The sequence below is a fragment of the Salvelinus namaycush genome, chromosome 4 (genome assembly GCF_016432855.1).
Source record: "Salvelinus namaycush isolate Seneca chromosome 4, SaNama_1.0, whole genome shotgun sequence".
NCBI lineage: Eukaryota > Metazoa > Chordata > Actinopteri > Salmoniformes > Salmonidae > Salvelinus > Salvelinus namaycush.
This window is the reverse complement of record NC_052310.1, coordinates 11,080,110-11,224,288: the sequence shown is the minus strand read 5'-3', so window position 1 is coordinate 11,224,288 and position 144,179 is coordinate 11,080,110. Positions and strand designations below refer to the sequence as shown.

General features: G+C 41.8%; 8 protein-coding genes across 9 annotated transcripts; 4 read left to right on the top strand and 4 right to left on the bottom strand.

Moving 5' to 3' along the window:
* Nucleotides 1-15,380: 15,380 nt before the first annotated feature.
* Nucleotides 15,381-22,337, top strand: LOC120045440 (ankyrin repeat domain-containing protein 1-like). The gene is made up of 9 exons (XM_038990322.1): nt 15,381-15,404; nt 18,309-18,458; nt 18,736-18,864; nt 19,413-19,520; nt 19,629-19,727; nt 19,905-20,003; nt 20,819-20,917; nt 21,325-21,423; nt 21,756-22,337. The coding sequence occupies exons 1-9, from the start codon at nt 15,381-15,383 to the stop codon at nt 21,873-21,875; spliced, it is 927 nt and encodes a 308-aa protein (XP_038846250.1). The 3' UTR covers nt 21,876-22,337.
* A 448-nt stretch (nt 22,338-22,785) lies between these two features.
* On the bottom strand, nt 22,786-24,936 carry LOC120045360 (ribonuclease P protein subunit p30-like; the record flags this gene model as incomplete). The annotated part of the gene is made up of 7 exons (XM_038990238.1): nt 22,786-22,898; nt 23,125-23,204; nt 23,321-23,358; nt 23,484-23,513; nt 23,610-23,711; nt 24,711-24,800; nt 24,892-24,936. Coding segments are annotated over 7 exons (498 nt in total), but the record flags the coding sequence as incomplete, so codon positions are not given.
* Nucleotides 24,937-25,250: 314 nt separating this feature from the next.
* On the top strand, nt 25,251-44,940 carry LOC120045359 (kinesin-like protein KIF20B). The gene is given in 28 exon segments (XM_038990237.1): nt 25,251-25,349; nt 25,506-25,595; nt 25,690-25,827; nt 25,930-26,068; nt 26,251-26,476; nt 26,750-26,946; nt 27,038-27,221; nt 27,311-27,461; nt 28,290-28,328; nt 28,426-28,671; nt 28,777-28,916; nt 29,012-29,141; nt 29,275-29,479; nt 29,566-29,618; nt 29,724-29,843; nt 29,986-30,136; nt 30,222-31,358; nt 31,479-31,612; nt 31,731-31,892; nt 32,067-32,231; nt 32,974-33,162; nt 33,547-33,624; nt 35,590-35,655; nt 35,767-35,902; nt 36,008-36,141; nt 44,075-44,140; nt 44,586-44,705; nt 44,911-44,940. Coding segments are annotated over 28 exon segments (4,725 nt in total).
* A 28,753-nt stretch (nt 44,941-73,693) lies between these two features.
* LOC120045358 (5-hydroxytryptamine receptor 7-like) lies at nt 73,694-75,577 on the bottom strand. The gene is made up of 2 exons (XM_038990236.1): nt 75,147-75,577; nt 73,694-74,450 (listed from the first exon to the last, which is right to left on the bottom strand). The coding sequence occupies exons 1-2, from the start codon at nt 75,575-75,577 to the stop codon at nt 73,694-73,696; spliced, it is 1,188 nt and encodes a 395-aa protein (XP_038846164.1).
* A 2,040-nt stretch (nt 75,578-77,617) lies between these two features.
* Nucleotides 77,618-90,028, top strand: pank1b (pantothenate kinase 1b). Of its 2 annotated transcripts, none has more exons than XM_038991145.1 (7): nt 77,618-78,049; nt 82,329-82,675; nt 82,999-83,258; nt 83,817-83,993; nt 84,083-84,206; nt 85,743-85,868; nt 88,190-90,028. In XM_038991145.1, exons 1-7 carry the CDS (start codon nt 77,743-77,745, stop codon nt 88,247-88,249), a joined length of 1,401 nt encoding a protein of 466 aa, XP_038847073.1. In that variant the 5' UTR covers nt 77,618-77,742; the 3' UTR covers nt 88,250-90,028. The 2 variants fall into 2 exon arrangements, with proteins under 2 accessions (XP_038847073.1, XP_038847072.1); XM_038991144.1 differs by lacking the exon at nt 77,618-78,049 and adding an exon at nt 78,827-79,048.
* Nucleotides 90,029-99,651: 9,623 nt separating this feature from the next.
* Nucleotides 99,652-120,737, top strand: LOC120045439 (monocarboxylate transporter 12-B-like). The gene is made up of 6 exons (XM_038990321.1): nt 99,652-99,761; nt 110,335-110,438; nt 113,608-113,751; nt 115,137-115,740; nt 119,143-119,402; nt 120,183-120,737. The coding sequence occupies exons 1-6, from the start codon at nt 99,652-99,654 to the stop codon at nt 120,416-120,418; spliced, it is 1,458 nt and encodes a 485-aa protein (XP_038846249.1). The 3' UTR covers nt 120,419-120,737.
* Nucleotides 120,738-125,396: 4,659 nt separating this feature from the next.
* On the bottom strand, nt 125,397-127,778 carry LOC120045438 (interferon-induced protein with tetratricopeptide repeats 5-like). The gene is made up of 2 exons (XM_038990320.1): nt 127,513-127,778; nt 125,397-127,347 (listed from the first exon to the last, which is right to left on the bottom strand). The coding sequence occupies exons 1-2, from the start codon at nt 127,545-127,547 to the stop codon at nt 125,922-125,924; spliced, it is 1,461 nt and encodes a 486-aa protein (XP_038846248.1). The 5' UTR covers nt 127,548-127,778; the 3' UTR covers nt 125,397-125,921.
* A 4,956-nt stretch (nt 127,779-132,734) lies between these two features.
* ifit9 (interferon-induced protein with tetratricopeptide repeats 9) lies at nt 132,735-134,621 on the bottom strand. The gene has a single exon (XM_038990235.1). The coding sequence runs from the start codon at nt 134,619-134,621 to the stop codon at nt 133,191-133,193; it is 1,431 nt and encodes a 476-aa protein (XP_038846163.1). The 3' UTR covers nt 132,735-133,190.
* Nucleotides 134,622-144,179: the final 9,558 nt, after the last annotated feature.

Sequence of the window (144,179 nt, the reverse complement as noted above, 5' to 3'; positions counted from 1 at the left end):
TTCTCTGAGTTTGTTGACGACGGAGAGATTCGCGCCACTTGGCAAGTGTGCTTGCTAAATCGAGAGGGAGAAAGGCCGTTCTAAAACCAAACAACGATTGTTCTGGACAAAGGACCCCTTGTACAACATTCTGATGGAAGATCAGCAAAAGTAGGACCCATTTTATGATGCTATTTCATATATCTGTCGAACATGTTGTACTAGTCGTTTGCGCCCAGATTTTGGGTACTCTCTCGCTATACCTAAGCTGGATGTCGTAATGAAGTTATTTTTAGAATTCTAACACGGCGATTGCATTAAGAACTAGTCTATCTATCATTTCCTATACAACATGTATTTTTTAGTTATGTTTATGAATAGTTATTTGGTCAGAATATGTGTGTCAGAAAAAGTGTCAGAAAAATATCCGGACGTTGTGGGAAAAAGCTGCTACGTTAGCACAATGTATAACCACTGATTTCAGCTCTAAATATGCACATTTTCGAACAAAACATAAGTGTATGTATAACCTGATGTTATAGGACTGTCATCTGATGAAGCTTATCAAGGTTAGTCAAAAATTATATATCTTTTGCTGGTTTATTCGCTATCGCTAACGTGCCTATTGCTATCGCTAACGTGCCTTGATGAATGAATGCGGTAGTGTGGTAGGCTATTGTAGTAAGCTAATATAATGCTATATTGTGTTTTCGCTGTAAAACACTTAAAAAATCGGAAATATTGGCTGGATTCACAAGATGTTTGTCTTTAATTTGCTGTACACCATCGATTTTTCAGAAATGTTTTATGATGAGTATTTAGGTATTTGACGTTGGTGTCTGTAATTACTCTGGCTGCTTCGGTTCTATTTCTGACGGTAGCTGTGATGGTAGCTGCAATGTAAAACTGATTTATACCTCAAATATGCACATTTTTCGAACAAAACATAGATTTATTGTATAACATGTTATAAGACTGTCATCTGATGAAGTTGTTTCTTGGTTAGTTTGGTTGGTTCTTGGTTAGTTAGGTTGGCTTTGTGCATGCTACCTGTGCTGTGAAAAATGTCTGTCCTTTTTTGTATTTGGTGGTGAGCTAACATAAATATATGTGGTGTTTTCGCTGTAAAACATTTTAAAAATCGGACATGTTGACTGGATTCACAAGATGTGTATCTTTCATTTGCTGTATTGGACTTGTTAATGTGTGAAAGTTAAATATTTCTAAAAAATATCTTTTGAATTTCGCGCTCTGCCTTTTCAGTGGAATGTGGGAGGAGTTCCGCTAGCGGAACGCCAGAGCCAGACAGGTTAATAATGGTGTCGGAGTCGTGCTTGGCCCTCAGTCGTGGGTGAACAGGGAGTACAGGAGGGGACTAAGTACACACCCCTGAGGGGCTCCAGTGTTGAGGATCAGCGTGGCAGACGTGTTGTTGCCTACCCTTACCACCTGGTGGCGGCCCATCAGGAAGTCCATGATCCAGTTGCAGAGGGAGGTGTTTAGTCCCAGGGTCCTTAGCTTAGTGATGAGCTTGGTGGGCACTATGGTGTTGAACGCTGAGCTGTAGTCAATGAACAGCATTCTCACATAGGTGTTCCTTTTGTCCAGGTGGGAAAGGGCAGTGTGGAGTGCGATTGAGATTGCGTCAGCTGTTGATCTGTTGGGGCGGTATGCGAATTGTAGTGGGTCTAGGGTATCCAGGAGGATGCTGTTGATGTGAGCCATGACCAGCCTTTCAAAGCACTTCATGGCTACCGCCGTGAGTGCTACGGGGCGGTAATCATTTAGGCAGGTTACCTTCGCTTCCTTGGGCACAGGGACTATGGTGGTCTGATTGAAACATGTAGGAATTACAGACTCAGTCAGGGAGAGGTTGAAAATGTCAGTGAAGACACTTGCCAGTTGGTGTGCACATGCTTTGAGTACACATCCTGGTAATCCATCTGGCCCTGCGGCCTGTTTAAAGGTCTTGCTCACATCGGCTACCGAGAGCGTTACCACACAGTCATCCAGAACAGCTGGTGCTCTCGTGCATGCTTCAGTGTTGCTTGCCTCAAAGTGAGCATTTAGCTCATCTGGTAGGCTCACGTCACTGGGCAGCTCACGTCTGGGTATCCGTTTGTAGTCTGTAATAGTTATCAAGCCCTGCCACATCCGATGAGCGTCAGAGCCGGTGTAGTAGTATTCAATCTAAATATTGTATTGATGCTTTGCTTGTTTGATGGTTCGTCCGAGGGAATAGCGGGATTTCTTATAGGCGTCCGGATTAGTGTCCCGCTCCTTGAAAGCAGCAGCTCTAGCCTTTAGCTCAATGCGGATGTTGCCTGTAATCCATGGCTTTAGCGTAGCATCCGTGTCATCTTCCTTTAGCGTAGCATCCGTGTCATCTGACCACTTCCGTGTTGAGCGAGTCACTGGTACTTCCTGCTTTAGTTTTTGCTTGTAAGCAGGAATCAGGAGGATAGAATTATGGTCAGATTTGCTAACTGGAGGGCGGGGGAGAGCTTTGTATGCATCTGTGTTGAGTAAAGGTGGTCTAGCGTTTTTCCCTCTGGTGGTACATGTGACATCCTGGTAAAAATGTGGTAAAACCGATTTAAGTTTTCCTACATTCATGTCCCTGGTGTTGATAATGGGATATGGAGAAGGGCGAGCCGGTCAAGGATCGATTCAGACAAGGTGGTAAATTGTATGACAAGCGACAGTTTAATTTAAGAGTAAAGATATCTGGTACAAGCGTATACGGACTCGTTCCTTTAGCTCATAGAGAACCTCCAGAAAAAGCCCAGATAACAAAGTGCATAGACATTTTATACAGCACAGAAAGTAGGTTGAGTCTGGAAGTTCTGGTCCTCTGGTTGGTTCTGGACAGGTTGTTGTCTTCTCAGATTGGTCCTGATGAGCTGGGCGTCATCCTTCTGAGTCTTGTAGCAAAAGTTCTTTGTTACCAAATGTTCAGCTAAGCAGGAGATTTTGTGTGTGCGTAGTCAGCCCTCTGTCCTAGGGTATGTGTGTGTGTGTCTTATTATCTCGTGAAATGCGGACCCAAGCACCCTTTTCTTATCAGTGTTTATGAAAGGTTTACGTCAGCCCTCTGTCCTTGGGTGTGTGTGTGGGTCTCTGTATCTGTTTATGAGTTTGTGAGAAACCCTGTTTTGAAAGAAGTTAGTTATAACAATGTAATAGCAATATGCTTGTGTTATTTTAAATGGTATTTATTACAAATCCCCCTCTTCACGTCTCATAAGAGACGTGACAAAAGCTAGGACAAAAGCTATAAATGGCAAAATTAGAGTAAACTTTATCAGAAGATAAAGTTTTGATTCCCTCTCTTCACGTCTCACAAGAGACGTGACATAAACTTTAAGCGAATCCAGGCACAAGAAGGGAAACTTTTTCCAGAAGAAAAAGTTTTGATTCCCTCTCTTCACGTCTCACAAGAGACGTGACATAAACATGGGATCAAGCAGGAGTAGTATATGCAGAAACTTTCTTGAAGAGAAAGTTTCATATGCCCTCTCTTCACGTCTCCTAAGAGACGTGACATAAACTAGAAAAAGGTAAAAGCAGCAGGCATGTTGTTGTCCTCAAAAGATGGAGGGCCTTCATCCCCTAAAAGAGGAAACATCTGGGAAGGGCTTGTTGGGTCAATGGCTTTAGATATGACCCTAGTGGTGAGTGAACGAATGCATGGTATGCAACAGCAACCACACAAAACCAAAATGGCTGCAAACACTGAGATAGAAACCAAAATTGAGGACACCAGGGTTTTATATTTCCCAAAAGCATCCATCCAGGAATCCCACATGGAGGTGTCTACACCAGAATGGGATTTCATCTTACCATTAAGAGTCCTCAAGCCTTCTAAGGCAATGGTCAGGCTACCATTAGTGGCGGTGTTGTTAGGTATAAAGGTGCAACACTGTTCACCAAACATAGAGCATACACCTCCCTTCTCAGAGAGTAGCATGTCTACTGCAATGCGGTTTTGGAAGGCCATCAAGCTGGTAGCTGCCAATTGGCCATGTACCGCCTCAAAGCCTTGCTGGGTCCAATTGCCTAGTTTTTGGACATTAAAATGAATGTAGTTGATTCTATCGACATTCTTATTAATGGTGCACCACCAGCATATTGATGACTCAAAACCGGCTGCCACTTGATCCACAAGTTTATACTTATCTGGCACCCCCCTAGGGATCCCAATGGCATCAAGATAGGTGGGGTCTCCAGGATCCACTCCTGTTGATCTTTTGGACCGGGATAAATCCCCGTCCCTCTCTACACGGGCCATCAGGTCCTTTACTTCCATAGGATACACTGAAACAGGAAGAAGCAGAGAGACAAGAGCACAAAGACCAGTGGCATTCCCTGGCAGGCGGTCATATAGATGATTTCCTCCACACCACCACCAGACATCAGCTCTAGACACAGGTTGGAAAGGGGCATTAGGATTATGGGTGTTATTGCACCATTCATAAGGTAGTGCTCCCAGCATTGGAGGGCCAAGGGACATAGTTATACAAGTAAAATTAGCCCTGGCAACCCGAGAAGAAAACATGGGGGCCCGTCTGGTACCTTTAACAACAGGATAGACCTTATCCCAGCTAGTGCAGTTGGCAGTTGGGTTGTCATGCTTCATAACAGGAAGCAGACATACATCAGGTAGAGTAGCCGGTACAATGCGAAGGAGTGGACGGGCTCCCATACATACCACACAGCTCTGGTGGGCGGCCTTCCCAGCTTCCTCAGCCAATAATAGCCAGTTATTTGTAAGTCCCGAGACCCCTGTAGCTGTAAGGATAGCACCGTCAAAAGTAGGCGGTGCTGCAAGTAAAATAATAGAATTATTCTTATTACCATTTTCAGTTACAGCCTGTGCTTTTGCGTCATCAATATAACAAACTCAAACCTCCCATGAGACTGGAGCAGTGATACAGTTCACATACGGAGCAAGTGTAAAGTCCTGGCAGCCTGGCGTAATACCAGGATGGATAGTAAATGTCAGTCCTACAGAGTTTTTTGTCAAAGTCAAGAGTTTCCTCCATTGTTGTCCTAATGTAGTAGTGGTATAACTGGACCAGTCATAATTAGTCTCACATACCAAGTTTGCCCACGATAAGGATGAGCAAGGACCAAAAGGAGACCACTCCAAGAACTACCCCTGGACACATTAGTAACCAAAAAACGAGAATATGTTAAACCCTCAGGTCCATCCCTCTATACAACCTGTATCAGGTGGGCTCGTCGCCACCCGGGAACTTCAAACCTTCACAACAGGGAGGACAAACATCACTTTTTATTCATTCGACAACATCAACTACAGCGAACCAAGGGTCCTCCTCTGTCAGGCCCACTCTCCTGCGAAAGCTTGATTTCGTATCAGCCTCTCCAACTGGAGCATCAAGCAGCGGCATCATACCATAGGCCCTTTCCACATCTGTAACAGACTTCTTCAAACAAGGTATGATACAGGCATTACGGAACATGAGCATACGAAAAACAACAACTTAGGGTCAGAAATCCAGTAATCATCACTGCAGTGTACTTACCAAACCAACCACCCAGCCATGGGAACAGTCCACTCTCCTCCACACCTGCAAGACCCCTCACCTCCACCGATAACCCTGCCAACCCACTCAGAGCTTTTGAAATGCTCCCATCCGGACTAGTATTGTTACATACACCTCCCTGGTCGGCCAGAATCATGTCCAGTGCTAGTCTATTTTGTCTACTGGTTTGAAAGGTAGCATCCAATTATTCAGCCATCCCCGTAAGTGCTGTGTGGGTGTATTTAACAAATCATCATTAATTATAGTAGATATAATTGATCCAGGCATTATGCTTAGCATCAACAATAGCTGGGCCAATGATGGGCATCAGATGCCACAGGCCATCATTCCTGTTTAATGTCTGGAATTCGTGGGGGACCCCTATTGGGACCCCCAACAGGTTGGTGTGGATGTTATCTGTACTCTTGGACCAAGGAGCGTCACGTTTCTGCCGTCTCCTGGGTTGGTCCCAAGCCTCTGTCATGTGCAGCTCCCAAAAGTTGGTTAGCTGTAACCTCAATAATAGGCAATGGTGTTTATCAGACTGGCCAAAACACATGTTCCCTGATAATCTCCTTTCAAAATGGGGTCAACCGCCTGGCAGGTCCACACATCCACCATACATCAGCAACACCTCTAGTTAATAGTGACATTAGTGATGCAGGCAGTAGTAGGGAACCTCCCATAGTCTATACCTCTACCTATACCAGTGTTACAGCTGTAATATCCCCCATATGCCTTAACCCCCCATGGTGTCTTCTGGGGACGGACTTCTGGGAACACAAGACTCAGAGTTTTACACAGGCTTGAATTTGGCTTAAACTTTCCAATATGCACATCCAACCTTCCCCCTTACTTAGGGCAAATGGGTGAGCAGCCAGAATAGGTCTGGCATGTCCACATACGACACAGTCCTTTCTATTAAGTGTTTTGTAGGCCAACCACATATTCTCCCTTCCCTCATAACCAGTTTCAGTCCCCAATTGGTCACTATCTGAGATGTCTTTTACATTTATTACCTATACCAGATTGTAGAGTTCAGGTGATGGCGTGGGACTTGGTCTTGAAGTGGTGGAGGAGGCCGGCTGAACCTGGTCTGTTGGAACTGGTGGTGGTTCTGGCAGCACTGCGACGGTAACATCCCCATCGTATCCTAAACAGACAGCTCAGGACCACAAACAGTCCTGCAAAGCCCCACCCTCTCCCAGAGAACACATCATCAGCCAGAGACCAAGCAACACTTTCACTTCTATGAACGTACACAGTGAGGAAAGGTCGGGGGCAGGGAATTCTTCATTAAGGAGTTGATCCCCGAACTCTATTAGTAACGGTTCTTCTCCCTAACTCTGTGATCATTCGACAGTGTCAGTGTGTCTTACCCTCCAAGTGCGATATGCCCCCAGGTCGAGTGAATCACCTTCTCCTTTAATTCACCTTTAATGCATAAAATCTTGGACATACAGGTTTGGTTAACAAACAGTTTCTCATTTGTTCTATCTAATTTATATATTTAACTTCTATGCCTATTTTTTAGCTAGAATTTTTTAATTTTAAATTAGTTTATTATCCAATAGGCCCCATCCTATCCTAGACCACAATGTACCCCTCCCCCGTTTGATACCTGGCTCTGGCCAGGTATCAACCTTACCTACTCTAAATAATGACTTAGTATATTATAACGTCCCTTTCATTTTCCACATGTCCAATTGTCCCTTGAGTTTGGGTGTCCATTCATATCTATCCTTTACCAATTATCTGTCAAGTGACTTATCTACTTTAAAATGTATCTGTGCTGCTTATATGCGTTAACCCCCTTCTGTCCTATCTTATTTCACAGCCTACCTTGCTCATTTCCTGGTCCACCCTCCCCACTCTACTCTCAAACCTTCAAGGTCTCAACAGTGCGGGGTAGACCCATCTGTCTGCCTTTTTCTAATAATAGTCAATAACAACTATGTGTTCTTTTGCAATATTAACTAAGTGTCTCACTGTTTTGACTTTATCTGAAATCATGGATTTAAAATAACAACATGTCTTATAGTGTCAATCTCTAAAGTCCTTACATAACCTTAATAAACCTATCTCTATCTTCTTATGGCCAAAACAAATGCTAACCATATAAATTCCTTTCTTTACTAATAAGCTCTCTATCACTTTTATTTCCATGCCCTATAGGCTTAAAATATCTCCTGTTCAAACCAATTCAATAATAGCCCATTCAAAACCGTCATAGCCAATGTTTAAAAACAGAATCCTGACTCCTCTGTGGTTAAAACTACAATTATGGTCAAGAGTTATAAACTCTATTATATCAATTTACCTCAAAACTAGTACTCCCAAATGACCACAATTTCATTATTCTCACTACATCCCCCCGTGATTGATCAAGTCACAGGAAAATGCAACGAAAAGAGGTCAAAAAGGTTACACCTACATTCGTGTTCCATACCATATCTAGACATACCAAAAGAACCCTTTATCTTAACAAAGTCCCTTGTCTAAATAAAACTCAGAAAGTAAAACACCTAATATTATCTTGTCTCTCGGAACACGGAAAACCCCTTAACCCAAAACGTTTACCACAAAAACAAAACCTAATAATTATGATAATACCCTTAAATCATTCGTTTTAAATTTCCCCGATGTTTCATGTACTAACCATACAACTGTGATAAACGTACACTGTCCCTTTAAAAACTCTCATGCCGCCATTCTACTCTGCGGGCCGGTCATTGTTCCCCATAATGAAAACAGATCACGTTTAGAATACGTTTACTTATTGTTCGAATTCTCTGGTGTTACCTAAACAAAAACCAATAACTTTTAGCAACTTTTGAAAAGTAACTTAAAGCTATAATGTACACATTTTCCCTCTAAATGACACAACCAATTTTCTGTAGCATAATTTAATACGGCCACACCCGGTGGGGAAAGTACAAATTTTATCCCGTTCCTCCTATAATACTCAATGCTAAATTCAAAGTTGTGGTTAAATATATGGATTTGCCAATCATTATCAAATGTTAAATATACAGGTTTAGTACTTTTATCAAATAGATTAGTATAGTTCAAATAAAGATATGCGTTTACTAGCGCTCAACCTGTGTTCAGAACGCAGCAACTAGCCAATATAATACCAAAAATGACTGTCTTATTCATGCCTCTAGGCAAAACATCTAGTTACTCCAACTAAGTTTGGCAGCAAAACTATCGTATAAGTAAAATCAACTTCTCAACTTTCTCCATTCCAAAGTGTAAACTTACCATATACTTCGCTAAATTTATATCGCATGTCAGCCAATCCATAACAATAATATCATTAGTCTGTAAATTTAACCTAAATAAGTTATTAAATGTATTCTCTCTACTCCGAATTGGTTTTAAGTTTTTCTCTGTCACCAGCATTCAAACAGGCTCCCTGTTTGCTGGGAGACCGTTGTGTGCTGCAATACTGCCATCTTCTGTCCATTCTCTGTACAGCTCTCCACCCCCAACTATTCTAAGAGTTATGAGTGTGTGAAGGAATATCACAAATAAGGGGCCAGATATCCCTAATCTCGCCCAGGGAGGGAGATATCCCGTTTCCCGGCGAGATTCCTTAGTTCGTGTGACTGGGAGTCTCCTCCACATTCTCACAAACTAAGGGATCTGAATTTGGTGTCGAATTTAGGGCACACAAGTCACCCCTGACCTCAGTCAAAATTCTGGAAGGAGTTGGTGCTGGAGTGCAATGTGTGAGGTGGTGCCAAGGTGCGCCTGATTTACCTTTGACCTGAACTGAGTGTGAAGTAACCTCCTTCACTTCATACAGTTCAGTCCACCTGGGTTCCAGCCACTTTCTCTTGTGGACTTTAACCCCCACCCAGTCACCATTTTACATTCAGTGGTGGCGTGCCTCCTGGCAGCTCCCCCTCTCGGACCTTGTGAATCTGTTTGGAGAGAGCTGCAGAAAGTTCCGTCAGTTTTTTCACATATTTACATCAAGAGCGGGCATATGACCTCCCTCTCTTGGTGGACCAGGTATGACTCTTCCAGTCTTGTTCTTTTCCCCCTGACCTGTCTTGTATCTTCTGATCTAGAAAATCGTTAAATTTTAGCTTTGGAGTATTTGGGGTCGTCATATTGTCATGTATTTTATATTTTAACTTTTATCTCTATATTTTAAATCATCTGATTAAATTTCATCACTATATTTAGACTATCTGAATATACTTAGCCCGTCACTGGTAAATACCCGTGATGAATTCTTGGAGACACGTACTCTGTCTTATCTCAGAGCTCCTCCCTCGCACACTCAGAATTGTATAGATGTTATTTATTTTACAGACGTTGTGGAATGCGCAACCAACAGATTATATCAGCACATTTAAACACATCATTTAAACATTCATTCAATATAGTCAATATTTATCACTTAAAATACTTCACATTAATCAGTATACATTCAACACTTACACATTACATTAGAGATCTCTCGAACACTCTGAACCTATTCCTTACCGATCTCAGTCGGACCGGTCTCAGCCGGACTTATTGAATAGCTATCACTTATCACTACACAATTCAAACCTACTCCTTACCGGTCTCAGCCTGGACTATTGAGTAGGTCTTATCACAACACAAATTAAGTTTATTCCTTACCGACCTCAGTCGGACCGGTCTCAGCCGGACTTAGAATAGTTACCACTTTATCATTTACCACTGTTCACTTTAACTACATCCTTCACCGAACGAATATTCGGGCTTTTGGATGAGGCTTATACACTTTAAGACTATCGGAATCCTATTTTTAACTAGCAATGTTCATCATTAAACAACATCCATTAAACAGTTGACATTTACACATCCGACCCTATTGGTACATGGAGCGTTTGTCATTAAACAATACACATTAATCAGTTGACATTTACACATCCGACCCTATTGGTACATGGAGCGTTTGTCATTAAACAATACACAGTATTCTATTCCTTACCGGACTCTGCCGGACCGGTCGCCGCCGGACTATCGGAATAGATTTCCCTACCGAATCTAATCGGACCGGTCGCCGCCGGACTTAGGACTACGACTTCCTTAATTAACCTTAACTATTCCTTACCGGACTCTGCCGGACCGGTCGCCGCCGGACTATCGGAATATCGTTCCTTACCGGACTCAGCCGGACCGGTCGCCGCCGGACTATCGGAACCCTAACACAATTTTATCCCTTACCGGACTCAGCCGGACCGGTCGCCGCCGGACTATCGGAACAAAATTATGGCCACATATGTTTACTTCACTGTCCTTCACATGTCATCTATACACATAAATTTAAACAAGAATTCTTACCCAGACTCGGTACTACTGATCGAAATTTGGAAGGACTATACGACAATATGCAAAGTTTGATTTAACAGGTCTTGCTTACCTTGTTTATGGTCGACCAGAAGATCAGTTTCCCGAGTTGAGCAGAACTGTCGTCCTCCCCCCCAAAAGATTTCACCTGTCCTCCGTGAACCGTCCTTTCACCAACTCGCCCTCTCCCACCCAAATCAACCACTCTGGACCGGGTCTCTAGACAACCATCCTCTGCTACCAAGTTTCTGTTGATAATGGGATATGGAGAAGGGCGAGCCGGTCAAGGATCGATTCAGACAAGGTGGTAAATTGTATGACAAGCGACAGTTTAATTTAAGAGTAAAGATATCTGGTACAAGCATATACGGACTCGTTCCTTTAGCTCATAGAGAACCTCCAGAAAAAGCCCAGATAACAAAGTGCATAGACATTTTATACAGCACAGAAAGTAGGTTGAGTCTGGAAGTTCTGGTCCTCTGGTTGGTTCTGGACAGGTTGTTGTCTTCTCAGATTGGTCCTGATGAGCTGGGCGTCATCCTTCTGAGTCTTGTAGCAAAAGTTCTTTGTTACCAAATGTTCAGCTAAGCAGGAGATTTTGTGTGTGCGTAGTCAGCCCTCTGTCCTAGGGTATGTGTGTGTGTGTCTTATTATCTCGTGAAATGCGGACCCAAGCACCCTTTTCTTATCAGTGTTTATGAAAGGTTTACGTCAGCCCTCTGTCCTTGGGTGTGTGTGTGGGTCTCTGTATCTGTTTATGAGTTTGTGAGAAACCCTGTTTTGAAAGAAGTTAGTTATAACAATGTAATAGCAATATGCTTGTGTTATTTTAAATGGTATTTATTACACTGGCCACTAGGAGCACCGCTTCTGGGTGAGTATTTTCATGTTTGCTTATGGCCTTATAGAGTTGGATGAGTGCGGTCGTAGTGCCAGCATCGGTATGTGGTGGTAAATAGACGGCTACCAATAATATAGATGAGAACTCTCTGGGTAGATTGTGTGGTCTACAGCTTATCATAAGGTACTCTACCTAACAGCTGGTGCGCGATGTCTAATATTACATTGCGCACCAGCTGTTATTGACAAAAAGACACACACCCCCACCCCTCGTCTTACCAGACGTAGCTTCTCTGTTCTGCCTGTGCATTGAAAATCCCTCCAGCTCTATATTATCTGTGTCGTCGTTCAGCCACGACTCGGTGAAACATAAGATATTACAGTTCTTAATGTCCCGTTGGTAGGATAATCGTAATCGTAGGTCATCAATTTTATTTTCCAATGATTGCATGTTAGCAAGTAGAATTGATGGCAATGGTAGTTTACTTGCTCACCTACGGATTCTCAAAGGCAGCCCGATCTATGTCCTCTTTTACTCTCTTTTCTTCACGCAAATGACGGGGATCTGGGCCTGTTCCCGGGAGAGCAGTATATCTTTCTCGTCGGGCTCTTAAAGGAAAAAGCTTCTTCCAGTGCGTGGTGAGTAATCCTAGTTCTGATGTTCAGAAGTTATTTTCAGTCATAAGAGACGGTAGCAGCAACACAACATACATTTTAAAATAAATTACAAACAACGCAAACAAAATAGCACAATTGGTTACGGACATGTAAAACGGTCATGTCATCCTCTTCGGCGTCATCTTAAGAGGCAGGTTACCTTAGTGTTCTTGGGCACAGGGACTATGGTGGTCTGCTTGAAACATGTTGGTATTACAGACTCAGACAGGGAGAGGTTGAAAATGTCAGTGAAGACACTTTCCAGTTGGTCAGCGCATGCTCGGAGTACACATCCTGGTAATCCATCTGGTCCTGCGGCCTTGTGAATGTTGACCTGTTTAAAGGTCTTACTCACATCGGTAGCGGAGAGCGTGCTCATACAGTTGTCCGGAACAGCTGATGCTCTCAAGCATGTTTCAGTGTTACTTGCCTCGAAGCGAGCATAGAAGTTATTTAGCTCGTCTGGTAGGTTCGTGTCACTGTGTATAGAGTAAAGGTGGTCTACAGTTTTTTTCCTTCTGGTTGCACATTTAACATGCTGGTAGAAATTAGGTCAAATTGATTTAAGTTTCCCTGCATTAAAGTCCCCGGCCACTAGGAGCGCCGCCTCTGAATGAGCGTTTTCCTATTTGCTTATGGTGGTATACAGCTCATTGAGTGTGGTCTTAGTGCCAGCATCGGTCTGTGGTGGTATGTAGACAGCTACAAAAAATACAGATAAACTCTCTAGGTAGATAGTGTGGTCTACAGTTTATCATGAGATACTCTACCTCAGGCGAACAAAACCTCGAGACTTCCTTAGATATCGTGCACCAGTTGTTGTTTACAAATATACATAGACCGTCACCCCTTGTCTTACCAGAGGCTGCTGTTCTATCCTGCCGATACAGTGTATAACCCGCCAGCTGAATGTTATTCATTTACATTTACGACCCCTTATTCATGTCGTCTTTCAGCCACGACTTGGTGAAACATAAGATATTATAGTTTTTAATGTCCCATTGGTGGGATATACGTGCTTTTAGTTTGTCCAATTTATTATCCAGCGATTGTACATTGGCCAATAGGACCGATGGCAAAGGCAGATTAGCCACTTGTTGGTGGATCCTCAACAAGGCACCCCAATCTCCTTCCGCGATACCTCTTCCGTCTCTTTCTCCTGCAAATGACCGGGATGAGAGCCTGTTTGGGTGTCTGGAGTACATCCCTCTCATTAAATTATTTGTCCAATTTAAGGTGAATAATCGCTGTTCTGATGTCCAAAAGCTCTTTTCGGTCATACGAGACGGTAGCAGCAACATTATGTACAAAACAATTTACAAACAATGCGAAAAAACTAACAAAATAGCATGGTTGGTTAAGAGCCAATAAAACGGCAGCCATCCTCTCCGGCGCCATTAAAACAACATGCATTTCTTAAGTTACACACAACATACAACACAACTCCATGGCATCATCAAACCACATTCACATGTCCAGACTCCAGAGTAATTTAAAATGTGTGCTGTGCCTCAGATTAAACAAAACTGAAACCTCTAGGTGAATCTCAATGCTTTCCTCAAGCATTGTTTGAATTCTATGTGCAATCAATCCTACTTATTCAACAGTCCCTGAAATTTGATGAAGATAGCACGGAACAAACTCTGTTTTATGTCAAGGTGGGTGGTGGGTGATCTGACATACCTGGCCCTCTCTTAAAGGCACAGAGCAGATGGTATAACCAGTTAAAGGGTCAAGGAATGAGAGGTATTGATATGCAAAGAGACTGGCCCTTCAGCCGTGTTGCATTACAGATTTAGTTTTACAAGAATCCACGTGATACTCTGAGGGGAGGAAAGATGTGCAAGGAGGTAGAAGTTCACCCCTGATCCCTGTGCTGGTGGTCTTTTTATGTCTGCCATATTATTTATAGTTTTATTGTCCTATTCAACATTCCCTATCCAAAAAGTATGCCAACCATGCCAGAGATAGGATTGCCACTTCAGCTAGAGTTTAAAGAACATTACCTCATGATAAAGTAATATTTATTGGACAATGTCAGACTTTTCATGTCTGAAAACCTACTTCTGGACTAAAACCTTTTTCAATGGAGATTTTATATTTAAATTGCTTTTTAGTCCAGGCTTCATCTGAGTCTGGGGAACCAGCCCTGTCATCCTAAATCCCATTACCACTATGCTGTACGTGTTTAAACTGGAAGACAGAGCACAGTCTTTATTGATTTAAAAACAACCAAACCTTTAAAATAATTCATTAAATAATTCATAAAATTGCTAACTTTTTTAAACTAGAAACTCTATTTGCTGCAGTCTCCGAGCACGAGACCTAACAAACTAACCTGCATAAATAGGTTGAATATTTGTTTATTTCTTTTGTATTTATTAAAAAGAATTAAGCTTTCGGGTCAAGGGTTTTGTTTCTGTTCTGCTTGCTTGTTATTCCACTCATGCCGTGGCTCATGACAACACTTTTACAACTTGACAACATGAAAATATCTTGTTCACTTGTATGTTGTTCTGAAACTGTATCTCAGTCCTTATGTACGTCGATGTCCTGTCACCCATTTATGTTGATAGCTCACTCCTGCCCGGTTTACATCTTCAACTACCATCAGATAAACATTTTCAAGGAGTGACTTTTTGCTGTAACAAAAGAAAGTATGACACTGTATTAAAAAAGTTTATAAAATTAAAGAAAATTAACAAAAACACTAAGTGGAGATTAAAGATGAGAAATGCAAAAAAAAACATAACTTGCCAAATGAGGATGGAGGTAAGCAGGAGTGACGTATCTCACGGTCGTTCCAGTGTTAGAGGTAAGTGATGAGGGAGGGATGTGATTGGCTGGATGTAGCAGACAGGCTGTAAAGCAATGTTTTCAAGAGGGCCAACCTCCCCACAGGAGTAAGATTTTGAGCTGACAGCACAAGAGATCATATCCCCCTCACCTGTCAATACAGGGCTGAACTGAGAAACTATACCAGCAGGTAGAGAGAGACCTTTGCAGGGACAACTTGAGGCCATGGATCCTGCCACTGCAGAAAATGTAAATATACTGTATTCATATAATCAAACAACTTAATCAAACAACTTTGACAATAATGATGTGCAATGTTGGTTGATGATACAATGACAAAATGTTGCTTTACAGCCTGTCAAATCAACCAGCATTGCTGTAAAGGTTCTTAACAGTAGCTGTGAGGGGTTTGGTACAAACATGGATTATAATATCTACTGTATACCAACTGTAATCAAATATGGATACTGATAATATCCATGGCACTACTTGAATGTTGATCTTTAAGCTTTTGGATGTTTTTTATATTTGCCTTTCAGTGTTTGTGGGTCTTTTTTTTTTCTTTTTCTAGCCTGGTCAAATTGAATGGTGAACTCCGAGATCAGGCTGGTTTCACCAGGCTAGTTTTATTTTCATCAGCACGTGTTTAATTATACTACAAATACTGCGCAAATATTTGTGAAGTTATTATTATAATAGTAATCCAATTGGTTTGTGTTACATATTTAAAGTTTTCATTGTGATGTATGGTAGGATTAATGATCACTTGATCAGAGAGCAATTGAGATGCAACCATGTCCGCCCACTGCGCTGTAAACACGTGCAGTTCATGGTATTACATCAACAGGATAGACTATTCAAGTTCCAATCGATGTGAATCAAACAGGCACTTAGATACAAAACAAGAACAGGTGGAGATTCTAAAATGTTCCCAATCATGGAATCTCACTTCAGTGAAAAGTGAAATAACTATTAGGCGTACTGCACAAAGTTTTAAGAAAGAAAACTGAGAGTATCTTTGGGAGCAGGTATCGCAACTATTTTTAAAAAAGAGGCTGAAGTGCTGTTTGTCCTTTAGAATGAATAGGATCTTTAAGAGGCATGCTAGCCCCTGGTATGGTCTTTACAGACATCGTCAAAGTCCTAATAAAGTAGTCTCTTCTATGTCAGGGCGAGAGACACATTTTACATGTAGATGTAATGGTTACATCTTAATGTTCTGTGTCACCGAGACATATTCTTAGTAGAATTGAGACATGCCCGAATACTGCGCCACCCACATTGCTAAAGATAACATTTATGGTGCTATTTATCAATTGGACATGGGAATAAGGTAATTGTGACAGGCTGGATTAGTCCGGTGTAACCATTAAAAATGAGCTATGTTTCACTTGTTCATTTTGAGCTCTACAGATTAGTGTGTGCTTGTAAAAATACGACAGCTGTTAAACACGTAGCCCATCCATGTGACTCAGTAGAAAGATGAACAAATGACCTCGACTAACCTGTACCCCCGCACATTGACTCAGGTACCTCCTGTATATAGCTTCGTTATTGTTATTTTATTGTGTTACTTATATATTTTTATGCCTTTAGTTTATTTAGTAAATATATTCTTAACTCTATTTTCTTAAATCTGCATTGTTGGTTAAGGGCTTGTAAGTAAGCATTTCACGGTAAGGTTGTATTCGTTGTATTCGGAGCATGTGACAAATAACATTTGATTTGATTTATCACAGGCTCCATTAAAAATTGTTTCAGGGCAGGAGGCTGCTGAGGGGAGAACGGCTCATAATAATGGCCGGAACTGAGCAAATGGAATGGTATCAACCACATGGAAATCATCTATTTGATACCATTCCATCTATTCCGCTCCAGTCATTACCACAAGCCCATTGTCCCCAATTAAGGTGCCACCAACCTCCTGTGAGTTTCAGGTAGTAATCATTTTATTGACCAGTGTAAGTAATGCAATGGTACAGAAATCCAATAAGATAAAAACGACACAGAAAATGCAGACCGTCCGTCCGTCAGTCAGTAGACCCACTGAGAAACAAACAACTACTCATATCAGTCTGTACATAATATGTCATGGGGTAGTAGAACACAGAACACAAGTCATTGATTTGTATAAATAGATGTTTGGATGCTGTAAGCCTACTAAGTCATCCCTTCCTGTCCTGTCTGTGTCGTAGCTGAGGGTTGTAGTTACAGTATGTTCTATGTGGCAGATGCTACTGGGCCCGGGGCCAGCTGTTGGTGGGAACTGTAAGAGGGGGGAGTGGAAGGCCATTACATGACTGGAGCCTTTGGTCACCGTGCATGGCGGCATGTAGTCATAGAGTTGGTTACGCAATTCAGGTTTCACTTCCATTCCTGGTACTGACTGACAGAGGCGATGGCAGCCAAAGGCATCCGACTCAGTCCCATGGCTTTCTCAACTCACCCCTTCCTTCTCCCAAACGTGCCAGCCGGGCCGTGACAGGAAACCTTGCCCTGTGGCGGAGCCAGGCGAGACACCCGGGTTAGAACATGATCTCATTGCTTGCCGGCTTCAAACACATATAAGATGTTGAACTGAGGCCTGCAAACGTAGAACACAGACAGTTGACACTGACCATTGACTGGGGATTTGAGCTGATGGGTATTCAAAGAGTGGGTCTTTTATGTCTTTTTCAAATCAAATCAAATTTTATTCGTCACATACACATATTTAGCAGATGTTATTGCAGGTGTAGTGAAATGCTTGTGTTCCTAGCTCCAACAGTGGAGTGGTATGTAACAATTCCTCTGACAATTTTTCGAAAGCTATCGGCTTTCGTTCCACTGGATTTTTATAGTGATCCACAGAATGACCACAGTAGCAAAGAATTTAGGGTTAGAGTCTGCAATTAGGATTTCGGATGTTGGACTGTGTTCATGACGCTGAGCTGCAACCTCAACAACTCTGAGAGGAATATTAACTTCTACAGTAACAGTTTGAGAACGATAATCACATGAAGACTGAAATTCTCTGTGAAAAGCCTTCTTACACCTGCTGTTGGATGTATTCTACTCACTCCCTCTATCACAGATGCCAATGGGCATGGGGTCACAGGACACAGGATTGTCTCAGTTGCTCACATATTCCTAATACAGTGTTTTCTATTCAAGGTTACCGCCAAAAAATGCGAGGGCAACGAGCCTGGAGAAGAGGAGTATTCAGAGGGAGAATACGAGACATCAGTTAACCAGGAGAAACAAGATGACCTGCGATCTCACAAGGACAGCCTGGCTAACACGGATGTCCCCTTGAATTTAAATGTAAGTCGAATACTATCGTAGCAGCCTTAGTGCAATGCCAGCGACCTTGTTAAGAGGTTCAGCCCTAATGAGGTATGTTTATGTGTTGAATTGACAGACATAAGGTTGCGGTTTGAATCTTGGTTGGGCAACCCTGTGAATTTGCTACAGTGGTTTTGGCACAAAAAGAGTAATCATAAAGATCATGGTACCAAGTACTAAATCCTCAATTGCGAAGCAACTTCATAGGAGGGCAAGATGTATAACATCTCTCTACTTTAAATGTTTGATTCTGCAGGTAGACAAATCTGGACATCTGAGGTTAGAGACAATTGATGACCTCCAGAATATTCTGCAACTGAGGAAGTCAAGAAAGAGAGCGAGAAGAGTACAAGTTTGCAAGCCACCACCCCCACCAGAGACTGTGGTAAGACAGGCCTAGTAGCTGAGTAGGATGACGTTAACCATTTGCACATCATTACAACACTGTATATATGCATAATATTACATTTGTAATGTCTTTATTCTTTTGGAACTTCTGTCAGTGTAATGTTTGTTCATTTTTATTGTTTATTTCACTTCTGTATATTATCTACTTCACTTGCTTTGGCAATGTTAAAATATGTTTCCCATGCCAATAAAGCCCCTTGAATTGAATTGATAAAGAATCTAATTTGAGATTTAAGAATAGAGGCAATTAATAAGATTTGACCCTTCATAAGATAACTGATAACTACTAAGTAACTGCTACGTTCAGGGGTGGACAGGGACCAGAAATTGGCCCTGGCATTTCAAACACACTGGCCCATTTTTTCCTTGAGGCACCCATTATTAGTGAAATAATTATAATTTTGCGCAAAAAAAACCCCCAACAAGTTAGACAGGCCCACTGGGCTAAAAATGGACTAGCCCATCTGGCATTTCTGACAGTCTGCCCATGGCTACATTCAGCTGAATCACCATCTCTCCTTGCAGCCTTATTATGTGAATGAGGAAGATTTCTTCAAGGCCTGCGAGGAGAACAAACTGCCATTGATCGAGAGGTATCTGGAAAAATCGGGAGATATCAACGCTTGTGACAATGTGAGTGTTTAGACAACACCGACTAAGCTGAAGTTTGCCAATGCACCTCAGCTCAGCTGTGTCATCGTGTGTAGTGTGTTGTAATGCAATATCCTCCTTCCTTTACAGTTCAGACGCACAGGCCTGCACAGAGCTTGCATGCAGGGACACGTGGATGTTGTGAAGAGGCTACTGGAGGCTGGAGCTTCAATTGAGTACAAAGACAAGGTACTTTAATGGAAAAGCTAAAAATAACTGCAGTTCCACGGGTGGCAAGCTCTGGGCAATATATTGCACAGTCTTTGATCCTTTACTGTAAAATCAGTTGGTGTTGATGAGAAAGGAACAGAGAAAAACAAGGTGAATTTTTCTATAATGTATAATCCCATTGGTTGCCTTCATTAGCTGGATGCTACTGCTGTCCACTCTGCCTGCCGAGGAGGAAGCATGTCTGTGTTACAACTGCTGCTCAACCAAGACGGCAGCTTCTCTGCCAGGGATAAGGTAAGACTACAGAACACAAAGCTAACATGCCACTGTGGGTCAGAACACGCACAAATATGACTAAATGCATCAGGGCCAATATAATCTCTCATGACAAACCTGTGTCACGAACCGGCTCAAAGCCCGTAACAAAAGGGAGACAACGTGGAGAAAAGGAGTAACAAAATATATATTTATTAACTAAAGTAACTAAGTATAATATACCATGGTGTGTGTAATCAGTAATCAGTAGTGTAAGTGAATGTTTTGCATGCATGAATGTGATAATGCAGGGTGTTGAAAGATGCTAAAACAAACAACCAAAAAACCACCAAGAAACACAAACAAATCTTATCAAGGTGTCTGCCTGGAGAGAGTCTCCTCCATGAATGGGGAAGTGGTGCATTTATCCTATGACAGTGGGCCCAGGTGTTTCCCATGTAGCTGACGACCCTCCCAACTCCGCCCACCGGCATCCTAATAAGGAAACAAGAACAAAGAGAGAATACGGCAGACAGAGTGGGAGGGTCGTCACACCTGGAACTGAGATTAGGTTCAATGTGATTTATCCTTACAGATCTTAATTTGAGCCAGTTTGTTACAGCTGGAAAATAATGTGGATTATAATTCATTTACATTTTTGTAGGGGTTGATACATTTTCCGGAAGAGAAAATGAAGTCTGAAATGTCAAAGTGGAAAATAGAAACTTCAGAAGCCTTTAAACCTTAAACACACTACAAGTTTGACATTTCCTGGATTGCAGGAAAGTTATCCTGCAACAGGGTGTTCAAATGAAGATCTTACATTTGTAAATGTTTCTTTGTTCATTCATTAGCTCCACAGCACTCCCCTTCATGTTGCAGTGAGAACCGGTCACTATGAATGTGCTGAACAACTAGTCCACTGTGGAGCTGACGTCAATGCCAAAGACAGGGTGAGCTATTCTCATTCAGTGTGGGAATTCATTTGCTCCGATATATATACCTTAGAATCTAATCAGAATTATAAACTGGGTGGTTCAAGCCATGAATGCTGATTGGCTGACAGCCGTGGTATAGTCGACCGTATACCATGGGTATGACACAAAAATATGTGTACTGTTCTAATTACATTGGTAACCAGTTTATAATAGCAATAAGGCACCTTGGGGGTTTGTGGTATATTGCCAATATACCACGGGTAAGGGCTATATCCAGGCACTCTGTGTTGTGCATAAGAACATCCCTTAGCTGTGATATATCGGCAATATACCACACCTCCCCGGGCTTTGTTGCTTAACTAAGTATGAAACACCAATGTAATGGGTCTTTAACTTTGGTTTTGTTTATTTTTTTTACACAGGAAGGAGATACTCCCATGCACGATGCAGTGAGACTGAACAGATTCAAAATCATCCAACTACTCCTGCTTCATGGAGCCAATCCAAAACTCAAGAATTGTGTAAGTACTTTACTAACATTGACAGCAAACTTGTAACTTCAATCTATAATGTAGTATAGAATGTGGTATTTTGTTTGAAAAATACAATGAAAAATTTGCTTGTAAGGCTTACTTACATGTATTCAGAGAATCATACTAGTGATAGCAAAAGGTGACAGGATTTATCCATGAACACAGTGCCATCTTGTGGTGATGAGTAAGATTTAATCTGAGATCAGAAGAAATACATCCAATATCAAATCACAAGAAAACATCAGTCAAAAGTTATTGCTGTAACATACCACTAACTACTATTGAGATAATGAATACATCTTTGTTTTTCTCCAACACAGGTGGGAAAGTCACCATTAGAAAGCACTCTGGAGTGGCAGAGTGGGGCTAAATCGATTCTCAGCAACTTCAAGGATGATGTAAAAACTCCAGTCAAGTCAAGTAGAGTCCTGTTCAGTTAAATTACATTTTATACAGGTCGCAACTCACTCAGAATGAGTAGATAACAGCGAAAGATAGCCCAGTTCCTTTGTGCAGAGTAGTTGTCAAAGTGATTATTTATCTGTTGATTAAAGACATACAGCCTCCAAGGTTTCATCATAGATGAAGAGGCGAAGGGAGAGGATTTACTCAGCCCACAATCTGTCTGCGTGAGATAAGCCCTCTCCATTGTTAGAGCGGTCATGCGACTATCTTGTCAATAGATCATCTTTGGTTTAATTTACGCTAGGCTGACTTCAAGGACCGGAGTCAATTTTTGTGAACTAGCAGAGGTTTGGTCTGGAACTTTGAGATAACTGCATTTGCTCCCAAGGATGTTTGTTTCTTTATAGGCAGCTTATTGGAAGTCTGAAATGCTCAAGGTTGACAAATAAACTATGGGGGGAAAGAGAAAGTTCAACGTTTGGAAAATGTGACTTGCCTTATGACATCAGCATGACTATAGTATACATTCACATTTGAGAAATAAATGACTTTGAATTGATACATTCTTCATTTGTCTTTAATGTAAAAAGAAAAAACAATACTGTTCCGCAGAAAGCAAGCCTGTGGCTTCAACCTGGTTTTGTGGTAGTCAGTGAGAATACAGGATTTGAAAATGCTTGTGTAGTATATTAATACACTTCCTGAAGTATGTTTTTGTATTTACATGTTTACCTGTAAATGTATTAAATAGACAGCACTGCCTTTGCTATCTGAATTTGATTATTTTGTCTAAAACGAACAAGCATCATCATAGTTGCTGATCCATGACATACTATATAACCACTGACCATTAGAAAACAGTCACATTAACACAAATAAGGATATTCATAAAAGGGCATTTACATAAACACATTCTCTATTCATCCAAAAGTATTTTACTTTCTACTATGCAGTCTCAATCTTAGCCCTCTTTGATGCTGGAACATCCTCCTGTCTCTCAGTCAATGGCTGGTCTTTCTTCATAGTGTGTACAATACCCAAGGCAGTCTTTCTTGTTTCTGTAATGACAACACAGTACATTAATTGGTTTTCCTGTGCCACAAATTCTGCTTTGAGACTGATAAACATGTAATAAATATAGTTTAATGACAGTGTTACATGATAAATTACAAAAAGAACATTCCATAGATGGTTAAACGGGACAGTGAGTTGCCCAAGTGAAGATAACATTTGTGATTTGACAACGTATTCAATTGATCGACCAATAAACAGCAGCCTATTCACCTCCATGTAAGTGGACAGAGCGACAGTTGGTGGAGATTGCAGATTTTCCATCTCCTTCGGACAGGCCAAAAAGTAGGCCTCTGGGCTTCATTCAGGACAACAGCACTGACACAGGTTGGCCTCATCACACCTGCATAAGTCTGCACTCTATTCTAGTAGCCTACATCAAGTACTGTAGAAGGTAATGTAAGGATACAAGTTGCCAATGTCGTAGGGTCCTCTCAACTCAAGGGGCTGAACAAGGAGGGACAAAAAACACATTTACATTAGTAAGGTTCATTTCAGGATGATGTTAACATGCTCAAGGTTCATATGATTGTCATCTAAGAGGGTAAGACAATATCTAATTTCTATCTTACCTTTTCTGCCCCACTCGTCACAATTACATTCTATTTGAAAGAAAACATTGCGGTTACACGCACCGCTTGAAAATGGCAGGTGGATTAACAGGTGAACAATGAACCGCGATGGGTGTATTTGTTTACCTTTCCTTTGCACATCTCCACGAGACTGATGGAATTTGCGATGGTGGAGTCTCGGATTGCAGGTGCGTAACTTATTTCAAAGAACACACCTCTTTCAATTGCCTGACAAGAATAAGTTACATCACTTTTACTATATATTTTTTTTAAAAGGTATCCACTCCAACCAAAAGAAACAAGACGTAAGTGAGTCACCAAATAAGTTGTTAATTCAAATACTGACAAGTGCCTTGCAAAAGTATTCAGACCCCTTGGATACATAAAATACTCTAATGTCAAAGTGGAAGAACATGTATATGATATAACTAAAATATAGTTGTTGCATACATGTTAGAAACACTTTTGGCATCGATTACAGCTGTCTTCTTGGGTAAGTCTATAAGAACTTTTCACACCTGGACTGTGCAATATTTGTCCATTATTATTTTCATAATTCTCCCAGTCCCTGGTGTAAAGCAGACAACCAGGTTGTCCTCTGGGATTTTGCATGTCCTTAACGCCACCCCGTTTCTTTTTATCCTGGAAAAACTCCCCAATAGTTTCCAATGTCATGCATACCCATACCATGATGTAGCCACCACCATGCTTGAAAATGAGGCAGTTACTCAGTGATGTGTTGGATTTGCCACAAACGGAAGGCCTTGCATTCAGGCCAAAAAGTGTATTCCTTTGCAATATAACCTTAGTGCCCTTCTTCATGAGTCTTTTGAAAAGCTTCCTGGTCTTTGTAATTGAATCTGTGCTTGAAATTCAATACTTGACTGATGTATTTATTGGGGGACAGAGGAAGGGTTAGTCATTCAAAAATCATGTCAACCCCTATTAGAGTCCATGTAACTTAATGTGATTTTTTTTAAGCCACATTTTTATTCCTGAACTAATTTAGGCTAGCCTAAACAAAGGTGATGAATACTGACGCAACGACTATATTGTAGTTATGAATTTTTATCTAAAAAAATAAATAATTCCACTGACAGTACTTTGTGTGTAGATTGTTGACAAAAAAAACTAAAAAAACATCAATTTTAATCCCACTGTAAAAATAAAATGTGAAGAAAACCAAGGGGTGTGAATAATTTTGCAAGGCACTGTATACATACTTACCCCATTTACTGGAGATCTTTTGAAAAAGAAGGGTTGTTTTTCTGTCACTGCTACACAGATGACGTCAACATCGAATGTCATGCAAGCTGCCTATTGAAACAAGTAGAACACCAAAATGAGCAGAAGGTCATCCTAACATACATTGTCAGTAGTAGATAATGATGCTGAAAAATGTACTTACATGAAACAACTTCTCTGTTTTAGGATAGACAGCCACTAAGTCATAGGCTTAGACCGGCCAGGTTGTTTGGAACCAGGTCGAGAGGACTGTAGATCAATGTTTGTGTGAATAAAAATACACAGTACGTGAGTTATTATAGTATTTCAACGTTTTTATAATTATAGCCAACGCGTTATGTCGTCTTTCCAGTGACGCAACGTTAGTTAGTTAGCTTAGCTAACGGCTAGCCTTTAGCTAGCTTATTCAAATTTTATTTGTCACATACACGTTTAGCAGATGTTATTGCGGGTGTAGCGAAATGCTTGTATCAAAGAGTAAAGGACATAATAAACAATGTGAAATGTCTGTCTTTTAGAGTGATGGATACGTGTTTGGACAAGAAACCAGAGAAAGTGGGACCGATTGTGGTTGAGGATTTAAGAAATAATTTGTTTGCTGATTTTTGTGCAATTCCATCTGCTATGCAACAGGTTTGTTTCTTGATGTGACGAGTTAACTTGGGTCATTTTTTTGCTATTAGATATATGCTATATAGCTAGATGTAGTAATTTGTTTCATAGCTTCCATCTTTTAACTAAATCCCAATAAAATGCTGTCTACTTATCTGCCTACAGGATTCTGTATTATTTGAGAAAGAGCATCTGCGTGTTTACCTGAGGATACGTCCCTTTACCACAGAAGAGAATGAAAGTGGTGAATCTCAGGTATTTTCCCATGACACACATTCAGTATACTACGGAGCATTATGATTGATCCGAATGCTGTGGTACATACTCCTTTTCCTCCGTTTGAATCCAGGAATGGATCTCCATGGAGCCACCAGACACCGTTTTACTCAGGGCACCTAGGACCTCTTTATCAACCAGACGACAAACCAGTCACTCAGACGGTGACAAACCAGTCTCTCAGACAGCCCAGCGATTTCAGTTCACTCAGGTAAGGCCTTCGCTGGCTGTTTGATTAGTAGCTATTTGTAAAGATGTACTTTTTCTAAGAAATTAGTGTGGACATTTTTCTTTACCCACCCACCCTTGCCAGGTGTATGGCCCTGACACTACACAGAGGCAGATGTTTGATGGCACAGTGAAACGTCTGGTAAGGGATGTTCTAGAAGGAGGGAATTCTATTGTCTTCACATATGGAGTCACCAACGCTGGGAAGACATTCACATTCCTCGGTCAGAATCTATTGAAAAATTCTAATTATATATATTTTTTTGCATGTTTCCAATGTGCACTTTGACCTCTGTTTAATACCCGATGCTCACCACAATAAAACAATTGTGTGACAGATACAGCTTCATGTTAAACACTTTTGGCATTGTGCCTTTTTAACCCTTAATCTATTTTTTACTTCCAGGCCCTGAGAGTGATGGTGGAATTTTGCCAAGGTCGTTGAACGTGATCTTCAACAGCATTGAGGGCAGAGTCTACACGCGGAACGACCTCAAACCACATCGATGCAGAGACTTCACCAGGCTCACAAAGTTCCAGCAGGATGAAGAGACTACAAATAAGCTAAACCTCTTGAGACTGTCAAAGGAGGTGAGGTTTACCAGTAAAACCTCAAGCACAATGCCCACTTTGCTTTCTCTCTGAAATGTAAATGAGTCTGACTACTTTCTTTCCGTCTTTCTTTTCTTCAGAGTGGTTTTCTGAAAAGTACGATGACCTCCACTTGCAGGTCAACGATACTGGAGGGTAAGAAACTGGTTTCAGGCTTTGAATATGTTAAGTACAGCAGCTATGTATTTTGAGAATTTCTTGATACTCAATTTGACACCAAATAAACACCTTAATTGACACTGTTGTTATATCAATGTAAGATTTGTTGTCTGATTGACAGGTTCCTCCTTAAGCGATGTCAGTGATCAGGGGGAAGGAGACAGTTTCTGCCTGGATGTGGACTCCCACACTAAATACTCTGTGTGGGTGTCCTTCTGTGAAATCTACAATGAGAATATCCACGACCTACTGGAGCCCATTCCTAATGGGTCACATAGGAGAACCGTCCTTCGGCTGTCCCAGGACATCAAAGGCAACATCTTTGTGAAAGGTAATATCCCTTTGATTGAATATGTGAGGTATTAGTCTAGATGCTATGCGATTTCAGTTCATACAGAACATACACATGGTTTCTCTTGTAGCTCTAAAGTGGGTTCAAGTAAACAATTTCGAGGAGGCGTACAAAGTCATGAAGATCGGAAAGAAGAACCAGAGTTTCTCCTGCACGAAGCTCAACAACGTCTCCAGCAGAAGCCATAGCATATTCTCCATTCGGATCTTGCGTATTGAAGATGTTGGTGTACCCAGAGTCCACACAATTAGCGAGTACGTGACCAAGTTATTCTGTGTTTTTTCCCCCCTTGCTCTTCTCCAGTTTGTCCTGTTTTTATTCATGGTTGTGTGTTATGTCTAAGGTTGTCTTTGTGTGATCTGGCTGGATCGGAGAGATGTGGAAGGACTCAGAATAAAGGAGTGCAGCTAAAAAAGGCTGGCAACATCAACACCTCATTGCTGATTCTGGGCAAATGCATCAACACTCTGAGGCTCAACCAACAAGCCAAGTGAGTATTTGACCTGTATAGAGATTTATGCTTTTACACACACTGACTGCGTGTTGCCACTTAATATAATGTTTACATACCCTACATTACTCATCTCATATGTATATACTGTACTCTATATCATCTACTGCATCTTGCCATCTTTATGTAATACATGTATCACTAGCCACTTTAAACATTTACATTTTACATTTAAGTCATTTAGCAGACGCTCTTATCCAGAGCGACTTACAAATTGGAAAGTTCATACATATTCATCCTGGTCCCCCCGTGGGAATTGAACCCTGGTCCCCCCGTGGGAATTGAACCCACAACCCTGGCGTTGCAAGCGCCATGCTCTACCAACTGAGCCACACGGGACTTAAACTATGCCACTTTATGTTTATATACCCTACATTACTCATATGTATGTACTGTACTCTATACCATCTACTGCATCTTGCCTATGCCGTTCTGTACCATCACTCATTCATATATCTTTATGTACATATTCTTTATCCCTTTACACTTGTGTGTATAAGGTAGTAGTTGTGGAATTGTTAGGTTAGATTACTTTTTGGTTATTACTGCATTGTCGGAACTAGAAGCACATGCATTTCGCTACACTCGCATTAACATCTGCTAACCATGTGTATGTGACAAATACAATTTGATTTGTTTGTTTCTAATAAACCAATATAATGCTCATTTTATGTACATATCTTCCAGGTTCCGACAACATGTGTCCTTCAGAGAGAGCAAGCTCACACACTACCTCCAGGGCTTTTTCTCTGGTAGAGGGAAAGCCTGCATGATCGTTAACATCAACCAATGCGCCTCCATGTACGACGAGACGCTCAACGTCCTCAAGTTCTCTGCTGTCGCCCAAAAGGTCAGTCGGTGGAGCTTTATAAGGAAGCGTAAGCTTGTGGTTGGTAATATAGGTGGGGGAAAATGCTCATTTATCTTATTTCTTTATGGCCTCTCAGGTGGTGGTCCTCAATATCAAACCAGTCCTTGCCATTGCCCCAAAGATATCTGCCAGAGAGGTGTCCCTCATCATCAACAATGCTGACTGCAAAGACCTATGGAGTAGGAGGAAGAGCTCCACGGTGGCTTGGGAAACCACTCTGGAGGATTTGCAGGAAGATGAGGATGATGAAGAGGAAGAGGAAAGTTGTGATGAGGGAATGGCAGAGGAAACCATTCTTGAGGCGAGAGAAGAGGACAAGATGGCACTTGAGGACTTCAACAATGTATGTTTTGTCCATATTCAATATGTTGATATACTAATTAATTTTCACTGACTGTTAAAGATTGATTTTGTTGTGTATTTTAAGGGCCAGCTTGCTCTGGTGGAGGAACTAAAGGAGAAGCTTCTGAAGGAGGAAGCTGAGGAATTGGCTTTGGAGTCTCACATCCGTGAAGAGGTCACCATCGAGTTCATGGAGCTATTCTCCAAAATGGAAAGTGATTACAAGTAAGTAGTCAATGCATTTCCCTCTCTTTAAAAGAGCTGTCAATCTTAGCTGTTGTCTGTAGATGCATTGACTGAACAACGTTTTTGTCTTGCAGCGAGCGTCTTGTGAAAGAGAGGGAGATCACCGAGGACAGAGTGGACAAGAGGTTGGAAATCCTGAAAAATTTAGTCGGCAAGAGTGTCAGCGAGTATGCAAGTGTCTCTTGTGACAAGGAAACAACAAAGGTAAGTCTCATTCAGATCACAGGTCATAATATCAGATCTGTCAGAAAATACAACTTCACCACTAACATCCTTACCTGTTCTTGTTTGAATAGCATGATGAATTTAGTTCTGATATCTTTGTTTTCCATCACAGGAGGATAAGGTAGGGCTCTTGGAGGGGATCGTTGACACTATGCGAGACGACCTGGCTAGAATCAGGAGGGATGCAGAGGCTGCACAGACCTGTCTGGTGGACCTGCCTGAGTCTCCTGGCACTGTGGCCAGCCTGAGGAAGCAGGTGGACGACTTATCAGAGGAGCTCCTCAAGACCCAACAGCAACTCAACGTCAAAACTAATGGTATGTATAGTATGTCTCACTTACTGGGATTTGATCATGATAAATATTCTGTATTTAGCTCAAGTGTGTTTTCCTTCTGTTTACAGAAATGAGCATTGAAATGAAAACATTGTGCGGGCAGCTAGAGGAAGCGAAGGAGGTAAGCCTGGCTTGATATTGATGTCTGATGTCTTTTGTTGCATATGAGCACTGAATGAAAGGTTGGGTTAGACTTGATGGTTTTCCGTATTTTGATTGCATGCAGAATTTGGAACCTCAGACGCAGAAGTTTGAGGCCTTAATGGAAATCTGCCGTGAGAAAGACAACGTGATAACCAAGCTGCAGGAAGCAATGGATCAGAATAGTGAGGCTTCAACTAGGGATGTAAGTAAATTATTTCATACTTGCACTTGCATTAAATGCATATGTGGGGTTGCTTTGTTATCAGTCCAAGTGTATGTAGTATGATCCATCAGAACCTCTGTATATGATAATATGCATTCCCTTTCACTGTTTTTGTCAACAGAGAGCCTTGGTTGATTCCATCAAGGAGGAGATCCTGAGCTTGAAACAGAATTGTAAATGTATGAGCCGGGACAGTCCCAGTTCTGAGGAGTGCAGAAAACGCCATGCAGATGTCCTGGAAGACCTTGATGATCAGCCTGCCCTGAAGAAAGGTAGTCCCCCCCAAAAATATGAAAAGGGTTTCCATTTACTTATAGAGTTCTGTATCTGTCTGACCTTCTCCTTTACTCTCTCCAGGGAGTCTTGAGGTCGAGCATCTCATTCTGGCAGAAGAGTTGGAGAAACTCCAGGTGGAATGTCGTCAAAAAGACATGACCATTTCACAGTTAAAAGAAGAAAACGAGGCGACGGTTCAGAAGTTGGAGACTGTCAAAGGAGAGATAAAAAGAAAGAACGAAGTCGCTGAAAAGCTCAAACGTGAGAGGGTTTCATTCGAACAGACTGTCCAGAAGCTCAGCGATGATCTGGAGGAGCAGACTGATTGTTGTGAAGCTGTTATGGCCTCGCTGGAGAAAGAGAGGAAAGAGACAGCAAGGCTCTCCAAAGACAACAAAGCTCTGGTCAACGGCATCTTCCAGCTCCAGCAGACATCACAGAAAGTGGAGTCTTCGGTGAAAATTCTCCAAACAGAACTTACCGAACAGACTGAGAGGTCCGCCAAGCTTCCAGAGGAGCTAGAAGCAGCCAGAGCACTCCTGAAGGGTCTTAAAGACAAATCCAATGAAAAATACCAAACCATTGAATCCTTGACTTTGGAAACAGAACTCCGGAAGGATGCGGAGGAACTGAAGGTCTGTTCTGCACAGAGGAACAACTCCAAGTTCCATGACACCATAGATGCCATGAAGAGGGAGTGTGAGATCGTGGTGGAGAAGTCGGTTCAGAAGAGCCAGCGGATAGCTGACCTGGAGCAGGAGCTCAACCAGGTCAGAGAGCAGCTCTCTGGACAGGAGGAACTCTGCAACCAGCTAGAGACACAGTGGTCGGAAGCCCAATTCAACCTACAGGGCTACGAATTAGAGAACGGGGCTTACAACGAAATTATGAAGAGTTACGCCGACCTCAAAAAGGTGGCAGGCCACCAGAAGGAGCAGATCGTGGACCTGGAGGTGCAGGTGCAGGCCTCTGGAGGCAGCTCTGAGAGGGTTGCAGAGTTGGAGAAGCAGCTGACTGAGATGGAGGCCCAGTGCAGAGCTCTGCAAGAGAGACTAGAAGAGGCTCAACGGAAACTGGAGGAGGTGGAGAGTCATGGAAAGTCCAAGGAAAAGGTGATTGAAGACATGCGCCTTGCACTGACAGAGCAGGAGAAGACACAGACCGAACAAGAGCGGATTCTGGAAGCCAAGATGAAAGAGATTGAGGCTTTAAGTGAAGGTGAGTGGTCACACACTTTTGTAGAATCCCCCCCCCCCCCCCCCCTGCCGATTTCAACATGTATCTTCATTCAGAAACATTAAGTGGATTTGTCAGGAATGTCTCAATTTTGGATTTAAGAGCTGACAAGTTTGAAGGATGGCTGCCTACAGAAAAACACAAGCGGTGCCAAGTCCTCTCATGTCCTCAACGACTGTCCCGGCCAGTGCGAGAACGTGAAGTGGGAATGTCAGCGGACCGAAGAGAGCTTGAGGGTAAGATCACTACTCGACGTCCCTCCTGAAACTCCAGCCATTTACATTTCTATCTGAGATGGGACGGTGTACGCACACGTGGTGAGGAAAGTAACCATTCCTTTTGATATCCTCCTAGCTGTCTAATGAACAGTATGAGTCGGAGAGGTGGCTTGAAGAGAAGGCCATTCTGATGAAGGTAGCCAATGGGCCAGAGGAGGAGAAGAGTCCGTGCCTGGCCCTGGAGTTGTTGAGAGGGTGTTCAGAAGAGCTCCCCTGTAGCCAGCTGCGGACTGAAGAGGTAAATGGGATCATTCTGACTCTGAATAATAAACCAGCCTATGTCTTATCATTTTGTTGGAAGAATATGATATGTAGTTGCAGGGAAAGCTGGTGCAAGTTCAGACAGGCGCAATTGACAGTATGTCTCACCATAAGGACTGTCGGCCTCTAATGCTAATCTTTCTGTTTTTAGGAGACCATGCCAAAGCAGCCCTCTGAGAAAGAAGAGAGCAGGGAGGAGAGTGGCTCTCTGGTCGAGGCACTCAAATTAGAGATGCAGAAACTCCAGGAGAGGAAAGCAGACAAAGCGAGCAAGCTCAGGGAGCTCAACGAGCACGCCAACTTCCAAACACAAGAGGTCAGTATAGATCAGAGAATCATTGGGCTGCTTCCCATTCTGTGGTTGACTGTTTCCTTGTCATTTTTCAGCCACAACATCAGGGATAGACTCATCCAGGGCCTAAATGTTACTTTTTGGTCCACCAGCCACTTTGGCAGGTAGATTTCCTTTTTTACCTTACCGTAAAATGCTTACTGAAAAAAAAATGTAATCTGAAAGTAACACGATATTTACATGACAATAACGAGGCTATATACAGGGGGTACCGGTACCGAGTCAATTTGAGTAGAGGTTAGTCGAGGTAATTTATAAAGTGACTATGCATAGATAATAAACAGCGAGTAGCAGCAGTGTAAAAACACAGGGGAAGGGGGTGTCAATGTAAATAGTCCAGATGGCCATTTGATTAATTGTTTCTTCGGTCCTAGTCTCAGCGCTTCACGTGCGTAAGCACAGACCCCAGCCAGGCAGTGTTGCAGCGCCGAAAGACTTTGAAAACAGCTACTGCAGCATTTATTTTGCTATAAATGTGATCATACTTGACTTTTTATTCACAAATGCGAGTGAAATGCTCACAATGTGGAGCCCTGACCACCCACCAACATGGCTGGTGAAGTAGACATCTTACCTGATAATTCAAAATCTCCCAGCATTTGGCAGGTGTTCATTTTAGCCCCTGGACTCATCCCAATATGGGTGTAAAAAGAATATTCATATTTTGTGGTCTGTGTGTATAATGTTGGCCTGTCTGTCTGGGCAGGAACTGGACTTCTCGGAGGTGTCCACAGACGGCAGCCGAGAGCATCGCTTCCCCAAACCAGAGCTGGAGATCCAATTCACCACTCTGCAACCCAACAAGCTGAACATCCGGAGGCAGGGAGAGGACAAGTCTGTGACCGGCAAAATCACCCCCTCAGCCAGGAAGAGAAAAAGCAACGAGATGGAGAAGGTACAGATCAGATCAAAGTGTGTGTTTGATAACAGATAGAATATCTGAAAATAAGGTCCAGTAGATCTCAAGTTAATTTGACTGAAAACCATAACATATCTCTTGAATCTCGTTACACTTCCTCAAAATGTAGACATGGAAAGCCTGGGGTTGCCCTGCATTTTTTATTTTGTTTGTGCTTGTGCATGCATGTGAGAGGATGAGAACATCTCAACAGACTGGGTATTACCCAGGAGAACCCAGCCCTTCCAGAGAGCAAGCAGCAGATGCACAACAAACACGACCGTGACCACGTTTACATGCACACAGTATTCTAGATAGTTGCTCATTTCCCGGTTAAGGTCTTATTCAGTATAAGGTGTTAACGTGCACTTACTCTTACAGCGTCTACTCTTCCTGGTGTCCAAACAGGTTTATAACAACAACAACTTAACCACCTACATCAAGGGTGTCGAACGTATGGCAAGATCTGGCCCGTGCGGGGGTCCAATCCGGCCCATGGGTAGTTTGAGAAAGAAATGACAAGAACCAAACTGAAACTGTGTAGGAATGATAATGGACCTGCATTCGTACAGTTTTTTTTTGTCCAGCTCGCTAATAATCACTGAAACGAAAGCTACAACAACAAAAACAAACGTTTTTTCCGTGCGGCCCTCCGGACCTCGTTGAAGAACGAATGCGGGCCTCCCTCGGCAAAATGAGTGACACCCCTGGCCTACATCATAAACAAAACATCATACAATAAGTTATTACATCACTACGCTGTCACTACAAATCTACAATATAAAATGTACAATATTACAATGTGTTTGTCTTTTTACAGTCCGCGTTGTGCCATGAGGTGTTTTATCAGTGTTTATAAATCTGATTTCACTGCTAGCTTGAGTTACTTGATGTGGAAGAGTTCCATGTAGTCTATAGTTAGAAACAGTTTCCCTTGTCATTACTTGATGATCTAGAATACAAAATAAAGCCTTGCTCACCAGAATGATGTCATAAATCAATAGAATGAATGCATCAACAATCTAGTTGACATCGGTAAAGTTGTCTTTCATTTCTGTTTCTCTCGCAGAGCGAAAACGTTTAGGTACCGGAAATGAAATGCTGTGAAAAACTAGTTGGGATGTTTCTGGTAGTATTTCAGTTCGTCTTCGACGCTTAACTTTGTGGTTGAACGTTTTTTTTTTTAAGTCAGCTTTTATGACGGTAACATTTTTTTGGCCTACACAGTTTTGGCCTACACAGTCCCTAAGTGTGCATTTGCATTTTCTCACTGTATTTCTCAAATTAACATTTGGTCTCTAATTTTACTGCAAGAAGCACTTAATTCTGCAGGAGTTAATATTATCAGAGGCATACAGTCTGTTCCACATTAGTTACCATTCCAACTATTACTGTTTCTATCTGAACTTCAAAAGGTGGTACTATGTGATACTTAGACTGCAGAAAAAAAGTGAACTGGATAAGATGTTCACATGCCACAGTATCCCGTCTAAGATCAGCATTTCCCAAGCATCTTATTCGGGTTTCTCAAAACCAGGATATGAGCCTATTTGGGTTATTTTAAACAGGATATGATGTTTATATGCGTTGACTCAAACGGAATACTTGAGTATCCTGAATAATAATGGGATATTGGTGTGCATGTAAACCTGGTCAATGTCTCTCCTCTCTCGCTAAACTGAGAAACTACCTAAAAGCAACCTTCTCTGTTCAGCAGGATTGAGTTATGCCAAAGAAGCAAGAGTAATGCCAACAGATAATGGGTTTATAAACAGTTGTGAGAACCTGGAAAACTACAGGCGCAATCCCTCGAGTCCCTTCACATTCCAGTCTCGTGACAGATTGGATAGTATTTCAAGGTCCTGGTTGCAATTCCTCCTTTTATAAGTTATTTTGGGAAAAACTATAAGCGCAATTCCACGGTAACTGAATGATGCTGAGACTTTTTCACTTTAAAATGTAAAAAAAAAAATGTTTTGCCTTTATTTAACTAGGCAAGTCAGTTGAGTACAAATTCTTATTTACAATGACGGCCTACACCGGCCAAACTCGAACGACGCTGGGCCAATTGTGCACCGCCCTATGGAACTCCCAATCACGGCCGGTTGTGATACAGCCTGGATTCAAACCAGGTTGTCTGTAGTGAGGCCTCTAGCACTGAGATGCAGTGTCTTAGACCACTGCGCCACTTGGGAGCCCAAGTGTGGGTCAAATGTATGTCAAACAATGGAATTGCCCATAACACAGATTTAACCAGATCCCTTTGAAATTAAGATTATGTTATACATTCATCGAAGGACTGCATCATTCTGACTTAATTGCCTGACGAATTGAGCCCTTCATTGTAATACAACAATGTGTGTGTGTGTCAATTTTTAGTGTGTGTCCTCTCACAAATTCTAAAATGGTCTCTCTGTGCCTCAGGACCCTGAGGAAAGTGAAAACAAAAATAATATAAAGTTGAGGAGGGACAACAGAGTGAACATACAGGTAAGAAGAGAATCTAGACAAACATTTAAATATGTTACAACTTTGAGCTTCGTCATAACTCAATTAAAGGCCACTAGTAAATGTTATCCTGTGTGTACGTCATGTCAACAGTCGCCGACCGTGCTCTGTGTAAAAGCAGACCAGAAGAAGCAACAGACCCCAGCAAGTCTGAAATGCAAAAAGGATGGAACCCTCCAGAAGATTGGAGACTTCATCCAGAGTTCCCCAAGTCTGCTCGGAAGCAAAGGTTAGCAAGACTTGGCTGTTCTCCTTCACTGATGTCAGTGTACTGCACACACAGACATTCAGCCAAAATGTTATTCTATTTTATAACTGTCTTGTCTCTCCAAAGCTAAGACAATTATGGGGATTGTAAGTGGAAGACCTACAGAGCGAGAGAAAGACACAGCAGTGAAACCGAAGAGGACCAAGAGGAAACTGTACAAGACCGACATCTCCTCCCCTTTGGACGTCCCGTCTCATCTGGTGAGTGACAACTGAGTGGGACTTGGCCTCCGAAGCCCAGGCTTTTCACGTTCTGTTTGAAAGCCTGGGAAAGTTCTCCTCAGACGACGATAAAAGGGACTAGAATATGGTGGAGGGTAGATGGGAACTAGTGACATGTAGCCACCTAATAAATATTTCACGTAGGTAGAGCTCCAAACAGGTTGTGCTTAAAAAAAATCCCCACTTGCAATAAGCTAGCTAGCATAAGATACAAATAAGTAACACTGCATAGGCTTCTAAAACTCTGCCTAACATGGTAGGAAAAGCAGACAAACTAAGGAAAAACAAGGAAATGCCTCTCCTGAGGGGAAATGTAATAGCTAATCAAATGCGAGCATTAACAGCCAGGGTTTCCAATCAAACGCAAAATACAAGTTTTCCATACTTCTAATATTCGTGTCAACGAGACCAGATTTGGAAGGATGGCCTCGCGAGACTAGGTGGGACTTGGATAGTTTGCTCTTTTAATGTGAAAAAGATTAATTGAACATGGATTGTGTCAAATCTTTATCTATTTAGGTGTTAACAAACCACTGGTGCGAGTTAACATTGGGTTGTTCTGTTCTTATGTTGCAGATCCTGGGTCTTGATCAAGATGAGAGAAAGCAACCATCTCATTATCAAGAGGCAGCTAAGGTCGAGAACAGCAAGGAAATGATTACAAACTTGGTCAAAAGTGTCTGAGTTTATTTCTTACTCTCTCTCTCTCTATATATATATATATATATATATATATATATATATATATATATATATATATATATATATATATATATATATATATATATATATATATAAAACAATTTAACCTTTTTTGGAAATCAGGGTCTTGGTTTTCTAACAACCTATGTACGTATGTGAATATTGTCCTTTTGTTTCTCATTTTCCATTATGTTTGAGAGCACTGAATTGTGCTTTTTAGAATAAATTATTTTTAGATTGACAAAAAAAAGTGTCCACACTACAGGGAACATGGCAAATGCCATACGTTTTTGTCAATGTACATTGGCGATGCAGCCCGTGATCAGAGAGCAGGACACATTGGAGGATAGAGTAGGCGTGGTTTAATCCTGCTTGACTGGGGCCAAGTGTATGTCATGGTCATTTATTCTCAGTGGCACCCAGGTGTGGCTGTCATCTAAGGAGAGTGATACATTTCAACTCTCACCCCTCGCCTCCTCTCTGTGGTGAGCCCCTGACATGTCCCACTCACAGCCAGTCAGGTTCAGCCTCCGGTGGGCAATTAATGGGACTTGGCCAGTGTTTGTGTCTGTCATTGCTGTTGTCATTGAAAACATGTTTCCAATGATTAAATGCATTTTATTCTCTGCAATACTTGGCTGTTGTTTTTTGTCGGCTTGTCCCCTTGCGTGTTGGGTTTGATGTGCTTCTCGAAGTCTTGAGCCTCCTTGGCAGTGGAAAACGTGTGTGTTGTGTTCTGGAAGGTCAAGGTGAGTTTTGATGGGTGGATGAAGCCGCATCTCAGGTTTAGCTTGCATAGTTGGGATCTCACCATGTTGTAGGTCACCCTCTGTTTTAGCAATTTTGGCACTCAGGTCTGGGTATATGCTGATCCTTTTCCCTGCATATTTTGTAGGTCAGACCTCCAGATTCCGCTGCAAGGCAAACAATTTGTCTCTTGACTTCAAAGCTCTGGATCCATACAATCATACAGCCAGAGCCATTGCAGATTTGACCGGTGCCGTGCACAATGTTAATCTGCGGCATGGGAACCAGCTTCTCCAGCCGAACAGTTCATAGAAAAGATTGCTCACGAAGGAAGTTGAGTTGCCTGCTTCCACACCAATTTCAAGTTCTGTGACCCTCACATTGAATTTACAGGAATTATTTTAGAGTGATTCCGTTTTCTCTTAGGAGTTTGATTATCTTTTCCAACTTAGCTTGTGCTGTTTCCAGGTCATGGAGTTGCACCTCTGTTGGATTGGCTCTCTCCTCCAGACTTTCCACTTTGGTTGAATAGGGATCAACCAATAATTAATTTACCGGTTTTAATTGTAAGTTGAGGGCAGAGGTAATCAATCTCCTTACCAACTATCTCGGATAGAAGCGGACAGCTTTTTCTGTTGTCGGGTATTGAGAGCCGCCATGCTCCCACAGTTGAATTGTGGACAGACAAATTCTACCTGCTGGAGCCTAATAGACCTGCTATTTATTGCTTGTCACAAAATGAATGTCCTACACTGTAATATGATGTTTAGTATTGACAAGTTTTAGGAAATAAGTCATTTAATTCATAGTTATTTCCAAAAGAAAAGACACGAATAGGTCACCCGTTTCAATACATGCCACCGGAACCGGAAATTAATTGTACACCTCTGATTGTAAATCCTCACCAAGCCAGATTGAGTCCTTTTGAAAAGATAGAAGAACTCCTCTTCTCTCAACTGAGGAAGCCAGCGTGCCCAAATCTCTCTCCATGAACTCAAAATGGTATTGGATAACATGAATAAAGGCAAATGCCTCCTGAGGTCCATTTAAAAAATTTGGAACCAATTCGGTCCACTGAAATGATGAACACAGCTGTTCATTTGGAATGGATGTAAATTCAGCTTTTATTAACTAAACATAAGGATGCCACCCAGTGCTCTCACTATCGTCCCCTATCTTTCGTATACACAGATATTAAACAATTTTTTAAAATTCTGCCATCCCATCTTGAAACTTACTTACCCAAATTGGTACATTTGTACCAAAGCAGGTTTGTTAAACTATTATCCTCAGTTAACCTCCATCGTCTATTACATATCTTATATGCTTCATCAGAAGCCAAAACTCCAATCTCTTGACACATAAAAAGCTTTTGATAGACTAGAGTGGTCATATCTTTGGTCGGTTTTGGAACATATGGGACTTGGCTCCAATTTCATTAAAATGATTCAAATATTACAGAATTAGTTTTGTTCCCCACAAAGGGGCTTTATTACAAGCAGAAATACTCCAGTTTCATCAGCTGTCCTGGTGGCTGGTCTCAGATGATCCTGCAGGTGAAGCCGGATGTGAACATTCAAATCTCTGGTAACAGCTCTGGTGGACATTCCTGCAGTCACCATGCCAATTGCACGCTCCCTCAACTTGAAACATCTGTGGCATTGTGTTGTGACAAAACTGCACATATTACAGTGGCTATTTATTGTCCCCAGCACAAGGTGCACTTGTGTAATGATCATCCTGTTGAATCAGCTTCTTGATATGCCACACCTGTCAGGTGGATGGATTATCTTGGCAAAGGAAAAATGCCCATTAACAGGGATGTAAACAAATTTGTGCACAAAATTTGAGCGAAATCAGCTTTTTTTTTGCTCATGAAATATGGGACCAACACTTTACCTGTTGCGTTTATATTTTTGTTCAGTATACACTACCAGTCAAAAGTATTAAACCCTTGAATAAGTAGGTGTTCTTTCTTTATTTTTACCATTTTCTACATGTGGGAACTCCTTCAAGACTGTTGGAAAAGCATTCCAGGTGAAGCCGGTTGAGAGAATGCCAAGAGTGGGCAAAGCTGTCATCAAGGCAAAGGGTGGCTATTTGAAGAATCTCAAATCTCAACTATATTTTGATTTGGTTAACACTATTTTGGTCACTACAGGATTCTATATGTGCTATTTCCTAGTTTTGATGTCTTCACTATTATTCTACAATGTAGAAAATAGTCAAAATAAAAAACCCTTGAATGAGTAGGTGTTCAAAATGTTTTGACTGGTTTTGTGTGTGTGTATTTATATACTATATAATTTTATTTTTATGAAGAAATACTCCAGTCTGAACTTAAACGACTTAAACCAGGAAGAAAGTGTGTAGAAATGGTAATGAACTTACATTTGTGCCTTTTTAAAATTTTAAATCCATCACAGTACTTTCAATATAACGCTATTAGCAGCACTATTTTGGTTGATTTTTGTGGTCTCAAGACAGTGAGTTTAACGTTCTTCATCAAGAATATGGGCAAAATGTTATTATTGACATTGAAAGAGGTGGGGATGTTGTTCCCTTGTCATATAATTGCTACATTTAATATCAGTATAGAATTTTAAAAAAGTATTCCAGATTGTATTTTGGGGATTATTTTTCATGATGCGAATATGGAGTTGAGGCTGAGACAGCCTGATTCAATTTGGGTCCCAAGGCAAAACCAGTTGAGAACCACTGTTTTAAATTGTATTTCCCGGAACTAGCATTTCGTCCCATCATAAATTGGTATAGACATGATTTTTCCACCCCCTGACTGAGTATAGAGAGAAATGTGGTGTCTCATTTACATTTAAGTCATTTAGCAGACGCTCTTATCCAGAGCGACTTACAAATTTACCTTTTTTTATATTTAACTAGGCAAGTCAGTTAAGAACAAATTCTTATTTTTCAATGACGGCCTAGGAACAGTGGGTTAACTGCCTGTTCAGGCGCAGAACGACAGATTTGTACCTTGTCAGCTCGGGGATTTGAACTTGCAACCTTTCGGTTACTAGTCCAACGCTCTAACCACTAGGCTACCCTGCCGCCCATTGCCCTGGAAGAGGTGGTCTTTATATCCCTTTAAAGCTGCAATATGTAACTTTTTGGGTGACCAAATTCACATAGAAATGTCAGTTATAGATCTGTCATTCTCATTGAAAGCAAGTCTAAGAAGCAGTAGATCTGTTCTATGTGAGCTATTTCCATGCTTCCTGTTCTTAAATTTAGTTTCTGTATTTTTTACTTTTGTACACCAGCTGAAAATACAATATTTTTGGTTAGGACAATATATTTCACAGCGGTTTAAATGGTACAATGATTCTCTACACAACGACTGGTTGTTTTGTCACATTGACTGAAATTAAGCAAACTATTAGAATTCTAGCAACCAGGAAATGGCGGTGCATTTTTCTGCATATTGCTCCTTTAAACAATGTAAACTATGCTTTGGTGCTAGCATTATTGCTCTCACAATGGCATGCCCTTACTCCAATATTTCACAATAATGCCTTGCAGTCTTTTGCATCCCCCAATAGTCCAAATAAATGATTTGGGTTCCCGAAAGCACTGATCTCTCTAGAACCAGGAACAGATATAGCCCTTGGTTCTCTCCAGACCTGACTGCCCTTGACCAGCACAAAAACATCCTGTGGCGTTCTGCATTAGCATCGAACAGCCCCCGTGATATGCAACTTTTCAGGGAAGTTAGGAACAAATATACAGAGGCAGGTAGGAAAGCTAAGGCTAGCTTTTTCAAGCAGAAATTTGCATCCTGTAGCACAAACTCAAAAAAGTTCTGGGACACTGAGAATAAGAGCACCTCCTCCCAGCTGCCCACTGCACTGAGGCTAGGAAACACTGTCACCACCGATAAATCCACTATAATTGAGAATTTCAATAAGCATTTTTCTATGGCTGGCAATGCTTTCCACCTGGCTACCCCTACCCCGATCAACAGCCCTCCACCCCCCACAGCAACTCGCCCAAGCCTCCCCCACTTCTCCTTCACCCAAATCCAGATAGCTGATGTTCTGAAAGAGCTGCAAAATCTGGACCCCTACAAATCAGCCGGGCTAGACAATCTGGACCCTCTCTTTCTATAATGATCTGCAGAAATTGTTGCAACTCCTATTTCTAGCCTGTTCAACCTCTTTCGTATTGTCTGAGATTCCCATAGATTGGAAAGCTGCCGCGGTCATCCCCCTCTTCAAAGGGGGAGACACTAGACCCAAACTGCTACAGACCTACATCTATTCTACCCTGCCTTTCTAAGGTCTTCGAAAGCCAAGTTAACAAACAGATTACCGACCATTTCAAATCCCACAGTACCTTCTCCGCTATGCAATCTGGTTTCAGAGCTGGTCATGGGTGCACCTCAGCCACGCTCAAGGTCTTAAACGATATCATAACCGCCATCAATAAGAGACATTACTGTGCAGCTGTATTCATCGACCTTGCCAAGGCTTTCGACTCTGTCAATCACCACATCCTCATCGGCAGACTCAACAGCCTCAGTTTCTCAAATGACTGCCTGGTTCACCAACTACTTCTCTGATAGAGTTCAGTGTGTCAAATTGAAGGGCCTGTTGTCCGGACCTCTGGCAGTCTCTATGGGGGTGTCACAGGGTTCAATTCTCGGGCCGACTCTCTTCTCTGTATACATCAATGATGTCGCTCTTGCTGCTGGCGATTCTTTGATCCACCTCAGATGTATACAGAATCCACCATTCTGTATACATCTGGCCCTTCTTTGGACACTGTGTTAACTAACCTCCAGACGAGCTTCAATGCCATACAACTCTCCTTCTATGGCCTCCAACTGCTCTTAAATGCAAGTAAAAGAAAATGCATGCTCTTCAACCGATCGCTGCCCGCACCTGCCCGCCCGTCCAGCATCACTACTCTGGACGGTTCTGACTTAGAATATGTGGACAACTACAAATACCTAGGTTTCTGGTTAGACTGTAAACTCTCCTTCCAGACTCACATTAAACATCACCAATCCAAAATTAAATCTAGAATCGGCTTCCTACTTCGCAACAAAGCATCCTTCACTCATGCTGCCAAACATACCCTCGTAAAACTGACCATCCTACCGATCCTCGACTTTGGCGATGTCATTTACAAAATAGCCTCCAACACTCTAATCAACAAATTGGATGCAGTCTATCACAGTGCCATTCGTTTTGTCACCAAAGCCCCATATATTACCCACCACTGCGACCTGTACGCTCTCGTTGGCTGGCCCTCGCTTCATACTCGTCGCCAAACCCACTGGCTCCAGGTCATCTACAAGTCTCTGCTAGGTAAAGCCCCGCCTTATCTCAGCTCACTGGTCACCATAGCAGCACCCATCCGTAGCACGCGCTCCAGCAGATAACTCATTGGTCACCCCCAAAGCCAATTCTTCCTTTGGCCGCCTCTCCTTCCAGTTCTCTGCTGCCAATGACTGGAACGAACTGCAAAAATCGCTAAAGCTGGAGACTCTTACCTCCCTCACTAGCTTGAAGCACCAGCTGTCAGAGCAGCTCACAGATCACTGCACCTGTACATAGTTCATCTGTAAATGGCCCATCCAATCTACCTCATCCCCATACTTTATTTAATTATTTTGCTCCTTTGCACCCCAGTATCTCTACTTGCACATTCTACCATTCCAGTGTTTAATTGCTATATTGTAATTACTTCGCCACCATGGCCTATTTATTGCCTTACCTCCCTTATCCTACCTCATTTGCACATGCTGTACTGTTTTATTGATTGTATGTTTGTTTATTCCATGTGTAACTCTGTGTTGTTGTATGTGTCGAACTGCTTTGATTTATCTTGACCAGGTCGCAGTTGCAAATGAGAACTTGTTCTCAACTAGCCTACCTGGTTAAATAAAGGTGAAATAAAATAAATAAAAAATATATAGATATGGGAGAGGGGCTATATATGCTATAGATGCTATGGATGTAGGCCCACCTCTTTATTTTCCTTTACATTTTATTATTACAAAATCCTGTGTGATTAATATGATAATTAATCCCAGTTTTTTTGTGGGGGGCAGCCTACGGTACTTGTGGTATAAACTAAGTGTGTAAATTGACATGAATATTGTACCTGTAACCCCCTCCCCATTGAGAATCCATAATAGGCCTACAGTATACATCTAGCTAGATGTGATGTCCTCAAGAAAACCTTGGCGTTGCAAAACTGACTATTAATGGCATTAGGTTGTTCAGAGTTAATGCATTACCCCTGGTGCACCTCCATTTTATGCTTCTTGTGTATGCTGTGGAAGGAAAATGGTCACCTTTTATTTGAAGTAGGGGTTAAAGAGGCCACATTAAAAGAGAATCACCATCTGTTTAGCAGGGTAACAAGAGCATTGATTTATCTTGTTTACTACCATCAGCACTTTTTAAACAGGGTTAGATAGCAATCTGCGTCTCAGGACCCCGTGGAGAGTGAGATCAAGAACAACATCCTGTTGAGGGGCAACAACAGAGTTAACGTGCAGGTGAGATGAAAATAATATGGGATCCACGCTCAAATATTTCAATATGTTACAAATTGATGCCTAATCTCAGTTGAACTGCACTTGTTGGCCTTACACAATATCTTGTCCCATGTCAACGGACCCCTACAGTTGTCAGTGTAAAAGCAGACCAGAAGAAGCAAAAAGATGGAACCCTTAGAAGATCTGAGACTTCATTCAGAGTTCCCCATCTGCTCAGGATTAAAGGTTAGCAAGGCCATTGATTTATGTAGCTAGTTCACTACCATCAGCACTTTAATAACCGTTAGATAGCAACAACACTCCCCAAATGATGCATTAAGTATATTAGAGCTACTCTATTGAATTGGCATTGCCTTCCCTAAACTCTGAGGCAATGATTAATACAGGGATTAGTTGGCCTTTCTGTTTGTCCCAGTCTCTGAGTGAGTGATTGATTGACTGACAGCTTAGCTCTGACATGGCCGTTCATCATGCTCCTCTCTGGGCAGCTAACGGGAAGAAGCAGAGAAGAGTGACCATCTCAGCAACACAGTACAGATACAACATGACTGAGGTGAGCCACACGGTAAGCACTTGGGGGGGGGGGGGGGAAGCATATTATTCTTCCATAATTCGAGGGTGGTTGATTTTCATGACACTTTTGCTGTATGAAATTGTGGTGGAACAAGGCCAAAGCAGGAAGAGCTGCATTATTAGCACACTGCACATTGTTGTTTGTGTACATTGCTGGCCTGTGCATTATTAGTCTCGCGGGGCAATCCTTCCAACAGAATGTGAGAAACCTGGGCCCCCGAGTCTAATACATTATAAATGCAGTTGATATGCCTGTTCAATTTGTCATGTCTATGGATATCAGTTTGTGCTGACTGCTATGTGGGTATAAATATATTTGGTATTTTATTAGGATCCCCATTAGCTGTTTCAAAAGCAGCAGCTACTCTTCCTGTGGTCCACATGAAACATAATACCGAATGACATAATACAGAACATCATTAGACAAGAACAGCTCAAGGACAGAACTACATACATTTTTTAAAAGGCACATGTAGCCTACATATCAATGCATACACACAAACTATCTAGGTGAAATAGGGGAGAGGGGTTGTGCCGTGAGGTGTTGCTTTATCTGTTTTGTGAAACCAGGTTTGCTGTTTATTTGAGCAATATGAGATGGAAGGAAGTTCCATGCAATAAGGGCTCTATATAATATTGTACGTTTTCTTTAATTTTTTCTGGATTTGTGGACTATGAAAAGACCCCTGGTGGCATGTCTGGTGGGATAAGTGTGTGTGTCAGAGCTGTGTGTAAGTTGACTATGCAAACAATTTGGGATTTTCAACACATTCATGTTTCTTATAAAAAGAAGTGATGCAGTCAGTCTCTCCTCAACTCTTAGCCAAGAGACACTGGCATGCATAGTATTTATACCAGCCTTCTGATTACAATTAAGATCAAAACGTGCCGCTCTGTTCTGGACCTGCTGCAGCTTAACTAGGTCTTTACTTGCTGCACTGGACCACATGACTGGACAATAATCAAGATTAGACAAAACTAGAGCCCGCAGAACTTGCTTTTTCGGGTGTGGTGTCAAAAAAGCACAGCATCTCTTTATTACGGCTAGATCTCTCCCCATCTTTGCAACCATTGAATCTATATGTTTGACCATGACAGTTTACAATCTAAGGTAACGCCAAGTAATTTAGTCTCAACTTGTTCAACAGCCACCAGATTCAGCTGAGGTCTAGCACTTAAGGAATGATTTGTAGCAAATACAATGCTCTTAGTTTTAGAGATGTTCAGGACCAGTTTATTATTAGCTACCCATTCCAAAACAGACTGCAACTATTTGTTAAGGGTTTCAGTGACTTCATTAGCTGTGGTTGCTGATGCATATATGGTTGAATCATCAGCATACATGGACACACACGCTTTGTTTAATGCCAGTGGCACGTCATTGGTAAAAAATATAAAAGAGTAGAGGGCCTAGAGAGCTGCCCTGCAGTACACTACACTTTACATGTTTGACATTAGAGACACTTCCATTAAAGAAAACCCTTTGAGTTCTATTAGATAGATAGCTCTGAATCCACGATATGGCAGAGGTTGAAAAGCCATAACACAAGTTCTCAACAACAGGTTATGGTCAATAATATCAAAGGCTGCACTGAAATCTAACAGTACAGCTCCCACAATCTTCTTATTATCAATTTCTTTCAACCAATCATCAGTCATTTGTGTCAGTGCAGTACATGTTGAGTGCCCTTCTCTATAAGCATGCTGAAAGTCTGTTGTTAATTTGTTTACAGAGAAATAGCATTGTATTTGATCAAACACCATATTTTCCAACAGTTTGCTAAGAGCTGGCAGCAAACTTATAGGTCTGCTGTTAGAACCAGTAAAAGCCACTTTACCACTCCTGGGTAGCAGAATTACTTTGGGTTCCCTCCAGGCCTGAGGACAAAGACTTTCCTCTAGGCTCAGATTAAAAATATGACAGATAGGAGTGGCTATAGAGTCAGCCACCATCCCCAGTAGCTTTCCATCTAAGTTGTCAATGCCAGGAGGTTTGTCATTATTGATCGTTAACAATAATCTTTCCAAACTTGCACTGCTTTTCTTTCATTATTTGTTTTTTTATGCATGAATATAATTGCTCACTGTTTGTTGTGGGCATTTCCTGCCTAAGTTTGCCCACTTTGCCAATTAAATAATTATTAAAATAATTGGCAACATCGAATGGTTTTGTGATGAATAAGCTATCTGATTCGATGAAAGATGGAGTTGAATTTGTCTTTCTGCCCATAATTTCATTTAAAGTATTCCAAAGTTTTTTTGATCTTGGCTTCATAATAAAGTTTATTCTTCTTTTTGTTGAGTTTAGTCACATAATTTCTAAATTTTCTGTAAGTAAGCCAGTCAGATGTATAGCCAGACTTATTAGCCACTTCTTTTGGCCCATCTCTTTCAACCATACAGTTTTTCTATTCCTCATCAATCCATGGAGCCTTAACAGTTCTAACAGTCAGTTTCTTAACAGGTGCATGTTTATCAATAATTGTAAGAACCAATTTCATAAATTCATCAAGTGCAGCGTCTGGATGCTCCTCATTAATCACATCAGACCAACAAATATTTTTAACATCATCCACATAAGAGTCACAGCAAAATATTTTGTATAATCTCTTATACACTATTTTAGGCCCAGCTGTTGGAACTTTGGCTTTCCTGGATATAGCCACTGTATTGTGATCACTGCATCCAATGGGTCAGATATAGCTTTATAACAAAGTTCTACAGTATTAGTAAAAATGTGATCGATACATGTGGATGATCTTGTTCCTGTAGTGTTTGTAAACACCCTGGTAGGTTGATTAATAATCTGAACCAGATTACAGGCACTGGTTACAGTAAGAAGCTTCCTCTTGAGCAGACAGCTTGATGAAAACCAGTCAATATTCAGGTCCTCAAGAAAGTAAACCCCTCTGTTCACATCACATACACTATCAAGCATTTCACACATACTATTTAGATACTGACTGTTAGCACTTGGTGGCCTATAGCAACACCCCAAAAGAAAAGGCTTTAGATGTGCCAAGTGAACCTGCAACCACAACACTTCAATAACACTTGACATAAGATCTTCTCTAAGCATTACAGGGATATGGCTCTGAATATATACAGCAACACCTCCCCCATAAGCATTTCTGTCTCTTCTATAAATGTTATATCCTTGTATTGCTACTGATGTATCATCTTATGAATTATCTCAGTGTGTCTCAGAAATGGCTAATATATGAATATTATCTGATGTTAGCAAGTTATTGATTATTAACCTTATTTCTAAGGCCACATATATTAATATGGGCTATTTACAGCCCTTTCCTGGGTAGCTTAAAAGACATAGACATAATATTGAAAAGAGCAGACAAAGCAAGAAAAAAATATATACATTCAGCAGTCCATTAATCAATTGGTGGGTGGGTTGTGCTGCGGGGTTAAGCCTACGAACCCATAGGCTTGGCTATCTCATTCCTTCCAGGCTTCTGGGAGGGAGGGTGGACAATGAGTCTGTCATAGTGGGTGTTCGCAATGTCCCCACACGCTCTGGCAGCTTTCATGGCTGGGATCAGTTCTTTCCTCTTCTGGCGCACAGCTTCAGGATAGTCCTCGTTGAGGAAGATGTACGTTCCTCTCAAGTTCTTGGCTCTTCCCAGAACACCTACCTTGTCTTTGAACCTCAGGAACTTGACCACTATCGGCCTGGGCCTATTACCTGGGCCGGTGGTGGGTTTTCCAGTCCTGTGGGCGCGCTCCACCTCAATCTTCCTGTGGTCTATCTTCAATTTCTCAGAGATCATTTCACTCACTTTGTCATCAGACTCCATCCAAGTCTCATGTGGAGATTCTGCAATTCCGTCCACAACCATGTTGTTTCGCCTTGATTGTCCCTCGAGATAAATTAGATTATCTGTTATTGCTATCATGGATTCACACACAGAACTGGTGTCCTCTCTCAATGACTTCCAGATTGCTGTCATCTTGCCGTTTTCTTGTTTCAACTCGTCGAGCTGACCCTGGGAGAACTGCAAACTGTTCTTCAGGTCCTGGACCTCTCTGGTCAGGTCATCCATTCTTTTATTCTTAGAATCCACGAGTATTTGGACAAAACATTTGAAACAATTTTCTTGTTGTTGTAACAGCTGCTTATAGGTCTCTTTTTGTTAATTTAAAAGATCCTTCACGTGTGAAAGAGAGACACCACTGGCACTGTCCTCAACGCTACTCCCGCTGGCTTTGGTCTTTGTCATGGTAGCTAGCAACGTATGTTAGGCTGTTACTCCTCACAGTTCCAGACAGGGCAGGTCACGGGAAAAATTTAAAACAACAAACAGCAGGGATCTAGACAGCCACAAACCCGGGACAATCCGCGGTCCCAGCCACAATGGCTAACCGCGTCGCGGGCTGCGTTCAAGAACACCTCGCTAGCTTGATGTCTAGCTAGCTAGCAGCTAGGCTAGCTGCGATGCCAAATAGCTCCCCAGACCCATCCTTGGTCGGCAGGATCACTGGAAAGATACAAGCAGTCCCAGAAACGGATGCCAACTGTGTCGCGGGATCCAACATAAGAAGCTAGGTAGCTACCAAGAACTTTCCAATATACTTTTAAACAACTAACCTTCCAAACAAACAAAACCGAGCTCTTCCTCGTTCCGCGTACAACGGAATCACCCAATGGCTTCTCTTCCTATATACACTACATGACCAAAAGTATGTGAACACCTGCTCGTCAAACATCTCATTCCAATATCATGGGTATTAATATGGAGATGGTCCCCCCTTTGCTGCTATAACAGCCTCCACTCTTCTGGGAAGGCTTTTCACTAGATGTTGGAACATTGCTGCGGGTACTTGCTTCCATTCATTAGGCCTGGCTTGCAGTCGGCGTTCCAATTCATCCCAAAGGTATTCAATGTGGTTGAGGTCAGAGCTCTGTGCAGGCCAGTTTAGTTCTTCCACACCGATCTCGACAAACCATTTCTGTATGGACCTCGCTTTGTGTACCGGGGCATTGGCATGCTGAAACAGGAAAGGGCCTTCCCCCAAACTGTTGCCACAAATTTGGAAGCACAGAATCGTCTAGAATATCATTGTATGCTGTAGCGTTAAGATTTCCCTTCACTGGAACTAAGGAGCCTAACCCGAATCATTATTCCATTATTCCTCTTACACCAAACTTTACAGTTGCCACTATGCATTGGGACAGGTAGCGTTCTCCTGACGTCCTCCAAACTCAGATTCGTCCGTCGAACTGCCAGATGGTGAAGTGTGATTCATCACGCCAGAGAACGCGTTTCCACTGCTCCAGAGTCCAATGGCTGCGAGCTTTACACCACTCCAGCCGACGCTTGGCATTGCGCTTGGTGATCTTAGCCTTGTAAGATTAAGTTCCCGATGAACAGTCTCGACGTTCCAGAGGTAGTTTGGAAGTCGGTAGTTAGTGTTGCAACCAAGGACATACGTGCTACGCACTTCAGCACTCGGTGGTCCCGTTCTGTGGTCCCGTTCTGTTGAGCTTGTGTGGCCTACCACTTCGCGGCTGAGCTGTTGTTGCTCCTATATTTTTACACTTCACAATAACAGCACTTACAGTTGACCGGGGAAGCTCTAGCAGGGCAGAAATTCGATGAACTGACTTGATGGAAAGGTGGCATCCTATGACGGTGCCACGTTGTAAATCCGAAGCTCTTCAGTAAGGCCATTCTACAGTCAATGTTCGTCTATGGAGATTGCATGGCTGTGTGCTCAACTTTATATCACCTGTCAGCAACGGGTGTGGCTGAATGGGACACCCCATTAATTTGAAGGGGTGTCCACACAGAAACATCACCATGAATTATAGGTGGTAGCCTGAGGGTCTGTCTTTTTCCCGTGAGGATAAGCATCTCAAGGAAGTGTCATCTGTAGTGTGTTTGCTCCCTGGTTACTTTAAGTGCTCTTAAATTTTCTTTCTTAAAAGCCAAAAGAAGGACATCCATTTCTTTTTCTTTAAAAAAAAATATATTTTCCCATTTGGAATGACTATTACTATGAGAGATTTAGCTGTCATAATGCAAATTCGGTTGTAACATATACGCTTGGAGTCAGGAAGCAGGTGAAGAAGGTGAGTTTAATAATAAGAAAGGCAGATAAACAAAGACAGGAGAAGCGTACTGAATGTGACCAAAACCAATACTGCCTCATGACTGAGGCTACTGAGGGCTAAATAAAGGAAGAGTAATCAAGATGATGATGAGGTCCAGGTGTGCTTAACGATGGGGAGCGGGAGTATTGGAATAATGATGATTGCCAGGACCGGTGCTTAGTAGACCAGTGACGTTGAGCGCCAAAGCGGGGGAGCGGGAGTAGGCGTGACAGATATAAGCGTTTGTAGGCCAATTTTGAATATGTAGAATAACTACATTAACCATAATGATAATTGACTGGACATTCTGAATTACCATGGCAACTATGTATCACAATAGTAGTTAATTTCTATGGTGAGGGGCCTTCTATGGCAAGCCAGAAACTTTAAGCAACAGAATGATTTTACTGTGCCCGGTTGCACACCGACATTTATGGTCAATTTATGGTCAATTATTTACATGGCCCCAGTTGCATTTGCAAACAAATAATTTTTCTGTCCGAAATCAATAATATGCCTATGTAAACAGGGTAACAGTGCAATCAACAGTCAGCAAAATAACCGTAGACAGGGAGTTGACAAGGGATTAATAGGCATGCATAAATTGTATTTATATGGTTGCAGTCCTCAAAGATGGAATTGCATTGAATCAAATGAATCTGATCTAATGATTTACCGTTTCGCTAGTGTAAGTTTAATGCAGCATCTCTCGTATAAGGGGAAACAATGACGTTTATACTTCTGAATATGACAATCAATCAAAAACAATCCTACCACTACCTGCTTTTTAACATGCATGGGTGGACAGGACTAAAACCTGTCTGTAATAGTTGTACCTTGTGGGCAGACTGACATTGACTTATGGAGACATTAAATATTGAAATTGTCGTTTCCACGTCAGTTTGGATTTTCTCCTCCGTTAGTCTCGGGCTGAACTTCCTATCCTGAACTTCCTGGGGAGATTGAAGGGGTCACAGCACAGCACATCAGTACAGTGTTGAGAATAACTGCCCACCCCTTTCTCATGCATGTAGGCTAGCTAGGCAGCCAGTCACCCACAAGAAAGTCAACCTTTTAGCTGTTAAACACTATCTATGCTCATAGAAATATATAGCTACGCTAGTGATTGTGGTCAATCTGTGGTCAGCTTTGAGGACAAGGGTGAATAATGGGAAGATCTCAGTTCACCGAGGTGATAAGTGTTGATACTGTATGTGGATGCTAAGAACCAGTTTCTCTATTGAGTGCTCTTGCTGTAAGCATTCCTCAATGCTTCATGACTCGACTGTATGGAGCTCAATAATCAGACCTTACCAAGCAGGGGAACATACCCCCTCCCCAATCTATCTCAACATGCAGCATTTGGCTTGTGATTAATTTCCAGAGTCTTTCAACTCTGGCCAATTATTTAGAAATGGCACAGAGAGGTATCATTGATATGGAACCTTGTGATTGGATTTCTTGTATTTCCAGTTTCAAGACATTATCAAAGGCAATATTGATGTTTTGTATTTGATTCTCCTGTCCCTTATTAAAAACAAAATGGCTGCTGTTCTGGAGTTTCTGGAAACCCAATTTGCCGTGGCTAAAGATACACTCCATTGCCTACGTAGCAGCCGCTTCTCTGGTGAAGCATACGAACTTCATGTTGTACACAAAGGACATGTTCTAACTACTGCATTCTATGCCTCGGTAGGATATTAAGCCAAAGCGTGATTTCATGTTCTTTGTTCAGGAGGGGAGTTAGGCTACATGCCCGAAAACATCATCAACATGTTCATACAAACTCGTAGATTGTTTGTTGCCCCAATGCAAAACTCAAGTGTGGAGTTACATGCAGCTATCTAGGTAGCATATCAAACACAAGCAAGATTAATATTCTGTTTTATTTATCATTGCAAACAGTGCCTTCAGAAAGTGTTCAAACCCCTTGATTTATTCTACATTGCAGCCTGAATTAAAAATGGACAATACCCAATAATGACATCATAATACATGTTAACATGTTTTTAGAAATGTGTGCACATTTATTGAAAATGAAATACATACAGTTGAAGTTAGAAGTTTACATACACTTAGGTTGGAGTCATTAAAACTCGTTTTTCAACCACTCCACAAATTTCTTCTTAATTAACAAACTATAGTTTTGGCAAGTCGGTTAGGACATCTACTTTGTGCATGACACAAGTCATTTTCCCAACAATTGTTTACGGACAGATTATTTCACTGTATCACAATTCCAGTGGGTCAGAAGTTTACATACACGAAGTTGACTGTGCCTTTAAACAGCTTGGAAAATTCCAGAAAATGATGTCATTGCTTTAGAAGCTTCTGATAGGCTAATTGACATCATTTGAGTCAATTGGAGGTTTACCTGTGGATGTATTTCAAGGCCTACCTTCAAACTCAGTGCCTCTTCGCTTGACATCATTGGAAAATCAAAAGAAATCAGCTAAGACATCAGAAAGAATTGTAGACCACAAGTCTGGTTCATCCTTGGGAGCAATTTCCAAACGCCTGAAGGTACCACGTTCATCTTTACAAACAATAATATGCAAGTATAAACACCATGGGACCACGCAGCTGTCATACCGCTCAGGAAGGAGACGCGTTCTGTCTCCTAGAGATGAACGTACTTTGGTGAGAAGTGCAAATCAAACCCAGAACAACAGCAAAGGACCTTGTGAAGATGCTGGAGGAAACAAGTACAAAAGTATCTATATCCACAGTAAAATGAGTCCTATATCGACATAACCTGAAAGGCCACTCAGCAAGGAAGAAGCCACTGCTCCAATACCGCCATAAAAAAGCCAGACTACGGTTTGCAACTGCACATGGGGACAAAGATCGTATTTTTTGGGAGAAATGTCCTCTGGTCTGATGAAACAAAAATATAACTCTTTGGCCATAATGACCATCGTTATGTTTGGAGGAAAAAGGGGGAGGCTTGCAAGCCGAAGAACACCATCCCAACCGTCAAACACAGGGGTGGCAGCATCATGTTGTGGGGGTGCTTTGCTGCAGGAGGGACTGGTGCACTTCACAAAATAGGTGGCATCATGAGGCAGGAAAATTGTGGATATATTGAATCAATATCTCAAGACATCAGTCAGGAAGTTAAAGCTTGGTCGCAAATGGGTCTTCCAAATGGACAATGACACCAAGCATACTTCCAAAGTTGTGGCAAAATGGCTTAAGGACAACAAAGTCAAGGTATTGGAGTGGCCATCGCAAAGCCCTGACCTCAATTCCATAGAAAATTTGTGGGCAGAACTGAAAAAGTGTGTGCGAGCAAGGAGGCCTACAAACCTGCCTCAGTTACACCAGCTCTGTCAGGAGGAACAGGCCAAAATTCACCCAACTTATTGTGGGAAGCTACCCAAAACGTTTGACCCAAGTTAAATAATTTAAAGGCAATGCTACCAAGTACTAATTGAGTGTATGTAAACTTCTGACCCACTGGGAATGTGATGAATGAAATAAAAGCTGAAATAAATAATTCTCACTACTATTATTCTGATATTTCACATTCTTAAAATAAAGTGGTGATCCTAACCTACCTAAGACAGGGAATTTTTACTAGGATTAAATGTCAGGAATTGTGAAAAACTGAGTTTAAATGTATTTAGCTAAGGTGTATGTAAACTTCCGGCTTCAACTGTAACTATCTAATTTACATAAGTATTCACAGCCCTGAGTCAGCAGAACCACCTTTGGCAGCTGTTACAGCTGTGAGTCTTTCTGTGTAGGTCTCTAAGAGCTTTACATACCTGGATTGTACAATATTCACACATTATTATTTAAAAACAATCTTCAAGCTCTGCCTAGTTGGTTGTTGATCACTTCTTGACAGCCATTTTCAAGTCTTGCCATATATTTTCAAGCCGATTTAAGTCATAACTGTAACTAGGCCACTCAGGAACATTCAATGTTGTCTTAGTAAGCAACTCCTGTTTATATTTGGCTTTGTGTTTTATATTATTGCCCTGCTGAAAGGTGAATTTGTCTCCCAGTGTCTGTTGGAAAGCAGACTGTACCAGCTTTTCCTCTAGGATTTTGCCTGTGCTTAGCTCTATTCCGTTTATTTTCATCCTAAAAAACTCCTTAGTCCCTTGCCGATGTCAAGCATACACATAACATGATGCAGCCAGCACCATGCTTGAAAATATGAAGAGTGGTACTCAGTGAGTTGTTATGTTGGATTTGCCCCCCAAAAATAACGCTTTGTATTCAGGCCATAAAGTTTATTTCTTTGCCACATTTTCTGCAGTTTTACTTTAGTGCCTTTTTTGCGAGCAGGATGCATTTTTGGGAATATTTTTTGAATAATTGAATCCATTTTAAATTCAGGTTGTAACACAACAAAATTTGCAAAAGGTCAAGGGGTATGAATACTTTCTGAAGGCATTGTAAGTAGTAGTTATTTTTCAGCAACTCTGGCTAGTGGCTACGATACGGCAGCAACTACACAGATTAGCCTACCTACATCATCACACAAAACGCAGGTTGTTTTTGCTCCTATTCAATGTGTAGGGACTGCGCCCTGCTTGTGCAACTACAGTATCCCTTACAAAAGACAAAGAATGTTGAAGCCTTCATAATGGCCTTGAATGTTCGTTCAGATCACTGCAGGGTTTTTATTTCAGCTGTTCAGAAATATGAGGCTGTAATGCTCATTTGAGTGGTAAGGCTGAAGCAAACCGACTGCAGACGAAAGTCAAGGTCTGCAGTCAGGGGAGGTGCATCTGCGACAGGCGAAAGTCGGACACTGATGTGGTTTTCCAACAGCAAGGCTCACTGCAACATGGCAGTGTTGCCATTGTTTATAAACGTTTTTCTTTGTAATGTCTCCAACCCCCATATCACACACTTACAAACTGAAATCATATGTGTGTTCATTGTACAATCAATTGGTGAGAGAGCCTCAAATATCACATTCATTTGTAAACTCAGCAAAAAACGAAACGTCCCTTTTTCAGGACCCTGTATTTCAAAGATAATTCGTAAAAATCCAAATAACTTCACAGATCTTCATTGTAAATGGTTTAAACACTGTTTCCCATGCTTGTTCAATGAACCATAAACAATTAATTAACATGCACCTGTGAAATGGTCGTTTAGACACTATAAGCTTACAGACGGTAGGCAATATGAAAACTTAGGACACTAAAGAGGCCTTTCTACTGACTCTGAAAAAGAACAAAAGAAAGATGCCCAGGGTCCCTGCTCATCTGCGTGAACTTGCCTTAGGCATGCTGCAAGGAGGCATGAGAACTGCAGATGTGGCCAGGGCAATAAATTGCTATGTCCATACTGTGAGTCGCCTAAGACAGCGCTACAGGGAGACAGGACGGACAGCTGATCGTCCTCGCAGTGGCAGACCACGTGTAACAACACCTGCACAGGATCGGTACATCTGAACATCACACCTGTGGGACAGGTACAGAATGGCAACAACAACTGCCTGAGTTACACCAGGAACGCACAATCCCTCCATCAGTGCTCAGACTGTCTGCAATAGGCTGAGAGAGGCTGGACTGTGGGCTGGTAGGCCTGTTGTAAGGCAGGTCCTCAGCAGACATCACCGGCAACAACGTCGCCTCTGGGCACAAACCCACCATTGTTGGACCAGACAGGACTGGCAAAAAGTGCTCTTCAGTGACAAGTCGCGGTTTTGTCTCACCAGGAGTGATGGTAGGATTCGCATTTATCGTCAGAGGAATGAGCGTTACACGGAGGCCTGTACTCTGGAGCGGGATCGATTTGGAGGTGGAGGGTCTGTCATGGTCTGGGCATCATTGGACTGAGCTTGTTGTCATTGCAGGCAATCGGGGAAGACAGGGAAGACATCCTCCTCCCTCATGTGGTACCCTTCCTGCAGGCTCATCCTGACATGACCCTCCAGCATGACAATGCCACCAGCCACACTGCTCTTTCTGTGCGTGATTTCCTGCAAGACAGGAATGTCAGTGTTCTGCCATGGCCAGCGAAGAGCCCGGATCTCAATCCCATTGAGCACGTCTGGGACCTGTTGGATCGGAGGGTGAGGGTTAGGGCCATTCCCCCCAGAAATGGCCGGGAACTTGCTGGTGCCTTGGTGGAAGAGTGGGATAACATCTCACAGTAAGAACTGGCAAATCTGATGCAGTCCATGAGGAGTATAACCTGTCTGCAGTACTTAATTCAGCTGGTGGCCACACCAGATACTGACTGTTACTTTTGATTTTGACCCTTTGTTCAGGGACACATTATTCCATTTCTGTTAGTCACATGTCTGTGGAATTTGTTCAGTTTATGTCTCAGTTGTTGAATCTTGTTATGTTCATTCAAATATTTACACATGTTAAGTTTGCTTTAAATAAACGCAGTTGACAGTGAGAGGACGTTTCTTTTTTTGCTGAGTTTATATATCTACTGTATACATTGAATCACTGAAAAGTTGGTTCCTGTTTTAGTCATGTCACATTCGTAGGGGTCAAACAAAAACACCCTAATGATTAGTTGACAAAAGAACATCCCACAATGCAGGCGATGGCTGCAGGATGAAGTTGGTGAAGATCATCTGCAGAAACTTGCAGTCGATTACAGTCAAAACTTCATGTACTTTCACATAAGTTCATACAGTCAACATTTATTTTCTTAATTTTTTTACTTTTTACCCCTTTTTCTCCCCAATTGGTAGTTACAATCTTGTCCCATCGCGGCATTTCCCGTATGGACTCGGGAGAGGCAAAGGTCGAGAGTCATGCGTCCTCTGAAACACAAGCCGCACTGCTTCTTGACACACTGCTCGCTTAACCCGGAAGCCAGCTGCACCAATTTGTCGGAGGAAACACCATACAGCTGGCGCCCGATGTCAGCGTGCATGCGCCCGGCCCACCACAAGGAGTCGCTAGAGCGCGATGGGACAAGGACATTCCGGCCGGCCAAACCCTCCCCTAACCCGGACGACGCTGGGCCAATTGGGTGGGTGATGAGAGAAACGTGAAGAGGGGGTGAGTGTGCACAGTAGCTACTTAGAAAAAATATGTGCGTAAAATAACACGCACTCAGAACGTGATCCATAGCTTTGAGAAAGAGGTTTCCAGAATGGCGGGGTCGGGGTGAAAACCTATTACAAATGCATGAGCTATGTTAGTCGGCATTTGTATATGACGGACTGCTTTTCAGGGTTAGAATAATCGATGTAGGAGTTTCAATGTTGAGAGGTTTTGTTAACCCCTTCCCCCCATTGGTTTTATTGATATTTCCTGAAGTGCAAATAGATATGTATTTTTTTTTATTCCCACCCTCCTGGAAATCTGACATTTTAGGAAAAATGAAACGAGTGAAAAGAGTAGCAATAAAAATGAATTGTATCATACATTTTCTTAGGGGAGAAATTTCAGACCCTCGATGAACATATCAGGGTAAATATGCAGTAGTTCTGGTTTACTCTGAATACAGTATAACCTGTCTGTCATCCAACAAATAAATTGGGAATTAAATTGGCTTTTCACGTTAGACCGGTGAACAGGCATTTGGAGTTGAGGAGTCATGTCCGCGTCCTGAGTTCTGGGATTGAGTTTGATTCTATAGGAGCCTCTCGTCTAATTTGCCCGGTCATTCCATTTCAAGATTGAAAATGTCTCAATCCTATTACCAAGTAATAACTCCCTGACAGTTGATTATTTTTGGGCTAAAAATGCAGAGGAAATGTTTGCTGATGCATTTGAAAGTGAGTTGAGAAAGCTTTGAAGACATTTTTTTTTTTTAATGGGTTGAAATGTTGAGATTGCTTATGGCAATAAAGATGGGATGTGCTGACCTTGTCATTTACATGATGGTCATTTAAGAAGAGTCGGGATTACCTTACCTTAATGTAATTTCCCAATATACCTCAGTAGTAGTCTACTTGATTTGAAGTCACTTGGAGGACTTTATAGCTAAAGTACAAGGCTATTTTTATTGAAATGTATGTTTCATCTATGGAACTGGGCAATGTTTTTATATATGCATAGTCACTTTAACCATACCTACATGTACATACTACCTCAATTAGCCCGACTAACTGGTGCCTGTATATAGCCTCGCTACTGTTATAGCCTCACTACTGTATATAGCCTCTCTACTGTTATTTTTCACTGCCTTTTTACTGTTATTTCTTTACTTATCTATTGTTCACCGAATACCTAATTTTTACTTAAAAATTGCACTGTTGGTTAGGGCCTGTAAGTAAGCATTTCACTGTAATACCTGTTGTATTTGGCGCACGTGACAAATAAACTTTGATTTGTTCATCATGAATCAATCTGCCAAATCAAGTCTGTCCTCAGAGCGACATTGCAGGCCTCCTCATTCATACTTATGGCAGCAGAGTTTGGCTACAGCCACTATCCCACCAGTATCAGTTGTTAGAATCTTTCACTCACTGCAATAATCCCTAGGACAAGTAAGAGTTCTCAGAGACCCAGAGAGCATACAGCTATGATGATTTATGGGCCCCTGAGCAATCAGGTACTGTTGATATCCATCCTCAGTCATGCAAGTGCCATGTCAATGAAGATTCCTTGATTCCTCCTCACGCTCTGATTCTGCACACATCTCTAACACTGGCACTTCCTCTGCTGTAAACTGTTGTCACAGATGACACATTTGATGTTTGGAACTTGTCTTTTTGAGCGGATATTAGAGTTGCACTATTCAGAAATCGCTTCGCCATTTCCTGGTTGCTAAAACTCTAATAGTTTGCCTAATTTCAGTTTATGTGACAAAATTAGTTAATATAGTGTATAGAGTCATTGTACCATTTAAACCGCTGTGAAATATATTTTCCATACCCACAAATATTGTTGGTTCAGCTGTTTGAAGCTGGTGCACAAAACCGAAAGTAAAAGAGGTAAAAACAAAACTTAACGGGAAGCATAGAAATAGCGCGCATAGAACAGATCCACTGCGTCTTAGACTTGCTTTCAAGTAGAATTATAGATCTATAACTCACATTTCTATGTGGATTTTGTCAGGTCGCCCAAAAAGTTACATATTGCCACTTTAAGCTTTCCGTTGGCTCCTGATGTGTGTTGAATAATCAGATCTCTTGCTGTCTCATTGAAAAACATGCACGGAGAGGATGTTTTATAGAGGTGTCTGATTTAGCAATAAGGCACCTCGGGGGTTTGTGATATATGGCCAATCAACATTCAGGGCTCGAACCTTCCAGTTCATAATTTAAACTATAAACCTGCCAGCTGTAATCCTGGACATTAACCCTGTCACCTTGTCAATCTGAGCAAAGTCCTTGATGAGCTCAGAGAGAGAAGGTAAACAAGAGCTGCGCTCCAATTAGGGTTAGTTACAGATCTACAAAGTAGGGCAATGTAGAGCCTTTCGCTTTGAATACTATTTTAAACCACCTCCCAACAGCACCCAGGGGTCAGGTGTTTCATGCAATTGGGCACAGTTGCATGAAACTAGCTACAGTATTATTCAAGACCTGTTTTTATTTATTTGCTTATGTAGTGTTTAATTGCGTTCTACAAACTAAATTAGTGTTTGTAGATACAGAAATAGCCCAATTAACACTGAATTCAACCAAGCAGCAAAGCGGGAGAGCCTTTTTAAAAGTCTATAGAAACGCAGGCCATGTTAATTGCTCATACACTAGCATAGGCGGAAATCCCAGGGGGGACGGGGGGGACACGACCCCCCCATCCTGGGAAAAATATGATTTGTCCCCCCCAATATATCACTGTAAACATAACTATGTAATTTCAATAATATTAATAATACGCAATGAAAGCACTTGTGCTGATTATAGACACTTAATAGCGCGTTTTTAAGTTTCACAAGATTGCGACCCCCCCGCCCTTTGCCTCACAATGATTTGATCCACTGCCAGTTCTTTAGCTTGCAAGGTAATAGAGTAATACAGTATCTACTGTCCGAAAGGCACTCAATGTACGTAACTGACGTGAGGTAATCCAGTCAATCGCGCCATAGCAATGTATATATTTTTTTAATGTTGCAGGGTTCACACACTAGCTGAATTTGCAGAGCTAGCGCGCAAACTAAAGCAAACATTAACTATCAAGCTAGCTAGTACCTATTCCATTTATGTGGCGTCGTCAAAGATGGAATATTTGCTGTCGTCAGTTTATTCCAAGATTAGCATGCAGCTGTAGTGCTTCAAAGTCCCTGTGATAAGGTTAGCGATAAACTGAAGTCCAAACTGAACAGAACTACACTCTCTTATACCATTGTCTTAAATATATTTAATGGTCTCGTTGCAAAAGCTAAATTGTCGCTAGTGATTCTTTTTTTTTTTTGCACCTTTATTTAACCAGGTAGCAAAGATTATAGCAAACACCACAAACGGAATTGGTGCTCGCTAGCTTTGCAAATTCAGCTATTGTTGGAAGCCTGCCAATATGAAACAAACTATGTTAAAATTTCAAAACGTTGCAGCATGTGTTGTGTAAATGTGTGTGTGTGCAGCCAGCCAGCCAGCCAGGTAGAAACATGTCAGAAAAAAGTAAAAAGACGGACATCAGAGTATTTTTCAGTACACCAAAACGCATAGTAAGAACTAGTAGCCTAATATCTCAAAGACGAGTTGATAAAATGTTCATAAGAAAGAAGTGAAATGCTAATGGAAATGTTTCACAATGATGTCATTAGGCAGAGCAGGCAACAGATGGCACACAGACAGCAGAGCTGGGGACAGATATGCAGGGACAGATTGGCAGAGACAGGGAGTCTCAGGTAAGTTTGTTGAGTCTTTGTTTGGCAACATTATGAAAGGTTCTCAATTTTTTTGATTTGTAAAATAGGGACATAATTGGAAAATGCCATGGATACCCTCACTCTCAACTTAAACTGGTGACTAAACTAAGATTTGTTTAAGGCAATGGTATTGCTGTTGTGATTAATTGTGTCGTTTTGGGTACCGGTAGTTAGGAGTACAGCAAACACCTTATTTCTTTTCTAGGAGACAGACTGTGAGTCAGTGAGGGTGGTGAAAGGGAAAGAGCCAAGGAGAGAGACTTCAGAGGACCGTGTCACAGCCACGGCAGGACCAGGTGTCACCCTTGTTGCCAGCAGCACCAGTATAGGGGACAGTGGCACAGCCACAGCAGGACCAGGTGTCACCCTTGTTGCCAGCAGCACCAGTATAGGGGACAGTGGCACAGCCACAGCAGGACCAGTTGTCACCCTTGTTGCCAGCAGCACCAGTATAGGGGACAGTGGCACAGCATCGTCCAGCTACCTCAGTGATGGCACAAAACCATATCAGTCACACCCACAATTTATAGAACCGCAAACTCTTGCCAACAGAGTGTTGACGTTTCAAGAGAGATGGTTTCGCGATTTCCCCTGGCTACATTATAATCCATCAATAAAAGGAGTGTTGTGTTTTCACTGTAGCCAAGGGTTTTCAAGCCAGCCATCTTTTGGCCAAAGAGCAGATGCTGCCTTCATTAGTGCAGGATTTAGGAACTGGAGAAAAGCCATTGAAAAATTCACAGCACATCAAAACTGCCAAACCCACGGCCACTTTGTAACTGTAACAGCACACCAGCTAAATCCAATCAGTGTCCAGTTATCCAGCGCGTGGGGTAAACAGCAGGAGGACGCAAGGCATTGCTTGATGAAAATTGTTAGTTCGGTGCGGCATGTAGCAAGACAGGGACAAGCCTTTAGAGGCCACACGGATGACAGTGGGAATTTATACCAGCTTTTGAAACTCAGGGCAGAGGAGGATGATCCCATTTTACTGAAGTGGTTAACAGAGCGTACCACAATGTACACAGGCCCCAAAGCACAGAATGAAATTCTGAACATCATGGCCAATACAGTCATTCGAGGCATTGCAGCTGAGATTAGGTCTCTTCCGATTGTACAATTTTCATTAATTGTTGATGGTACTCAAGATGTCTCTGGTGCTGAACAGGAGAGTGTCTGTCTGCGTTATGTTGACCATGACCTTGTCCCTCACGAGGAGTTTATTGGGCTATACAGGGTGTCGGAGACAACAGGCGAGGGCATTGCGAAAGTGGCAACTGAAGTGTTGTTGAGGCTCAATTTGCCCATGTCTGGCTTACGTGGGCAGAGTTACGATGGTGCCTCAAACATGGCAGGAAAATACACTGGTGCACAGGCAATTGTGAGGAGGCAGCAGCCATTAGCCCTCTATGTCCATTGTGGAGCACACTGTGTAAATCTGATTACACAGGCTGGCTGCTCAGCCTCCCCACTGATCCGGGATTCCCTTTCTTGGGTCCATCAGTTAGGTGTCCTCTATGGCCAGTCAGGAAAGTTTAAGAGCATGTTTGAATCAATTGCCACGTCCAAAGATACACATCTGAACACCCTGAAACCCCTATGTCCAACAAGGTGGACTGTGCGGAATACTGCTATTAGAGCTGTGCTAGGGCAGTATGAGCGGGTACTCAGCAGCCTAGAGGAGATGGCAAAAACTGCATCCAAGACAGCTTCAACTGCCAGTGGCTTATTCGAGCACTTCAGCAAAGGCAAGACTGTGTTGGGCCTCACACTTGCCTCTGCTGTTCTTGGAGAGCTTGAATGTCTAAACATTTCACTGCAGAAGAAAACTCAGACTGTCTCTGGTATGCAGGCTGCAGTCGAGTGTGTGCGGTCATCTCTTAGGGGCAAGAGAAATGACAAAAGCTACCTTGCACTGTATGAGAAAGCTTGAAGAGTTGAGACACTGACTGAAGGATATTTTGTTTGATTATTTGGGTTTTTCATTGAAGTAGTTATTTTGCTTTTAGAACTGTACTTATTTTAAGCTTTTTGTTCTTGTAAAGATATTGTAGTAGACTCAAGCCAGGTGCACATATTTAATGACTATATAAATGTATCACAAAGTCAAATTAAAAGGTCAATTCAATACGGAGACCAACTTTGTGATGGTTCTCAATGGAGATTCTTTACGATGAGATCACACCATGTTCATTGTATTTATGAAAACTGCTCCCATACAGTGTACAGTACCATTGCTGCCTACTGGCCTTTCTTGATATTGCTGGTTGTAAGTACGAATACCTGCATACATACTGGACTGATAAGGAACACTGCTATAACTATTATTAGTAGTAGTATTATAATGATTTAAACAAGTTGGGACAACCCTTCAGTTAACTACTGTACCTAACAATTATCCAGTAGTAGTGATTATGGTCCCTCAATATACATTTAACATATTACAACGTAGGCTGTGTTACAGCACTACTTTTGGTGTCCCCCTCAGGAATTGCTCCTGAGAAAATTTCATGTAATTGTCCCCTCCAAGGTTGATATCAGATTTTCGCCCCTGCTAGCAACATGCCCTGTAAACGTCTCCCCGAGGATGCATGTTGAGTCCAAATTAGGTCACCTAATATTCAAACAAGGCTCACAGTCAGACGGAGCGCAACACAGCACAGGTGCACCACCACACTGATTAATGTTTTTGTTGAGGCATTTGTTGCATCTCTGCTAGTGGGTCAGCGGTTATGCGGTCATGGTCGGAATTTGTTAAGGTGGAATTGGACACTGGGGGGGGGGGGGGGGGTGTCTGTCTGTAACAACCTTGCCATGCTGTTGTCCGCAGTCTGATTAGGATTCCACAGGGATGTGTGAGAACAGGCTGCTTGCTTGCTGTATGCTGTGTGGAGGAACTCTGTTTCACCAAGTTTCCTCATTAAAATTATACGCAAGTGATAAGGAAGAGCTACTTTCTATTACATTTTATGCATTTACCGTCTAGATTTGATTTGTACATTTTACCGGCAATTTCATTGTGGAAATCGTATTCGTTATAAAATATAGAATAGTAGAGCTCGTAATTGAATATATATATTTGGTCTCGGTAGCCTGCGGTGTCTCAGTTGATGGGGCTGTCCAGAGACCAGAGTGACAAGATGGGACGATTAGAACTGTGATATCTGCTGTCCATCAAACACCTTGAAGAAGTTGAAGGACCTATAATTTAAATTGGCTATCAGCTGATCATGCCATCTGATATGAATTAGTGTCTGAATACCCACCACTGCTGAGCATTTTGACGTTGAATTGGCACGCTATTGTCAGGGGGAAATTATTATCTTGGAAGAGTGCATGTAATTATGCTCTCTCTGTCTCTGAATAGGGTTAAATTAGTTGTCCTATTGGACTCATCACAAATCTGCCCTTTTCAATCTAGTCTAGCAGTCCCTTGTGTATTACAAGAAGCCATCAAATGAATCCTGTTCACGCCTACAATACAAAAAAGCGATGGTTCCAAGTGTGATGAATTCAATGCGGATGAATTACAGATGTGTTGTGTGCATTACCTTCAGCAGACGAGAGTAGCGTAAACCAGCAAGGATCTTTTCTTTTTAAATTGCTGTCAGCCGTTTATCTCTGACTTCTGTCCTCTGGAATTAATCACAGCTATGTTTCCATTAACTTGTGCACTAATTTTTTGGTCGACATTTAGAAGGTTCGCATAGAAAATAGATGCGACAATTGCATGCTAGGGTGCATTTGCATTTAAAAACAGCTGTACGTAATGGCATCTCACCGAGAGAGAAAAAAACTAGTGTCGAATAAAAATGTAGTGGTTGAAGTGTTTACGTTACCCATTTAGGCAAATTGCGCGTAAATAAATTGGCTACAGCCTGTATCCCCTCCCACCTATATGTTTCAGGTCTCAGGTAGCCCGAGAAAGCCAGCATGGATAGAATGCAATAATTGACTAATATTTGCCATATTCTAATACTTCTCATGTGCCTGAATGTATCGCCATGGTCCGTGCATGGTGAAACTTGCACTCCTGTAGATCTGAAATAAGTGGATGGTGAAACTTGTATCCAGCCAACCAGAAAAGCAGGGCGAAGCAATTCAGGCATTATTGAAAGTCAGGACAATCCTTGTCCTGCAAAGAAACATTATTTTTTATTTTGTACGCAGTAGTCGTTTCAAATTAAATGAGGAGTGGAGTTTTATAGTTACGCGTGACATTACGTGCCCCTCAAATGATTCGGCAATCATAATTTATTCGAAAAACACAGTTTCCATCATCATTTGTCGCAATTTGTTGTTATTTAACCTTTATTTAACTAGGCAAGTCAGTTAAGAACAAATTCCTATTTACATTGACGGCCTACACCGGCCAAACGCGGACAACGCTGGGCCAATTGTGCGCTGCCCTATGGGACTCCCAATCACGGCCGGTTGTGATACAGCCTGTTTTCGAACCAGGGTGTCTGTCTAAGGCACTGAGATGCATCTTTAGAAAATGTCTCATATCTGCTGTTTCCATTACACAATTATATTTTTTGCAACATTGCTTTCGTCGCATAAACCTGGGTCAATAGAAACCTGCCTACTGTCAAAGTTTCTCTCAGAAATCCGTCCCAGTCTGACACTAATGACATGACCCCTCAGGGCAGAGGACAGAGGGTGGCAGTAAGACACTGGACAGATAGACAGTCACAAGGAGGCCTGGGAGGTTTCAGCCATGTTGTGTCATTTAAGGAGATATTAAGGTCTAGAGACACTTGGATGATTTCCCTCCATTTGAGTAATGGTCAATTGTATTAATCACAGGAGGCTGCTGAGGGGAGGACTGCTCATAATAATGTCTGGAATGGAGTGAATGAAATGGTATCAAACAAATGGAAATCACGTGTTTGATACCATTCCATTAATTCCATTCCAGCCATTACTATGAACCCGTCCTCCCTAATTAAGGTGCCACCGGCCGCCTGTGATATATAGTGGCTTGCGAAAGTATTCACCCCCTTGGCATTTTTCCTATTTTGTTGCCTTACAACCTGGAATTAAAATAGATTTTTGGGGGGTTTGTATCATTTGATTTACACAACATACCTACCACTTTGAAGATGCAAAATATTTTTATTGTGAAACAAACAAGAAATAAGACCCCAAAAAAACGGACACTTGAGCGTACATATGTAACGGATGTGAAATGGCCAGCTAGTTAGCGGTGGTGCGAGGGGACGGTCTAAAGTTATACTGTTACACATAACTATTCACCCCCCCTCCAAGGTCAAAACTTTGTAGAGACACATTTTGCAGCAATTACAGCTGCAAGTCTCTTGGGGTATGTCTCTATAAGCCTGGCACATCTAGCCACTGTGTCGAGGCACAGATCTGGGGAAGAGTACCGAAAAATGTCTGCAGCACTGAAGATCCCCAAGAACACAGTTGCCTCCATCATTCTTAAATGGAAGAAGTTTGGAACCACCAAGACACTTCCTAGAGCTGGCTGCCCTGCCAAACTGAGCAATTGGGGGAGAAAGGCCTTGGTTAGGGAGGTAACCAAGAACCCGATGGTCACTCAGCTCTAGAGTTCCTCTGTGGAGATGGGAGAACCTTCCAGAAGGACAACCATCTCTGCAGCACTCCAACAATCAGGCCTTTATGGTAGAGTGGCCTGACGGAAGCCACTCCTCAGTAAAAGTAATTTGAGAGCCCACTTGGAGTTTGCCAAAAGGCACCTAAATCAAAGTTTATTTGTCACGTGCGCCAAATACAGCAGGTGTAGACCTTACAGTGAAATGCTTACTTACAGGCCCTAACCAACAGTGCAATTCTTAAATAAAAATAGGTATTAGGTAAACAATAGATAAGTAAAGAAATAAAAACATCAGTAAAAAGACGGTTAAAAATAACAGTAGCGAGGCTATATACAGTAGTGAGGCTAGAACAGTAGAGAGGCTATATACAGTAGTGAGGCTATAAAAGTAGCGAGGCTATATACAGGCACCAGTTAGTCGGGATAATTGAGGTAGTATGTACATGTAGGTATGGTTAAAGTGACTTTGCCTACATGATAAACAGAGAGTAGCAGTAGAGTAAAAGAGGGGTTGGCAGGTAGTGGGTGGCAGGACACAATGCAGATAGTCCAGGTAGCCAATGTGCGGGGGCACCGGTTAGTCGGGCTAATTGAGGTAGTATGTACATGAATGTATAGTTAAAGTGACTATGCATATAGACTCTGACCATGAGAAACAATATTCTCTAGTCTGAGGAAACCAAGATTGAACTCTTTGGCCTGAATGCCAAGCATCACGTCTGGAGGAAACCTGGCACCATCCCTATGGTGATGCATGGTGGTGGAAGCAACATGCTGTGTGGATGTTTTTCAGCTGCAGGGACTGGGAGACTAGTCAGGATCGAGGCAAAGATGAACGGAGCAAAGTACAGAGAGATCCTTGATGAAAACCTGCTCCAGAGCGCTCAGGACCTCAGACTGGGGTGAAGGTTCACCTTCCAACAGGACAACAACCCATAGCACACAGCCAAGACAACAAAGGAGTGGCTTTGGGACAAGCCTCTGAATGCCCTTGAGTGGCCCAGCCAGAGCCTGGACTTGATCCCGATTGAACATCTCTGGAGAGACCTGAAAATAGCTGTGCAGCGACGCTTCCCAAACAACCTGACAGAGCTTGAGAGGATCTGCAGAGAAGAATGGGAGAAACTCCCCAAATACAGGTGTGCCATGCTTGTAGCCTCATACCCAAGAAGACTCAAGGCTGTAATTGCTGCCAAAGGTGCTTCAACAAGGTATTGAATAAAGGGTATGAATACTTAAGCAAATGTGATATTTCACTTTTTTTTTTCTTGGTGTCATCAGACGAGAGAATCTTGTTTCTCATTGTCTGAGAGTCACTTCTCATGGTCTGAGAGTTCTTCACCTCCCTGACCAAGGCCCTTCTCCCCCGATTACTCAGTTTGGCCGGGCGGCCAGCTTTAGGAGGAGTCTTGGCGGTTCCAAGCTTCTTCCAATTAAGAGTAACGGAGGCCACTGTGTCCTCGGGGACCATCAATGCTGCAGAAATGTTTTGGTACCCTTCCCCAGATCTTTGCCTCGACACAATCTTGTCTCTGAGCTCTACGGACAATTCCTTTGACCTCATGTCTTGGTTTTTGCTCTGACATGCACTGTCAACTGTGGGACATTATATAGACAGGTGTGTGCCTTTCCAAATCATGTCCAATCAATTGAATTTACCACAGGTGGACTCCAATCAAGTCGCAGAAACATCTCAAGGATCATAAATGGAAACAGGATGCACCTGAGCTCTACTTAGAGTCTCATAGCAAAGGGTCTGAATACTTATGTCAATAAGATATTTCAGGTTTTTTAAATTTATAAATTTGCTCAAATTTATAAAAACCTGTTTTCGCTTTGTCATTATGGGGTATTGTGTGTAGATTGAAGAGGAGAAAAACAATTTAAGCCATTTTATAATAAGGCTGTAACGTAACAAAATGTGGAAAAAGAAAGGGGTCTGAATACTTTCAGAATGCACTGTATCTCAATGTATCTCCCCCCAGTGCATGTTGCTCACGGTTCACAGAAGGTGCTGCTACCAGTGTGTGTCCCTCCCACACTGATCCAATGTTAATGATGATGATGACTGGTAGCATGTAGCCTACACCCTCTATCTGCCGATCCCCACAGTGTCACCTTCCTCTTTCTTCAGCTAAAAGAGTCTTTGGTGAGCTCACATGTCCAATTCGTGTGTCAGAACTCTGATAGTGGTGGTCTGTTCATACAGACACCTGCTTCTTTAAATGCATGGGGGAATATTCCACAGGACTATGATTTACTGGACCTGAAGTTGCTTTGTCTCTGAGAACCAGGGTCTGCCCATGTTTAGCTCACCCACCATGGATGGAGGGGAGTAGACCAATGATGTACAGTATATAAACACTAGATTGCTTATGCTATGTATTGGCCAATGAGAGACTTTGAAGTTACCTGTCTGCCATAATTTGGCACTCCCCAGTAGGAGCAGTCCTCCATAGGAATGAATGGAAATCTACAGTATTTCAATTAAATGTTTGCAAGACAAAATTCCATGTATTTAAGTATTTTTGTTGTTGTAGTGGGGACATTAATATTATCACGCTCCAAAAATTATACTTTTACTTCTACTTTTATTTGTATGTTAAGATCACATAATATAATTTAAAAGTATGCATTAAGGTGTCTTTAATATAATACAAGTAGAAAAAACGAATGTATACATTAATAAACGCCTTTCTGCAGGCTTCCAAAATATTTGGTGGAGGAGTAGTAAAAAGAGGCGTGGTGACTTCAAAACAGCGCCCCCTGTGTGTCACTCTAGTGTGTACCGTTTACAAATCATTAAAGCAGACGCTGCTTCAGGAAGTCCATGCGTCCGAAGTCTTTTTACTCAAGTTAAACCCCAACTTCCCCTTTATTAATTGTTAGCTTTAAATCCAATTCTTATTTCTAATTAGAATATTGATTCATTAGGATGCCTATTAGAGTGAGAAGTTAGAGCATAAAATAGTCTACACTGGAACAGGATTTTGTGACGCTGCCCGTGGACCCTATAAAGCCCTATAAAGTGGAAAGGTAAACTAGAAAGATGGCAGGAAATTCCAGCGAGGAGACAGTAATGAGCAATATCATGTTATTTTTCCCCAGAGAGGATTTCATTTGACACGCTGTTTCATGGTATGCCATTTGTCATACTGCAATTATACCTTGAATGTGCATATCTGTGCTGAAAATGTGCATGTGCGCAGATACAAAAGGTGGAGCCATATGCTGTAGGTGAAGCTTTAAATGAAATGTGACAAGAAAATCAGCCAATTTAAAGTGAATTATAAACATTGGAGTTGAAACAGCTTGCCTATGAATATACAGATGTAATTTATCTGCGGTGGATTATTCAGTGTGCGGAGCCCTATCTGGAGGTAAACACCCAGGCCATTCAGGCTGCGTTTCCACAAGCAGGCCAATTCTCATCAGAATTTGGGTGCCTGAAAAAACACAGCCTCAGAGTTTAATCTGTCCTTTCAAATCTTCTCAAGGTCTTCAGTGAACATCTTTTTCATGTGGGTTTCATATGTAAGACACAAGGTTCGGAGTACGCTCTCCAGTCACAGTGTCCATTCATTTCAGTGGATATTTCATAGCAAGAATAGTTACAATACCTTGAATTTGCTATTGACTAGGAGGTTTAAAAGCCACTTTCATTCTTTGGATGTCTGTCCATACACCACAAGTGTTACATTCATTTTAGTGAAAGAGAGATAAGGTACCTTTCAGGGAAAGTGACCATGCCATTTGAGGGATTATACGCACAGATACAATTATTAAAAGTATTTCATGGACAATCTATTAAGTATATTGCAATGAGAACTCCTGATGTACTCTGACAAGACAAAGGAAGTATTTCAAATGTACCCAGGGGAATAATACATAAATAAACCAGTTAGAAAATTCTGTGATTTTATAGGTAAACTGATTCAGTGTGGACTGTGGACCACTCTAATTAAACATTTAGGGGTCTTTAAAAGTGTTCATCATTGGGATAATTATTAGCAAAAGTTTTAAAAAACAAGTACCCACCAGGTAGAGCAATTTCTCAGGAATGCAATGTCCATCAAGTACTCCCACCCACCCATTATCAATGAGAATTATCCCTTAAAGAGGCACAAAACAACCTGTATCCTCAGCTCAATTCTGTGGCTTTCCTTCTCTCTTTAGAACTGGTCAGGTTAGCGTTGGGTCATTGAAAAGGACATATCATTGAGTAATTTAAGAGGACGATCCATTTCAAAGGGTAATTCAGAGGTGTCAGAATCTGATTTATGGTCAGAGTGCATCTAGGAACTCGAAGGACGAGAAACTCAAGGTCATCGTTTGTACGCCCTGGTTCCATTATCCTGACTGACTCAGTGATGCGACTGTCACTGTAGCCGGATATACATTTAATTTACTCAGAGAGGACACTCCCTGATGTCTGCTTTGGCAATAAAAGGCCGGAGAGTGTGCAAAGCCTGCTTATTATCAGAGACAGATTCATTTTAGGGGCTTCAACTTCTATTGCTGTATTTTTGTCAGTCCTCATGCAATCCCATTACTTTTTCCTTGAGTCTTTCCTTTGGAAAGCTATGTAAATGGCTTTAATAGTTCTCCCATGTGGTTTTCGAGTTGTAGTAATATCTGTGGTAATATCTTTCAGTTCCACGGCCTCAACATGATGCCATAGTTGTTTTAAGGTTCTATGTGTTTCAATGGTAGCTCTGTTCACATCTTAGCACAGGAGAATGGAGCTATCCAAAATCCTCCCTTACAGCAGATTAGTCTAAATCCTAATTGCTTTTTTTTTTGCTGATCTACAGGGTGCACAAGAGGAACGTTTTAGTTTTAGATTTAACCACAAGATAATACAAATACTATAAGTTAAGCTATTCCTCGCTGGTCTATGATTCACACCTCAAAACAAATACCACTTCAAAGAAATCGCCAAGCCAATTGCTTCAGATGCAATGACTCACGTGGAAGCTGTGGGTTCCCTGAAGTCAAGTGCCACCCCCCCCCCTCTGTTGAGGCCAGCCCAGCATGTTTCCAAATTAAAGCTTGTGATCGTCTATGATCCTCTGGTCTCTTCTAGTACATTGTGTTCCTTTTGGTGCTTCAACATTTACTACGGTGTTTGACTGAGCTTTGGCATGAAACAAGCACAGAGTCTAGCACGTCACTGTCAAATTAACACAATTTAGAGTTGTAGCATGATGTGTTGACCTAGTGTATTTTGACGTAAAATATAAATCATTTCTAATAGTTAGATTTTATCAATAGTGTAACGCAAAACTATAAGGTAGAACAAAAACTACAAAAAATATATAATGTTCCTACATACTGTACAACCTGTTTCTTCTCGTTCTCAGATATGTTATTTAAATAAAAATAAAAACATCTGGAATAAATGAACAAATCAAAACCATTACAATCAAACATTTATGTACCATTATTCACCCTAGTCAACCTTGGCCAATGTCATCCCTATCAACATAAGGTTTTTCTCTACAATATACTTGAAATATATATTGAACATTTCAGTATACTTGAAAAAGGCCTAGCTTAATATGACTGATCAAATACTAATATATTGATAAAATATTCACAGTATGTGCTGTACAATGAAGGGTTAATCCCAGTTCTTATCATATCAACATGTACATTTGAGTCATTTAGCAGATGCTCTTATCCAGAGCGACTTACAGGAGCAATTAGGGCTAAGTGCCCTGCTGAAGGCTCAAAACTACTTATGCTCTAAAGTGCATGGTACATTTGACGAAATATGTCCATATGACCAACTGTCAAGCAGATATAAATATGTTACTAACATAATTGTGTTGCATGACTGAGTTTGGTCAAAATTCTACACATAATAATTACAATTTCACAAATGGTTTCGAAGGTGGTTCATTGAACACACCATAAAACAATAAATGTTCCTGTTACTCAATATACATAACTGGAACCATGGCTCACCATCTGTGGTGCATATTGTTTAACTTTAAAATGTTTCTTCTTATTATTTTTTTGAAATACATTTCTCACACAAACTTTATGCATCGAGTGTGATTTTCAATTTCAAGTACCAAATACACAGTGATATATCTAACAAAATAACATGACGGCGTCGTTTGTCCTATCACAGCCATAGCCTATTATTTGTCCTCTCATCCAATACAAGAGTGTGCCATGCTATCGAAAAATGTTCTCTGCATTTCACCGTCATCTAACATTTAATTTCTTACATTGTAATCTGACGCTGGGTTTGGGTCTGTCCCAATAACCAGACAAAATGCGGAGCTAATGTTCTTGTGTGTGCCAGGTGTGAACAATAATAAGTTATTTTCTATACATTTACATAGCCTTCCTCTACTCATGAACTGAATAGGATTCCTCAGTCTAGAGCAATGTTTGCTGACTGGTCCAGAGGGTTATCTGCCTCAATTTAGTCACATGTCAAATACAATTTTTCATCCAAACCATAGCTTGCCGGTCTCTGTGAGTGAAACGAGAAGTTTAAGAAACACTGTACTAGCTAGATCACCAGATCTGGTCTCTCAGCCAGTTTGAGGGCCTCGTGCATGCTGGCGGCGGAGAGTTTGCGGTTGATGTTCCTGTACCTGCAGAGTAGGATGTTACGGTAGGTGGTCCTCAGGTCCCTGTTGAAGAAGGCGTAGATGAAGGGGTTGATGAGGGAGTTGGCGTAGCCCAGCCAGAGCAGGAACCTCTCCACCCAGAGGGGAACGCAGCTACACTCCGGCCCGCAGATGAAGGGCCTGGCCGTGGACAGAAGGAAGAAGGGCAGCCAACAGACGGAGAAGGCCCCCACCACGATGCCCAGGGTGGCGGCCGCCTTCTGTTCCCGTTTGAAGATGGAGATGTTCTTCCTGTCGTTCTTCAGCAGACGAGAGAAACTGGCGCACTCCTCTACCTCCTTCTGGAGCTTAAGGGCCGCGGCCACGCAGTCAACACTGTTGCATTCGTCCTCCACCTTGGGGAAGCCTTGGATGGTGTGCTTGGCGGCACTCGCCTTGGCCGCTCGGTAGATGTTGTAGTACATCATCAACATCACCGACATGGGGATGTAGAACGCGACGGCGGTGGAATAGATAGTGTAGCCCACGTCCTGGCTGATTAGACACACCTTGTCGTCGTTGACGTTCTGGGCCCAGCCGAACAACGGGGGAAGGGTGATGGAGGCCGACAGCAGCCACACAGACAGAACTATTTTGGCCATGCATCTCCCACTCTGTCGCACAGGGTAGGTCAAGGGTTTAGTTATGCCTAGGTACCTGTAACGGCAAAGATATTTGTTTTAAATATTGAGAAGTCTTTGATGGAAGTAATATGATTGACAAAGTAATCACAGGATAGTATAGATTCCTCAAACTCAACTATGGACCTCGAAGCCAGTTCCACTGTGTTCTTTCATTGTTTCCCTCTAATCAGGGACTGACTTACCTGGGACACCAGGTGGGTGCAATTAATTATCAGGTAGACCAGAAAACCAGCAGGCTTTGGACCTCGTAGGGCAAGAGTTGAATACCCCTGGTATACTGTAGATCAAAGGGTGGCCAACCATCTTCCTGCTGCAGCCTACTGCAGTGCAGGCTTTTGCTCTAGCCCTTCTCTAACGCACCTGATTATGCTAATCAAGGTCCTGATGAGCAGCTGATTAGAAGCAGGTGTGTTAGAGCAGGGCTACAGTAAAAACCTGCACCTTCCCCCAGCCCAGAAACTCAAGAGGAGGAGGGTTGGCCACCCCTGGTATAGGGTTGACAGGGTTGGTATAGATACAATAATCCATTCTCAATTGTTCATCAATGGTTGAATAAAAAAAAAATAAGCAAGTCTGTTCATTGGTGCTAATTGCTGTTGACTTATAAATGATACTAACCTGGATAAATAATGGTTTGGGGGAAGACAAAAAGAAGAACATTTGCAATTTAATGGTTTTATTAGGGAGTCGAGACTGCATCTTGACTCACCTGTCTATGCTTATTACACACAGGGTCATGATTGATGCAGTGCAACACATCACGTCCATGGCAATAAAAACGTTGCAGAACACCTGTCCGAAGATCCACTGCCCCCCAATGAGGTCCGTGATGCTGACAAAAGGCATCACCGCCACCGCTATAGACAGGTCCGCGACCGCCAGGGAAACGATGAGATAATTGGAGGGCTGCTTCAGCTTCTTCACAAAGCACACGGATATCACCACAAGTAAGTTCCCGCAAATGGTGAGCAAAGTGAGCACAGTGAGAACTCCTCCGATAATAACCTTCTCCACATTCCCGTGGCTGAGAATCTGCATCCCGCATGTCGTGTCATTTTCCGTGGGGCTCAGAATTGGCAAAGTTGCAGTGGTTGTTTGGTGCGCCCTCAGCAGACGCAGATCCATCCCCGCTGTAGTCATACTGGTCCTGGCAAGTTCCTTCATCAGGTCTTTGGTCAAAGATGATCTCATGAGATTAATAAAATGTAATTGGTTCCATTCTTATATATTAATCCGTTATTAATAATGCATTGGGAATCCATCAATGCACAATGATTATTCCCCCCAACTTCATTGAATCATTTGTCTTTTCCATAATTTCCCCAAATTACCAGTCCCGGTAGTACCATTATCCATGCAGCGGCGCCAAGGCAGCAGGTTAATGGGATAGAGTAAATTAATAGGATAAACAGACTCCGGTTAACAAGCTTGGTTTGTGATACATTGTAAAATGTAAGGCAGTTCAATGGTGACCATCACGCGAGTGGCAAAGAACTCTGGAAATGTTGTATCGGCTAGACTGGAGGGAAATATACCGGGATGACGTCAGAAGAACCCGCAGAGGTGTAGGCTAGCCTAGTTAATCGTCGCCACAAAGTCATAATTATGGCTAAACCCCGCCTATTTCTACAATTTCTCTTCTTATAATCAGAGTTTTAACCTAACCTTAACCCTAACCTTATCCACACTGCTAACCTTATGCCTAACCTTAAATTAAGACCATGAGTTTTTGGGATATAGACAATTTTGACTTTGTGGCTGTGCTAACTAGTGACAAACAGTCTAGTTGGAAATTATTCTATAAATATAAAGCATATGCATATCACAGAAGTTCACCGTTTATTTGGGGTTTTAGAATGGAGCAACACCATGTTGCCATTATTTTGACCATTTTTTTTTAACCAATTATAGCTAGTTTTTGTGTGTGCAAAAAGACAAAAATGCATGTGTGTGTGAGAGAGGGAGAGAGAGAGATTATTTACTGTTAACTGTTGACTTTTTATTGTTTATTTCACTTTTCTTTATCCATTTCACTTGCTTTGGCAATGTAAACATATGTTTCCCATGCCAACAAAGCCCCTTGAATTGATTTTAATTGAGAGAGATCGCGAGAGAGTATCAGATTTATGCACTTTGGCGCCATCCTGAGGCTTTATTATAGGTCAAAATGTTTTTACAATATCCACATTTTTTCCACACAGTCAAGTAGTGATTTTATTATATTTAGGATTGATATATTTACATGACAAGGGGCGTAATCTTAAAGTGGCAATCTGTAGTTGCTGCATACATTTTGGGGGGACTTATAAATGAATGATATAGGCCTACCCATTGATTCTTGAAGAATATAATTTAGAAATGCCTAATTAATTTAGTTCAACTGTCACACTCCATCAGAACCCAAAATATAAGATGGTTATACTCCAATGTTTGTAAACAAAGTAAATCTAAACAAACACTGTATAGCCTCATACCATGGTTAAAACTATAATTTTGATATAACGGATGGTCTTCCCTCAGTTTTTTACCGAAACAGGCTTTGTTATTGTTATTGTCTGCGGATTGCCACTTTAAAGACTTCAGAAATGTGGGCTAGCTATTTTGTCTATTTATGTTTTAGATTTTTTTTTTACTGGGAAACCCCTGTGTCCTTTTAGACTAATCTCTCGTGGACATATTCTCGTGGACAGATTATATTTTCGCGAGAGAGTTTTGCTTCTGGGTAACCGATATAATTATTAGGCTTACTTGTAGGTAGACTACAATGTTGCCTATTGTAATGATACGTGTTACATTGTTCCTATTAGGCCTACAGTGTAACAATGTAATTAATTAGCCCAGTTCTTGATAGGCTACACTACAAGATAATTACACAGTAGGCTAATAAACTGTCCATTTAGCCCAGTCAGTTCATGTGTAACAGTTCATGTGTAACTTCAACTGATTTGGACCATGGGAGATGGCAATAAGAGAAGTTTAAAAATGTAATTATTGTCCCCCGGGGAACATTTGGGGGATATACGAAACAGCCTGTACAATGACGTAGGCTGCCGGCTGTTTAACTCGGAAGCTGCTGCAGGAGATGAGCATGAAGAAGCAAAATGAACGACAGTGACCTCAGCCGAACGTCCTAGCAGTTGTTGCATTGTTCCACTATCCACTTAGACGCAAGGGCCATCATTATTTTCTGTCGCAATAGATATTTACCAAATAGCCTGACATCGGTCCTTTTGAAGAAACATCGCGGGGGAAAGCGGATTAATTGTCTGAAACTGCCCGCTAGTGCTTTCCCTGCGCCCCAAAAAATGGATAACGTTAATGGCAAAGCATCGGATCAGAAAAGAGCAGGCGTTTGCCAAGATAATGGTTTGACAAATGGATTCCATCCTACACAAACTGGCAACGGGAGCTGCAATGCCTTAGGTTCAAATGGAACCAGTACCAGTGGCGGTTGTTGTAGTAGTAGTGGTAGTGGTGGTGGTGGTAGTGGACATAATGGAATTGAACATTTCCACGATCTTCAGGTCCAGGAAGACGTCCATAATAATGGGTCGCCTCCAAAGCGGTGTAGACTCAGAAAAAGAATGGATTCTGGCAAAAAGAGTAGACCGCGTAAGTAGAATACAATTTTAATACAATGTTTCAGCCTCGATGATAACTGTCATGTCGGCTGTACACATTCGGTCAAGTCTGCCTACACTTTCTAAGCATCCTCTCATAAATGTCAAACACAGCAGGGTTTTCTGTCAAAGCATTGATTGCACATAATTCGGTGTTTCCGATTACACATCGAAAGTGAAGATCGCCTGGATTTTCTATGGTGGCATCTCTCTTTCCATGAAACAATGAACTAGTCAGACTTGCTGCTGCATGATAAAATATCGCTTTGTGTTGCAAGGTTTTGCCAAGAATGTCAATAAGCAAGCCTACCCGCCCAATTCCCCAATGTATACTGTTTCTGTAACGAATAATCGGCATGTCTGCCTATGCTTGTAGAGAAATTATTTGTAGGCCTATTCCTGTATCCTCAAACTACATTCCAGCTATTTCTGAGAAATGCACCAATAATAAGAATCCAGCACCATAAATAAGTAATTCTGTATTGTTTATTAACATGTTTATCATATACTAATACAACAATCATATTATTTGACACAATGTAACACTCCCGGTAATAGAACATGAGGTGTATCCTCCCTCCCCCCTTTGCTATTGTGAGATCTTTGATGTTGTCCGTTGAACCATTTCATTGGTCGTTTCAAAGTCAGGAGGTGTGCTGAAATCGCTGCTGATATGAGAGCCAGCTCTTTTTGACCAATCAGCCGTCAGTACTTGCTTAAGGGGGTTGGCTGAAGAAACTAACAGAGCAGCCAGCTTTATTAACAGCACAGTATGTTTCTCTGTTTCCGCTCTAACACTGTAAAACAAGTTTGTCACTCACCATGTCAGTTAAGTGTAGCCTGCTTTATTGCTGCGACGACATCATGCCACAATGCAATAGAGCTGATTGAGTGATACTACTACTTATAGCCCAAGTCTTGGATTGAAGTTTCTTTGACCATAAGCACTTTGACCTGAAGAACACAATGAAGCTTATTGTTAAAAAACCAGGTAAGCGTTTCTACTGTATTGTATTTTAAAGAGCTGAAATGTACTTAATTGCTTACTTTTATTTGCTTATTAACATCTCTTGCTACCTTGGCTGAATCAAATCTCAGCGGACAAACAGCAATTTTCCTAATTTCTTGAATACTGCAATGCTATACACTTTGGGCGTGCTTCTGGAACGATATGGCTGTTTTATTATCTGTGTGGTGAATGCATGCAGCTCAACCATTAGTCCAAGAGGTTGCTACACTATGCTGGCTTGTCTGTGTTCCTTTGGGCACTGTTCATATATGTCTGGAATCCAAACAGACAGCTTCTATTATATCATTGAATAGTAGTGATTGTGAACAATAGCTGCAAGTTGATAAAATGCACTTGGCATGAAGACAAATACACATGTTTTCCCTCCAGCAGAGGAGCTATAGGAGGATGGGCTCATTGTAATGGCTGGAATGGAATCAATGGAACAGTCGATCGTGGTTTCCATATGTTTGATCCGTTTGATATCGTTCCAATTATTCCATTACAGCCATTTCAATGAGCCTGTCCTCCTATAGCTCCTCCCTCCAGCCTCCTCTGCCCTCCAGTATGATCAATCGAATAAGCATAGTATGCTTTGCTGATGTCGGCTTATTGGTAGTTCCCCTTATATGCAACAAACTGAATAGCAAATGGAGCTATGCTGTGCCAGTCACTCAACTATGAAAATATATGGCGTTAAATCCTTGACTTTTGTTGCACATTCATGTGAGTGTGACCACTGTAAGGCTCTACTCTGACTAGCTGCTGAGAACTTTGCTCTCTGGGTGGTGGAATAAACACACCTTTCACCTATAAGTGCTGCCAGTCACGGTGCCCTGGAAGTCACGGTGCCCATGGTGCCACAGATTCACAAAACCTTCTTAGGAAAACATTTCAAATCAAATCAAAATTTATTTGTCACATACACATGGTTAGCAGATGTTAATGCGAGTGTAGCAAAATGCTTGTGCTTCTAGTTCCGACAATGCAGTAATAACCAACGAGTAATCTAACCTAACAATTTCACAACAACTACCTTATACACACAAGTGTAAAGGGATGAAGAATATGTACATAAAAATATATGAATAAGTGATGGTACAGAACGGCATAGGCAAGATGCAGTAGATGGTATAGAGTACAGTATATACATATGAGATGAGTAATGAAAGGTATGTAAACATATAAAAGTGGCATTGTTTAAAGTGGCTAGTGATACATGTATTACATAAAGATGGCAAGATGCAGTATATGGTATAGAGTACAGTATATACATATGAGATGAGTAATGTAGGGTATGTAAACATTATATTAAGTGACATTGTTTAAAGTGGCTAGTGATACATTTTTTACATCAATTTTTCCATTATTAAAGTATTATTAAGTATTATTAAAGTATTATTATTATTATTAAAATAATTATTAAAATGTATTTTTAACTGTTATTTTTTCCTTAACTATAGACTTATGAAGAAAGATAAGCAAAGTTGCTATTCCTCAAAAAGGTTATTGGAAATGTACTTGCACTATTTCTTATGTTTCTCCTTAAGCAAAAAGTTAAGAAGAAATCAGATTCTTGAAAATAAAAGTTATTGGAAATGTTGTTAATTCCAAGATAGCTAAACCCTTGTCTTAAACTCAGGGCAGTGAGAGAAAAAGATAATGAAAGCAATTGAACATGTTTAATTCACTCACATACTTCATCTGCAAGTTTCAGCATGGATCATTTTAAACCCAAGAACATGTTTTAGAACAGTAATCTCAGTAAGACATATGCTAGTATGATTGCCATTGCTAGCTAGATAGCTAGCTAAAATGGTTGCCTAACAACACACATCTTAAGAAGATTTGTAAGAGATATTTGAGGTTGTAAGAAAATCCTAAAATCTTAAGATATTGTTGAGGAATTGAACTCACAAACTATCTAATGAACTTCTTTTTGTTTCTTAAGAACTTTTTTACGTTTTTACATAAGAAGTGTTTTGTGAATCTGGGCCCTGGTTACAGCCCTGGGCCCAGATTCACAAAACCTTCTTAAGAAGAAATGTCTTAACTGTAATTTTTTCTTTAACTATAGACTTAAGAAGAAAGTTAAGCAAAGTTGCTATTCCTCAAAAAGGTTATTGGAAATGTTATTGCACTATTTCTTACGTTTCAAAAAGTTAAGAAGAAATCAGATTCTTGAAAATAAAGTTATTGGAAATGTTAATTCCAAGATAGCTAAACCCTTGTCTTAAACTCAGGGCAGTGAGAGAAAAAGCTCATGAAAGCAATTGAGACTGGGCTCAGACATTAACTGAGGAGTGGTAGAGTGGCATAGATGGAAACATTCAGTCAAATATCTCCTCTGTAAAATGATAGTGAAATCATTGCAAAGCCAGATCTGTCTGTAGCACCGCTGACCGATGTATTGAAATCAGGTGATTAAGTCAGTAAAGATTCCAGAGTATATACTCACACATTTACACAGATCAATACATACATTTTATGTCAGGTTCCTCTACTAGAAATTGATTGTCCAACCCAGATTGCACCACCATTACACCTCTGATATCAACAATTACATCTCAAATGTGTTTTGGTTACAGTTTTTCTGTAGCTTTGCACAGAGTTGAATGTAACCGGTCTGGTTTGTGGAATGAGCCATAAGGGACTTTACACCCCTCTGTCAAATGAAGTGCTATTGATTGAAAAGCCAGGGGGAAGGAACCAGTTTGCCTGCCTGTGTATTGACTACATACAGTATTCATTGTACTGTACACTCAGTAGTAAATTGAGGGTTGGGCAGACTCTCCAGGCAATCTTCTCTCCATGCTGGTGTTTCCATGGCAACAAAGCCCTCAGCTTTTGTTGCAGAATGAACACACTGCTGTGAATTTGAGGACCCCCTTCCTCCCCTCTCCCTTCCTCCCCTCTCCCTCCCTTCCTCCCTCTCTCCAAAAAAGAGAGGAAAATGTCAGTGATCGCTTAAAAGAAGACATGATGTGTGCATAGTATGACATGATGGTTTCGTCTTCAATGAAATCAAGTTAGAAAACGCAACATAGGTCTGCATGGTTGATTGGTAGGCCTGACCTATATGGAGCAATAGCTTAGTTGTGACATAGACAGAACACTAGAGCCCTCTCTTTTGAGAGCTTGTGTATCCATTTGTTGAAAGATAATTTAGCATAACTTCTAAAGAGCTAAACAGTACTTTTCTACAGATAACGGTGACCAAGCTCCAATTCATCTCTTAAAAACCTTTTGTTTTCTATTCCAGCCTTCCCCTGGTTTGGGATGGACATCGGCGGCACCCTGGTGAAGCTGGTCTACTTCGAGCCCAAGGACTTCACGGCGGAGGAGGAGGAGGTGGAGAGCCTGAAGAGCATCCGCCACTTCCTGACCTCCAACGTGGCTTACGGCAACACGGGCATCCGCGATGTCCACCTGGAGCTCAAGAACCTAACCATGTGCGGCCGGAAGGGAAACCTGCACTTCATCCGCTTCCCCACCCAGGACATGCTAGGCTTCATCCAGATGGGCCGAGATAAGAACTTCTCCAGCCTGCACACCACACTCTGCGCCACTGGCGGAGGGGCCTACAAGTTTGAGGACGACTTTAGGACGGTGTGTGATGGTTGGAGGAACTATTGGGTGTTGTCAGACAGGGAAACTGACTGATAGTGACAGACGATGTGTATTTGTTTGTTATTGCATGTTATTACATGTGTCATTAGTCAGTTAAAGATTGCGTGGCATGATCATTGAAGGCAACATGGTTTCTCATGTGATTAGATGAGAGTTGATGTATGTGGTTGGTTCAGACTCGCCTGGTCTAGTTACAGACAGCTCATGCTCAAACTTGGAGCAGTTACCATTGCATATCAAAACCACTCCAGTTTCTACTCCTGCCCTATAGTCTTATACATCTTCTGCTTTCCATCTCCCAGATCGCCAACCTAAAGCTCCAGAAGCTGGATGAACTGGACTGTCTCATCCAGGGTCTTCTCTATGTGGACTCAGTGGGGTTCAATGGCCATCCAGAGTGCTACTTTTTCGAGAACCCCTCCGACCCCGAGAGTGAGAACTGTGTCAAGAAAACGTGTTGCCTTGACAACCACTTCCCCATGTTGTTGGTCAACATTGGCTCAGGCGTCAGCATGCTGGCAGTCTATTCAAAGGACAACTACAAACGGGTCACAGGCACCAGGTAAACAAATGTAATCTGTTGCTTCTAGGCAAACCAAGGTAATCATGTGTCATTCAATGTCATGATAGCTGTATGTATTTGATCGGATAACACAGGTCTGTCACAATACCTTTGCTCGCATCCTTTTGTATTCGATGTATTCATGTTTTGAGTGTAGATAAGTTACCATGGATCATAACTTAGACAAATATAACTTTACAACTGCGAAAAAAATGGTTGAATCAATGTTGTTTCTATGTAATTTCAACAAAAAATGCAGTGTTCTTATATAATCTTATTTAACGTTGAATCAAAGTGGAAAAATGCATGGATTTGAAAAAAGTCATCAAAGTAAGGGAATTTTAGAATTTAGTTTTTCCACCAAACTTCTACCTAAATCCAATGACACAGTGCCATTTTTTTTTCACATTGAATTCACGTTAGTTGACAACTCAACCAAATGTAAACCAAAATTAGACGTAGAAATGATGTCTGTGCCCAGTGGGTTGTTTCCTGCAAGCAAAACAGATGTGTACAACCCATAGAGTAGTAGCTCACATAATTGCCTGCCCCCCACAGTTTGGGAGGTGGGACGTTCCTAGGCCTATGCTGTTTGCTGACTGGCTGCGAGACATTTGAGGAGGCCCTGGAAATGGCGGCGAAGGGGGACAGCAGCAACGTGGACAAACTGGTGAAGGACATCTACGGAGGAGACTATGAACGCTTCGGTCTCCAGGGGTCTACTGTTGCATCTAGGTGAAGTTTAAGTTAACTAATACCTCAAGTAACCGTATGCTTTGAAAACAGTATTATGGAAACTAACCCAATTCAATCATTTATTGCAGTTTTGGTCATATGATGAGCAAGGAGAAGCGTGACAGCATCAGTAAGGAGGACCTAGCCCGAGCCACTCTCGTCACCATCACCAACAACATCGGCTCTATTGCTCGTATGTGTGCGGTTAATGAGGTACAAAGGCAAAGATTGTTGTCACATTAGCAATCAAATTCCATTTTACTTCGTTGAGTCATTCTAGTAGTGTGACTATACACGTAACTGAAAAGAATAATGGAAACACTTTGTTGGGGTTTCTTTTATTTTGTCAGTTACCTGTAGCACACTGGGGTGTGACAGAAGGGTAAAAGTTCTCACAAAGTTATTTTCTTTCATCATAAAATAAAGGAGTGAAGTTTACAGCCAGTGTGATGGATGATGGGAATGGACTCTGTGTGCTTTCAGCTTCTTTACAGTGTTGCCTTGTGGCATGGAGATCAAGCAGCATTGTACAGGGCTATCAAAGCACACAGAACAACAACAGTAAGCTTTCTGACACAAATCAAGAGCTTGGGACTATAAGTTTCTATCTGCATTTTTGTCAAAATGTAGTTATTGACATAGCCTTGTTCTGTACGATGTTCTCTACCTACAGAATATGGTACTCTAAATAGCTAATTTCATGTTAAATTCAAAAGGATACAAGATAAAATTGCTGACACCATTCAAACCAATGAGGTTTCGGAACATTAAAGCCAATTATCTCAGAATCATATTTTTTCAGGTAGAACCTTAGGGGGGCTTTTTCTGAGCTCTGGTGCGTTTAACCGCTTAGTTCGGTGTGTTTGGACTGGTGTGAACACCATCCGCACTCGCGAGCACACTAAATAGTGCACTAAACAACGCACCGTGGTTCGCTCAAAAAGGGTGGTCTCAGTCCGATTCAATTCGTACTGTGGTGCAGTTCACTGCAAGATTATCTGCCCCTTGAGCAACCCCATTGTAATGTTTTGAGTGCAATGTACACAAGTACATTTGATTCAGCTTTCTAGCTACCTATGCATGTGGAGTACAGTGTATGAATTGGAGGAAGTCTTACGACGTCCCTGCACAGTGCACCGCTTTTTTTGCTTTGGTGGATTGTTATTTAGAATGAGTAGTCTTGTCATTCTGGCAGCCCCGTAACTATGTAATTAACAGAAGTTGAGCCGTTCATTATTGGCTATTGCTCAACCTTTCTCTCTCTTGCTGCTGAGTCACTGAAGCTTAAGACAGATTCTACTGCTGCTACTTCAGGTTTTCTTCCCTATTTCATTTTAATTATTTTATTTAACTAGGCAAGTCAGTTAAGAACAAATTATTATTTTACGATGGCCTAGCCAGGCCAAACCCTGACCCGGATGACGCTGGGCCAATTGTGCGCTGCCCTTTGGGACTCCCAATCATGGCCGGTTGTGATACAGCCCGGGATCGAACCAGGGTTTGTAGGGATACCTCTAGCACTGAGATGCAGTGCCTTAGACCGCTACGCCACTTGGGAGCCCTAGATGGCAGCCAGACACCCATCTATGCTATTAATCTGAGAGCAGGCCCAAGGTCTTCAAACAAATATTTTTGTGGACATATCTTACTTTTAAAATATCTTACTTTTAAAATATCTCATTCTATCTTGGTTTGTGAAAGTCATTCTAAAAAAGTCTGGTTTACAAATGGTTCAATGTTGTCTTTCAGAAAATTGAAAGAGTGGTGTTTGTTGGGAATTTCCTGAGAATCAATACTGTGTCAACGAAGCTGCTTGCTTATGCCATGGATTTTTGGTCCAAAGGACAATTAAAAGCTCTCTTCTTAGAGCATGAGGTAAGTAGTTTGCGATATGGTCATATGCTCATTGGAATGCGTTGATCTAAGGGCAGTGTCACTGAGTCACTTCACAATGCTATTATAAAGTATGTGTAGTGTGAGGAATGTTTCTATGCTCGAAGGGGCCGATTCAGACTTAGGAAATCTATGCTTTTTTACGCGTTTTTATTTAAGCACTTCAAATGCGCCGAATACAACAGGTGTAGACCTTACCGTGAAATTATTACTTACAAGCCCTTAACCAACAAGGCAGTTCAAGAAATAGAGTTAAGAAAATATTTACTAAATTTACTAAATAAACAAATAAAAAGTAACACAATAAAATAACAATAACTAGGCTATATACAGGGGTACCGGTACCGAGTCAATGTGCGGGGGTACAGGTTAGTCGAGGTAATTTGTACATGTAGGTAGGGGTAAAGTGACAATGTAATGGTATGGGTGGCCATTTGATTAATTGTTCATCAGTCTTTATGGCTTGGCTCAGTAGTATTTAGACTTACATTATGCAGGTGTCTAACTCGCTTTGCGGGTGTGGCTCCCTTACGCCCGCTAAAAACCCTAGGGTTTTCAGTACATTTGCCTAAAGCCATCCCTTTAAATATGGTGTAGCTTTAATTAGATTTTTCTCAAGACTCACAAGAAAAAATTGAAAGAATGGTTTCTGAATATTAGAGATCAATGAAAGAAAGCCATCTAAATATATGTATATTCGTCTCTGTTTCCGCACCAATTGGTAGATGCAAAAATACTCTGATCTTGTAAATTATTTAGGGTTCGGAAAGTATTTATGAATAAGAGAAAAAAAACTGGTTTGGAGAGCGTGTATGCACAAAATATATTGGTGAATCAAAAATACAGTTTGATTCTTCCTGAAAGTTGCCATATTCAATTGCTCAATCCATTAAATATTGGATGGTGAAAAAAGTGTAAAATAGGGGTTGAACAATAGTTCTATAAATCTACTCTAATCCTCACTAATCATGGAACTGTGATGACAAAGATCCAGTCGTCGTGAACCGTATGGCAGGTTTAAACTGCTACGTGTGGTATGCGTTCCATAATGATTCCAATAGGCTACATGTCCCAAATTATTGCACAACTTGTAATACGTTAGCCTAATATGATCCACTATTGCTAGTGACTCTCATGAACAACCACACGGACCTGACAGAGGAAGGAAAGGTCAACTAATGATGGAATGGAATCATGTAAAAATGTAGGCTACAAACACTCAGTGACAGTTATAAATGCATGTGGCACAGGAGGCTGCTGAGGGGAGGACGGCTGGAATGGAGAGAATGGAATGGTATCAAACACATGGAAATCATTTGTTTGATTAGTTCGATTACCATTCCATTCATTCCGTTCCAGCCATTACTATGAGCTCGTCTTCCCCAATTAAGGTGCAACCAGCCTCCTGTGGTATGTGGGTATTACTGACGGTGGCTACCGATAGTGGCTAATATTTAACGTGATCGGCTAGAAATAGAAAACAGAGAATATAATTAAACATTTGAGAGTGCACCAAGGTTCAATTTGGCGCGACATTGCTCATGTCGATGCCCTGTGATCACGTGAACTAGGCTGCAGTAGGCTACCCATTTGGGTTGCGTCTCCAAGTTTCGTCCCTGCAAGCTAATAGACCGTACAGTAAAAATTCTGCTTAACGTCACAGCATCTTATGTTGAATGTGCTTTTCAGTTCGCTGACTGGCTTCACATTTGTCTCCAGCGATCATAAGAAAATGTCGATCTGAAACAATTATCATTTATATTTACAATCTGCTTATCTGAACATATTACTTTCTCATCAATAGCTCTAATCAATTTGTAAATTACAGTGCATGGAGAATGGTGTTATTTATATCGGGGGGGAAAAGTTGATGTTTTTCCACTTGGAACCTTTTTCATGCTTTCTTCGCGCGTAAAGGTGATGGAATTATGAGGGAATTAAGTCAAGGTTATAATATGGCGTATTTGTAGACACCTTTGCCACACCTCCATTTCTGCTATCTCCACCCCAAACGAATACCTGGCTGGCACATGTTTCCCCATGCTTCAGTTCAAAGGTCAGAATGCGTGCAGAGAGGATAGTATGTGTAAAAAATAATTACGTTTAGTTTATGCAAGCAGCACACTTGTTGTTGTTTTAGTCTCCTAATTGTACCATGAAAAGGTTAAACAACAGATCATCTGCGTATGTTTGGATAGGTTACAATTGGGTTCTGAGCAGGAATCTCAAGGTTGCTGATGATAATATCCTGGTCAAATACCTGATCAGATAATGAACTGACCTGAGCCCTCTGTGTTTTTCAGGGTTATTTTGGGGCCGTCGGTGCCTTCCTGGAGCTACTGAAAATGACGGACGACCTTTAAGACAGACAGACGGACGCAGACGAAACCCTAACTCTCACCACAAGACGCTGCTGCTCTACAGTTCCGGAAAAGCCACTGACTGGCCAAAATGGTAGAAAAGCCACTGACTGGCCAAAATGGTAGAAAAGCCACTGACTGGCCAAAATGGTGGAAAAGCCACTGACTGGCCAAAATGGGGAAAAGCCATTTGAATAATTTAACTGTTTTAAGAGGTTCTGCTAATTATCCTCCTCCTTGTCTGCTGATGTTTTAGAAAACAGATTTTTAATATTATGAATATAGGCTGGAGGAGATGAGGTTGGCATTTTGTTTGCCACTTTAAAGTAAACATTTGTGGTACTTCCTGTTTAAAAAAATCCTAACTGTATATTGTGTGCTTAAGCCAAACGCTACTGGTCCCTGATCGTATGTGTGTTTTGGTTCCATATTTGTTATTTTTACAAGATGTAAGTAGTTAAATTGATCTTTAAATTTGGAGCGTTAGCTTTCAACTAGCCTTCACACTTTTTTCTAATCAGTCATCCTAACCCATTGTTCTGTGATATGATTTGAGATATAATCAAATGTATTATCCTACTGTTGATGTGAATAGTAAGCAGTTACTATATCAACTGCTTCTGTCAACCCATCATCTGTGGTTTGGCCAATTTGTGAAATTTTGACCATTAAGCAGTAGCTAAATTTGACATAAAATGTTGCGGGTTGATTTTGTATAATAATACACTGCAATACCTCATAGAACATTTTACATAATGGATATTTTTTATCAGTAGCAGTGGAATGACCAGTTCCCCAAATCCTTCCTCTGCATTCACTTTAATGCAGTATTCTGTCTCTCCTTCCCTGTTCCATGCCTTGTAATTCTGTCACTGTTTTAATGAAACTGTTCACTTTGGGACCAAGCATTCAGTACTAAATGATCCTTAGAAACTTCACAAAGTAGATGTTCCTCAGAAATGACGACTCACTGGCATGGACTAGCCTAGCAGGTGTGATACAAAGTGTCCTTTGTGAGTCCAAACCTTTACATGAAGGAACTTTTTAAGAGTTCTAAAAAAAATAGTTAATTCTACAGTTCTGTTTTCATTCTCATCAAAGAGGGTGTCCATTTATGCCTGACTTCCAATCTGTAATAATCAGTATGTGTTTTATGATTGTAATTTAATATGTTTTGGATGTACTGTATTGAGTACTCTAGTCGAAAGGAGATTTGATTCTTCTACGGTATCTCTTGGTTAAATTTCATGACATTTCATGATGGCATTTTGGTTTCAAGTGAAACTGCATAGCTGGCCTGTGAACCGCTGTGTGCTGCATCCCCTTCTGCCTTCCTGCCCTCTTCAGAGGGTCCCGTGACCATCCTCCTCTTCCAAACGATACACCCAGGCTGCGTCTAAAATGGCACCCTTTTCCCTATAGTACGATACTTTGGAACAGATCACACGGTTCCCTATATGGTGCACTACTTTTGACCAGGTCCCATGATTTTGGTCAAAAGTAGTGCACTGTTGAGGGAATATGGTGCCATCTTGGACTCGTACCCAGACTGACTTAGCTAATATCATACATTTTTATTTTTAATCCCAATGCAACCTGTGGGAGTTTTCAGATGTACGTTAGGACAGATGTTCAAATGTGCTTTATGCTTTATTACTGTATAGAACATGGCGAATAATAATATATGTAACTCAGAACCTGATTGAACTGGATTACTGACCTGGGCCTTGCTATATATTCAGCCGTGCTTCATTGTCGTCATTAAAACTGTTCTCTAAACTGTTTTGTCTAACCTGATGAGATGTTGAGTTTGTTGCATTCACATCCTGATGTACCGCCTTTTCCTGTTGTGCCTATAACACTTGCTTAGTGAAGAAGGTAAAGTATTTTGTGACGCGTACAGTGCCTAGTGAAAGTCTACAGACCCTTGCACCGCTTTCACATTTTGCTGCCTTCATTTTCAAACTATAAAGAGATTACGTTGAGACGTTCTCCCACGGATCTACACAAGCATTTAGTTTCACCCGCAATAATATCTGGTAAATATGTGTATGTGACCAATACATTTGATTTTGATTTGTATTTTTTAGCTACTTCACATTTTCAAAGAGAAATTTGAAATTTTCTGAAATTAATAAAAAACGAAGAAGTCTTGATTGCAAAGATCTTCACACCCCTTCCTACACATCTAAAATACTTTTAGTAGCAAATACTTTAATCAAAAAAATGACAATTTGTTGAATGAGATCCATCTGTTTGCAAAAGTAGTGGTTCTCGTGATTGAATAACAACTCCCCCTGTCTGTGTAAGGTCCCTCAGTTGGATAGTGAATGTCAAACAATGATTGAACCTCAGAGCTACCGATGAGATTTATGAGCATGTCTGGGATACATTTTTATACAGGCATAATGGAACCTTTATTTAACTAGGCAAGTCAGTTAAGAACAAATTCTTATTTACAATGACGGCCTAGGAACAGTCGGTTAACTGCCTTGTTCAGGGGCAGAACGACATATTTTTACCTTGTCAGCATGGGGATTTGATCTAGCAACCTTGCTAGGTTACTGGCCTAACACTGTAACCACTAGGCTACCTGCCGGGGGAGGTTAAGAAATAACTCCAAGCCACCTTATGATTACACCCTAGATCAGGCAAGATTGTGCAAGGCGGTATTGAAGGTGTCACTGCTGTCACTTTGACTACTCCAATTTGTTTCTTGACATGCACACACACCTACATTATAAACGTTCATTCGTAGGATAGGTTGAAGCAACCTCATGATGGGTATAGGGAATGGTCGAGAATGGGAATATCACCGACAGTGACTGGGGAGTTCGTAAGGATCAAAGAAACTTGAAACACTAGAATGGTTTTCCAAGAGTTGCGTGCTTCTGAGTGGTCCAGTCTCAATGCTGCCTTAAATATGTTTGAAAATCAGAGTTTGTCAGGATCAAAAGAAATATGAAAGGAGCAAAGCCCAGGTAAAAAGTTAGAGGAAAACCTACCTCAGTCTTTTGAAAACCCTGGGATAGAGTTTTATTTTTAGGGACAGTTGCACAAATTTGTATGCAAAAGACACACCAGAATGGCTTTCCAAGAGGTGCTGGGTGTTCCTTAGTGGTCTAGTCTCAGTGCTGACTTAAATCTGCTTAAATATCGCTGTCCATCAATGACCATGTCCATCAATGACTCCCATCAAAAGTGACTGAGCTTGAGCAATATTGACAAAAACAATGGAAATACATGTATGTTGCCCTAACAGTTGTGCAAAGTTGGTGGAATCTAATTCAAACTGATTCACTGTAATTGCTGCTAAAAGTGCTTCCACCAATTATGAAATCTGGAGTGTGAAGACCTACGCAGTCAAGAGACCTTTGTTTTCTTATTTAGTATTCATTTAGAAAATTTTATATATTTTTTGTGGAGTAGGTTGTGTAGATTAGTAGGGGAAAATCTAATTTAATAATTTTTTACATAGAAATTGAAGGCAGCTAAATTTAAAAACTGTTCAAGGGGTGTGTAGACTTTCACTAGGCTCTGTATATTGCTACGTATAGCGTACTCACTGAACTGTATATCAGAGACTTGCACATGGACTTTGGCATTCCTGTACGACCACTTTAACTTCCAAATGTCATGGGATGCCTTTGATTATAGAGACTAGGAATAACCTCTGATTGACCACTGAAACCTCTGGTAGTCCAGCCTCCATTTTGTTCTGACTTCACTTTGTTATGTTATGGAGTGAGTGGTTCAGGGTTCTTTTGGGTGTGGCACGTTATGAAAACAGTGTTTTATGATGTGTGTGTGCGCCCGTGGGGTTGGGGAGTAACTGATTACATGCAATTAGTTACATGTAATCAGATTGGGTGTGGCAAATTATGAAAACTGAGTGTTTTATGTTGTTTGTGTGTGTGTGTGCGTGCGCCTGCAGGGTTGGGGAGTAACTGATTACATGCAATCAGTTACATGTAATCTGATTACAAACAAATCTGTCACTGTAATCAGTTACGTTACCAGCAAAAATATTGTAATCAGATTACAGATACTTTTGAGAAACTGGATGATTACTTCTTGGATTACTTTTAAATTCAGAAAGGAGTTTTGCAACAAAAAAAAAGATAGCTTTCTGTTTTCTCAATGACATTCAATTCAGCATTGAAAAAAGGTGCAAGTTTAAGTTTGCTACACCTGAGCGAGTCTGACCACAAGTCAGAGACCACTATGATAACACACCAAATGCTTTTGATGGATCCTTTTTGTCTTCTTCTAATGCCTCTTAAGGGGAAAGTAATCCAAAAGTAACTGAAAGTAATCAGATACCGTTACTGAGTTTGGGTAACTAGTAACTAGAAAGTAACCTTCCCAAGCCTGTGTGTGCGCACGTGTATGCAGGTGTGTGTTTTTGTGTTGGAGAGGTCTGCGTGTGCCTGAGAGCTCCTTGAAACCTTTTTTTGTTGAGCATTTGCACACCCATTGTGTAATAAAGTATTTACTAAAAGAAGAACGTTTCCTTTCATTTTTTCCAATATGTCAAAACATGACTATTACAGCCCCCTCCCTTCAGGAATTTGGGGGCTAAGGAATGTGCTATCTTATTGTTTGTAACAAGTACAAAGATGAATTAAGGTGTTATACAGTATGTGGGGTTGTTTGTGAATGGAAATTTGAACGGGTTAACTCTGTTTCAGCTATGAGAATTTAGAGAATGTATCTGTCCTCGTCTGTCCCCTATCTGTTTTGCTATCCATCTTGACATACCATGCAGATAGCCTACATTGGTAAAGACACTCCTCCTATGATTTCACGTTACATACGTATTGTGGCTCTGTTGATTAAACAAAACATCTGGAAAAAATGATGTTTGAATTATGCAAAATGTAAATCAATATGAGCCCTTATTGTTTGTTTTCATTTAAGGAGATTATTCTGTTCCACAAAATGATGTATATAAAATGGCGTAATTTATTCACATGATTTCGAAATAAATCTAACCATTTATGTTCCTATAGACATATTAGGAGGATATAACCATACCGGTTGCTTGTACATAATGTTAACTCGCAGGCCTTACAAAATGTGAGCAGTGGCTGTATTAAATTCAAATAAGAGCTCTATAGGAACAAGCAAATAAAATTATTCTAAAGTTTAAATGTTGACTGAGTAGTGTTAGCGATAAAGTGGTCTTACTGAATATTGTTACACCTGGAGAAAACAGAACCAATTCCTTTGAAATTATTCCCAGTTCAATACATAATAACTTTAAATACATCAACACCAGTGAAGGCTCCTCAGAGGAGGACCATCCTACTCAGTGAATTTCATGCAAATTAAACTAGAGAAATATTTAAAAAGTAATCATTTTCAAATAAAAATATCCTAAATATATACATATGTCACCAAACAATATACTAAAACACACTGTTTTGCAATGAAGGACTACAGTATCCTCAACTGCACTCTCTGGGGAGGCACCATGGTGTAGCTGGAGGACAGCTAGTTTCCATCCTCCTCTGGTCACATTGACTTCAATGCATAACCTAGGAGGCTCATGGTTCTCACCCCCTTCCATAGACTTACACAGTAATTATGACAACTTCCGGAGGATGTCCTCCAATCTATCAGAGCTCTTGCAGCATGAACTGAGATGTTGTCCACCCAATCTGAGAATCTGATCTGAGAATGAATCTATTTCTGAAAGCATAAACTCCAGTTAGCTAGCAATGCAGTGCATACAATGTGGTGAATGGTAAACTATAAGAGAGATTTCTAGTAGCTAAGTTTACTATGATATTAGCTAATATGGTGATAATGATGTAGGCTATGTGTAGCAGTTAGCGGTTATGGTATAAAGGTTTAGCTTTTAGAGGTGTTTTTGCCTGGTCACAGACAGTTGTTGTATTGTGCATTGAAGTCCACAAGCAAAGGCAAAAGGTGAGAGGAGGAATTATACAAGGAGCAAAGTGATGATGCTGTATGCATGTGGCTGCTATGAAAGTAAACTGTGTGTGTGGGTGATCAGGGGTGTATTCATTCCGCCGATTCAGTTGAAAAAAAAATTCTTAAACGGAAGCAAAAGGAACAAAACCCGGGATAGACCTATCTGAATTTGTCCAATAGAAACTCTCCTCAAAATGGAACGTTTTGCAACCGTTTGGACTAATAATTACACCCCAGATCAGCTAGATGCAGGCAAGAGTGTGCAAGGCGGTATTGAATGTGTTACTGCTGTCACCTTGATCACTCCAACTTGTCTCTTGACATGTGCACCTACATTAGAAACTTTAATTTGTAGGCTAGGTTGAAGCAACCTCATGATGGGTAAATGGAAAATTTGAGTATCATGTACACACAGTGCAGTGCTATTGAATTTGATATATGAAATGATCACCAGTAAACTATTGATCTTACAGTATCCGGTATTCATCGATGTACAGTCGGATATTCATCACCACTTACATTTGGTTTACCAAGCGTTGTGGACATGGTGTTTAGAGAGTATAACTGCATAATTTATTCTCACGTGTTGAGAGGAGTGCAGGAGGAGGGGGGCATCCAGCCAGGGTGGAGGTTAACAAGTTCCTCCTGTTCGCGCACATGAGTCTGGGGTCTGTCCCAAGCCTGCACACCCCCCCATCTGCGCAGACTTTTCACTTATCCCTAAACGTTTTTGATGCCAGAATACATGCAGGATCAAAGGTTCTGTAGTGGATTGTGAGGTCACTTAATGGCACAGAACAGATACTGTGTACGTTTTGATTAATGAACAGGGAGCTGCAAACGACTTGACCGAACTATGCAACTGAACAACAGCTGGATGTGTGTGACTTAAAGGTAAGAAGCTTATTATTGCTGAATCTTAGAAACTGTGGGGGAAATTATGTTTAAAAATATATATTTTTTCGAAGCTTTTTACTGTGTGTATTAATTCCCATTGATTGTTTTTCAAACATTTGTAGCGACGCAGCCAAGAGCCTTTGATGTTCAAGTAGCCTATTGGAGCTTTCACCGATGATGATGAGACCGAAACGTATTCTATCAGAACAAAATGTAACAGTCTCCAAAATGGTTGATTCTGCTGAACCGTTGCATGCTTACTGATTCACAAGTGTTGTATTATATAAACTGTAGATTATTGCAGTCTTTAAGATAACACAAATAACAAAAAGAGAAAGGAACTACATGGGTCAGTGTGTTTTACACGTTTCCCCTCTCCACGTTTTTCACAACTGTTGCATCTCGTCATGAAGAAATGTGGCGAACATTTCTACACTCATTTAACTTGCAGATGTAAGGCTAACTGGTTTTCAAAAGAACGTGCATGTAATTCAAGAGACGTAAAAGTAGCTCATTTTTTTAGGGGGATATTTCATTACGGACCCAGTCCAAATTGTCGACATTTCAGCCGCGTGATCCACCATACAATGTCACCCCTCTGTGACCTATCCATTGACATATTTTGTCTATATTGTGCTAGATATCCTTGTGTGATTTTATATTTTCTGCAGCCTTAATTATACGAGTCTCAAACATATTGTTGGATAACATACACTACCGGTCAAAGGTTTTAGAACGCTTACTCATTCAAGGTTTTTAAATTTTATTACTATTTTCTACATTGTAGTATAATAGTGAAGACATCACAACTATGAAATAACACGTATGGAATTATGTACTAACCAAAAAAGTGTAAAACAAATGAAAATAAATGTTATATTTGTAGTTCTTCAAATAGCCACCCTTTGCCTTGATGACAGCTTTGCACACTCTTGGTATTCTCTCAACCAGCTTCATGAGGTTGTCACCTGGAATGCATTTGAATTAACAGGTGTGCCTTCTAAAAAATTATTTGTGGAATTTCTTTCCTTAATACGTTTGAGCAAATCAGTTGTGTTGTGACAAGGTAGGGGGTATACAGAAGATAGCCCTATTTGGTAAATGACCAAGTCCATATTATGGCAAGAACAGCTCAAATAAACAAAGAGAAATGACAGTCCATCATTACTTTAAGACATGAAGGTCAGTCAATACGGAAAATTTCAAGAACTTTTAAAGTTTCTTCAAGTGCAGTTGCGAAAACCATCAAGCGCTATGATGAAACTGGCTCTCAGGAGGACCACCACAGTAATGGAAGACCTAGAGTTACCTCTGCTGCAGAGGATACGTTCATTAGAGTTACCAGCCTCAGAAGTTCAAGTTTCAGACACAACTCAACATCAACTGTTCAGAGGAGTCTGTGTGACTCAGGCCTTCATGGTCGATTTGCTGCAAAGAAACCACTACTAAATGACACCAATTAAAAGAAAATACTTGCTTGGGCCAAGAAACATGAGCAATGGACATTAGACCGGTGGAAATTTGTCCTTTGGCCTGGAATCCAAATTGGAGCTTTTTGGTTCCAACTGCCGTGTCTTTGTGAGATGCGGTGTGGGTGAACGGATGATCGTCGTGTGTATTTCCCACCGTAAAGCATGGAGGAGGAGGTATTATGGCGTGGGAGTGCTTTGCTGGTGACACTGTCTGTGACTTATTTAGAATTCATAGCACACTTAACCAGCATGGCTACCACAACATTCTGCAGCAGTACGCCATCCCATCTGGGTTGGGCTTAGTGGGACTATCAAATGTAACTAGCCAAGTCAGTTAAGAACAAATTCTTATTTACAATGACGGCCTACCCAGGCCAAACCCGGATGACGCTGGGCCAATTGTGCACCGCGCTATGGACTCCCAATCACAGCCAGATGTGATACAGCCTGGATTCGAACAAGGAGCTGTATTGACATCTCTTGCACTGAGATGCAGTGCCTTAGACTGCCGTGCCACTTGAGAGTCCAGGAAGGATTGTGATGAAGTGCTGCATCAAATGACCTGGCCTCCACAATCCCCCGACCTCAACCAAATTGGGATGGTTTGGGATGAGTTGGACCACAGAGTGAGGGAAAAGCAGCCAACAAGTGCTCACCAACAAGTGCTCACAAATCATGACAAAAACAAAGTGATTAACTAGTCAGAACTAGCCAATGGCAATGCAGATTACACAGTAAGCAACCAATCGATTAAACACAGGATATGACATCATGGAACACCCTGCTTCTTGGCTTCTAGAAACATTTTATAAACACAAATTAACAAACTTAGTTTTGAAACACATTCCTGGTGAAGTTGGTTGAGAGAATGCCAAGAGTGTGCAAAGCTGTCATCAAGGCAAAGGGTGGCTATTTGAAGAATCTCAAATATAAAATATATTTTGATTTGTTTAACACTTTTTTGGTTACTACATGATTCTATGTGTTATTTCATAGTGTTGATGTCTTCACTTTTATTCTACAATGTAGAAAATAGTAAAAAAAAAAAAAGAAAGAAAAACCCTTAAATGAGAAGGTGTTCTAAAACTTTTGACCGGTAGTGTGTATTCACGTATACATTTCAAGCGCAATATTGAATGTTCAGACATCTCCTGAACTTGATATCCTACTCAAAACTTTGCTGACTACATGTCTTAAGGTCAACAAAACAATGATAAACAAACAAGGCATGAAATTATCGTCTTTTTTTATCAAATCAGCTAAATTTAGATGTACAGTTTCTCCACAGTAGGCTATGTAAGATCTAGTTATAGTTGGGATTTAATGAACTCAAAGGGATATCGGCTTTTAATCTCTCTGCTGTGCAATAATGTAGAGGTGGCCTTGGTGAACCAGCAGCCTGGTCTCATAGACTAGATGTAACATGGTAAACGTAATTCTGAGATACTCAAATTAGTATGATATGTTACGTTTGGTATCATGCGAACGTCTGGCAACCCAAAGATTGTGTACTCGAATCTCATCATGGACAACTTCAGCATTTTAGCTAATTAACAACTTTGGAATTACTTACTACTTTTGAGCTACTTTTCAACTACTTACCATATTAGCTAACCCTTCCACTAACCTTAACCCTTTAACCTAACTCCTAACACTAACCTTAACCCCTAACCCTAATATCTGGCCTAGCTAACGTTAGACACCTAGCTAACATTAGCATTAGCCACCTAGCTAACGTTAGCCTCAACAAATTGTAATGTGTAACATATCATGCATTTTGCAAATTGTAACATATTTTATGAATTTCAATTCATAACATATTGTACGAATTACAATTCCTAACGTACTATAATATTAATTGTAATTTGTAACATATCATACAAAATGGATGATGGATATCCACAAATTGATACATACTATACGAAATGTCACATATCATACTTACATTTAATATCTTACGTTTACCCCTTAGTCCAGTTTGGAACCAGACATGTGGCTGACATAGGCTCAGCAGCTGGAACAATGAAACTATACAATTAGCCTTTATGGAGTCAAAAAATGATGCAACTTTATATCCTCCACATTCTTAGTTTAAAAAGTTATTTATTTATTTAGTTTCCATACAAAGATATCATAGATATAGTGTGTTTGGTATCAGACTGAAATTCTGATTTAAAGGAAAATACCACTGGTATTTTTTTCATTATTACATTGTTGATACAGTCGCAAAATGTTTTGCATGTCAGCAGTCCAGTTTTCAAGATATAGAATTTTCAAGATGCAAAGTGATGATGATGCATTTTGCATCATGTGATTGGTGACCCCCCCCCCCCCCAAAAAAAACGAAATATAGTTTTTGAGTGGATTTGTCCTTTACGTACTGACATTAACTGACATTCATCAATCAAAACATGATTGTCGTTTGTTGCTACATGCTTAAGTACATTTCAGAGAATTGCTGTTAAAATAATGGAGGGTAGCCAAGTCAAGTTCCTAATGGAACCAAAGCTGAAGAAATGTGTTTCTATAGGAAGTGTTTTAGAGCAGCACATGCCACGAGCTCAGAGAGGTCACAATAGCAGAAGGCAGCTAGGGTCTGAAGTTAATATTGTAATCGCCCCGAGTTATCCCTGACACCCTGGCAGTAAACACATCCTCTCATGGACTCCTATGTCAATAACCCTGTCACCTCACTGTTCTGCTTGGGCTGGGGGAGTAAAGTATTTCAACACGCACATCAACAGTGACTCGTCTTGTTTGTAGGCTGAGTCCTCAACAAATGCTGAATGGGCCGGACACGTTTCAGACCCAGACCCATAGAAAATGTCTGAGGTGTTTTTGTTGATGCCTGTTAATGATTCCGAGCCGCCTTTTGACCTATTCATAGAGTCTTAGCTAGTATATGTGCTTCTCCCTGTGTTCTACAACAGTGTAACTGAAGTGAACTGAACAGCCTCTTCAACAACCAGTGCAATCCCATGCTGGGTGTGACTGTGTGAGGCTGTCTGTCTGCGAGGTGTCCCTGGGTCTTGACTGAGAACAGGAGAAAAACAGAGGGAACCGAAAAAGGATCTGAGCATGGTTCATGCTGTGGCTATGGCTCAGGTGAAAAAGAGGCCAGCGGTCCCCTCTCCTGATGGGGGCTGGGGCTGGATGATTGTGGCCGGCTGCTTCTTGGTCACTGTCTGCACACGTGCCGTCACCAGGTAAGTCTGGCAGGAAGAGAGGGTCATGGAGTTCCCCTGGCTTGGTCCTGACACAACTCTGAGAACTGTGGAATGATAAACCTGTGTGTTTATTTTACAGTATAAGTGGGCGTCCCATCAAATCAGACTATTAGCTTATTATTTTACGTGTTTGAGTACAGTTAAGTTTGTGGGGCACGTTATAATATCAAACAAAACTTAACCATACTATCAGGTATGAAGGTAAGATGCAGATGCAGACCATGTCGAATAAACAATAGTTTAATATTCCAACAGGGGCAGGAAATAGACAGGACAAGGCAGGTAGGGGTCAGTAAACCAGAGGTGGGGCAATGGTACCGGGCGGCGGGCAGGGTCAGGGTAAAGCAGAGGTCGGTAATCCAGAGGGGGGTACAGGTCGGCAGGCAGGATCAGGGGCAGGCAGAGTGGTCAGGCAGATGGGCTCTGAATCAGGACAGGCAAGGGTCAAAACCAGGAGGGCGAGAAAAGAGAGACTGAAAAAAGCAGGAGCTGAGACACAAAACGCAGGTTGACTTGAACAAACAAGACAAACTGGCAACAGACAAACAGAGAACACAGGTATAAATACACAGGGGATAATGGGGAAGATGGGCGACACCTGGAGGGGGGTGGGGACAATCACAAAGACAGGTGAAACAGATCAGGGTGTGACAGTACCACCACCTGGGGTCCTACCTGGGCACATACCTGGATGACCGGGGTGTAGCGCTGAAAATCCGCAATGAGGCCTGTGTCCAGGATATCCCTGGCGGGGACCCAGCACCTCTCTTTCGGGCCATAACCCTCCAGGTCAACAAGATACTGGAACACCCAGCCCTGATGACGAACCTTCAGGAGACGCCTCACCGTGTAAGCCGGTTGGCCGTCGATGAGATGGGGGAGAGGGTTGGACCTGGAAACGGGAGACAAAGGGCTGTAAGACATGGGTTTGACTCTGACCATATGAAATGTGGGATGTACACAAAGGGTACAGAAGATGAACAGCAGAGGGGCTAATGATCTTGGAGATGGGGAACGGGCCGATAAACCGGGGGGAGAGTTTGCGGGATTCCACCCGGAGGAGCAAATCCCGGATGGATAGCCTTACCTTCTGCCCGAGACGATACCGGGGATCTGATGGCGATCCGCTTGTTGTCTATACCTGGAGGTGGTCTTGAGGAGGGCCGACCGGGCTCTCCTCCAGGCATGACGACAGTGGCGGACAAACATCTGGGCAGAAGGTATGCCGACCTCCTCTTCTTGCTCAGGGAAGAGCGGAGGCTGATACCCCAGGGAACACTCAAATTATGATATGCCCGTGGCAGACCAGGGAAGGGTGTTGCGGGCGTGTTCCACCCACACCAGCTGCTGGCTCCAGGTGGTGGGGTTTGGTGGAGACCAGGCAGCTCAGGGTGGTCTCGAGGTCCTGGTTGGCTTGCTCCGACTGGGGGTGGACCCCGGAGGACAGGCTGGCCAACGACCCAATGAGGGTGCAGAACGCCTTCCAGAACCGGGATGAGAACTGAGGGCTGCGGTCGGAGACCATGTCCATGGGCAGTCCATGGATCCGGAAGACGTGCCACACCATGTCCTGGGCCGTCTCCTTGGCAGAGGTAACTTGGAGAGAGGAATGAAGTGGATGGCCTTGGAAAAGCGATCCACCACGGTCAGGATGGTGATGTGCCATCAGACGGGGGGGAGACCTGTGACAAAGTCCAGGGAGAGGTGAGACCAGGGAGCTTGTCGAGGGGTCTTGTTCCTTGCACAGACCGTGCAGGTGGCGACAAAGGTGGTGACGTCCGGAAACATGGTAGGCCACCAAAAGTGTCCGCCGGGAGCCCGGGTGGCAGGCAAGCCTGGAGGAATGGGCCCACTTCTGGACCGCGGAGTGGAGAGCATCAGGCACGAACATCCGGTTATCTGGACCCCCTCCAGGGTTCGGCTGGGACCGCTGCGCTTCCCGAACCTGTTTCCCAATACCCCAGCTGAGTGCCATCACCAGGCACGAGGTGGGAAGGATGGTCTTGGGCTCCGGGGTGGTAGCCGTGGGGTTATAGCGGCGAGACAGGGCATCCGGCTTGACGTTCCAGCACGGCCCATCTCGCCTGCCTGGAGTTTTTGTGGTTGGTCCAAACATCGTAATTCATCTCCGTGCAGGTGAGGCAGTGGGAAAAGAAGGTGCAGGGATGCAGCTTAAGTTCCAGGGTAGAACGTTGAGACAGAACAGCCCCCACTCCGACATCCGAAGCGTCGGCATCCACCACTAACTGATGGGAAAGGGTCTGGATGAAGCAGGACCGGAGCCGTGTTGAAGCGGTGTTTAAGGTCCCGGAACGCCCAGTCCGCGGCCGTGGACCACGTGAACGGAACCTTGGTAGAGGTGAGGCCAGGGGGAGGCCAGGGCTCTGTAACCCCGGATAAAGCAGTGATAAAAGTTGGTGAACCCCAGGAAGCATTGCAGATGCACACTGGACGTAGGCTGAGGCAAATCCACCATCGCTTTCACCTTCTCGTGGCGCTCCCAGCAGAGATGATGTAGCCCAGAAAGGGAATGGTGGAGCCATGGAACTCACACTTTTCCACCTTAACAAACAACTGTTTCACCAGAAGGCGCTGGAGAACCTGCCAGACATGGAGCACGTGTTCTTCGGGGGAGCGGGAGAAGACAAGTATGTCATCAATGTAGACGAAGAGGAACCTGTTCAGCATGTCGCGGAGAACATCATTCACCAGATCCTGGAACACGGCAGGGGCGTTGGTGAGGCCAAAGGGCATGACCAGATATTCATAGTGGCCGCTGGCCGTGTTGAAAGTGGTCATCTACTTGTCCCGCTCTCGTATCCACACCAGGTGGTAGGTGTTACGTAGATCCAGTTTGGAGAACACAGTGGCCCCCTGGAGCGGCTCAAAGGCCGAAGAAATAAGTGGTAGCAGATAACAGTTCTTTACAGTGATGTCATTGAGTCCCCGGTAGTCAATGCATGGGCGCAGGGTCTTGTCCTTCTTCTCCACATAGAAGAACCCTGCGCCAGCTGGAGAGGAGAAGGGATGGATACATCCAGTAGCTAGGGAGTCCCCAATGTAGTCCTCAATAGCCTTGGTTTCAGGTCCCGACAGCGAGTACAGACGCCCCCGGGGCGGTGTGGTGTTAGGGAGAAGGTCAATCCCCCAGTCATAGGGGCGGTGTGGTGGAAGTAGCCCGGGACTTGCTGAACACCTCCCGGAGATCCTGGTACTCCGTGGGAACGGAAGAAAGACCTGGAACAGTGCCTCGGCCCTCCTCGGTGACTCTTGAGGACGGTCGGGAAATCTCCGGTGCTCTCGGCCACGGGACCGTCGAGGTCTTCCAGGATGACTCGGAGGAGAGTTGGAATCCCTGGACATGCGAGTGAAATCGAATTTCCTCTCCATCCGTCGTTCCCGCAATCGCCCATCGATGCGGATGGTCAAAGCGATGAGGGAGTCAAAATCTGTGGGTAACTCCCGAGCTGCAAGCTTGTCCTTAACATCCTCTGAGACGCCATGCAGGAACATGTCGAACAGTGCTTCCGGGTTCCACGTACTCTTCGCTGCCTACGTACGGAAATCCACCGCATAGTCGGCCACAGTATGGGAATCCTACCGGAGCTGGATTAGCTTCCGTGCAGCTTCTCTCTGAGACCGAGGCATCAAAGTCCTTCCTCACCTCTCCCATGAACCCCTCCATGCTCGCACATATGGCCGGCTGCTGTTCCCATACAGTGGTAGCCCAGGTGAGAGCCCTTCCAGACATCAGCGTGATGAGGTAGGCTATTTTGGAGCGATCAGAGGGGAAGGAGGAGGGTTGAAGCTTGAAAATGAGGGTACACTGAGCTATAAACGCCCGACACGTGCTCGGCTCTCCATTAAAGCATTCCGGCTCCCGGGAAGGTGAAGTGGCCAGTGGGACGGCACTGCTATCTGCCGAGTTGCTGAGGGGTATGAAGTGTGGTAGGCTGCCCCCCAGACGACCCGCGGAATTGCTCCAGCAGCATGTCCAAATCAAATCAAATTGTATTAGTCACATGCGCCGAATACAGCAGGTGTAGACCTTACAGTGAAATGCTTACTTACCCCCAACCGACAGTGCAGTTTTAAAAATATGGATAAGAATAAGAGATAAAGTAACAAGTAATTAAAGAGGAGCAGTAAAAAATAACAATATATCCAGGGGGTGCCGGTACAGAGTCAATGTGTGGGGGCACCGGTTAGCTGAGGTAGTATGTACATGTAGATAGAGTTAATTAAAGTGACTATGCATAGATGAGAGGGGCAATGTGAATAGTCTGGGTAGCAATTTCACAAGATGTTCAGGAGTCTTATGGCTTGGGGGTAGGAGCTGTTTAGAAGCCTCTTGGACCTAGACTTGGCTCTCCGGTACCGCTTGCCGTGTGGTAGCAGAGAGAACAGTCTATGACTGGTGTGGCTGGAGTCTGACAATTTTCAGGGCCTTCCTCTGACACCGCCTGGTATAGAGGTCCTGAATGACAGGAAGCTTGGCCCCAGAGATGTACTGGGCCGTTCGCACTACCCTCTGTAGTGCCTTGCGGTCGGAGGCCGAGCAGTTGCCATGCCAGGCAGTGATGCAACCAGTCAGGATGCTCTCGATGTTGCAGCTGGAGAACCTTTTGAGGATCTGAGGACCCATGCCAAGTCTTTTCAGTCTCCTGATGTGGAATAGGTTTTGTCGTGCACACTTCACAACTGTCATGGTGTGTTCGGACCATGTTAGTTTGTTGGTGATGTGGACACCAAGGAACTTGAAGCTCTCAACCTGCTCCACTACAGCCCCATCGATGAGAATGGAGGCGTGCTCGGTCATCCTTTTCCTGTAATCACAATCAATCAGGTTGTTGTCCTGGCAATACACACGGCAAGGTCTCTGACCTCCTCCCTATAGGCTGTCTCTTTGTTGTCGGTGATCAGGCCTACTACTGTTGTGTCATCGACAAATTGAATGATGGTGTTGGGAATCGTGCCTGGCCGAGCTGTCATGAGTGAACAGGGCATACAGGAGGGGACTAAGCACGCACCCCTGAGGGGCCCCTGTGTTGAGGATCAGCGTGGCGGAGGTGTTGTTACCTACCCTTACTACCTGGGGGCGGCCCGTCAGGAAGTCCAGGATCCAGTTGCAGAGGGAGGTGTTGAGTACCAGGGTCCTTAGCTTATTTTTGAGCTTTGAGGGCACTATTGTGTTGAACGCTGAGCTGTAGTCAATGAATAGCATTCTCACATAGGTGTTTGTTCAGTCCAGGTGGGAAAGGGCAGTGTGGAGTGCAATAGAGACTGCATCATCTGTGGATCTGTTGGGGCGGTATGCAAATTGGAGTGGGTCTAGGGCTTCTGGGATGATCGTGTTGATGTGAGCCATGACCAGCATTTCAAAGCACTTCATGGCTACAGATGTGAGTGCTACAGGTCTGTATTCATTTAGGCAGGTTACCTTAGTGTTCTTGGGCACAGGCACTATGGTGGTCTGCTTAAAACATGTTGGTATTACAGACTCGAACAGGGAGAGGTTGAAAATGTCAGCGAAGACACTTGCTAGTTGGTCAGCGCATGCTCGCAGTACACGTCCTGGTAATCCGTCTGACCCTGCAGCCTTGTGAATGTTGACGTGTCTAAAGGTCTTCCTGTACAGCTGGTGCTCTCATGCATGTTTCAGTGTTATTTGCCTCGAAGCGAGCATAGAAGTAGTTTAGCTCGTCCGGTAGGCTCGTGTCACTGGGCAGCTCTCGGCTGTGCTTCCCTTTGTAGTCTGTAATGGTTTTCAGGCCCTGCCACATCCGACGAGCGTCAGAGCCGGTGTAGTACGACTCGATCTTAGTCCTATATTGACGCTATGCCTGTTTAATGGTTCATCGGAGGGCATAGCGGGATTTCTTATAAGCTTATAAGGTTTAGAGTCCTGCTCCTTGAAAGCGGCAGCTCTAGCCTTTAGCTCAGTGAGGATGCTGCCTGTAATCCATGGTTTCTGGTTGGGGTATGTATGTATGGTCACTGTGGGGACGAGGTCATCAATGCAGTTATTGATCAAGTCAATGACAGATGTGGTGTACTCCTCAATGCCATTGGAGGAATCCCGGAACATATTCCAGTCTGTGCTAGCAAAACAGTCCTGTAGCTTAGCATCTGCTTCATCTGACCACTTTTTTATTGATCTAGTCACTGGTGCTTCCTGCTTTAATTTTTGCTTGTAAACAGGAATCAGTAGGATATAATTATGGTCAGATTTGCCAAATGGAGGGTGAGGGAGAGCTTTGTATGCATCTCTGTGTGTGGAGTATAGGTGGTCCAGCGTAATTTTCCCTCTGGTTGCAAATTTAACATGTTGATAGAAATTAGGTTAAACTGATTTAAGTTTCCCTGCATTAAAGTCTCCGGCTACTAGGCGCGCCGTCTCTGGGTGAGCGTTTTCTTGTTTGCTTATGGCGGAATACAGCTCATTCAATGCTATCTTGGTGCCAGCCTCTGACTGTGGTGAGATGTAAACAGCTACAAAGAATATAGACGAAAACTCTCTCGGTAGGTAATGTGGTCTGCAGCTTATCATGAGAAACTCTACCTCAGGTGAGCAATGGCTCAAGACTTCCTTATATATCGTGCACCAGCTGTTGTTTACAAAAATACATAGACTGCTGCCCCTTGTCTTACCAGATGCCTCTGTTCTATCCTGCCGGTACATCGTATAACCAGCCAGCTGTATGTTGATATTGTCGTCGTTCAGCCACGACTCGGTGAAGCATAAGATGTTACACTTTTTAATGTCCCGTTGGTAGTTTAATCTTCCTAATAACTCATCCATTTTATTGTCCAAAGATTGCATGTTTGCGAGCAGAATTGAAGAGAGTGGAGGTTTATTCGATCACCTCCTACTCCTCAGAAGGCAGCCTGCCTTCCGGCCTATCTTTCTCCGCATCCTCTTCATGCAGATCACTGGGGTTGGGGCCTGTTCCCGAGGGAGCCATATATCCTCGGACTCGTCAGAGTCGTGAAAGAAGAAAAAGGATTCTGCTAGTCCGTGGTGAGTAATCGCAGTCCTGATGTCTAGAAGTTATTTTCGGTCATAAGAGACGGTACATTATGTGCAAAAATACAAAAAAAATGAGTTACAAACAACGCAGATAAATGAACAAAAAAACACAATCAGTTGGGGACACGTAAAACGTCTGCCTTCTGCTCCGGTGTCCAGTCATGGTGCTCAGCCAACGTTTGGACCCCCTCCATCAGCCCACTAAGCAATTCCTCGTGCCTACCAATGGAGGCTCCTTGGGAGGAGATGGCGTTGCGCAACTGGTCCGGGTCTGCTGGGTCAGTCATGGCCAGTTCGTACTCTCAGGTATGAAGGTAAGACCCAGATGCAGACCGCGTCGAATAAACAATGGTTTAATATTGCAACAGGGGCAGGCAATAGACAGGACAAGGTAAACCAGAGGTGGGGCAAAGGTATCGTGCGGCAGGCAGGCTCAGGGTCAGGGTAAGGCAGAGGTTGGTAATCCAGAGGGGGGGCAAAGGTACAGGTCGACAGGCAGGATCAGGATCAGGTGCAGGCAGAGTGGTCAGGCAGGTGGGCTCGGAGTCAGAACATGCGAGGATCAAAACCAGGAGGGCGAGAAAAGAGAGACTGGAAAAAGCAGGAGCTGAGAAACAAAACGCTGGTTGACTTGAACAAACAAGACGAACGGAAACAGACATAAAGAGAACACAGGTATAAATACACAGGGGATAATGGGGAATATGGGCGACACCTGGAGGGGGGTGGAGACAATCACAAAGACAGGTGAAACAGATCAGGGTGTGACTCAAACTTGATGCAGGCTATCCATCCACTCTATAATGGTGGGCTATGTATTTAGTGTATGAGGTGAAGGGTATTCAAAAATCCGTATTATCTTACACAGAAACATTGTACATCCTTTTCAATACAATTATTTCAAACAATAGCATGGTAAAAATGTTATTACATATGATGTAATGTTTATTTTATATGATGTGGGACTGGGAAAAAAAATGCTTGTAACGTAAATAACGTTATAAACCATTTCTAATACTTTTAAAATAACAGTTCTGTTCGGAAACAGTAAAGATCACTTTTGTTTTCGGTTCTGTTCCCTGAACCGGTTCTAAACCGTGTATGTAATATACATTACCAGTCAAAAGTTTTGACACACCTACTTTATTCAAAGGTTTTTCTACATTTCTGCAATGATAGTGAAGACATCAAACCATATGGAATCATGTAGTAACCACAAAAGTGTTAAACAAATCAAAATATATGTTATATTTGAGATTCTTCAAAGTAGCCACCCTTTGTCTTGATAAAAGCTTTGCATACTCTTAACATTCTCTCAACCAGCTTCATGAGGTAGTCACCTGGAATGTATTTCAATTAACAGGTGTGCCTGTTAAAAGCAAAGGGTGGCTACTTTGAAGAATCTCAAATATAAAATATATTTTGATTTGTTTAACACTTTCTTGGTTACTTCATGATTCCATACGTGTTATTTCATAGTTTTGATGTTTTCTCTATTATTCTATAATAATAGAAAAAAGTTAAAATAAGGAAAACCCTTGAATGAGTAGGTGTGTCCAGACGTTTGACTGGTACTGTAGGTCAACTCTATATATAGTGCAACTTGGACTCAGTATGACATGAGAACAAGACTTACTAAAGTGACAAGAGGTATCTTTTGCCATCCCACTCTCCAGTTCAGGTTACACTGGGTGCCTGGTAAACAACCTGCAGGTCAGTAGCAGGTCTTCAGTATAGGACTACAGTGAAGCACTACAAACCCTGACTGAGGATGGTTGTGTTTGAACATTTCCTCTAAAATGTAGTTTTTCAAGGTTTCACAATGTTTCAAGTTTTGTTACCGAGTGTACCCTCTAGAGTCTAAGCCCTGTCTAAGCTATAGGAGGAGGGTTCTAAGCTAACATATGGAATTATTTTAAGATGGTCATACCAAAGATCATTTAGCTATTTGATTTTGAATTTTAAAACCCCTTAAGGTATAAAAAAATATATATACAAAAATGATTGAATGAAACATTGAATTTGGCATTTCTGCTATTAACCAATATAAACCCATTGAATAACAGATTCACTACATGGAAGTTTGTTCTGAACTGTCTGTCTTATATCTGAGAGAATGAGAAGACTGATTTTCGGGATGTCTCATGGACTGAAAAACACACTCTAGCTCTGCCACCTTTAATTGCAGATGCTGAAGGGCAATATTGGCAGATGCAGTGGATTGAGATGCAGCAAAAATATACATATCTCTAGTTAAACAGACGGATTTTGATGGGGACATTTTGTATTATGTTAATTGGATTTCCTCGGGAGCGCGACCATTATAGGCCAAGGGTTAAATGGGGTTTAATGAATTGCTTTACTGAAAAAACGAGTTCAGTCAGGTTGCCTGTTGGGTGAGGGATAAAGAAGGAGATTATAGTCTCACATTTCCATCATGCAATCCTTTGTGTAGAATAGAATTAGAAAACAATCAAACAAGGAAGAGCATGTTTGTCCCTCCAACATTATTCAATAATTTGTAAACTGATTTTGCCTGCTCAGATCGTCACCTTCAGCCTTTACCCTATTGCACGTTGTGACTCTGCCAGAGATAATTTAAAGTAGTAATTGGTCAGAATTGGAAGGAATGGGGGAAATTCCACCAAGGGTTTGAAAGTAACCCAATGTAATAAATCTAGGCAATGAACTGCTTTCTCGATATGCATCAGTGATCCTGAGGTTCTTTTAGGTCTGGTGAGTGAGTTTAAACCCCTAAATCTGCTGTAGCAGACAGCGTGTGTACATGTTTCTGTGTGTGCGCGTGTGAGGAAACAGCAGGCTGACGGAGGCCTGCCGTGTGTTAGGTCCCCCATGTGCGTACTCTGGCCAGTGCTGGAGAGGACGTGAAGATCAGATGGCCGTCACATTCACACTGAGTGACTTGTCCCGTATCGTCTGCATGGTGCTAGTCCTGTACAGTTTGTACAGGTGCAGCCTTGCTGCAGACTCAGACGGAGGAGCTTGTGGCTCATTAACCCCCAAGCAGGCGTTCTTCCCACACGTCCCAGGCTTTTTACAGCTCTCCCCTCAGCTCCATGATTACACAATTCATTACAATTGCATCACTCCCTCTGACCACTCAGGTCATCACCATGTCTAGCTGGAGAAGAGTAATTACATAATTTAAGAAACCTCAGTGTGTTCCGAGAACATGTGCTGTATACACTCAGAAGTGTGTGTACCACAGGAGGTTGGGGAGGACAGACTAGTGGTAATGACTGGAGCAGAATCAGTGGAATGGTGTCAAATACATGAATACATGTTTGATGCCATTCCATTTTCTCCGTAATGGCCATTATTATGAGCCGTTCTCCCCTCAGCAGTCTCCTGTGGTGTATGTGTGTGTGTGTGTGTGCACCATTGTAGCGTGTCAAATGTGTCAAAACAAACCACTAGGAAAAATATACCTATTTGAAATGTGCAAGATGGTTGTTATTTGTCATGATTTTGCTTCATCTTGAGCCTTTTCTTCTGTTCCAGATGCATCTCCATCTTCTTTGTGGAGTTTCAGATGCACTTTGGAGCGGACTATTCAGGGACAGCCTGGATCCACAGTCTGGTGGACTGCACCACTATGCTGTGTGGTAAGTCATCATGGCCCTCAGTCAAGTGCTGCTTCAGCAACAGTGATCTGGTTTCACGCTGGGCCTGGCATTGGCTTGCAGCGCGTGGTCTAGACAGGTTGCTCAATGCCCAGGGTAGTGATAAAATGAATTTGGTTCATTGGATGTAAACATAAAAGCTGTTGAAGGACTAAGGAGAAGTTAACTCAGTTTGACAACTAAAACAACTAGGTGTGATATTTGGTGCATCATTTCACTTCCAATTAGGACACATGACCAATCAATCAAATGTATTTATAAAGCCCTTCTTTTATTAGCTGATGTCACAAAGTGCTGTACAGAAACCCAGCCTAAAACCCCAAAGAGCAAGCAATGCAGTCGTAGAAGCACGGTGGCTAGGAAAAACTCCCTAGAAAGGCTGGAACCTAGGAAGAAACCTAGAGAGGAACCAGGTTATGAGGGGTGGCCAGTCCTCTTCTGGCTGTGCCGGGTGGAGATTATAACAGAACATGGCCAAGATGTTCAAATGTTCATAGATGACCAACAGGGTCAAATAATAATAATCACAGTGGTTGTAGAGGGTGCAACAGGTCAGCACCTCAGGAGTAAATGTCAGTTGGCTTTTCATAGCCGATCACTCAGAGTATCTCTACCGCTCCTGCTGTCTCTAGAGAGTTGAAAACAGCAGATCTGGGACAAGGTAGCATGTCCGGTGAACAAGTCAGGGTTCCACAGCCGCAGGCAGAACAGTTGAAACTGGAGCAGCAGTACGACCAGGTGTACTGGGGACAGCAAGGAGTCATCAGGCCAGGTAATCCTGAGGCATGGTCCTAGGGCTCAGGTCCTCCGAGAGAAAGAGAGAGAAAGAGAGAGAGAGAGAGAGAAAAAAGAGAGAGAGAGAGAAGGAGAAAAAGAGAGAGAATTAGAGAGAGCATACTTAAAATTCACACAGGACACTGGATAAGACAGGAGAAATACTACAGATATAAGACTGAAGACAATGTCATGTAAATGTGCTTTTTACAATCACACAGCAAAGTTACAGTATGCTTCAGTTGATAAAGTCACAAGCCGCTGACAGGCAGTGTGTAACTCAGCCAACCCATCGGTCAGTTTTAGCTGCTTCTTCTAGATTGGGATGTTTAACCCCTCTTATGTAGGAAAGTAGTGATGTTTTGGCTCTTTTAGTTAGTCTCACCCAACTCTCCAGGATACACAGCTTTCTCTCATCTCCACCATGGAAATCTTTCTTGTATCTTTTGGACATGTTGATTGCCCTTTAAAAACCTTTTTGGTTGAAGGCATAGGATTGTTTCTTGTTAGTTTGTACACATTAGTGCAGTAGTATTTAAGAACAAAGTACTGACAATCCCTTGTCTGACTAAAGTAGACAGAGAGAGGAGGTTGCTTCTTTCCCTGTCGATTTAGCTCTTGAGAGAACAATGTTAACAACACACAGGGAACATCTTGAAATACCAAAACAGTTACAACACTATGATCCCAACACATATGGAGTTTGTTTATTTTGCTTGCACCCAGTGAAATGTGACGCTATGATAGAGACGTAAAGGCATGTAAAAATAGACCTTTATGCTGACTCGTATCAGCCTTTATCAAGACTGACTTAGGTAACATGTTTAGGCAGGCGTATGCCAAGGCCAGTCAGCATAGGTCACAGAGGACTGCTGCGGATCACAAACCCCTCTCATGGTCTTGTATTAACTCACAGTATCAATGGTCCAAAGTGACACACATTTCAGTAAATGTTAACTTGCAACTATTTAATATGTGTTGAAACTAGCAGTGGGGTATCTTTTTGGAGCTGAACTTTTTGCTGAATTGGTGTTACTCCCTCTGTTCCTGTATCTGCATGTGTTTGTTCATGTCGAGGTGTGAGAGCTGTGTTAAAAGTCAAGAACTGGTTTGTCCTCATATTACCCCCTGCACTATGACACATAAGTGTATGTGTATTTTTCCCCTGCTGATTTTTACTCAACACATTACTCATCATATTTGTCAAATCAGAGTACATGATGTACTTGGCATTGTACACCAACCACAAATCATTCATGATACACCTGTCTTTGGCAGAGGTAAAACAACTAAGAACATACTGTACTGAGTTTTGTAAGACTGTGTTCCGGAAACTATGTGCTCGGATCCAGTAACTCTAGTGGTATGAAACATTATATTCACAGTTTGCAATGTAACAATTTGAATAAGAGCGTTCAGAGCTAAATCCATGACTCCACCTCATTAGTTATCTTACTGCCCCCCAAAAAACATAAATGTGAAAACACAGTTTCAGCCCGAGCCTGATATTCTGAGAATTGATTAGGGCAGCCGGGACTTGGTTTAGGCTTCCACAACCTTGTAGACTATGTGGCAGTTGCTGTGGTGAAACAGAAAGAGAACGTGCATCTGTAGCCTATCATTTTCTCTGCTCTGATAGACAACATGCAACTCTCTCCATCGTTGCACTTTAACATGTATCTAAAATGATTTAATATGCCTTTTAGTTGTCTTTTTTTCTTATAGGATTGTTCTGGTATGCAACATTATTTGCGGTTGAATATATGGCACGTTGTTGGCGGTAGAATGATGGCCTATAGAGCGCAGACGCGAACGCATCTGCGGTTTGATAAAAACAGACAGTAGCCCATTTAAGCCACCACATTTAAAACCAACTGAAATCTGTTCGGGAACATCAATATTGTCGATATAGTCTACCCTAACCAACCCATACAGTATATGCATAATAATGCAGTCCACAGTCAAAGATGATAGGCCTGCTAGAGTTTGTTTCAGTAGCCTAGACCAATATTTACCAAAGACCTCTTAAATCGGTGTGCTTTTCTGTTTTGTTGCCGTGCGTAATATGCGGTAGGGCAATATATTGTACAAACGTTACGCCACAATCATGTTTTGTAATTTAGGATTGGGCTCATAAAATATTTTTTATGTAGGGCTCTGATAGGGTCTCATAAAATATGTTTTATGTTGGGGCTCTGGTAGGGTCGGGCTTGAATTGTCCGACCAGATCAAAGCTCTTTGCCTATGGCATTTTTTTTTCTCATGCGTTCCGGTACCTCAGAGCCACCAAGCCATCCCCTCTCACGAGCACTGACTGTACTACTGTAGTGCAGCAGACAATCCCATATTAACATGTGTACTTTGTTGTGATTGACAGCTCCTCTAGGCAGCTTCATTGGGAACCGTCTGTCCTGCCGCATTGCTGTGATCCTTGGTGGCTTTCTGTCCTCCATCGGCCTGGTCCTCAGCTCTTTCGCTACCAGCCTGGAGTACCTGTACCTCACCCTGGGGGTCCTCACAGGTGGGTCGCCCCCAATGACTGTACAGTGCATTCGGAAAGTATTCAGACCCCTTGAGTTTTTCCATGGTACAGCCTCATCAGTCTACACACAATACCCCATAATGACAAAGCAAAAACATTTTTTGTGTGTTTTTTGTGTGCAAATGTATCATTTAAAAAAAACGGAAATATGACATTAACATAAGTATTCAGATCCTTTACTCAGTACTTTGTTGAAGCACCTTTGGCACGATTACAGCCTCAGGTGTTCTTGGTTATGACACCACATGCTTGGCACACTTGTATTTGGGGAGTTTCTCCCATTCCTCTCTGCAGATCCTCTCAAGCGCTGTCAGGTTGGATGGGGAATGTCGCTGCACAGCTATTTTCAGGTCTCTCCAGAGATGTTCATCCGGGCTCTGGCTGGGTCACTCAAGGACATTCAGAGACTTGTCCCGAAGCCAGTCCTGCATTGTCTTGGCTGTGTGCTTAGGGTCTTTGTCCTGTTGGAAGGTGAACCTTCGACCCAGTCTCAGGTCCTGGGCGCTCTGGAGCAGGTTTTCATCTAGGATCTCTCTGTTCTTTGCTCCGTTCATCTTTCCCTTGATCCTGACTAGTCTCCCAGTCCCTGCCACTGAAAAACATCATGATGCTGCCACTACCATACTTCACCATAGGGATGGTATTGGCCAGGTGATGAGCGGTGCCTGGTTTCCTTCAGACGTGAAGCTTGGCATTAAGGCCAAAGAGTTCAATCTTGATTTCATCAGACCAGAGAATCTTGTTTCTCATGGTCTGAGAGTCCTTTAGGTGCCTTTTGGCAAACTCCAAAAGTTTGGCCGGGTGGCCAGCTCTAGGAAGAGTCTTGGTGGTTCCAAACTTCTTCCATTTAAGAATGATGGAGGCCACTGTTTTGTTGGGGACCTTCTATGCTGCAGACATTTTTTGGTACCCTTCCCCAGATATGTGTCTAATTTAATCCATTTTAGAATAAGGCTGTAATGTAACAAAATGTGGAAAATGTGAAGGGGTCTGAATACTTTCCCGAATGCACTATATATATACATATATATGAATTGACAAAGCCATCAAACATGTGACACCATTCATTCCTATGAGAAGACTCAATAGCGCATTTGAAGCCAAGGAAGTTGGTTGAGATGGCGTCTCATGTAGGAGGTTTATGTGGACACAACATGTGCAGTTTGAGTTAATCCAGGAAGTGACGTTGCAGGCTAGCTCAGTGCTGTCCCCTTTAAAGTGCTTAAATCCAATGTATTATTATTATTATCATTATCATTAGGGCCCCTATAAATCATGCAAATCATGTAATTCAGGGACAAAAGTGATGCCCTAGTATGTCTCATAAAAATAAAATAAAAACCTTATTGTCTTTCGATTTACAGGTATTGGATTTGCCCTCTGCTACACCCCTGCCATAGCCATGGTGGGCTCATATTTCTGTGAGAGGAAAGCCCTGGCGTACGGGATCGCCATGTCAGGCAGTGGCATCGGGACCTTCATCCTGGCCCCTGTCGTCCAGATGCTCATAGAGCACTACTCATGGCGTGGGGCCCTGCTCATCCTAGGGGGTGTCGTTGCCAACCTGTGTGTTTGTGGGGCATTACTGCGCCCTATCACTCTGAAAGAAGAAGAGGAGGCTCATGGTCCAGTCCCGTTGGACACTGAGTGTGGATATGGGGTGAAAGCTCCAGTGGTAAGCATGTTAGAGGAATCACTGGCGATCAACAACAACAACAACAACAACAGCCACCGCTGCTTCTGCTTCCAGTCCATGCAGGAGTACTGCTTCCTGCTCATGCCTGACTTCCTGATGCTGGCAGTGAGCTTCTTGTTCCTAGCCAGTGGCTGCAGCCTGCCTTTCGTCTACCTGGTTCCGTATGCACTGGACGTGGGTGTGAGCCACCACCAGGCCGCCTTCCTCATGTCCATCCTGGGGGTCATTGACATCGTGGGGAACATCACCTTCGGCTGGCTCGTAGACAGGAGGTAAACCAAAGTTTTAAAGATGTTGTTCCATTGAGTATGCCAACACAATATAGGTATTTTCATTCCATGAATAGTGCCTCAGTCACCCTTGCTCTTTAAAACCTTTTCTCAATAGGGGGTGCTGTTTGCACTTTGTAAAAAATTCGTTCCCAAATTAAACTGCCTCGTACTCAATTCTTGCTCGTACAATATGCATATTATTATTACTATTGGATAGAAAACACTCTCTAGTTTCTAAAACCGTTTGAATTATATCTGTGAGTAAAACAAAACTCGAGTTGGAGCAATTTTCCTATGAGGAAGTGAGAAATCTGAAATCTGCAGGCTGTTCTGAGGTCGGTTTATTAATTTGCATGTCTTCTATTGGTTGAGATGCACTGCATACGCCTTCCCCTGGGTGTCAGCAAATAGTGAGAATTGGAATGGAGTTGCTAGGCAGATCTGAGGCCATATAAATGGGCTCGGAACGGGGGGTCCTCTCTTTCCTTTTGTCACGATCGTCTATGTGTGAGAGAGAGGACCAAGGCGCAGCGTGTGCAAAATATATTTCTCTTTTATTGAGAGAAAGGGAAAAAAAACACGAAACGAACACTGAATACAAACTAAACAAAACAACAAATGACCGTGAAGCTAAATAACGTAAGTGCACAGACAAGCAACAAACGTTCAACATAGACAATTACCCACACACACATGATGCCCATGGCTGCCTTAAATATGGCTCCCAATCAGAGACAAATGAAAGACATCTGTCTCTGATTGAGAACCACTCAGGCAACCATAGACATACCTAGAAACATTCACTAAACACAAACCCATACACTAAACCCAACACCCCCTTTTCCATATAACCACCCAAGACGAGACAAAACACAAACATTCCCCATGTCACACCCTGACCTAACTAAAATAATAATGAAAACAAAGAATACTAAGGCCAGGGCGTGACACCTTTGTTCGCCATGACGCAAGACAGACCTCAGGATGGCGTTCTAGAAAGCTCCCGTTATAGCCCTTAGATATATCCGGCTCTGATTTTATTCGATACAGGTGTTAAAGACATCACAATGTTGTTATTTTAAACCGAGTTATATCAGTTTATATAAGTATATTGCGATTTTCGGATATTTATTTGTGCTGCGTTCTAATCAGTTGGGCATGTCTGGGCCACATGGCTAATGTTTACTGCTAATTCCAAAGTTGAAGGCGACAATCTACAAGCGAGCAACGATTATTTTGGACAAAGGACAACATGCCCAAGATTCTGATGGGAGCTCATCAAAAAGTAAGAACTATTTATGATGTTAATTCGTTGTTCTGTTGAAAAATGTAAAACTCATATTCCGCCATTAATTTCGGTGCGGTCTCGCTTTAACGCACGCTGTATGTCGTAGTAACGTTAATTTAAAAAATCTAACACAGCGGTTGCATTAAGAACTAATGTATCTTTCATTTGCTGTTCAACCTGTATTTTTTTGTCAAGTTTAGGATTAGTTACTGATTAGATTAGGTGCCTCTCCCAAGATTTCTCCCGACATATTGTTGGCAGCTTGGCTACTATTCTCATTGTATAACCACGATTTGTGCCGCTAAATATGCACATTTTCGAACAAACTCTATATGTATTGTGTAATATGATGTTATAGGACTGTCATCTGAAGAAGTTTGAGAAGGTTAGTGAAAAAATTAATATATTTTGCTGGTTTATTCGTTATCGCTATTGTTGGCTTGAATCAATGCTGTTGTGTGGTTGGCTATTGTAGTAAGCTAATATAATGCTATATTGTGTTTTCGCTATAAAACACTTAAAAAATCTGAAATATTGGCTGGATTCACAAGATCTTTGTCTTTCATTTGCTGTACGCTGTGTATTTTTCAGAAATGTTTTATGATGAGTATTTAGGTAATTCACGTTGGTCTCTGTAGTTATTCTAGTTGCTTTGGTGAGAGTTGTGATGGTGGCTGCAATGGTAAACTATGATTTATACCTGAAATATGCACATTTTTCTAACAAAACATATGCTATACAATAAATATGTTATCAGACTGTCATCTGATGAAGTTGTTTCTTGGTTAGTGGCTATTTATATCTTTATTTGGTCGAAATTGTGATAGCTACCTATGCAGGAAAAAAATGGTGGAAATAAAAAGTTGTGTCTTTTGCTATCGTGGTTAGCTAATAGATTTACATATTGTGTCTTCCCTGTAAAACATTTTAAAAATCAGAAATGATGGCTGGATTCACAAGATGTGTATCTTTCATCTGGTGTCTTGGACTTGTGATTTAATGATATTTAGATGCTAGTATTTACTTGTGACGCTATGCTAGGCTATGCTAGTCAGCTTTTTTACTGATGGGGGTGCTCCCGGATCCGGGATTGTGTGCAAGTAGAAGTTAATAGGCCGGCCTTCCTTTATTCGGACTGGAAGACAGGTTCAAAACATATCTTTATTCAGACCAGAAGACAGGTTCAAAACGTACCTTTACTTGGACCGGAAGACAGGTTCAACCTTTATTTGGACCAGAAGACAGATTCAAAACATACCTTTATTAGGACCAGAAGACAGGTTCAAAGCGTACCTTTATTCGGACTGGAAGACAGGTTCAAAACGTACCTTTATTCAGACCGGAAGACAGGTTCAAAACATACCTTTATTTGGACCAGAAGACAGGTTCAACCTTTATTTGGACCAGAAGACAGGTTCAAAACGTACCTTTATTTGGACCGGAAGACAGGTTCAACCTTTATTAGGACTGGAAGACAGGTTCAAAACGTACCTTTATTCGGACTGGAAGACAGGTTTAAAACATATCTTTATTCGGACTGGAAGACAGGTTCAAAACATACCTTTATTCGGACTGGAAGACAGGTTCAAAACATACCTTTATTCGGACTGGAAGACAGGTTCAAAACATACCTTTATTCGGACCAGAAGACAGGTTCAAAACGTACCTTTACTTGGACCGGAAGACAGGTTCAACCTTTATTTTGACCAGAAGACAGATTAAAAACGTACCTTTATTAGGAACGGAAGACAGATTCAAAATGTACCTTAATTTGTTGCGTTGTCTCTTTCTTTAGGTCTTTGTGTGAAAATCAGAAGCTAAGCATTAACATAGATATGGGTCCAGGCTTTTCTTATCCAGTAAAGATTCATATTCAGAGTGTTTAACAGTCACATGTAGAGTTTTCAGTCATTTTTGTAATCTCACCTTTTGGTGAACTGTTTGTCACCCAGTTTTACTCTAACGAAATGGAGCTGTTACCCAATTGTATCTTGAAGATAAAGCTGGTTTCCTCTGACAAGGTATTGGATGTTAAGCCGCCAATCGTTCAGATGGTCAACATGAAAAATCTGTGTTTTTAGACTGATTGTGTCCACTGTTTTTCTCACCCCCAGGTGCCTGAAGAAGTATCGTAATGTGTGCTACATGATAGCAGTGGGCATGGAGGGACTGTGCTGCCTCTTCATCCCTCTCCTGCGGACGTTCGCCCTGCTGGTGCCTTTCTCTGTGTTTTATGGGTACTTTGATGGCGCCTACGTTGCCCTCATACCTGTGGTGACCTCGGACATTGTGGGGACACATAACCTCTCCTCCGCCCTAGGGATTGTCTACTTCCTACATGCCATCCCTTACCTGCTCAGCCCTCCAATAGGAGGTAAGTACTAACCAATCGTAGAACAGGAGGTGTACAAAAGAGATAGCGGTAAATGTCTCCCCGTTGTTTGCTGATCGCAAAAGTGGTCTTTATGAAAGCTTTTAGTGGTACAAGACCACATTTGCAAGTTGTAAACAATTAGTAGACATTTAACTTTTTTCTGGACCTCCCATATACTCCCTCTGATCAAGTAGAGCAAAGCCTGCTGGTCTCTTTGAACTAATTCAACAGAAAACAATCTCACTTACAGTAACCTTATGTAATTCTAAAGTGACCCAATTATTCAGTCCTGATTCTGAAATGATTTGTAGTTGCTGACTAAACCTATTCCTGGACTAAAAATCTATTTCAATGGAGAACTTCCATCTGTGTCTGGGAAACTGGCCTGAAGAGTACACCATTGATGTTTCATTGGTCAATTAATGACCAATGTTGCAAAAGTTTACCTTTGGATGATAATGTTTTGTCAAGGGTGTATCTTGGTATGAACAATACACCATCAATGCTTGATTGGTCAATTAATGACAAAAGTTGCAAATGTTCACGTGACGTTACTTTGAAAATATTGTTTCATGGATGCACAAATGTTACATTAAGTGCAGCAATAGTTTGTTAAATTACCCACTAGTGTACTTTTACTGTATAAAATGATTAATTATGAATGTATTAACACATGCATTAGTCAGGAAGTCCACAAGACGTGCGTTTTTTTCTTCCATCCATCAAGTGAAAGCCAAAGTGAATGTTCATACCTCATTCCTCCTCCTCCTCCCTCTGCAGGCTGGCTGGTTGACACCACAGGCACCTACACGGCCACCTTCTTCCTCAGTGGCTTTGCCCTCATCTCCAGCTCCCTGGTCATCAGCACGGTGACGGGGATACGCCACTGTCGCAGGACCCAAAAGCACAGAAACAAAAATAAAAACACAGACCCCAAACAGGAGCCTTGCCGATCAGACTTCTACACAGCCTCAAGTAAAGATGTGAACCCTTCAGTCAACACAGCAAATTCTTAACATTGGACGCTTTTATGTAATTATGCATTTGTTTTGTTAGAATACCAAAGTACATTGAAGATTATGAGAAACGGTCATCAATTGGTACACATAATCTAGCGTGATAGTTCAGAATTGGGAATGACTTTCCTCAGATGCTAAATGGACACTAAATGGAAGGTAAATAATTCTGCTGTAACCAGATAAACTTTAGCCAAAATATGGACTTAAAATAATCTCTCTATCATGCCTGTGATGTTATTGCACATTTTATGTGCCTTTCTCTTTCAGGGTTGACATGACTGCCAATTTAAATGTAACTAAGGAAGCTGTCATCAAGGCAAAGGGTGGGTACTTTGAAGAATCTCAAATATAAAATATATTTTGATTTGTTTAACACTTTCTTGGTCACTACATGATTCCATATGTGTTATTTCATAGTTTTGATGTCTTCACTATTATTCTACAATGTAGAAAATAGTAAAAAAATAAAGAAAAACCCTTGAATGAGTAAGTGTGCTCAAACTTTTGACTTGTACTGTATATATATGGCAGCATTTGCGCAAAACTGAAAGCACGAACCATTGCTTTTAATCAGGGCAAGGTGACCGGAAACATGACCGAATACAAACAGTGTAGCTATTCCCTCCGCAAGGCAATCAAACAAGCTAAGTGTCAGTATAGAGACAAAGTAGCGTCGCAATTCAACGGCTCAGACACGAGAGGTATGTGGCAGGGTTTACAGTCAATCACGGACTACAAAAGGGAAACCAGCCCCCGTCACGGACCACCATATCTTGCTCCCAGACAAACTAAACAACTTCTTTGTTTATCTTGCTCACAACACTGTGCCGCTGACACGGACCGATACCAAAACCTGCGGGCTCTCCTTCACTGCAGCCAACGTGAGTAAAACATTTAAATGTGTTAACCCTCGCAGGGCTGCCGGCCCAGACGGCATCCCCAGCCACGTCCTCAGAGCATGCGCAGACCAGCTGGCTGGTGTGTTTACGGACATATTCAATCAATCCTTATCCCAGTCTGCTGTTCCAACATGCTTCAAGAGGGCCACCAATGTTCCTGTTCCCAAGAAAGCGAAGGTAACTGAGCTAAATGACTATCGCCCCGTAGCACTCACTTCCGTCATCATGAAGTGCTTTGAGAGACTAGTCGAGGACCATATCACCTCCACCCTACCTGACACCCTAGACCCACTCCAATTTGCTTACCGCCCCAACAGGTCCACAGAGAACGCAATCGCAATCACACTGCCCTAACCCATCTGGACAAGAGGAATACCTATGTAAGAATGCTGTTCATCAACTACAGCTCAGCATTTAACACCATAGTACCCTCGAAACTCGCCATTAAGCTCGAGACCCTGGGTCTCGACCCCGCCCTGTGCAACTGGGTCCTAGACTTCCTGACGGGCCACATTTCTAAGTGACCCCAAACTTTTGAACGGTAGTGTATATGTATATATACATATACATATATATATATATATATATATATATATATATATATATATATATATACATATATATGTATATATATATATATATATATATATATATATATACAGTATGTCATTTTTTTGCCCAGAAAACTTGGTGGGCCAAATAAAACCACCTACGGGCCGCTTGTTGGCCCCTGGTCTGTGATCTATCAAAAGGGATGATAATGGACACCTCTTTATGACTGGAACTTCTTATGAGTTAATGAGGAATTAGTCATTATTCATTTATAGAGGTTGGTGATGTACATTTTCATACCAATTTCATATACAGTAATTGATGACATTAAAGACGGGATGATTTTCGCTTTATACTGTAAGTATTGTGTACACCAAATTGCATAGTTGTGTAAAGGTATACAACATTGATTATTACACTGCCACTTGATGCAGCATGTTACCGTGTAGTTAAGCCAGAGGGCTAGGAGGACAATTCTCTTGTTCTATATTAGAACAACCCTTGTTGGACCTTTCTGAGCTTGGAATTAAAGGTGTACTCAGCCATATGACATCATACAGAATGGGTAATGTCATATTTGTTGATTCTACCCATAATGGATTAAGATGAAAGGGGAGGTGTCCTGGCACCCTTGGTTTAATTGCATGAGCACCACTGTCATTGACAATATACATTTTGACTCTGTAAGACCCTGAAAGCTGTTACAACTTCAAGAAGACTCAGACTAGCACTAAGAATTTTGATGTTGATTGTTTTTTCTTTCAATTATTTTTTTGTCATACGGTAGTGGAAATAATAACTTTTATTTTATTTATTAAAGTGTATTGTAAAGAACATATGTTTATTCAAAATGTCTTACTTCAGGTTGCTCAAGCACCACCAGGATGGCTACTGGCTGGAGGAAATATTTATTTTTGTTTAGATACAGTTCTTGATATGTCCTCTGATAAACCCTCCCCTCGTACCAAAGCTGCTAAGCTCACCCTGTCATTCTTGAAGGATCTCAATTTACTAGACATCTGGAGACAGATGCACCCATAGGATCGGGACTAGTCTTTTTATTCACTCCCACACAACAAACACACACACATACTGTAGATAACTTTTTGCTATCAACCCAACTGCTTCATAGAGTGTTAGATACCGATTATCTCCCCAGATTGCTTAGTGAGCATTCTCCTCTGGTATTATCATTCTCCATTCCTACCAAGGTAAACGGAGCATATAGATGGAGACTAAATTCTACACTCCTGAAGGGACCTGAATTTTGTGCATTCATCATAGAGCAGATCAATAGTTTTTAATTTGACAAACAAACCCTCCTCTCTTGACAGTTTCATTCTTTGGGACGCATTGAAAGCCTATCTGAGGGGACAGATCATTGCCTATACTAAAGGGTTGAAGAGAAAACACGGTGCCGAACTGAATGTCCTTGAATCTGAAATATCTGAACTAGAGAAAACCTACCAAAGAGGCCCGACTAAAGACCTATACCTGCTTTTGGTAAATAGAAAACTGAAATATAATATTCTGAACACATATCAAGCTGAGAGGGCCATCACTAAATCAAAACAGCGTTACTACGAGCTTGGAGAGAAAGCACACAAAGTATTGGCATGGCAACTGAAAGCAGAGGAAAGTAGGAGGACAATTAATGCTATAGAAACTCTTACTAACAAGATATCTTTCGACCCTACTGAAATTAATGATACTTTTAAGAAATATTACGAGGATCTCTACACTTCCCAATCAAGCGATGATCTATCACTCCTTTCTCCTCTCTCAACCGCCCATGCCTGTCAGAGGGCGCCTGAGTGAACAGTTCTCAGTCCCTGAATTGTTGGAGGCCATTACATCTTTACCTTCTAATAAATCTCCTGGGGAGGATGGCTTCCCTCCAGAGTTTTATAAATAATTGAAGGAGGTGTTGGTACCCCACCTTATGGAGGTACTTAAAAATGCTGGGGAGGACTACTGCTTCCGAGGGTCTTTCTCTCAAACTGTGATTACAGTAATTCACAAGAAATTGAAAAACCCACTAAAGTGCACCTCCTATAGACAAATCTCTCTCCTTAATACAGATTGTAAACTGGTCACCAAGATGCTATCTAAGAGTCTGGAGTCATGTCTCCCCCTGTTGGTCAACCCAGATCAGACTGGCTTCATAATTAATAGATTGTCCTCCAATAATCTCAGAAGGTTCTTTGATATAATTCACCTTGCTAACAAAAACAAAATACCTAGTGTAGCAGTCTCCCTCGACGCCGAAAAGGCCTTTGATAGGGTCAAATGGCTATACCTCTTTCACGTCTTGGAAATGTTTGGCTTAGGCAGCTAGGATTGCTACCAATGGGATTACTTCGTCCTCTTTCCCTCTCTATAGGGGGAACAGACAAGGTTGCCCAAATAGCCCCCCACCATCGAACAGTTGGCTGAGGCCATTAGAACATGTGCTGACATACATGGCTTTCAGGTAGGCCCCCATACCCATAAGTTATCACTTTTTGGGGATGACCTTATCTTATTTCTAACAAACCCAGAACATTCCCTCTCTCACCTACAGAACCTATTACAGTATTATAGTTATATCTCTGGATATAAGATCAATTTTGATAAAAGAGAAATCTTACCATTGTCTGTATTTGACCATCATACCATTAGATGGTTGCCTGTGGGCTTCACATATTTGGGCATAATGGTGGATGATAACATGAACAACCTCTATAAATTCAATCTGGACAGTTTGTTGCAAAAGGTGGAGGGTGACCTGTGTAAATTGACAGATTTACCTCTCACTGTACTTGGTAGAATTAATATAATTAAAATGAATGTCCTGTCGAGATCTCTATATTTGTTTCAATCTCTCCACATCCCTGTGTCCGCAGCATTATTTTCCTCTCTCGACAAGCTGACCAGATGGTTTATCTGGCACAGCAAAACCCTTATGGTTAGCCTGGACAAACTGACCCTTTGTCAGACCCGGATCTGTTTCACCTGTCTTAGTGATTGTCTCCACCCCCCTCCAGGTGTCGCCCATCTTCTCCATTATCCCCTGTGTATTTATACCTGTGTTCTCTGTTTGTCTGTTGCCAGTTCATTTTGTTTCGTCAAGCCTACCAGCGGTTTTCCCTCTGTTCCTGTCTCACGGTTGTTCCTGTTTTCCAAGTGGAATGTGGAAGGAACATTCCTTCATTCCACTTGGCAGTGTTCAAAACTACACCATTTCTGGCAACGGGTATGCAATACCATTTGCTCAATTCATGGGGCTGCATTCCCTTTAGACCCGAAGGTCTATCTACTGGGTAACTTTACTAATTCCAATCTTAGGCCAAGTCATACTATAAAGCTAACAGAAATATTGCTAGCGATTGCCAAGAAATGTATTGCCTTGAAATGGAAATCGGATTCCTCCCTGCCAGTTGCAATGTGGCTATCGGAAGTTAATAGTTTTATCCCACTGGAGAAAATGACTTAATGCTTGAGGAATAATTTGGAGATATTCTACAGAATTTGTCAACCTTTTATTGATTATATGGAGAATCTCCCCTCACATCACATTGATTGCATCTCTATATAATCCTCACGTAATGTTTCACACTTAATGTACAATACGTAGCTTACGGCCAATGTCTCATTCTTTAATTTTTTATTTATTATTTCACTCACATTCTTGTCTGTCGTCTTGAAAGGTTATTGTCACTTTGTTATATTGTTGTCCAATATCTTCTCATTTTTGTTTTGAATGTTCTTAATCGGAAAATGCAAAAATAAACTATAAAAAAAGTGCAGTAAATGCCTGTAAACCTAAAAGCACATGTAGAATACAATAATATATTTCAATTTCATAACTATCTCTTCAAATGACCCAAACCACATTTCCACACACAAACATAAAGCAATTTCATTTTTTTTGTTACTATGCTAAATCATATCAATCTTGAATCAGGGAGAATTTAAACTAAGTCTAACAAAGATTAAGTGGATGCATGCACACTTTCAGGCTTTATTACTAGATTACTGAGTGCAGATTCATGTTTGACTCTGGTGTATTATTGCTGAAGAGACAAGCGAAGTTCACAGAGCGCAGAGAGGTATTTGTCATTGCAATCATGCACCACAGCCTTATCATACCAATGTACGGCCTGTTCTTTCTCCCCCTGCATTCTATAGACAAACCCCAGAATACCACAGGCCTCTCCATCCATGGGGTCTTGGGCGATGCGCCTCTCTGCGATCCTCTTCAGTTTCTGGGCACAACTCTTCCCTTCAGCAGTGTCTTTCTGTAGTTCCAAACCTTCTGTGTAGTGCTTGATGGCCAGAGGTTCACATTTGTTGTGATACTGCTGGAACTGGCCATAGTTCAAGTTGACCACCTGCAGATTGTCATTCTTAGCTAGGGCTTTCTCAAAGGTTTTCTTGAACAGTTCCTCTGCCTTGGTGTTGTCTTTATCCTCTCCGTAGAGCAGTGCCAGCTCAGCCATGGCATAGATGAAGGAAGACTTCAGTGAAGTAGCCATCTCCAGATGTTGAATGCACTTACGGAGTAGCTGCTGGATCTCAGCACCCTTACCATGGAAGCTTCCACTCTTGCATACTGAGATCTTTTTCCTCTTGTAGCAGAGAGCCAATTGATGGTGTATTATGGCAGACTGGCTTGTACGCTTTAGTGCTCTGTTCAACAGAGCAATGGACTTGTCAACGTGCCCCTGCTGTCGGAGAAACTTCCCTACATAACGTGTCACGTGCGGACAGTCTGGGGACATATCCAGAGCTTTCTCCACCAACTCCTCTGCCTCCCCAAATATTTTATAGACAGCCAGTTTCAGGCCCAGTAGGACCATGAGGACTGCGTCATGTGGGTTAATCTCTATGGCACGTCTCAGTTGTTTAATAGCTGGTGAGTCATTAACACTCGAGAGCTCTTTTTCTGTACGATACAATGCAATAGCGTAACCTGCATTCCACTCACTCCCCTCAATCTCCAGTTCCAGAGCTTTCTTGAAGCATTCTATTGCTTTGTCATAGTATTTATAGGAGAACTTGAGGAAGGTCCAACCCTTCTCGCCATAGACCTCAGGATGGAGGACAGATGTGGAACTAGTTGGAAACTTCTCTTTCATCTCCTCCAGTTTCTCTAAGTAACTCTGGCACTTGATGTAATCACCCACATGGTAATGTAACCAGGAAAGGTCTCCATAGGTGACAATGAGATGTTTCTCACAGTCCTCTCCATGGTACTCTCTCGTGAGCTCCTCAGCCTTTAACAAGTTAGCCATTGCCTCTTCTGGGTAACCCTTCAGGTATTTGATGTAGGCCAGATTGCTGAATGTCCGTGCAACCCCTGCCTCTTTCCCGAGACCTAACTCAATCTGGTCCTTGAGCCTGGTCTGTAGATTATCAATATTATCAATGTCATCTTGCCTCAAATCCCAGGTGAAGCGGCACTCCAGTTGAAGTAGTTTGGTTAGAATGGAGCTGAAAATAATATATTTTAGTGACTATGTTATTGACAATTTCACACAGCTCATTATTTCAAAATCATAGATTTTGGCATGTGTTCATTCAGCATCTACTTTGGTTCACAGTGTTACCATGTGCTTAGTAAAGTAGTCATACAAAGATATAAGATGGCAAACTTACCTCATTTCAATAGTTGTAAAGTTGCACCTGCACATAAAGAAACAAAGCTCAGGTGGCCACACTCCGATAATGAGCACCTTGTGTGCTGGACTGCTGTCACAGCGTGCGCGTTCCCTGCCCAGGTATAATATTTGTTAATATTAAGCAGAAGTATAAAGTAGCCTACGGAAGTTGACACATTTACAACAATAGTACCAATTGGCGTCCCTATATGAAGCGAAAGGATGAGTATCGTCACTCTGGAAGACAAGTACAGCAGCCTAAGTTTCGTTTCTTCTCAGCCAGTAAACGATTACCTCACGTGGGAGTGTCCTTGAATGGATAACGCGCGCGGCCTCAGTGAGAGGACTATGCGCAATAGACATAACACGGCACATATTTTGTGTTTGTATTTATTATGGATCCCCATTAGCTGCTGCCAAGGTAGCAGCTACTCTAAGCTACTCTTCAAAATTAAGGCAGTTTATACCATTTTAAAAACATTACAATACATTCACAGACTGTACCCTCAAGCCCCTACTCCGCCACTACCACATACAGTACAAAATCCACGTGTACGTGTGCGTATGTGCGTAGTGCGTATGCTATCGTGCGAGTGTCTGTGCCTATGTTTGTGTTGCTTCACAGTCCCCGCTGTTCCATACTGTGTTTTTTATCTGTTTTTTTACATCTAATTTTACTGGTTGCGTCAGTTACTTGATGTGGAATAGAGTTCCATGTAGTCATGGCTCTATTTAGTACTGTGCGCCTCCCATAGTCTGTTCTGGACTTGGGGACTGTGGAGACCTCTTGTGGCATGTCTTGTGGGGTATGCATGGGTGTCTGAGCTATGAGCCGGTAGTTCAAACAGACAGCTCGGTGCATTCAACATGTCAATACCGCTCATAAATACAAGCAGTGATGAAGTCAATCTCTCCTCCACTTTGAGCCTGGAGAGATTGACATGCATATTATTAATATTAGCTCTCTGTGTACATCCAAGGGCCAGCAGTGCTGCCCTGTTCTGAACCAATTGCAATTTTCCTAAGTCCTTTTTTTGTTGCACCTGACCACACGACTGAACAGCAGTTTAGGTGCGACAAAACTAGGGCCTGTAGGACCTGCCTTGTTGACAGTGCTGTCAAGAAGGTAGAGCAGCGCTTTATCATGGACATACTTCTCCCCATCTTAGCTACTGTTGTATCAATATGATTTGACCATGACAGTTTACAATCCAGGGTAACTCCAAGCAGTTTAATCACTGCTTGGAGTTACACTGCTCCACATACATTCTGTTTTAGAGATATTATAAAGAAAATATATCTTCAATTTGAAATAAATGGTGTTGTAAAACTTCAGAAAGTAAATGTCAATTTAATAACAGTTGAGTGCAGGGCATTCATCCAAACCTTGAGATATAGACAGACCATATTTTACTCTGGTATATTATTACTGTACTGAGAGTTTCCTATTCTCTGACAATGATGTTCCAGTCTGCTTATAAGCCACCAGATACAGTGCACGTCAGATGCAGGTAACTGGCAAAATAACGGAAACACTTAATGATAAGAGATACAAAGTATTTTGAAAGCAGGTGCTTCCACACAGGTGTGGTTCCTGAGTTAATTAAGCAATTAACATCCCACCATGCTTAGGGTCATGTATCAAAATACTGGGCAGGCCATTATTTAGACTATCATGGCTATGCCTCCATAGGATCACAATGCCCCCATCCACAGGGCACACGAGTGGTCACTAAATGATTGATGAGCATGAAAATTATGTAAATCATATGTCATGGCTATCTCAGTCACCAGAGTTCAACCCTTATGGGAGATTCTGGATTGAGCTCTGCTACCCGACCCGAGCCTGACATTATACATCGGGTCAGGGCCAGGTAGGGCCTGATTTTTTTATCAATAACTAGGGTACGGGCAGTGCTCGCGTATCATTAAATTAATCTCTAACATTTTGAAGCTGAGCCATTTGCTCGTGTTCTGCTGCGCCGTATAGTCATTTCTGACTAAGATCATGAGATGGTGTCAGAAGTGCTTCAACCTTGACAAATATAAAACAGGAGAGATTATTTCACAAAAATTATCATGTTCCTTGAGTTTAGAGGTGACAAAAAGTATCTAACAACTAATTTCTCTCACGTGTCTCATCATTGAGCAGAGCAGCTCAAGCGGAGCAGTTGCCATGGATACTCAGACTCAGCGCCACCATGAGCAGAGCGCATGCAGAGTGAGCAGCGCGCGTGAGCGAGTGATAGACAGAGAGGATGTAACGGCAGTCTAGCTCTTCCTCCTCCTCAGACGAGGAGAGGCGAGAAGGATCGGAGGACCAATGTGCAGCATGGTAAGTTTCCATGATTTAATATACACGAAACTATACACAATTCAAAATAACAAACAAACTAACCGTCACAGTCCCGTGTGGCACAAACACTGACACAGGAAACAACCACCCACAAATCCCCAACACAAAACAAGCCACCTATATATGATTCTCAATCAGGGACAACGATTGACAGCTGCCTCTGATTGAGAACCATATTAGGCTGAACACAGAAACAGACAAACTAGACACACAACATAGAATGCCCACCCAGCTCACGTCCTGACCAACACTAAAACAAGCAAAACACATAAGCACTATGGTCAGGACGTGACAGAGGAGCAGCTAATGGATTTAGTAATGGAGGAAGTTATTTCTGGTTTCGGTCAAGCCCGGGCCAGGCCTTAAATTTGGCAGAAGCAATCGGGTCTGGGTAGGGTAGGACCTGAATGTCACGGGAATGGGTAGGGCTTAAAATTCATGCAAGACTCAAATTCTGGAGCGGCGCCTGTGACAAAACACCAATTGATGGAATTTCTCATGAAAGAATGGTATCTTATCCCTCCAATAGAGATACAGATACTTGTAGAATCTTTGCCAAGGTGCATTGAAGCTGTTCTGGCTCTGTTCTGGCCTATGTATCTTCAACATGGTAGAGCTGCATTTATTGATGAATACTTAACCATGTAATAAGTCATAACATTTTATTATAATATAAAAATGACGTTGGCCATAATACAGAAGCTGTCTTCGGGTGATTATAGTCAGCATACAAATGTCACGGTCACGAGAGCCTTATTTTCCCTGTCTGACTGCATTACACACAATAGTTCTGTAATAAGAATAAATGTCATGCAGTCAAGGAATTCACAAGCAATGTTGACTTTTGTAATCAAGTAGAAAATAATGTTAATGCGCTCAAAGATGTTGGTAATATGTTTTATTATCTCTACACAATGTTAATGTCACTTACAAGAGCTACTGCAGTTGAATGGTCATATCTAATTAACCTGAAATGGGACACATCCAAAGACATAGAAACATGTTTTCCATAGGTAATATATTCTAACTCTATATTGATTTTGAAATCAAACTTAAGAAAGGTACACACTACTTGAAGTTACAGTTACAGAAACACATTTAAATGCATACAGCAGTATTTCAATGTAAAACATGTGGTGTTACAGTAAGGTTCAGCATGGAAATATAATCTGTGTTTCAAATAAAATAAAATAAAATGTTATTTGTCACATGTGCCAAATACAACAGGTGTAAACCTTACAGGGAAAAGCTCAGTTACAAACCCTTAAAAACCCTTAACCAACAATGCAGTTCAATAAATAGAGTTCAGAAAATATTTACAAAATAAAATAAGGTAAAAAATATCAAATAAAATAAAAGCAACAAAATAAAATAACAATGAGGCTATATACAGGGGGTACCGGTACAGAGTCAATGTGCAGGGGTACAGGTTAGTCAAAGTAATTTGTACATGTAGGTAGGGGTAAAGTGGCTTGCAGAGTGAATCTTAGCTCTCCTGGTGTACTCCTCAGCCGTCCTCTTTGTCCTCAGGGACGAGGAACGCCAAAATCTCAAATGCTTCGCAGACTCTCTTCTTGAGTACACCAAGACGAGTCTTGGTGGCAGATCCCTGTGATCCACTTCATCCTCTTCCTAGCCTGCTTCCTGTCCCAACTCTCAGTCTGAATCTGGTAGGCCTTTTTGAAGAATGTCACAGCGCCATCCTGGTGTTTCTTCTTGGAGAACAGAAACAGGCCGAAGCCAGTGTAGCAGCGCTGCTTGTCATTGCGGGAATCATCCTCTAACAGGACAGTGAACATCATCGGAAGTTGCATTATGGCCTACATACAACATGCAAGTAGGGGAATTTTCATCCAGTTGGCTATATCCCAATAGTATTTTCAAACCCAAATCTAAAATAAATTGAATAATGTTGGCCATCATAACATCTGTCTTCAGATGGTGATAGTCAGCACTACAATGTCCCTGTCACCAGAGCCATAGCCTACCCCTTTATATACAGCCTACTCACTACACATACTAATATCTGTCATGAAATATGTTTTATTTAGTTAAGAAATGTATCTTTAAAGGTGAACAATGTCAAAATATTATTGTCTTATTGTTCCTTTTCGACTAAATGAAAGGTCAACTCACTGTCAAACTTGCAGCAACTCCCTCCAAACGTCTGGCAAAGTGCCAGCATGGAAATACTTAGAGGGAACAATAAGAAGATTTAATATTTGGCCATCCGGTTGGTTTTTGGAGCAAAGTAGAAAGAAGCAAGTCAACAAGCTCAAAATCATCACGTTTTTGGCATTATGTTTTATTATCTCTTTCACAATGTTAATACCAGTTACAAGAGCAACAACAGACGAACGGTCGGTGAAGATATCTAATCCACTACCTGAAAGGAGACACATCCAAAGACATAAAAACTCCTAAAGCAATACATTCTAAATCATTTTTTGTTGTAGTTGCAATAAAAAATAGAAAAAATAACATAAGAAACATGCACGCAACTTGAAGTTAATGTTACGCTTTACAATTAAAACCATTCAAATGCATGTAGCAGTACTCCTATAAGCCATGCGTTGTAAGATAGGGGTGGTTGGTTGTCACACTTTTTACTCTTGTGTATTTCTCAGCACCAGTATATCTTACAAGACTCTTTTTGATGTTTGGAGAAAGAACAAGGTCAAGGGTTGAAATCAGAGGTGGAAAAAGTACCCAATTGTGATACTTGAGTAAAAGTATCTATACATTAATAGAAAGTTACTCAAGTAAAAATTTAAGTCACCCAGTAAAATATTACTTGAGTAAAAGTCTAAAAGTATTTGGTTCTAAATATACTTAAGTATCAAAAGTAAAAGTATAAATCGTGTTGGTGTGTGACAGAAAACATATGTGGGAGAAAGGCAAAGAAGGGAGCTCTTTATATCACAAGAACAAAATAGTTTGGGATTTATTGTATACTGGCAGTTGCATTGTTAAAAGTGACAACCAACCCCGTATTCCATGTGACAAACATCCCCAACGATCCTCCCAATGCTAATTAAGATGCTAGTTAGCTTGACCTAGGAATTGGTTTGAAATATGTATTTCTCTCTTTCCTCTTTTCAACAAACATTGTTCATGCATAGTCCGATAAGATTTTTTTTATTTTTATTGTTTTACTTTTAACTACGAAAACCTAAATTCCGCTCAGCCCAATGTTTTGTCATTCTGAAATGGATTGTTATTTCAAATAATTCACAAATTTTTACCTTAAAATTATTACACAGCTCCATTTCAATTGGGAGTAATTAGCACTGTGACAACCATCACCGGTCTCCCTTATATCATTTCAGTTTCATTCCTTTGCCTAGGGCATCTGTAAGGTCATCTGTGTCTGAAGAGTGCACCTCGACTCTCCTTGGCTCTTCAGCATTCCTGCCTTTTTTATCTTCAGTGGCGAAAATCTCAGAGGTCTCGCCAACTCTCTTCTGGTAAGCGATCTGCTTCAGCCTCATCCTAGCCTTATTCCTGTTCCAACTCTTAATCGGAATCTGGTAGGCCTTTTTGAACTGGGTCACAGCACCATCCACGTCTTTCTTCCTGTAGAACAGAAACAGGCCGAAACCGGTGTAGCATTGCTGCTTGTCTGAGTCACTAAGGGACTCATCTTTCAGCAGGTTGGTGAAGATCTTCATCGCCTCCTCCAGCTGGTAGTTTTCTCCGTAAGCCTCAGCTAGGTTAAACCTGAATTGGACGTTGGATGGCTTCAGTTCCACAGCTCTGGAGAAGTAATGGATGCAGAGCTCTGTCTTCTCTTTTATCTGGCGTGCATTGACCCAGCTCCCTTTCCTCCTCTGCTTAGACATCTGGTTGAACTGGTGTTTGTGACACCGGCCGATTTGGTAATGCATGAAGGAGGAGTTTGGAGACAGTTTCACAGCTTTCTTCAGAACCTCCAGGGTCTCATTGATGCCCTCGTGACTGAAAAACTCTGCCACGTAACGTATGACGTGAGGCACGTCAGGAGACAGTCTGAGGGCCTCTTTGATGAGTTTCATGGATTCATGTCTACTTTGGTGTTGAAGCTGCAGGGCTAGCAGGACCATGACTTCAGTGTTATCGGGCTCTAAGGATAAGGCTTTCCTTAGCTGAGTAGCACCTTCAGTATGCGCCAACCTCTCTTTTCTACCAATGGCTAACCCCTCCAACCTGTACAGGACCATGGCATAGCCCACGTTGAAGGATGCATTGTCTGGTTCTCCCTTAAGAGCTTTCTTAAAGCTCTGCTTTGCCCCCTTGTAAAATAGCCCCCCAAGCCTTAGAAAACTCCAAGCCTTCTCACCATGTATTGAAGGTAAACTGCCTTGAATAGCAGTCGTAAAACCCTTATGGATGTTTTCCAGCTTTCCAATGTAGGCATCCACATCATTCATGTTCCCTGAGTGATAGTGAACCCATGCAAAGTTAGCATAGGTTACCAGTAACTCTGTATCATCCTGTCTATTCTTCAATGCACTCTCAGCCTTGTGGAGATACTCAAGAGCACTAACATTGTTTTCCTCCAGGTGGCTCAGAAAGGCTAGTAAGTTGAAATATGTGGCATGGTTCGAAGTGCTGAACTTCATGATGCGATCCAGAAGTTTTTCAGGGAGGCTGTCCCGGTCCTTGATGTCAGCCTTTTCTATTCCCCATGTAAAGTGACACTCAAGTGCTTTCAGCTTCACTTCCATATCTGTTGTGACAGAAGCGCTATGAGGAAAAATAAAAAGAACCATTAGTATTTGTTATTATAATATTATTATTAGCCCATCATTGTTGTCGTTGTTATCAGTCATCATCATCCTCATCATCATCACAACAGCATGGACAGTACCAGTCAAAAGTTTGGACACACCTACTCATTCAAGGGTTTTTCTTTATTTTACTTTTTTCTACATTGTAGAATAATAGTGAAGACATCAAAACTATGAAATAACACAAATGGAATCATGTAGTAACCAAAAAAGTGTTAAACAAATCAAAATATATTTTATATTTGAGATTCTTCAAAGTAGTCACCCTTCACCTTGATGACATCTTTACACACTCTTGGCATTCTCTCAACCAGCTTCATGAGGTAGTCACCAGGAATGCATTTCAATTAACAGGTGTTAATTAAAAAGTTAATTTGTGGAATTTCTTTCCTTCTTAATGCTTTTGAGCCAATCAGTTGTGTTGTGACAAGGTAGGGGTGGTATACAGAAGATAGCCCAATTTGGTTAAAGCTCAAATATATATATATCTTTTTTAAATCAAAAGCTCAAATAAGCAAAGAGAAATGACAGTACATCATTACCTTCAGACATGAAGGTCAGTCAATACAAAAAATGTCAAGAACTTTTAAAGTTTCTTCAAGTGCAGTCAAAAACAACATCAAGCGCTATGATGAAACTGGCTCTCATGAGGATCGCCACAGGAATGGAAGACCCAGAGTTCCCTCTGCTGCAGAGGATATGTTCATTAAAGTTAACTGCACCTCAGATTGCAGCCCAAATAAGTAACAGACACATCTCAACATCAACTGTTCAGAGGAGACTGTGTGAATCAGGCCTTCATGGTCTAATTGATAGAAACCACTAATAAAGGACACCAATAATAATAAGAGACTTGCTTGGGCCAAAAAACACGAACAATGTACATTAGACTGGTGGAAATCTGTCCTTTGGTCTGATGAGTCCAAATGTGAGATTTTTGGTTCCAACCGCCGTGACTTTGTTAGACACAGAAGGTGAACAGATGATCTCCACACGTGCGGTTCCCACCTGTAAAGCATGGAGGTGTGATTTTTCTTCATCATTTTCCTCCAACCCTACCACCCCTCCCCTAATTGGAGTAAACTAATGGACAACAACACTTAAGCTTCTATTTCCAGCTTATACATACTATATACATTTTACGGACACAATGTATTTTACAATAGTTATCTTTTGTTTGTTTTTAACCCCATCCTTCAGCTACTCTTACCCCCTCCCATCTATCTCTGAAGACCATCCAGTTTGATTTATATTTGCCATATATTTTTACTGTGCTGTTTAACAAAAGTTCTGAATGCCACACCCTGATCTGTTTCACCTGTCTTTGTGCTTGTCTCCACCCCCCACCAGGTGTCTCCCATCTCCCGCCATTATCCCCTGTGTATTTATACCTGTGTTCTCTGTTTGTCTCTCGCCAGTTTGCTTTGTTCGTCAAGCCTACCAGTGGTTTCACCCCTTGCTCCTGTCTGTTTCTAGTTCCTGTTTCCTGGTTTTACCATTTTGCCTGCTCTGACCCTGAGACTGTCTGCCCGTTCTGTACCTTTTGGACTCTGATCTGCATTACTGACCTCTGCCTGCCCTTGACCTGTCGTTTTGCCGGCCCCCTGTTCTAGTAATAAACCTTTGTTACTTCGACACTGTCTGTATCTGAGTCTTCCCTAAAACGTGATAGGCAAGGCTATAAGCAAATAGGTAAACCGGGATATGACTAAAGAGTTAATCAGGGTGATTTTTCATAAAAATAGACAGGTATTTTCCTTTCCATGGTAGCAAGATCTTATCTATTTTTGCTAACATTATATGAAAATGTACTGTAGGGAGATAATTTCTTTCTTTCAGGATATGAATACCGTGTTTGTCCACATTTTATTTTTATTTATCCTTTATTTAACTAGGCAAGTCAGTTAAGAACAAATTCTTATTTACAATGACGGCCTACCCCGGCCAAACACTAACCTGGGCGATGCTGGGCCAATTGTGCACCCCCCTATGGGACTCCCAATCACGGTCTGTTGTTATACAGCCTGGAATCGAACCATGGTCTGTAGTGACACCTCTAGCACTGAGATGCAGTGCCTTAGACCGCTGCGCCACTCGCCACTCGGGAGCAGTGTCAGACCATTTTATACTACACGGTAATATAAAAGTTGTATTTTTTTGTGATCCATTATGTAATATAGTACACATAATTTGTTTGTAATCCAGAGAGGTTAGAAAAAGTATCTAGATCCTCTATGAGGTTGTGCAGGGATACAAATTGTGGATTTAAAGAAAACATGAATCATCAGCATACACTGACACCTTTGTTTTTAAGCCCTGGATTTCTAGCTTTGGCTTTGTAGGACCAACCCTGCCAGGCAGGCTCAGAATCTTGAGGGGGCAGTGCTGCTTTAGTTGGTCTCTGACTGCATTTATCTTAGTGTCTTGGCTGCGCATAGGCTACTTGCAGTAAGCCTATAAAACAGATAAGGACTTCTCCTTACTGTATGGGTCGCTCAGGTGGGTGTTGAGGGTTGGGGACCGTTCCATCATGATAGGACAATAAATAAACTATATTTATAATTTATTTAACGTCTATATCTCATATCTGCACAAAATTGAAAGCTCTCTCTGTCACAACTCCTGCTCGCAGACACACATGGGCTATGGCATTTGCAACCAATATACCAGCACATACCCACATACTGTGCCTTCTATGTCTTCTGTTTGCTGTGTTTTATCCATACCATGTTGATTCCTACCTATTTTCAGTTTTTTGAGTACTTTTGAGTACAGTTCCTTATATTTGAAGATGTATTATTTCAATAATTATGCTTTCTTCTCATGCTATCTTATATATTTATAAATACTATAAATAGAACGTCGAATACTAATTATTTTACAACATTCCCTATCTTGAAAGGTATAACGTATTTGTAGTTTATTTTTTAAATCAATTGTAGTATTTTATTGTTTTCTTTTTTTAAATTACAACCCTACCATGAATAGTATTGGGTGTTCCATTATTCGACTACTCTATGGGAACTTTTAAATATTTAGAATAGCCATGGAGTAGTCTTGGTGTCTCGGGAACATTTGGTTATCAATATACAGTTTATCGACTATGAGAGCTACACGTTTCCCTTGTAATTATTACACCGTTCCACAATTTCCTTCGGGAACTGATCATTCATGCCTATTTTCGTGCCAGCGAGTCTTTTACCCAGGCTTTTAACCATTATTTCATCTTTAAAGAATGAAAATCTGGTAATGATCGTGCGCTCATATCTCTGTCCGAAAGTGTACACGTTCGAGTTTGATTTTGTCGACAGTATCGCCTTGGATCAGTAGCACTGTAAGAAATAATTATTTCACCACACTTTCAGGATCTTCGTCCTCTTTTTCTTGGATAACATTAAGTACCAGACTTTCTCCCATATATCTAGTCTGTATTTCAAGTAAGGCTTCTCTCAGAAATATGTTCTCCTTTTTAAGTTCTTTAACGTCCGTTTTAATCGTATTGACTGTTAGTTTCTTTCTCCATGGTCTCAGCTTTTTCGTCACTCATCTTGAGTTCGTTACTACTTAGTTCAAGTATGCCCAGTTTATAATTTATCGATTTATGCAAGTCGATTTCCACACTTACCATTCCCGGTGGTGAAAAGCATAAATCGTCTGTGTCCGTCGTTTTCTTTTTTGGGGATTGGTTCTCAATGCTTATTTTCCAACATGTTTGGGTGTTGATTGTATTGGTAATATTGGTCGATACATTTCTCTAGCCTTATAATTCGTTTTGTGTTATCCAGATTGAAGGTTATTGCACACGAGTATGTGGAGTGAAGTGCTAATATTTAGTCAATTTACAAATATTGAATATTCCGTTTTTATCTTGAGGTGTTCTGTAGCGCTGTGTTCAGTCCGCATTGACCACTCTCTCTCTTGCTCTCACCTAACACAACAACATTGTTTATTATTGTGTTATATTAAGTACATTAGAGAGAGAGAGATTATGTATGTGCATGTCATTGAATTATGTTATAATTTCTGTAAGAATCTTACCTCGTTTTACGGTCGATGGCAGATAAGACAGGCTACAGTATCGAGATGATAACAATCAGAGACACTACCCACTTCCAGGTATATCAAAGCGTTTTATTTAGCAGAAACGAAAACGAAACTGATACAGGTACATACTTGCCATATATGTCCATTCTGCCAACAAGCTGTGAATGAAGGACAACAGTACCATCAACAACTGAATCAAAATGTATCTAGAATGTGCACCATCCTAACGGCATGCATCTTTTTTCATGACTCGTTTTAACTAATTTATGGCGATTTGTACCTACACTCAAACAAAATGCTGGATTAAAAACAACTAAATTTGGGTTATTTGGTAACCTAGCGCTGGATAAATATTGGACAGAACACACGCTGAGTGATTTTGAACCTGCCAGTTGGGTTGTGTGAATAACCCTGTTGTAAAAGGAAGCAGAGCAGAGATTAGCTGCTCTTTAGTTGACTGATGTAGCTGGCAAGGTAACTGCTGTTTAACTTAACAGAAAAAAACGAAGCAAGTGTTTATTCGCAGTGCTGAGCTAGTATTGTAACTGACATGTAACGTTAGGTAATGTTTTATCCCCTCGACTTAGGTGAATGAATAAGCTACGCTAGCAAGTAGCTACCACAGCCAGATCAGCTCTAGCCTCTAGTTATCTGTCAGATAGGGATATGAGGTTGCTATTATTACTATCTAACAGCTGTTGTTTGTATGGAAATATTTTGTATCCTTTGTTTTGTCCCGTTTCAGAAGTAAATGAACTTGGCAACCAGTTGATGTACATTAGAGAGAGAGCTGGCCAAAAGTTGGCTAACATTAGCTCTTATGTTTGCCTCAATCAAACGAAGCATGAATCAAACATGAAACCATCAGCCAAACGATTTAAGATTGATTATGTGACGTTTTTTCAGTGCAATGTGAGTTGTATTAGTCAGTAAGGTTATTGATCTGTCAGTTTCCCTAGCTAATTCTTTACTTTTCACACTGACACAGTAATTGGATGCAGTCTATCACAGTGCCATCCGTTTCGTGACCAAAGCCCCATATACCCACCACTGCGACCTGTATGCTCTCGTTGGCTGGCCCTTGCTTCATATTCCTCGTCAAACCCACTGGCTCCAGGTCATCTATAAGTCTTTGCTAGGTAAAGCCCCGCCTTATCTCAGCTCACTGGTCACCATAGCAGTACCCACCCGTAGCAGTACTACAGCAGGTATATTTCACTGGTCACCCCCAAAGCCAATTCCTCCTTTGGCCGCCTTTCCTTCCAGTTCTCTGCTGCCAATGACTGGAACGAATTGTTGCAACAATCACTGAAGCTGGAGACTCATATCTCCCTCACTAACTTCAAGCATTGGCTATTAGAGCAGCTTACAGATCATTGCACCTGTACATAGCCCATCTGTAAATAGCCCATCCAACTACCTCATCCCCATATTTTTATTTATTTATTTTTTTGCTCTTTTGCACCCTTGCATCTCTACTTGCACATTCATCTTCTGCACATCTATCACTCCAGTGTTTAATTGCTAAATTGTAATTATTTCACCACTTCTGCCTATTTATTGCCTTACCTCCCTAATTTTACCTCATTTGCACACACTGTATATAGACTTTTCTATTGTGTTATTGACTGTATGTTTGTTTATTCCATGTGTAACTCTGTGTTGTTGTTTGTGTCGCACTGCTTTGCTTTATCTTGGCCAGGTCACAGTTGTAAATGAGAACTTGTTCTCAACTGGCCTATCTGGTTAAATAAAGGTTAAATAAAAAAATAAAAAAATAAACAGCTCTAATGTTACAGGCTTCACTCTCATGGTGCATTGTAAAAGTCTGCGCAGGACCGATTTCTTCATCCCTCTCCAGCGCGTACCTGCTGGATTTCTGTCAGACTGACTCCCCGCCCGCTACTGCAAGAACTGTATGGAATCAATATCATGTCAAATGTATTTTGAACACACAGCATGCATTTTGTAGAGAAAGATTTGCACTTTCTCTTGAGCTATACCCTTTACCAGAGGGACGATTTTCGGACAGAGAAATAATGGGTGACCAATATTTAGGCCTATTTCTAGGCAATGTAGTAAACTATAGCCTAATCATAGGCCTATTTAGGCAGTACATTTCCTTGGGAAGATAACTACCCCGTGCTTCTGCGCACATGCATAGGCTATAGACTACTCTATTTAATAGAGACCACACGCGCACCTGTTCACGCTTTATGGCTACTGAACTGGAAGCAGCAAGAATGATGACAGCAACACTTGCTACGTTTTTCACAGTCCTATAGGATATAGCCTACCTTTTAGGAGGACGATTTGCAGGCAGAGACAAATAAATGAGTAATCAATACTTATTGAAACTGAAAAGGCGCAACGATTGCTCACCATAGTAGCCTAACCGATGTGCGCTTTGTGCCTTTTCCTTTTAAGTTATGATTTAAAAAAATCATTGCACTTGGTTGAGCGCCCTCCACTTTCCATGATCAATATTTATTTACAGACACTGTAATAAACTACAGTCGAAACATATTTAAATTAATTTCATGTTCAAGTTAACTGCTACATTGTTCTCCGCCCATTTAGGCAGACTACTCTATATCAATGAGACCACACTTACTAGGGCACTTGAACTCTCATGCCCAGCTAGGAGTAGTAGGCTACTGAATTTGATGCAGCAAAAAATATGTGCTTTTAATACAATAGGTAGGCTAACGCATACAAAGCAGAAAGAGGACCGTTTCCAAATAATCTGTGGGACAACATAACTATTTTCCTCCCAAAGTTGTCTGTCTGACTGCCAGCTCCCGCCCACTGCATCACAATGATCTCTGTCAGGACCTGCAGGTCCCGCAGGCTCGCCGCAGGAATGCAGCCCTCTAGTGCAGTCAGTACACAACACTATGCTCATCATGTCTTAGCACGATTCGATGGTGACAGCAGGGTCAGACAGCCAGGGAAGATCAGTCTACTGAGCTCAGGTGAATTTTGCAATATATTAACAATACCAGTGAATGATACAATGTTCCATCTATAATTGATGTCTAGACCTACAGTAGTTACAGGACAGCAGTTGAATCTTAAAGCTACAGTCTGGGATCTGGGAATAATGGTCATTTCAATTATTGAACCATTGATTCTATCCTTGGATAATATAATGTATAAATGTACTGCCAGGTAATTATTTGTCATGCCTCATTTTAGGAGGATCAGATGGTGACAGGGGTCTCAGCAGGGTCAGGCAGCCAGGGAAGACCAGCAGATACTTCACTTTATTCACTCTGTGTAGCAAACACTGGACAAGCCTGATGCTATTTTAAGGCAGTCTGACAAACCTCCAAAGTTGATTTCCAAACTGTATCAATGGTTGATAGAGGCTTTTCCCGAATAACACTTAACATGTAAAACAAAAATGTGAGGAAGACCTGGTAGAAGCTATTGATGATGAATGGATACAGATTTGATGTAATGCTCAGTCATGTTCATATAATCTCAGACATAAATTACTGCAGTTTAAGGCCATCCATAGAACATCCTATATGCAAGTGAAACTGAATATCACACATTCAGAAATGCAATACTTCTGCTGGAGGTGGAAAACACAAAAGGGGACATATTTGCATATGTTATGATCTCGTGAAGGCTGAATGAATTCTGGCAAAGAGTATGTTCTTTTATCTGAGCATGTCTACATATTCTCTTTTCTCCCTGTTTTTGTTTGCTTGGAAATATTGATACTGGAGGCATTTACAGTGCATTCGGAAAGTATTCAGACCCCTTCCATTTTTCCACATTTTGTTACATTACAGCCTTATTCTAAAATGAATTCAATAGTTTTCCCCCCCTCATCAATCTACACACAATACCCCATAATGACAAAGCAAAACAGGTTTTTAGAAATTTTTGCAAAATTATAAACCCCCCCACCCCTCTGGAAATAATACATTTACATAAGTATTCAGACCCTTTACTCAGTACTTTGTTAAAGCACCTTTGGCAGTGATTACAGCCTCGAGTCTTCTTGGGTATGACGCTACAAACTTGGCACACCTGTATTTGGGGAATTTCTCCCATTCTTCTCTGCAGATCCTCTGAAGCTCTGTCAGGTTGTATGAGGAGCGTCGCTGCTCAGCTATTTTCAGATCTCTCCAGAGATGTTAGACCGAGTTTAAGTCAAATCAAACCAAATCAAATTGTATTTGTCACACGTGTTTAGCAGATGTTATTGCGGGTATAGCGAAATGCTTGTGTTTCTAGTTCTAACAGTGCAGTAATATCTAACAGTAATATCTAACAATTTCACAACAATACACACAAATATAAAGTAAATCTAAAGCAGCCTCTAATGTGATAGTGATGGATGGTTGTTGCTAATGTGACAAGAATGACGTTGTCAGTAACAGCCAACTTTCCAGGACATATGCATGTCTTAAATGTGCAGAAAGCTTAATCTTCCTGTTAATCTAACTGCACTGTTCAATTTACAGTGAAAAAATACCATGATATTATTTGAGGAGAGTGCACAACAACAAAAAACATTTATGATGGCAACTGGTTTGATACATTCACCTCTGAAGGTAAATAATGCACTTACATTCAGTAATCTTGCTCTGATTTGTCATCCCGGGGGTCCCAGAGATAAAATGTAGTATGGTTTTGTTTGATAAAACCAATGTTTATATTCAAATGTAGGAACTAGTTTCTACAGTTTTAACCCCTGCTGTCAGATCCTTAACAGTCTGATGGCCTTGAGATAGAAGCTTTTTTTCAGTCTCTCGGTCCCTGCTTTGATGCATATGTACTGACCTCGCCTTCTGGATGATAGCAAAGTGAACAGGCAGTGGCTCAGGTGGTTGTTGTCCTTGATGATTTTTTTGGCCTTCCTGTGACATCGGGTGCTGTAGGTGTCCTGGAGGGCAGGTATTTTGCCCCCGGTGATGCATTGGGCAGACCGCACCACCCTCTGGAGAGCCCTGCGGTTGCGGGCGGTGCAGTTCCCGTACCAGACGGTGATACAGCCCGACAAGATGCTCTCAATTGTGCATCTGTAAAAGTTTGTGAGGGTTTTAGGTGCCAAGCCAAATTTCTTTAGCCTCCTGAGGTTGAAGAGGCGCTGTTGTGCCTTCTTCACCACACTATCTGTGTGGGTGGACCATTTCAGTTTGTCAGTGATATGTACGCTGAACTTGAAGTTTTCCACCTTCTCCACTGCCGTCCCATCGATGTGGACACGGGGTTGCTCCCTCTGCTGTTTCCTGATGTCCACAATCTACTCTTTTGTTTTGTTGATGTTGGGTGAGAGGTTATTTTCCTGTCACCACACTCCCAGGGCCCTCACCTCCTCCCTGTAGGCTGTCTCGTCATTGTGGGTATTCAGGCCTACTACTGTTGTGTTGTCTGCAAACTTAATGATTGAGTTGGAGGGAGTACAGAAGGGGGCTGAGCACGCACATACTCAGTGTTGAGTATCAGCGAAGTGGAGGTGTTTTTTGCTACCTTCAC

Excerpts from the sequence above, each read along its gene's own strand:
- LOC120045440 (XM_038990322.1), top strand. The coding sequence starts at position 15,381 with ATGGATCCTGCCACTGCAGAAAAT. Across the intron at positions 19,728-19,904 it reads CAATTGAGTACAAAGACAAG|CTGGATGCTACTGCTGTCCA; the intron begins GTACTTTAATGG and ends TGCCTTCATTAG. Across the intron at positions 20,004-20,818 it reads GCTTCTCTGCCAGGGATAAG|CTCCACAGCACTCCCCTTCA; the intron begins GTAAGACTACAG and ends TTCATTCATTAG.
- LOC120045358 (XM_038990236.1), bottom strand. The coding sequence starts at position 75,577 with ATGACTACAGCGGGGATGGATCTGCGTCTGCTGAGGGCGCACCAAACA. Across the intron at positions 74,451-75,146 it reads TGTGTAATAAGCATAGACAG|GTACCTAGGCATAACTAAAC; the intron begins GTGAGTCAAGAT and ends TTGCCGTTACAG.
- pank1b (XM_038991145.1), top strand. The coding sequence starts at position 77,743 with ATGGATAACGTTAATGGCAAAGCATCGGATCAGAAAAGAGCAGGCGTT. Across the intron at positions 78,050-82,328 it reads TGGCAAAAAGAGTAGACCGC|CCTTCCCCTGGTTTGGGATG; the intron begins GTAAGTAGAATA and ends TTTCTATTCCAG. Across the intron at positions 85,869-88,189 it reads CTCTCTTCTTAGAGCATGAG|GGTTATTTTGGGGCCGTCGG; the intron begins GTAAGTAGTTTG and ends TGTGTTTTTCAG.
- LOC120045439 (XM_038990321.1), top strand. The coding sequence starts at position 99,652 with ATGGCTCAGGTGAAAAAGAGGCCAGCGGTCCCCTCTCCTGATGGGGGC. Across the intron at positions 113,752-115,136 it reads CACCCTGGGGGTCCTCACAG|GTATTGGATTTGCCCTCTGC; the intron begins GTGGGTCGCCCC and ends TTCGATTTACAG. Across the intron at positions 115,741-119,142 it reads GGCTGGCTCGTAGACAGGAG|GTGCCTGAAGAAGTATCGTA; the intron begins GTAAACCAAAGT and ends TCTCACCCCCAG.
- LOC120045438 (XM_038990320.1), bottom strand. The coding sequence starts at position 127,547 with ATGTGCAGGTGCAACTTTACAACTATTGAAATGAG. Across the intron at positions 127,348-127,512 it reads TTTACAACTATTGAAATGAG|CTCCATTCTAACCAAACTAC; the intron begins GTAAGTTTGCCA and ends TATTATTTTCAG.
- ifit9 (XM_038990235.1), bottom strand. The coding sequence starts at position 134,621 with ATGGTTCTTTTTATTTTTCCTCATAGCGCTTCTGTCACAACAGATATG.